Raw genomic sequence first — 106840 nt, 5'->3', positions numbered from 1 at the left:
CACATAGTGCATGTGTGACTGAATGCATGTAGGAGTGCTTGTGAGTTTCGATGTATAGTTTCAGACAGTGAATGAATTGCTGCGACCGCATCAGTACGTGGAGATAGACGCTGCATGGCCTCCAGAGCATGGTCGTGATATATTGACCTTGTACCCCTAAACATCCCGCCACATCAGGTTAAAGGGCTCAATCAGGAACTGCATCAGTCCGTATCTGTGAGCAACAGATAGAGCCCAAGGTATTTTTGAGAACATAGCAGACAGTGTTGACGGCATAATAAATCTATCATATTAAATGTCTTTTTATGTAGTGTTATTTCAGGTGATGTAGAGACTTGTTTAAGGTCGCAGGGTACAAACTTAAACAGGCCTGTAAATCAGAGTATGTTGAAGCAATACTATGTGGATTTGAATAATTTATTGCATTATTTGGATACATTTACACGCATTATTTATATCCATTTATACATTATAATCTACCATATTTTATTATTTAACAAATGACCCAATATCATCCAGTACATTTTAAAGTAGCAGCTGAACCGGTTTGATTTACTCTTCTATGTAATGATATATATGAGGTTGGGGGTTTTGTGGGTGTGTTGATGGTCATGACCATCAAAGGCACTATGCCAATGTTCTAAATGAGTTAGTGGGTACAGTCAGTGAACCCTGGAAGTGTTTTTGCGATGATTTATGCAAGCCTGTGTCTGTAACTATGCATGGTTTTAGTCACTTGGATCCATTTTCTGTGAACTTACATAATGTTAGTATTGCACACCTGGCCGACATATGGAACAAAATATGAAACGATTCTGTGTCTTTGGTCAGGAGTATTTATGTAATGTATTAATGAACAGTGATTATGTTTGGATCAAGACCTTTAGCAACAACAAGCAACAATGTGCGTAGGTCGCGTACAGGTCCAGTGCAAAGTATTTGACATCATGGGATGTTCTGGGGGACAGAGAACCAAACCGGAACAGATGGTGGTGAGCGGGTTAGTACTGAATCTGTTTAACTTCAGTTTTTGTTCGATTCAGTTGTTCTGTGTACTTGTATGGATTCATGTTTTTAATTATTGGATTTGAGGTTGGTTAGGTGTAATTTCACACCTATTGTATGCGTGCACGTATTGCCACCGAGCATCCTCTGATTATCCTGTGTGTGGTCAGGCACGTGTGAGCGTGAGGTGTTACAATAATAATTTAGTACACTAGGTGACAGCGATGGAGCTTCTTGTGTGGTTTTCTGTGATCTGTTACTTTTCTGTCATGTTTACATGCATTGTGTATTATCTGTGGGTCACTGTTTGGCCTACCTATTTAGTGTGTTTATGTGTCATACCGCCTTCAGCTTTCCCACTTGTTTACATCAGCCTGAATCAGCAGCTGTTGATTACTCCTACGTTAATTTCTATTTTTCACTTTCTCTTCCCTCTCTCTCGCTATCTACTACTGGTTACAATTGTTAATCTATCATGCAGAGTGCTGAATCACTACAGAAGTGACGGCATTCTTAAGCCATAAGGCACCAGGGGATTGTGGCTTGATATGACGCAGAGTCGTGGTATATTGGCAATGTGTCACAAATCCTCGAGATGCCTCATAAACCAGTTATCAACGCAATTATAGCAGTAAAAAGTTAAGTGATGTTATATTGATTAGCCAATCATTGTTCAGAATTTGAACGAGTATTCAGACCCCTTCACTTTCTTCACATTTTGATGTGTTGTTATAAGTATTATAAATTGTGTCAAGTAACACTTTTGTGATTGTCCTTGGCATGTCTGTTATTGTAGAAATGTGCCAAATGATATTGATTGGGCCGGGTTTAGAAAGGCACACACCAATCTATATACAGGTGCATCTAAAAAATTTGAATATTGTGGAGAAGTTCATTTTTTTCTGTAATTCAAATCGAAAAGTGACAACTTCATATATTCTAGATTCATTACACATAAAATGAAACATTTCAAGCCTTTTTTGTTTCAACCTTGATTACGGCTTATAGCTCATGGAAATCAAAAATCAAGATTATAATACAGAAATGTCGACCTGAGAAGTGCTCTAATCAGCTAATTAACTCAAAGAACCTGCAAAAGTTTCCTAAGTATGTTCATGTATGCACTCAATACTATGCATGGATGGATCTCATTTTGCACAAATAACTGCATTAATGCGATGTGGCATGGAACAATCAGCCTGTGGCACTGCTGAGGTGTTATGGAAGCCCAGGTTGCTTTGATAGCGGCCTTCAGCTCATCTGTGTTGTTGGGTTTGGTGTATCACATTTTCCTCTTGACAATACCCCATAGATTCTCTATGGTAGGCGTGTCAAACCGGTTCCACAGAGGGCCGAGTGTATGCTGGTTTTTGGTTTTTCCTTTCAGGTGCCCAACTGAGACCAAATAGAACCAGGTGAAGGAATATCTTAACTAATTAGTGACCCTGTTAACAAATCAAGCACAAGGTGAGAGCGAAAACCTGCAGACACTTGGCCCTCCATGGAACCGGTTTGACATCTGTGCTCTATGGGGTTCAGGTCAGGCGAATTGGCTGGCCAATCAAACAGTAATACCATGGGCAGCAAACTGTGGGCACGTGCCAAGTCCTGCTGGAAAAGGAAATCAGCATCTCCATAACGCTTGTCAGAAGATGGAAGCATGAAGTGCTAAAATCTCCTGGTAGACAGCTGCATTGACTCTGGACTTTATAAAACACAGTGGACCAACACCAGCAGATGACATGGCATCCCAAATCATCACTGACTGTGGAAACTTCACACTGGACTTCAAGCAACTTGGATTCTGTGCCTCTCCACTCTTCCTCCAGACTCTGGGACCTTGATTTCCAAATGAAATGCAAAATGTACTTTCATCTGAAGAGAGGACTTTGGACCACTGAGCAATATTCCAGTTCTTTATCTCCTTCGCCCATGTAAAACGCTTCTGACGTTGTCTCTGGTTCAGGAGTGGCTTGAGATTAGGAATGCGACACTTGTAGCCCATTTCCTGGACACGTCTGTGCATGGTGGCTCTTGATGCACTGACTCCAGCCTCAGTCTACTCCTTGTGAAGGTCTTGTATCGGCTTTGCTTGACAATCCTCTCAAGGCTGCGGTCATCCCTGTTGCTTGTGCACCTATCCCTCCCACACTTTTCCCGTCCAGTCAACTTTCCATGAACATGCTTTAATACAGCACTCTGTGAACAGCCAGCCCTTTCAGCAATTACCTTCTGTGTTTTACCCTCCTTATGGAGGGTGTCAGTCAGTGTCTTCTGGACAACTGTCAAGCCAGCAGTCTTCCCCATGATTGTGGTTGTGTGTACTGAAGGCTCAGAGAGTTCATTAGCTGATTAGAGCTCTTCCCTGGTTGACACTTCTGTATTGTAAATGTTTTATTCTAATATTTTTAGATACTGGAGCTGTAAGCCGTAATCATCAAGATTGAAACAAAAGAGGCTTGAAATGTTTCACTTTATGTATAATGAATCTAGAATATATGAAGGTATCACTTTTTTATTTGAATTATGGGGAACATTTTTGAGATGCACCTCTTCTAAGAACTCTTTGTAGACATCTGAGAATTGTGTCAAGGTATAGATCTGGGGAAGGTTATAAACACATTGCTAAAGCATTGAAAGTTCCCAGGAGTACAGTGGGCTCCATCATTCTGAAATGGAAGAAGTTTGGAACTACCCAGACTCTTTGACTGTTCAGCCAAACTAAATAACCAGGCAAGAAAGGCCACTAACAGAGCTTCACAGTTTCTTTAAAGATTAGAGAACCTGCCATAAGGACAACCATCTCTGCAGTACTCCATCAATCAAGCCTTTATGTTAGAGTGGCTAGATGGAAACTACTCCTGAGTAAATGCATATGAATTAACGCTTTAAGGACTTTGAGAGAATGAGTAAAAGATCTGGTCTGATTAGACAAAAATCTAACTATTAGGTCTCAATGCCAAACACCATGTCTGGTGAAAACAAGGTACCTCACATCACCAGGCTAATACCCTCCCTATGGTAAAGCATGGGTGTGGGAGCATGATACTATGGGGATGCTTCTCATCATCAGGATTGGTCAGGATTGGGGGATGGATGAACGGAGCAAAATACAGAGATGTCCTTGAAGAAAACCTGATCCAGAGCGCAAAGGATCTCAGGCTTGGGTGAAAATTCATCTTTCAGCATGACAACAACCCAAAGCAGACAGCCTACACAATGCTGGAGGGGCGTTATCTGTGAATGTCATGGAGTGGCCCAGCCAAAGCCTGGACTTCTCAAAGCCCTGCCCCTCACCCATGACCACCACGTCAGACTTCTCAAGACCGGTTCACTGATGCTCCCCATTCAGTCTAAAAGAGGATCTACTAGGGAGAATTGGAGAAATTGCGCAAATCTAGGTGAGCAAAACAGGCAGAGGCCAATCCAAGAAAAACCGAATCGCTACCAAAGGTGGTTCTACAAAATACTGAATAAAGGGTGTATGAATTCTTGTGTACCTAAGATTTGAAAGTAAGTTTCCACAAATGTCCTTATATGATATTGTTAACAGATTGATTGCAATAATTATTTTCATGAATTATAAATTAAGTCAATAGCACAACAGACTTAGGAGAAAGGGAAGGGGTCTGAATTTCTTTTGAATGTACTGTCCTGCCCCAAACCTTTACTCTGTACCTTAACTCCTCCCAAGCCCTGCCCCCCCCCTTACCATTTCTCCCGATCTCTCACACTCCCTTTCTTTTTCCTCTCACTCTCACCCCCTCCCAGACACTTTCTGTCCTTATAACAACTGCTACTCAGATTGCAGCACAATTGTTTGTGCTCATGAGTTCATGGTTTCTACACTTCAGGGAGTAATACAACAACCTACTGTTTGTTTAACTGAAGTAATTTGTTTAACTATTTATTTGGAATTCACCTGCAAGGTTGTCATGGCAATAATTATTTTAAATTCTTTGTGGTAGAGAAAGAATAGTAAGCTGTGTCATTGTAACAGAGCTGGGTGGGGCAGAGTTGACACGTTAAATTAAACAATGCTAAGGCCTATAACAGTTCGTTTATTATTTGCACAGGTGTGTGTGTATTATTTGGACAAGTGTTTATTTTCCCTCAATACCTTAAGTATTCAAGTTTTCAAGTTCTCAGGCCCTTGTGTCTCATAAGAGTGTTTGCGTTCACATCCACTTACCACTTGAGATTCCCACATTAGCGGAGACTGCACTCTAGGCTCAATAGGTAAACAAGGCAACAGTAAACATGCTGCACCACAGAAATGAAGTACACACCTAATGGGTCAATCAGGGGTCAGATGCTGGATTTGTATCAGCCCATGTATTCCACCATTGCTTTTTTTGTTCAGTACTGCTATAAACCACGGGGACAATTCTCTCCCATCCTAATCTTACTGTTTGTGTTTTGGCTAAAGCAGTCAAACAATGTAAGGACAGGAATAAGGGGGTGCCAGACAACACCTGGAAAAAAAAAAACATACAATAGATAATCAGGTAGCTATTCAGCTGCATGCATAGTTAGCTACATATCCATCCCTCTATCTGGTGCCCCTAACTCACCAAAAAAAGCAGCTGAGCTAGCAAAACAGCGCCACCTCTCTTTTCACTTAATAGAGATAAAAACAACGTACCTCTCCCCAACTTAATGTCTAATGTCCTAAAGGCCTGATGTCAATACATAACCCTCAGTGAACCATGTAAACCACCAGCCATGAGGCCTGCTGTTAATACATAACCCTCAGTGAACCACATGAACTACCAGCCATGAGGCCTACAGTTAATACATAACCCTCAGTGAACCACGTAAATCACCAGCCATGAGGCCTGCTGTTAATACATAACCCTCAGTGAACCCTGTAAAACACCAGCCATGAGGCCTGCTGTTAATACATAACCCTCAGTGAACCACGTAAACCACCAGCCATGAGACCTACTTTTAATACATAACCCTCAGTGAACCACATAAACCACCAGCCATGATGTGATATGGCTGACTGCCACCTACATAGAACTCTCACCTCACTGGTCAGATCTGTGTTCCCAATTCTGCAGGTGGCTACACACTCAACACCATTGTGTTCTGGGTGGACTCCCTCCCCAGAGGACCTGCTGTTTATCGTTTCTACTGAATGAAAGTGTTTCAGCGCCGGGGTCCTGTTGCTTCTTATCTCCCCAGCTGAACGAGCAACAGCGCTATCTAATCGCTGCAGCGACCAAGATCAACAGTGGGTAGAATGGATCTTTTTGTCCCCCCCAGTTTGCGGCAACCCTACCTATTATATCCCTTTCTTGCAGCTGAGCGATGGAGGACTCAAGTGTGGCACACAGAAGGGGCGCATAGATGTGAGTGTGTGTGTCCCTGGGTGTGCAACCCTCAAAAAGCTTTACACCAATGCAATATGCTAAGGTAGCTTCATTCAATCCCTTCACCAGCATTGACATTTCCCCTTCTTCTATCAGTCCTCCTCAAAGTGTACGCTCCACTTTCCCGTATCACTTGGAAAGCTTTTTCTTTGATTGACAGTTTAAAGGTGATGACCTGCAGAGCTGCTTTAGGAAAACACTGGGGCAGGGACAACGTATCCATGGTGACACATTTTACAGCAGGGTGATTGACACCCTGGGCCTGACGGGCTGCAAGGCTGGGCTTCCTTTGGGACTGGAACCTCCATCTTTAGGTAACAGGGAAGATGACATAACGGTTAGTGTCATTGTGCAAGGCTTGGGTTACATAACACTGTGGATAGGCTCAGGTTGACCTAAAGCTGAGTGAGCGGCCATAGATGCAGTGAGAAGGTAAACGGAACCCAACCAAAACAATTGAAATCTGTGGAGATTTTGTAGAAATGTCAGAATCTCTTAATTTCTCCCATGCAAATGTGCATGCATTTTTGGCTATTGTTTTCATAGAAATAACAATGAATACAACAAGCTTGGACCTTCTAATTTTGGGAATTGGACTGGTGAATAAATTGAACACTCAATGGCAGGCTGGTATTGAGGTTCAACAATACACGGTTAAGATAACATTAGATTTTGTACAGATGCGTTAAAAATGTACCAGCGTGTTCATGGATTCTACAGTATTTGCATAGATTATTTTCCCAACAAATAAAACTGGCTATAAGAGAGTACCATATAAAAGCATGAGACGGACCCAGCTGTGTTGTGTGAATTTCTTTTGTGGTCAGAAAAGACCAGGACAGAGCTTTGCAATGACTGCAGAAGCTAACAACGACAAGAGCATGTTACTCACCAAAATATGCTGCAAAATACAGTACATTTTTCTAAACTACAAAAATGAATAGAGTTACTATCTTGCATTATAGTGAGAACATAGTCCATCAGGCACTTTGTCTAAGTAGTCTTTCACTGATTTCAGAGTCCGGATACCAAAGTCCCCTAACACCAAGTGCTGTAGTATGTAGTATGTAACTGAAAACCTTGTTTTGATTTCTTTATCAGTACAATGTTAACACATTTACCAGTATTTCTAAAATAGTCCATAATACAGTATATAAAAAGAAAAAAACTACAATGACACGTGAGGCACCTCCCCCAGGCTCCTAACGGGCGGGTCGCTGCTGGTGTTAATGAGGCCAAACCAAGTTATCTCACAGGCAGTCCAGCTATACAGGCCTAATCTGGCTTTCTCCACAGCTGTGCCCCTTCCCTTTTGTTATTACTATCAGCCCTTTTTCTCTACGCCCCATTTCCCCTCAGTAAAAATAGTACATAGACACTGAGAGAACCATCACTCCTGACAATGGGACTGGTTGCAGGATCAGGACGGTATGTGCAATTATGGAGGAGGTAGTCCGTATGCGAGAGGCCAAACCTCGAGGGAGCTCTGAATACCAGCCAAACCGTCATCAGCCATGTTATTCCTTTCTGTTGTTGAAGAGTTAAAAATAAGGCGGTTACGTGCCATGCTACAGGCTCTGTGTCAGAGGGTTGTGGACATCCTGCCCCAGTCTGGGGTGTGTGTGGATATGCTCACGAAGCATTTAGTGACCATCATAGCTATATTGACTGAGACTTGGTAAGTTTACCAATTGAGGAAGGATAAGCCTAGATGTGATTTCATAATGATTATATTGGCATTCATATCAGAGAGATCTCTTATTTCTTTGTCCAGCAGCTGAGTTCTACCTGTATGTTACAGAGACAGGTCTGTGGTAATTAAGTCCATTTTGATTACGGTGAAATTAATTAGCCTGAGGATTTCCCCAATACAGACAATATATAACTAAAACCCACAGAAAGGATATGACTAGCAACACGCTGTATAGCAAAAACACACCCTGGAGATGAGTGTATCAATGAAGCATTATTTTCACTTATCTAGTAGGTTTAAATGCATATTGATATAACGCATAAAAAAAATGAGTCCTTATTCATGTAAATTATTTGAGAAATGTATCTTTTTTTTTTATTTATTCCTATGCATTTGATCCCGTCCAATAAACAAAGCACCCTGACCACCTGAGTCACACCAGGGTCTAAGGAACTAATTCAGAGTTAATGAGGCGCCAGTGCAACCTGTGTGCAATACCACGGTGTGCCACAGCCTGTCAAATAGCAGGGAGACTCTAAGGGGCGGAGCTTCCCTCGATCACAGCTAGTTTGCGGGCAGATGGAGGGGTTAAGTGGGCGACTGATCATCTGAGTAGATAAAGGTTACACTGTTTTGCCTACGTGAGGAATGGAGCTCCCCGTCAAGGCCCGAGGACGCTGAAAGATAAATAGAGGAAGCAGGCTGCCTCTTTATCCACAGACCAAGGCTGAGATTACATCTTCAGTCTAGCATATTTGAAAATGTACAGGCTGTACACTGTAAATGCTCCATAGGTCGGCTCAATCAAAAATCATCTTTTCATTTCAACTGAGCAGTATGCAATGCTTCAGCGACATGCTCTGAATAAAGGGTCATGGGTCATGCTTAGTGATGACCCATGTTGCACAACTCCCTTTGAACTGTATGGGTGAAACATCTGGGACTTAATGTCATCTTAGACCAGTATGGAACCAACTGATACATTTCATCTCTCTCTCTGTATTTCTTCATTTCTGACTGTATGCCGATTCTCAAACTGAAGCTGTCTTGATTGGATTTCTATGCTCTGACCCTCATTTCTGGACTGTGTGTATCTCTAGCTGACTCTCTACTTCTCGTCACATTCTCTAACATTCCCTATCAGTCTCCATTTAAGTCATTTGTCAGACACTCTCATCCAGAGTGCATACATTTTCTTCATTCCCCCGTGTGGGAATCAAACCAACAAGCCCTGACATTGCAATGCCATTATTTGACCAAGCAAGCCACATAGAACCCTTTCTCAGTCTCTCTCTTTATTATCATCTCTCTTTCACTATTTCTCCTTCCTTCTCTCTACTTCTATTCAGTGGGACTAAAGCCTTGCCTGCTCCAGTGCACACACCCAGGCTCATAGTTACAGACACACTGTCAGAGGGACCCCTCGAAGCTCCAACTGATATGATGCCTTGTCCAGATCTATTCAAACCTCTGGAATGCACAGACCAATGTAAAGGTCTGTGTATATTAGACTGATTCATTTCGCCCAACTACAATGATATGTCTGTGTCTCTAATGTAATCGGATTGAGTCCCGATTCGAGATAACCATTCCCCAGGTGAACTGCACTAGTGCCCAGTTAGTCTGCTGGCTAGAAACAGCCTGATGCAGATCAAGATAAATAATGACAGCTGGGTGCTGTTAGTCGGAGATCATCCTCCCAATGAGATACACATCATTAGAAACAGTCATCCATGTGGACCATAGCGGTCCAGCGGTCTGCATTCAATGCACATGATACAGTATGGGGACATAATCAGCCTGCCGCTCGACCAGCAAACATTGTCTCCTCTATCTTAAAAGTCTCTGTTCACAAAGCATGAACATGGCTTAAAATATATATTTTTAAAAACAAACCAAAGCTAGAATGTGATAAACGGCCATGACAAAATATGTTTAAATGTTTTGATTTCTAACCTTCTTTTAAGTCCGGATGACGTTTAAGATTACAACTAAGTGCCTAATCACGTCAACTCTGCGAATACGGCGAATAGCTTCTGAAGAAAAAAAGCAATGTAACAGAATACAATGATTCCCATGCACTTTGGAAGCCATGCTTGGTGTCTTCCCTGTTAAACTAGGACTGGAGCAGTGGTTGTCCTCATCACCGAGTTATGACTAAATGGGTCAGACACAGGTCAGGAGGCTGCTGGCTGCCCTTAAGCACGCCTTCTAGGTCGCCCCTCTTATGTAAGACGTTGGTGGCTCTGCAGCCTATCTAAAGCAACTTCAGTGGGTGGCCTTTACCCAGTGTATCTGTAATGGCCTTTTAGTTACAAAATGTTCTCGCTATGTCCTAAATACTGTAAACTCTTTTTAGGAATTTACCACAAAAGTGTTTCCGAATCATCCTTCCTTTTTTAGCTACACCTGCAGATTTATATGTACAGTATCTGAATTAGGTTGTGTGGATTTAATCTCTGGAGACAATACACAATGTGCGCATGCACAGTCCATAAAGTCACTCTTATCATCCCACTTCAGTAGTTTCACTTTCTAGAAGGTCTAGGGGCTCATCATGGTGTATTCAAGTAAAGAATCAGAACCATTCTCCCAGTGCCTCTGACCACAATATAAAAAATAGGAACTATGGACAACCTCGAACCTGCTTTTCCACAACCCTAGGGACTAGTGTCAGCCTTAGGATGCTTTTGATGATGAATGAGAAAGGCTATGCTGAAACCTTAACAGATCCTTCTGTAAGAGAATGTTCAAACTATCTTAATGCTGCTGACATACTCAGATTGCAAAGTAATGCTTTACACATTTTTTTGCACTGATATCACTGAGAGCTATACTATAACTGGGTTGTGTGGTTGGTCTACCAAGATAGTTTAAGTTGCTTTGGATAAGAGAGTCTGACTTAAATGGCAACTGTAATATTCTTTCTACATCGTCATTGCTTTTCGGCATTTGACAAATGTTTACTTTTTGTCATTGCGTTTTAGCAACTGACAAATGTGTAACCTAATCAGCTTAGTACCGCTTGGTTTGGCCTGGCTCTGTTTAGGTCCCGTGTGCTAATTCTGGAACAGTTCTCACAGCGACTTTGCTTGCTCCTAGACCTGTTCCTGAAAGGCACGTACGCACTGCATTTCAAATCTATTTGGACTGGCAACATTTCCGATTCCCAAACTTTGCATGACCTCCAGTCTCTAAAAAGAGAAATTGAAGGGTAACTTTCCCAAAAAAGATTCCTGAGCTTTTGAATTGTTGTTATTTCTACCCGCTGACCCGGTTGTTACTGGGTCAAATATCTTGGGCACTGTACAAAATGTTCAGGCCTTTCTGGGCCTCTAAAGTTCCAATCGTATTTCATACCACCTAGTCAGGTCCGATTTGGGATGTGAGAAACGACAGTTGTGAGGCGCCAGCCACCAAAACGAATATGACACATCTGACCTAGATGTATCTAATTGACTCATTAACAAAATGTTCTTGCATAGATTGAGCCTTCATATGCCACATGTTTTGCGTTTGGCGTGGGACGGCCCATGTCCACAGATGTTCGCGTATCAAGTCTCCTGCAGATCAATCACTAAGTGGGAAAATAAAGGTCGACACATTACCATGTAGGATTGAGCTTGTTGATGGTTGAAAAGGTGAGAATGGATGGACTACATTTAACGCTGTTGTAGGTTACAGTATGTTGTCTGTGTGGCTGTTCATGAGGACACACTTGGTTCCCCTGTCAGTGTTGTGCTGTTTTTCCGGGTTCTCTGTGTCTCTTCTCTGAATCAGAAGAACACTCTGTTCTCTGTAGCTTTCAAAGAGTATGGAGGTGAGGAGATGGAAATGTTTTAGAAGTCCTGAAGGCATGGTTGTATTGGGTCTACTGCTGTCTTCGGTATGCAGAAATAACACTCCAAAATGTCAACTTGATGATCATATCACCTCTGTGCGTGTCTGTCTAATATACTTTCTGATCCAGCTGTTTTTTTTTAGCAATTGTTAGAACAAGTGTTGTTGTTTGTATTTAAGATATTCGTTTTTATTGGTTTTCTCTGCGGAAAATGCATCATGGCAGAGGTCAATTAGGCAAATGTGCCACTATGATTACCTCATTATGGTAATCTTTTTCCAGCTGGAAAGTCCCACCATGCAAACCAATCACAACTGATTCCCAGAGACAGCAATGCATCCCCCCCCCGAACAACCTGCTGTATACCAGTAACGTCATTTTGAAGACCTTAACCATTTCAACAGGGTGATCAGGTGACCTGTGCAAATATAAAGGGGCACTGGAGTCCTGCCTCTAATGTTTACAAGACTGAAAAGGAACTTCACTCTCTCTTCCTCATCTTCCCTCACTGAGAAAGACCAGAATAGTATTAGCTAGTCCAGTTTAGTTTGCGATGAGAAGGATAGTATTGCAAGTGTCTAAAGCCAATATTAGAAGACTACACATCAATGTGAACTGATAGATGGACCAGCAAGACATTTTTTAAATAGGCAATATATTAGACACCTTTGATTCTTTTCTGGTCATTTATGCTTGGATTCATCCTAGTAGTACAGTAAATATTGCACATGGTCCCTTTAAGTCATAGAGAATGAGGGGCATGTCTCTTGAAAAGTTTGTATTCAGTTTGTATGCTTCTTTTATTTTCTCTGCTTGTTTTTCTTTTTTAACAGTTTGTTTCTTCTGTTCCTGTGTGTATAATACACACACACACAGCCACACACACACACACACACACAGACACACATACACACAAAAAAATACATCTAGTATATTTAGCGTTAAAATTCCCATTTGTGTTAAAGAATATATACATTTAATTCAAAGTGCTCTTATTATGTGAAACATTGCGGTGGAGTCTGTTCTCCCATGAAAGGTTCCTTGTCTTGTAGGTCTCTGTGTTTGCTATAATCTCACAGGACCAGCTCTGCACCAAGTAAGGGACGTGATTCTTCCTGTGTGTTCCCTTACACGACTTCTCAATTTCTGAACCGTGTTGCCAAACCACTGAGAGCCACCCATGGCGCTGGTTGCCCTGCTGTTTATCTCCCTCCAGTTCAGTGCTATCGATGGCGTTGCTTGGCGGAGTCCCAAAATGCGCTTGTTCCAGGCCAGAAGCTGTGGTTTTGGAGACTTACACACACACATTCTTTCTTTTTTATTTCTGTAAGGATACGGTTCTTGTTGGCCTTGGAAAGGTTCAACCTGGGCTGTGTCTGGTGCACATGAACTTGCAGCGAGGTGGATTTGAGTCAAGCCCAGTCTTTTTTCACCGAAACTCTCTGCTCTCATTCCCTTCTGACTCTGTCCAATACAGCAAAACTGCCATGCATTTCAAAATCTGAAATAGAAAAGGAGAACCTATCTTCTGCCTATCGTTATCATGTCTGTATTTATCCCAATGCAGCAGTCTCCCTTTAGAGTGATGGGCAGAGTGGAGATGTGGCCAGGGGTGGAATTGATACTGGCTGTGCCCTTCACCAAATTGCTATTGTTTGCAGTGCCATATCAGATGACTAACTTAAGGGAGGCTCTATCAAGTTGACACAGTATGGGAATTACTAAAAAGTCTGCTGGGGGTCTGTGCCACAAGGACCTATACATGCTGACCTCTCCAGTATGAATCAGACAGAAACCATACCTTTGGGCATACTTTCCTGTCCTGGTTTTTGTGGAGATGTTTTGTGCTGTAGAACTCTACATTTCTGAGTTGGATGGAGTTAACAAAGGTTCTTTGTAAAGTGTGACAAATCCACCAAAAAATTTGAAGATCCCCTTGCCTGGGGCATGTAAACAGAGCGCTTGGGCACATGGCCCGCTCTAGAGTTATAATTTATTTGAACATGTAAGATGGCCTTAGATGTTATTTATTATAATTTAAATGAACTTTCCTTTATGTACTGCTACATCTCCACCCAGCACAACCAACAGAGCACCGGTAACCTCTCAGAGCCTGGTTCCTTTCTATGTTCCTGCCTTCTAGTTTCTCCTAGTCAAAGTTCTTCTCTTTGAACTTTGAGGCTGGGTATTTGTAAAACACTTTGTAAAAACGCATATTGTAGAAATGCCCCAAAAATCTAAAAATATGGTTTATGTCATTTATGGCCGCTGAACAAGTTCAGTCTGTGGTTTTCCCGTTAGTCAGTTGATTTTTGAATCAATTGGTTGAAGAAAACAAAATAAATGCAGAAAACATCAGCATCATATCCTATTGTAGATGTCACTATAGGTGTTGTCTATTTTCAGTTAAAGTAAAAGGAAAATGTTTTGGTCAGGGCTAGCAGAGTGGGAGTCACAGTGCCATTAATTAACAACAAAAGCCAATACCTCACTCTCTCAGTTGGCAAAGGCCCCCTAAAAATGTTGTTTAGATCAGAGTCAAGATACCCTACATGGAAAAAATGCTTTTAGGATATGCCCAATACCCAAAACATCCAGTTAAATCAGTTCAGTTTAAAAGTTGACCTTTTCTAACATCTCCATACATGGCTCATGGGCTTACTGCATAACCCAAGGGGCCTTCTTTGAAGGAGATTTTAGAAAAGGTTCAAAACCCCCCAACTTATATTTATCTCATAAGATGTATATGATATGTAACACAATTGATTGAGGGTCCCCAATAATGCGTTGCTAGGCTGTCATGTTTCACGTAGATAATCGTCATTTCACAGTAATTCAATCAAAGTTCTATCAAATCGTTGAAACTTTGTACCTGGAAATAGTTTTATGATGCAAAGGTAACTAGCGAAACCAACAATACCATGAATGTCAACTCATCTTCTCCTCTCTGATAATCATCATCAATCATTTCTAATGTAATTTCAGGCAAATTTTTGTAGTCTTAGCTGCCATGTATTCAAAGCAAAACTATTTACATGTCATTTGCGGGATTGTTGTCACCTAGCAACATAATGATCTCTAATGGCCACACTGCTCTGAGCTGGTATGTTGCTCACAGGAGGTGAAGATGTAATCTCCACAGAGGGTAGAGCGTTCATGACTTGGTCATTTCATTCAACTCTCTCTCAAAGGTAAGGCTGTAATCATCAAATTAAAGTGACAGATAACTGAAGAATGGATTATAATGCCTCAGGGCTCTGGCAAATAAAGACCTGTAAGTGAAGTAGGCAAACATTCCTTATCTGTAGGTTTACTCCTTTGGATATATTGTATACTTCCTTTTCACAGTTTCAGTGTTTATTTTGCTGTAGCCAATGTTTATTTCGCTGTAGTTGATAGTACAGTGCCATGGGAAAAATTATCATTCTCTTTTGTTGTATATTTCTTAATAATTAATAATTACACAATGGACCAATAAATACTAACTGCAAAATATCAATATAACTTAACATGGTTTCCGGTTTTATATGTCTGTGCCATTTGTTGACACTTCTATTTTAGTAGGAACTATCAAAGGCTATTAAGCATATTATTACAGCATGAGCAGTATTCTTCTTCCCCAAAATGATGTTAGCAAAGATTATCTGTTTTACACATACATCGTACTTTATGCAGAATAGTAATACAGGGTGCAATACATTATATTATTGCAATATAAATAAAGTATTGCCATTCTCTAATATTGTTACTGATACTTCAATTGAACCAGTGACATTGGGCTGGACCCTGCTGCCAGCCTCTCTCGTGGAAAGGCCATGATTGAAAACATGGTAATAACTGGCGCAAATTAAATTTGAAACATTAGCTCTTTGTATGGCCCTTTTAGCTACTCCACATTACATCTGAACCCCCTCACCTTCTATGGCGTGTCTACTCTCAATATTTTCTTGCTCTCGCCACGGCTTCTTGCTTGATGAACTGTTGCAAATGACAACTTTCATGTTAACTCTTTTATGCATGAATAAGTACAGATTGCTGGTTGAACAACTGTGCAGTTTTCCACACATACAAAAGATATTCACATTCAAGGCAACGGTTTGTTACAGCTGTTTGTTACAAAGTTTCGATGACATATTTTCTGAATTGCTCATGATTTATATATTACATATCGAGATATGCAATGTGTTTATACCTAGACTAGTTTATGGAAACGTACGTGCGTGTTTGCTTACCGTATTTACAGGGACTGTGTGTGGGTGAACTGTGCGTGATGTGTCGTGTTGCCAACCCCTCCGGCACGTGTCTTGTTTTCTTGCTCCAGCTAACAGCCATTTGAGCTTAGTCTCTACCTCTCGATGCATGTGCCTCACTGGCCCACCGGGGGGATTGTGTGAACAATGTCTCTCAGCGGTGGCCATATCTACTGCTGACGTTCTGCCTCGTGCTGTCCGTCTCGGCAGGCGAAGCGACGCGTTCACTCAGTCCCATTAAAGCGCTGATTGGAAATGACTAGCTTCCCTAGTGTTCACCCTTCATTCTTATGAGTGTTTGCATCGCCAATAGTCTTTCTTTCTTTGAACTATTTTAGAGAAGTGTCTCAGGTAGGCTCGTGCACGGGCATGTTTTCTCTGAGATGCAGCTGCTGACTGGGTTTTTAAATGTGCTGTAGACTGACTGCTACTGTTGATCAGACTTCATTACAGTTAAGAGGCGAAAGTTGTTTATATGTAGGTCTAAGGTCCTGGATGCTTTTCAATAACCCAATCCAAATGTTGAATACATTTCAGTGGTATACATTGCAACTGGTCTTGCCCTCTGGCAATCTGACCACCAGGTGTTAAGTTTTGCTTTCCCCCAATGTTTCCTCTAAACATCAGAGCTAACAATAACCGAGCCCAGCCATCAATATGATTTTAGAGAAACCAATCCCAATGGAGAATCACTTCGCAAACCCTAACCCATGGAGAATGGTTTTGCTCTTATCTTACTACCAAACATTTCACATAGGCCTACTGTTGGCTGTGGCTCCCTTGCCAATCATTAAACAAAACAATGTAAGGCTGTCAAGTTGAAATGGTCAAGCCCCTCTTATTACAATGCAGAGTGTCCAACATCTCGGCACATTATTTTAAATTAGCCACCAGTATTAACGATCAGTGGCGCAGGTGCAGTAGCTACGCTAATGGTCTGCATGGATTGCGAAGCTCACACTTCGCCAGCCCAGGTGTGGGTAAAGAGAGGAGGGCTCTGTGTTCCCCTCCCGCGCCCTGTGTGGCATGGGGACGCTGCTATGTGTGGAATGCAAGACCGATGGGGGCCAAGGTGCCCTTTGGAATGCCTGGAATGGTTTTCTTTCTCCATCCTACAGTCTAGGGGACAGTCCGAGAAGCAAACTGACCTCAGTGATGTTTATTTGCTAAAATGGTGACATGGTCAGTTTCGACCAAGTTGCTTTTTTTTTTTTTAGATCTTTAAAGGAGGTCGGTCTGGTTAATCTTTAGCGACCCTATGTCTTGTTTCTTTCCTGCTGCTCTCCCAGGGTGAACAGTGAGCAAGGTTCAAGTTTATTATGAAGTGTACTTTTTTTTTGTTTGCTTTTGGTGGCTTGTAGCCAACAGGTGGTGACTTCAGAGTTTAGCTTGGACAGTAATTGGTGGGTGAAACACTGGACATTTTTAGCTGGTAACAACCAAGCCAGGGGAGTAAATTCTGAACTAAACTGGACCCGTAAAGCATGGAGTATGCTATACATGCTTTATAAGGTTAAGGAATGTGGAATTTGTCATTATGCCTTGTGCAACAAGAGGTGAAATGGAATGAGCATCACTACAGGTTATATTCCTTTATTTAATAGGGTATTCTCATTAAACTGGCCCTCTGCAAGGATGAAACAGTATAACAAAGGGAAACATTTTATCTAGTTAATTCAAATCACCATGTAAATGCCCTTTTGTTTGCCAAGAAAATACTATAGTGAATGTTTTTACTTCTATGGTTATGTTAGTTTTTCACAATTGCTAAACACACTAAAACTGGTTCTACAGTATGAACAATATACCCAAAACTATTTTGCTAAGTTCCGGTACAAAGGAACAACTCATAAGAACTATTTTCTTTGATTCATTCAATCTTTTTTGCAAAACTTTCATTTTCAAGGTATAGAGATAAGATATGATGTAGGTGAATATATAGGAGATGTTGGTGAACATCTTTAGCCCTGGCCAGAGAGGCCGAATAAACATTTATTTTTATGACTATAACCCTAAATCTTTGTTTAAACACTTTCCCCCTCCTGTCTTCTTGGCCTACATATCAATAGTTGGTGAATTACAGTTCAAAACCACACAAAATTGAACAATTATGGTATTTGTGTATTTCCCGTACAGTTCATGCGCTCTAGGTATAATTTACAGTCTATAATTTAAAGGGCAAAATTCATAGGGGAAATTCTGGAAGGCCCTTGAATGGCAAATGAGTCAAGTCAGTGTCTTGTATTTAGCAGAATTATTTACGAGACCAGTATTCAAATCATGCTTTACGATTGGCCCAGAGTCCCATGACTGCAGTTCAATTAGCCATCATCATCCAGTGGGGTAAGTAATATATGGCTGCTTTGCCTCATTGCATCTTAGTGCCTCCTTGTGGCGGTTTGGGCCTCTGAGAGCTCAATAGAGGTAGTGGGTTGGAGAGTGTGTTCCTTCCAGCGTGTAAGGATTCCGGTTCAGACTTCCCGGACACATATCTCAACACTGACTGTCCTGAGTCTGCTTGAAGTTGTCACGATGAAGCATATCTTTAATCAATAATTGGATATAGCAAGGATTTAAAAAATCATGTAAGCTCCCAAAAGGGTTGTTTTAAAATAATGTAGTGTAACAGATTTCTCAATAATGCTGTCACTTTATCCTGCTCCATCCTTTTTTGTCTACTATGCTTGTTTTTATTTTTTATTTTACCACAAATGAGAGAAAGGAATAGAAAGAAAGCAACAGGGAGAGAGGAAGGAGAGAGAGTGACATTCAGGAGGAGTCACACACTCCCCAGGGGGTTAAGAGGAGGCTGAGGGTGCTGTTCACCCAGGTAGATGAGTTTGACCTTTCTCTGTAAAATGCACTCAACCAAATTACTCTGTCCTGTGTGTGTGTGTGTGTTTGAATGTAATGTACAAATGTAATGAGATGTCAGCTCATAAGGCCTTTCCACATACTCCTAATTAAAACTGCAAAAACATGCATTTTCTAAACCTATTTTTCTAAAACTAACCCTAATCCTAACCATCTAAATGTTAAGCCTAGACCTAACCCTCTCATTGCCTTTCAAATAAGTTAAAATATGACAGATTTTTTGTGGTCACATCTCTGTGTTCAGGTGTGAACTGAACATCCCTACAATAGAAGTTACTTTGTGGAAGTGTTTTTTTCAATAATCTTTCTAAAGAGTGCCTGTTTTTTGGGTGTGCAAGTCAGGCTAGAATACAGTAGCTACGTTTGTTAGTTTCTTGCTGTGTACAGCATGGAGCACTTGTGGCTGCACATTCCAGTCGATTTAATATGGAGTTTAATGATTAGCTGACTCTGCTTGGGGTCCACCGCTCACCATGGGATAGGTGGCTACTGACCTGAGTCATCATCTACCCAACAGAGGAGCTTTCCAATATCTCAGCGGGGGTACAATGAAAAAAGGCACCTTACTGCTGAAATGGACCTTCTCACACTCAATAAGCTGGATTCACTTCATGAAAGAATGCATGTAAAATGGTGTCTGAGTAGAAAAGTACAGTTCAACCAGGAATATCAATCATTTCAACCGGGAATATTCAACCGGGGAGTTGGGCTGAGAACTGAGTTTGCATATTTTTTTATTGAAGAAATAAAAATCGGTGACCTAAAGGCAAATGGAGCCAGATAATATAGATGCTTGCTAACTAAAATGTACAATCATGGATTTTATGCATTCTGCTTAACAATAAAAAATCTCTCTGGCACAACTTGACAATTTGGGACAACACAGAGAAACAAGGATTATAGTAGGGACAGGCGATCCACCATGGGGCAGCTCAAGAACTTTAGGTTTCCTCTTTCACTGGGAATAAAAAAAATGTTTTATGTTTTTGCTTATTTTTTTTCTGTCCAATTTGAGATCATGGCCTCTCCTTGCAACTGCTTTTTTGCAGCTGTGTAATCGACAAAAATTAAAACATGTTCTTCGGTGCACAACTCACTAATACATTTTGGTATCACAATGCTTTCTAATGTTTTCACTGGCACATACGCGCTTGAGGTGGATGCATTCCCCAGGCAAAAATCAATCCCCTCATGAGTTCAGCTGTGAGTATGTTTGCATTCACATATTCTGTTTGTAATAAATCATTCCTAAATCTGCCTTTGCTGCAAGGCGAAAACAGAGCACCAGTCTGTCATTTCATAAGCAGTCAGTATTGTCAGCATTCAGAATGTTACACAGCTGCTTTCGGAGTACAAATATATTTACGATCCAGCCTAGGAGTACTAATATATTATCTTAAGGCTTAGGTACAATTGTATTTCCACCCATGAAAATCTGTAGGCTACCAAGAAAACAATTTATAGAATGGTTAAAAAGTATGTTTCATGAACCCATCTGTTAATGCTTAATTAGAGTCAGTACTGTGATGTGCACTGAGGTTGCAAGCTGCATAGAAACTGCACATTTTTAAAAGCCAGACTTAGGCTTATAGGTTGATCTAAAATAAATAGCCTCAGCATTGATAAAACCCAAGCTCCAACAACCAGAGTAACGCAGGCTTATTAACCACAATAAAACTAAACTGTAGAATAAAAAAACTGAGATTAGTTAAATCGATATGAACTGGCTGACTCACCAATGTACATTATTGGGCAACACAAACACTCTACTGCCAGAATGATTCATATAAAGAAATCTAAAAAGATAATGGGTTCATGGCCCCCCATTCATGGGACTCTGTTGTATTCAGTGCACGTGATAAATATAATTTTATTTGGTGGAGATAATGTCGATCAGGTGAATCACCAAGGTATCCTAGGTTCATCACAGGAGTCAAACAATCCCCCAACAAAGCTCTTTCAAGGATACCATCCTTAAAGTTAAGCTATGGAGGTCCCCATCAAGAGGAAGTCATAAATAAGATACTAAAACAGTGGTAACACTCATGTCTGCCCTTGCACTCTCATTCAATTAACCTCTCTAATTTCACACACGCACAAACACACATACTAGATAATCAAAGAGTGCATGGCTACAGGTAGAACTACAAAGGTAATTCATCTTCTCTGTGCTTTAGATATAGTGATGGCCAGAGGCTTCATTCGTGTTATTTTAGCAGCAGGATATTATGCTGGCAGCACTCAGATTTTCGTTTTCAAAATAAAAGCCATCATAGACATTTAAACGGCAATATAGTTAACAATCTAGTCTGTAAAAAAGAACATACAAGCAAAAACATTGTAATGGATATTGAACATAGAATTTACTGACTAGATTGTTAACTATATTGCCTTATATATTTCAGTGATGGCTTTTATTTTGAAACAGAAAATATGAGTTAGTGCTATCATAATATGGTAATGAAGCCTTGAATGGCCATCACTAGCTCCAGAGGCACACTGTTAGGAATCTCATAATACCAAAACCCAGGCAGGGTCTCTATAGACATATTGTAGGGCACTGCAATGTGTATTCTTCTTTTACTCAACTTGTGAGGAAATAATATCCAAACAAGGAAATTCAAAAAATGAAAATCCTATCCGAAAAATAGTATTTTGTAGGCATAGAGGTTGGGTTTTCGGTCAGAATTAGGTTTAGGTGTTAGTGATTAGATTCAGGGTAAAGGCTAGGTTTTGGGGGTTACTGTTAAGTTAAGGAAAACTGGATTTGGAATGGCAATACATTTTGAAAAACCTACAATTGTCGTTTCAGTATCAGTAGGATTAGGAATAAACAGATGGGGTTCTTTAACCTGGGCAGAGTTTCTAAAATATCAGGCTGTCAGGCAGCAGTGATTCCCAGGTACATTTCAGGGCACCTTTGTCATGTTGACACCTGGGTGATGTTCATTACAAACCAAAGGGAACAAAATAAGAAGAAACAGGGTATACTTGAACCTGTCCGAAAATATTTTTTTCCTTGACATTTTCCTTTTTCTTTGCTTTGCCTTTTTACTGCAAAACACACAGACCACACTCTCCGTCCAGGGTCGAGTGAGTTTAACTGTAATAGAGGAGGATGGATTAGGATCAAGGCAGGCCAACATCTTCTGTGACAGACTCCTCGAGGCCCTTATTAGATAACAAACAGTAATCAAATATCTGTGCTCTCTCAGTCTTACCTTCTCTCTCAATCTAACCAGAGGTCTCCTGGTATGCAGAACATCTAGTCCCTCCACCCCACCACTGTAGGTTGAAGATAGTGTACCCCTGAAAACTGGATGCCCCCCCAATCTCAGACATACAGTTCATGACTCAGACAGCTAGTGCCTCACATCCGTTAATGAATGGCTGTGTACTGCAAACAAGCTGGTCTCCCCGGCCTTGTATGTCAGCGTCATTTACTGAGAGGGGGCTGAGGTGGGCATGTGTAGCTTGTGTGTGTGTGTGTGTGTGCGCGCGTGTATGTGTCGGTGGCCTGAGCGTTACTGACGTGACTGCCTAAGCTGCAAGGTGTGTTTCTTTACACCTCATTCGCTAGCCCAGGTGAAACCCCTTGCAAAAGAAGCTTCCAGAGAATTCTCGCTGTGATGTGGAGAAAAAGACATGCTCAAACCTCCCAATGGCTCACTGCTGATTGGTTGTGGAGTTTGTTTTAGTGGGGTCTTTCCACTAGTGTTTGCTCGCTCCCCTGATGGCGTGGGTGATTTTACGTGGGCGAGAAAGACCATTGGCAACGGCGATGGCCCAGGTTGCCATGGACACCGTGTTTCCCTTCTCCATTCCGTGCAACTCCGATGACATCACGGCAGCTCTCGGACTTTGTGGCACACCAACCTGTACTCCGACCGTCAGTATCCCTCCCACTCGTTACCAGTGTCAACGACGGTGTTGTTGCCATGAGCTGTCTCATCCATATTCATAAGTAGTGACTGAAGAGCCAAAGAGCATTTGTTGTCGCTTGCGTCACGTTTCCGGGGGTATCAGCAAGGGGGAGGATTTCATTACCGGACACAATATGACCTCTGCTCATGACCTATACCGATTGTATTACCAGGTTACTTACTATCAAGCTAATGGTCCTTGTAGCACCTTGTATAGGTGGTAAATAAGCTCAATCCCTGCAAATAGAATTGATCAAATGGTTTTCCTTGATTTATGTCTCATCCACCGCTTTGTTTGAATGAAAATTATCCACCGGTATCAAACATGGTACGTTGTCTGTAATGAGCTAAATCCATCTTAACAACCCATCAATGATCAGCCCATGATTCTCATTATTTTTTTCATGTTATTGTTTCCTTTTGGAATACATTCCTCCATTCTACCGTGGTATCCCATTTTGGTCTTGAACCTCCCCATTTGTAACACATCTGCCAATATTGATGCAAAAAAAATTAACAAGAAATTACTACATTTTTCCAATTTTCGGACCACGCTTCCCCAAATCTGCCAACACAACAGACGTCATGACAGTTGATTTGCACGGTGGCTCTGACTTTATAACTAAACACCCTCAAATTCACCAACATCATTCCCCGTTAGCTCCAATGCTGTATGGATGTACCGTTCATATACAGTAGCAGGCAAACATTTCATGGAAAAATAAGAAATTCCCCACTCCAACTCTCGCCAGAGTTGTATGCCACATTCCTCATACTACTGTTGGTCTCCATGGTCACCGTTGATCAAATGCCAGATGCTGTCACATAGTGTATTTCAATCTAAATACCAATGTATCCCTTCAGAAAGACCCTAATGGTCTGCTGTAGGTTGCACAAGTACCACATTGTGACCTCGTAATGTGCGGGTAGTTAAAAAAACGACAAGTGAAATAGATAATTATATACAGTATTTCTGTACAGAAAAAGGTTGAGACAATATTTATTTTCCTTTGCATAATTGTTCAGAAGGGGAGAAGGAGGCTTATTTAGACAGGTGAGACTCCCATCTCTCTCTTGCAGTACTTTCTTGGAAAGGTTAAGGAGAGCCTGAAGGAAAACTTGCAATTTTGTACAACAGAATGGACTCGTGGTGGGAATCAGACAGAAATATGATGTGTGTATCTGTGGCAACCAGCATTCGTAAGGATGAAAACACATGGAAAAGCCAGAGAACCTCATTAACACCTGGTTCTAACATGCATCCTGTCTGTTTTATATGTGAAACATATCCCATTGCACATTCACCTTGATATAAGCTCTGAAGTAGCGCACGGATGCAATTCTTGTTCACATCTTGTCACTGTTTACATTTCAGGGTAGTTGTCATCATGAGAATGGCAGGTCAATAGAATATATATATAAACTGACTGAGGTCCGGTCACACACTGACCATCACAGCTGTAATCCTGTCCACAACGGGCCAAATGTCTTCTGATGAATGGCTACAATATGGGCTTGGGATGTGTATTGAGTTTGTAAGCAATGGCTCAGGAAGGAAGACTGACATCCAGATATGGATGTGGTATAAATTGGAAGTGAGTTGATATGTCAGGGAAAATATCAGATAGGTACTGGATACTGAGTGGTGCTGCCTGTGTGAACACAACCATCGTGACATGAATGTGAAGCCCATCTTCAGAGGTAGCTAGGCAGACATTGGGTCTGGACATCAAGGGGTATGTTGATCTGCACATTGAAACCATTTGAATGCCCTGGTTTCTATGATCATCAACAGTTGTCACCACTGATTATTGAAATCAACGGTTCTGTCAATTAACATAGTTTTGAGGAGCAGTGAGGCATGAGGAAGTAAAAGACAAAAGGCTGAGTATACGCATTGGAAAAACGTGGACACAGTCAGAACGGAGAAGTTCAGGACAAAAGATTCATGTTAGGACCAGGTTCACAGAAGCTTTTGAACTGAGATCAATGAAACTGACGTACCAGCGGGCTGACTAACCCTACCCCGGGAGAACCACTGAGGTGTACAGGTTTGTGCTCCTGCCCTGTTGAACTGCTCCTTAAGACCTTGCCTAATATTTGGATGTGCATATCTCTGTTCGTCCCTTATGGGATGTTTGGGTGTAGTGACTAGCAAACCCCAATATTACATTTTAGAAAATTTAGCAAACCCTTTTATCTAAAGTGACTTACAGTAAGTACAGGGACACTTTCCTTCAGAGCAACATAGGGTAAAGTGCCTTGCCTTGACACAACAACAAATGTCCCATTTGGGATTTGAACCAGGAACCTTCTGAGCCACTGACTCCCCAATAATCACTGTGCTGCCGTCAGTCAGCATCCTAACATTAAAATATCCTCTGGTCCCACAGGGTCCAGTGTGTGCATGAACATGTGTCTGTGTATTGTCAGGGCTGCTTCTAGGTTTCTATTGCTGCTATCCCTGCATTTCAGTTGCACATGGCACCTTGCACCTCCATTGGGCCTTCATTGCACATGTATAATTGCCATTGTACTTGCATTTTTCAGCTGTTACATATACATGTCTACCTTGTGGGCCTCATTGCTGCAATCCCTGTATTCCAGTTACACATGCTACCTTACTCTTTTGATTGCAGATCTAGAATGCCACTTAGAATTGCCACTTGTACCCACACAACTATTAACCACTTGTAACATACACTGTACTTAATACATTCCAGTTGTAATATTAATATACTTAATACTTGTACATTCTCTGCCCTCTTCTATTTGCACTTCTGGTTAGAAGCTAACTGCATTTTGTTGTACTATATTTGACCAATGACAATACATTTAAATCTTATCTAATCTAATCTAGAAATAAGTAGTCACAGCAAACAGCTAGGGAGCCCCCGACCACTAGGGGAGAGGGGACCCCAAATCCTATTTTGCTTAGGGCCCCAAAAAGGCTACAGCCGGCACTGTGTATTGTGAGTGAACAACCTAATGTAGCGGAAACACCTGAGTCGGTGTGATAGAAAAAACAAGATCTGTTTTAAGGCTTTTCCTCCTTTTCCACTCAGCTTTCAAAAAAAAAAAAAAAAAAGATGCTAACCTGTTTCTACCAGTCTTTAGAGGCTAGTGAGTAAGTGAGGTGTCACAGGCTTTCCTCCTTTGATGTGAACAAGGATGTTTGTTCCCGTTTCATTTGATCAGTGCAGTCGAATGCAGTGGAAGAAATGGCTTTGAAGGGCAGAGCTTAAGTGCAAGGGCTTCTGGGTGATTGACTGCATTTCCCTTGTAGTTGACCTTGGTTAGGGGGTCAGTGTTGATGGTGAATGGGGTAATCTATGGGATTAGGTTTGTAAAGCTCTGTTCAGCTACCTTGGGGCTGCATTGACAGAATTCTTTGAGAGATTTCTGATTTATGAGAGAACAATAAAAGGATAAACCTTTTTCCACATTCTGCTTTAGAACTGGTCTAGTGTAAAATGTTTGGTATGTTATGCCCTTTACATACTGGCCTTCACTGTATTTCTCTTCAGGTAAACTTGGACACCTTAAGATAATCTAGGTTGATCAGTAATTTTGTCTGAGCAATTTGTTTAGCATCTGTTGACAAGTAGTATGTGGTTTGGTAAATATTTTCCTCAGGGTGATTGTGTGAGATCATTTACCTCTTTCTAAGAGTTCATAAAAATTATCTCCAGCATCATAGCTTGACAAATAGAGCTAAAAAACAAACAGACGTCCCTAAAGAGTTTGTTAAACATTTTATTAAAAAACCAAAAGACATAAAGTTATCTATAATATGTACACTTTGTACAGGTAAAGTCAAATGACTTGTATACAAAAATATGACTGCCCACTTCATAAATCCCCTATGAAAATTCCAATACATTTTCAAATGTACAGCACACAGATGAACAGAGGGCATTGACTAACGTCCTAAAGGTGTGGAGAGAATGTTCCCCCACGGAATGGCATTTAAACATTCTTTGTTTAATGTAGTTGTCATGAAACAAACCACAGCAAAGCTACTAGAAGGTTGCATACAAATTAATGCAGATAATTTAATGATCACACCATTATGAGTGAAAAACGTACACATCCTCTGCCTTGCATAGGCCTATATTGTCAAAAGTTGTAGAAAGGGATTGTGCCAATTATAAGACCAAAAAGGCCTGTCCTAAATAACATACACTGTGGACTTCCCACAACATTTTGGTCAGAGATATACACAATATAATTAATCATTCTCTTTACATTTGGCATGACCTGTTGCAAGGCAGTTGCTATTTAGCCTCATTCAGGCCATCTGGCCCCAGACACAGAACATTGATTTTGCAAAAATACCCATACAAACTTTCGACGAAATTTGGTTGTTATTCTTCTCATTTCAGTAACCTAACTGGTGCGAGTTCAGTTAGATGCATTCTGGTGCATGAACCTTTTCCAATATGGAAACTTAACTGTCAATTTAGTCCTGGAGCTTTTAGAGGCAGAACAACAATCTCAATGTCTCTCGCATTAGGCGATTAAACTACTCCGTCCTTTTCCGCCCGAAAACCGCAGACATACTTCTCACGATACCTTTGATCCCTGCTGCCCCTTTCTTGAGCGCCCTCGCCTCTCGGATAAGGTCGAGTAGTTCGTGAAATACCAGCAGTACCCCGTGGTAGGTTTCCGCTGCAGAGATCTCGAAGAAGCCACAGTCTGTGGAAAGAGCAAGAAGGCGTCCTTCCTCGCTGGACACAGTGCGGCGATGTTGGAGGTCGCGTTTATTCCCTACAATGATTATGGGAGGTGCGCCTGGAAACTTGCTTTTGGCTTGACGGATGCGCTGCACCTGTTGCTGTACCACGTTGAAACTCGCACAGTCACATATGCTGTAAACCAGAATGAAACCGTCAGCCCACTGGAGTTGTCTGTCGCTGATGAGTCCCGCGCCCTCTCCATTCTAAAACACAGGAAATAATGTATCACACAACTGTAGGCAAATAAAGCATTCAACCTTTATCAATAGACCAATTGCAGAATTCTATGCAAGTGACGCTTTGATTAGCGAAACCATTACAATGTTAATATAATGTAAATGACCGGCCTATGTTTTCGCTTACCTGGGGGCAAATCGAGTCCCAAACATTGAAGCAAATCTCACGCCCGTCTATTCTGTCATTATGACTGTAGATAGATTCTGTAAAGGCAAAAGAAATTGCAATGTAGGTTATATATTTGCTCTAGTCTACACAGCTTTACTTTATTACTTTGATTTAAATACACGTAAAATGAGATCAAGCACTTACCAATATTTCCATATTCGCCGATAAACCTTCTAGTGAGAAACCGTACAGTGAGAGCTGATGACAGAAAACAGCATAATTAAATATTGCCTTTTCTGAGTTGGGAGCTAGACTTATTACAAACACATTTAGCATTACATTTTGACCTCATACCGGACTAATTTCAATTGTCATAAAAATACTTTTAAAAAGAAATTATAAATAAAGTGTTCAGTTAATTGTGCTCACCAGATTTCCCGACGCTTTCAGCTCCAAGTAACAAGATATTGACTTCCACCTTTTGCTGACTGCCTTCCATTGCTTTGTTATGGCGAGTGCGCGGATTTACTTGAACAACCATTTGTTTAACGCACAACGCTTCCCTTATCCGTTCAATGTCCTACGAAGTGAAGTATACAGTAACTTCAGAATCGTGGACCGGGAATTTATAAGAGGTAGGCGGGCCCTGTTCTTTAATGGACATGAATGACAGTCCAGTGAGTGTACTGTGCGCTTGGTGAACTCCATTCACCAATCACAAAACCACAGAGATGTAGCATTAGTTTCCCCCTTCACAAAATAGATCAAATGACATGGTAACGATTTACGAATTCTAAATTTTTGTTTATTTTCTAGCTTTTCCCACCAAACTTTGGATAACGCCAGAAAGACAGTTATTATAAACTTAATCTACAGTGTAGCAAGTTAGGTGACCTGATCTACACTGCTCAAAAAATTTAATTAAGGGAACACTTAAATCACACATCAGGTCTCGATGAACAAAACGTATTAAAGATCAAAATCTTTTCTGTACATTGTGTAATTTGTTGTGAACAAAATTATGTAACAACGGTCAATGGAAACCAAAATCACCAACCGATTGATGGCTGGATTCAAGCTCACACCGAAAATCTAAGTAAACAATGGAAATCACAGGCAGTTCTAACTTGGGTAATGTGACTCAGTAGTGTGTATGGTCCCAATGTGCCTGCATGCACTCCTGACAACGTCTGGGCATGCTCCTGATGAGACAGGGGATGGTGTCCTGGGGATATCCTCCCAGACCTGGATCAGGGCATCAGAGAGCTTCTGGACAATCTGTGGCGCTACTTTGCGGCGTCAGATGCACCGATACATAACGTCCCATAGGTTCTCAATTGGATTCAAGTCTGGAGAATGTGGGGGGCCAGTCAACGGTATCAATGCCGTCGTCATCCAGGAACTGCCTACACTCTGGCCACGAGGCCGGGCATTGTCCAGCACCAGGAGGAACCCAGGGCCCACTGCATCAGCGTAAGGTCTGAGGATTTCATCCCGGTACATAACAGCAATCAGGGTACTAGTCTCCTGGTATCTCCTCCATGCTCTTGAGACTGTTCTGGGAGACACAGTAAACCTTCTTGCAATAGCACGTATGGATGTGCCATCCTGGAGGAGCTGGACTGCCTGTGCAACCTTGATGGGCTGCAGGTACCGCCTCATGCTACCAGTAGTTACAAGGACGCTAGCAAAATGAAAAACTAGGGAAAAAAATCTGTCAAACAAGAGAGCAATTGTCTGTGGCCACCACCTGCAAAACCATTCCCTTTTTTGTGGCGGTCTTGCTGTTGCCTCTCCAGTGCACCTGTTGTCACTTTCATTTGCACCAGAACATGTGACACTGATCCACATTAATGCTTCCTAAATGGAGAGATTGATATCCCTGAAGTTTAAATGACTTGATGTTATACCATGATTATTTATTATCAATACACTCCAGTAAAAAAAACTTCTGTCGACAATAGAGACAAATTCATGGCAGTAGTTAAGTATACCAGCTATCAATCATCCTTCTAGGTTCCCATAATTACATATTAAACAGTCCCCTACAACACACTATCGTAGCAACCTTGGTAACCCCACTACTAGACCCTTCAAATGGGATATCATTATTTAGAGCGGTGTGTTGTGGAGACGCTGCCTGCTAAATGCTACGGCATCATGACAAGAGGAAGTTAGTCTTTCACTGGACACAATACTACATCTAAGATCGTTGTGCAAGATTTTATCCAGTACTTTGAAAATGGAGTCGTGCCACCGGGAAAATGTTCATTGAGGTAATAAAGAACTTCAATAATAAGGCAGCATTCATCATTGAAACATTAAAATGTTCTTGGGAACAGATTATGTAGCCTGTTCCATTCTTTCATTGCAACTCCATAACAGGGACATTAGACTAGGGACACCAAGCGGGGGCAATTAATGAGGTAGAACAAAAACCCAGCAGGCACCGGCACTCATTGGGTAAGAGTTGAATAACCCTGATATAGTTGCTGCAAATAAATTACCCTTGCAAGGATTGGTCATATTGATCTGTGAACCTATAAGATTGGGGAACCAAACAACACGTAGCGTTCAGTTGTTTTCCCTTATGAACAATGCCACCTGGTGGTGATGAGAGATTTTAAATCAGATGTTGGTCATGTTTGAAAAGTTCAAATCAATTCACTTTAGCCGTTTACCAACCTGACAGGACAAATGACACACACTAAAAAAATGTTTATTTTCAAGAAAATACAAGGTGAAGAACACAAACAAAAAGCAAATGTGTCCTCAGTGTATAAGACGGGTTGTAACCAAACCATATCTCAATGGGTTAAACAATTGTGTGAACATATACAAATAAAAGGCTTTTGTCATACTCTATCTTTCATTGAGCCCTGTGTGAGATGCATTTGCCTGACCGCTTCTCTTCAAGAGAGCTCGGATTCCCTTCATGGTGAACTCCTTGTTCTCCTCTGGATCTGCACTCCTTTCCTCCTCCTCCTCCTCCCCTTGGTGGGGGTTAACGAGGAGGGAAGGGGGCAAGATGCCCTCAAAAAGTTTGCCCAGCTCCTTTCTAAAACATGCCCTAAGTCGGTTCACGGACTTGGAATACTGACAAAAAGAGTGATAGAAAGAAACTTAGATTCATTAAAGCATATGAATGAATACAGACAGCATGTTTCACAATTCACAAGAAAGGTATGAGTTGTATTTTGACAAAATACTGACAGCCACATTGCCCTTACCTTCTTTAAAAGCAAATGGAGGAGAAACCAGACATCGGACACAAATTCGGACGGGGTGCGATAAGGCGGGACCAGTTTCCGCAGTAACCGTCCCCTTATCAGGCTGATGTTCATGTAGTGACAAGGGGACGAGCGCTAAAGAGGGGCGGCCAAGACAATCTAATTCAATGACCGGAACAACACAGTAACGCTTCATTGGAGGGGGACTAGTTGTGTCTGCTACCCCTCAACTTCAATAAACGCTCAGAGAAGTCACAAGACTCAGCACAATTATAATTACATAACTACATTAATATAATTAGGCTGCAATTAGATTAACAACTGGGCTGAGGGGGTACGTATATCCAGTACACCACAAACCCCAGAGATGGCCTTTTTGCTATCACAAACTGGTTACCAATGCAATTAGAGAAGTAAAAAGTGATGTGGTGTCATGTACCATGGGTGAACCAGCCTTCAGGATTCAGTACATTTTATAAGCCAGTATTAAAATAACTATGACATTAATAAAAAGAAAGTTGCACTTGATTACCTTTGCTTGTCTGTAGAGGACAAAACTGTACTTCTTGCATGACAGGACAAGCAGCAGGCGCTCACATCTCTGTGGGTTCAACGTCAAAAGGGTGAGTGATCAAAACAGACAGAGACAAAAAGAAATGACAGGGAATCAGAGAGAGCCATTGTAGACTACCTTAGACAAATACCCAAGACGGCTTTAACAACCAAATAGGATCAACCTAAACAGGTAACAGATGAGTAGTGCAAACAATACCAAAAACAGTGACAACGCACAGAGAACATGCTCAAGGAACCCAGACATGGTCAGACGGAGAACTGGGCACGCACAGCCGTACGTACAGGCGGCCATATTGAAGTGAAAGCTGCCAGACATCCCCAGACATACTGCAGAACGGCTCACCATCTGGTCAGAAGGGCTCATACACATTTCCCCGTCAGGCTCGCTGTAGTCCTGCTGCCAAGCCGGATCGGAGAGGTCCCGGCACAACATACACCGCCAGCGCTCACTAAGACTGGCAACACACACCCCAGGCCAAAATGATTTCACAGGGTCCACATTGACACATTTCTAAATACAATGCAAATTGTAAGACAACATAAATTGGGATGTGTGTGTGGGGGAGGGGGGGGATACAAAGAATTGGTGCACTTTGCCAAAGGTGCCATAAAGGCAACAGTTATATTTACGATTTCCCCCTCCCCCATCACCATAACACAGGGCTGAATCTAAATAAATGCATATTTAAAAAATACAATTTACAAAGTTAATAAAACAAACGTACGTCGCTAAGAAACTGACGGGTGGAATGTGACAGTCCTTGTGGAAGCCCCGTCCACAGACACACTGAATGAGCTTCCCAGAGGTCTTACAAGCCGTGCAGTGCTTCCTCCTCCCCAAATGGGGGCGCCGTTGGCGGGTGCTCCTCCTGCTGTCCGGGCTTGAAGAGGAACAACTCTCTGGCTGTATGTATGAATGGTATAAATGAGTGTCAAAAATATCAAAAAACCCAAACCTAAACTAATAACACATTACAGTCAGTGGCCCGGTTTCTCTAAAATCTCTTATTAAAATACAATGGGATGTTGTGACATTGTGACCTTGCGGTACTGTAACAACTCCTAAAAAACTGTCACAGTATCAGTAATTCCTATCATACTACAATATACACTCACCTAAAGGATTATTAGGAACACCATACTAATACTGTGTTTGACCCCCTTTCACCTTCAGAACTGCCTTAAATCTACGTGGCATTGATTCAACCAGGTGCTGAAAGCATTCTTCAGAAATGTTGGCCCATATTGATAGGATAGCATCTTGCAGTTGAGGGAGATTTGTGGGATGCACATCCAGGGCACGAAGCTCCCGTTCCACCACATCCCAAAGATGCTCTATTGGGTTGAGATCTGGTGACTGTGGGGGCCATTTCAGTACAGTGAACTCATTGACATGATCAAGAAACCAATTTGAAATGATTCGAGCTTTGTGACATGGTGCATTATCCTGCTGGAAGTAGCCATCAGAGGATGGGTACATGGTGGTCATAAAGGGATGGACATGGTCAGAAACAATGCTCAGGTAGGCCGTGGCATTTAAACGATGCCCAATTGGCACTAAGGGGCCTAAAGTGTGCCAAGAAAACATCCACCACACCATTACACCACCAGCCTGCACAGTGGTAACAAGGCATGATGGATCCATGTTCTCATTTTGTTCACGCCAAATTCTGACTCTACCACCTGAATGTCTCAACAGAAATCGAGACTCATCAGACCAGGCAACATTCTTCCAGTCTTCAACTGTCCAATTTTGGTGAGCTTGTGCAAATTGTAGCCTCTTTTTCCTATTTGTAGTGGAGAGGAGTGGTACCCGGTGGGGTCTTCTGCTGTTGTAGCCCATTCGCCTCAAGGTTGTGCGTGTTGTGGCTTCACAAATGCTTTGCTGCATACCTCGGTTGTAACGAGTGGTTATTTCAGTCAAAGTTGCTCTTCTATCAGCTTGAATCAGTCGGCCCATTCTCCTCTGACCTCTAGCATCAACAAGGCATTTTCGCCCACAGGACTGCCGCATACTGGATGTTTTTCCCTTTTTACACCATTCTTTGTAAACCCTAGAAATGGTTGTGCGTGAAAATCCCAGTACCTGAGCAGATTGTGAAATACCCAGACCGGCCCGTCTGGCACCAACAACCATGCTACGCTCAAAATAGCTTAAATTACCTTTCTTTCCCATTCTGACATTCAGTTTGGAGTTCAGGAGATTGTCTTGACCAGGACCACACCCCTAAATGCATTGAAGCAACTGCATGTGATTGGTTGATTAGATAATTGCATTAATGAGAAATTGAACAGGTGTTCCTAATAATACTTTAGGTGAGTGTATACTTGTTAGTCCTAGTCCTGTAAATATTTCATTTAAGCTCATTTGGGATGATCCAGGTAAAACATACATCTATAGCACACTATACCTCTTACATAGTTTAAACTAGAGTTGCTGTTACCATTGAGTAGACAAGACTAGACATTCGCTATTTGATCTCTTTACTTTAGTAATAGGTCTACATACTACCGTGGCAATGTTTGAAAGTCATAGTGTATCTGAACATTGTCAAAAAACGTATTCCTTAATAGCCACTGTTTGCCCTTCATTACATGGATACATCCAGTTGGATAATGTGCCATGTCACGAAGCACATATAGTCACTTCCAAGAGACAATTTTAGTTTACATGAGTGCCATATGTACTGTAGTCACAAGACCTCAACCCAAATTAGCATCCTAGATGCTAAAGACATGCAATTCTGGAAGGCAAAGCAGTGCCCGAGGATATTTGTTTTAGGTTTTCCAGCATGTGATTTTCTGAGATCTGAATATGAGTACTTGAAGCACCAAGTATCAACCCAGTTGTTAACCAATGTGTGTAACCAGTGTTTCATGTGGTATTACATGTGGTAGCGAACGACCAAACCATGGCCTTGGAGTGTAAATGCATTTGTAATACTTTTCTTATACTGGACCTCTGTGGGAATCAAACTCACGTCCCTGGAGTTGCAAGCATGCTGTTCCCAAGTGAGGTTGCTATGTGAATAGGTTTACCTTGATATGGTGGTTATAATTACTCCATTCATTACATCATGCAGACAAAATCACAAAACTGGTCAGAGAAAACAAACAGTTGGCCTTACCGACGTGTCTTTGAGGATTGCCTTTACAGTTTCCTGCTCTTTGATTCCCGTGAGGGAGAAGCAAGTCGATGGGGCTCCCAAAGGGGCATCGAGGAACGGCATCCGAAGCAGAGACACCTGTAGAAATCTGCAGAAATCGAAGATGAGGAAACAACCCATCCAGGTGGACCCGACATGATACAGCAAAGCATGAGCACACTTCATTCCACTACATCCCAAAAACACTGAAGTCCCGTACCCCAAAATCACCAGCCATCCTGATTGATAAGTGTAAGCCAATAAAAAAGAGATCTGTCACCTATCGAGCCCAAAAGACATCCCTGTGTCTTTCCTCTCAGCGGTTTTGACAGCATTATCCATTTCGACATCGTCCTCCTGTACAAAATAAAGTAATTGCTTCATTTTGCTGCTTGTAGAAGAGAAGGTCATGCTTATTGCTGGAACAAAATTTGAAATGACCACAACTTTGAAATAAAAACGGTTAAGTAGTTCAACCTAAAATACGCTGGGGTTATGCAATGTTGACTGCCTGCTAGAGATTATCGCCAGCTGATCTGTCAATACTCGCTAAATTCATCTGAATTTCTACAGGTTTTGTGAAGACAGGGTCAACTGTTAAAAGCAATTAATCTGAATAGTGTTTCTTTCCTAGTAAAATTGTATAACATTATTATAAATACAAATAATCTTATACAATGAAAAGTAACAAGGATGTTTTCTGTTCACCAAAAGGTAATTGGTATCTTCTATAATGACTAGAAGAAATGTCAGAGGAAATTTGAAGAAACAGAATAACATTTCAATGCAGCATTTGTAATTAAGTAATATGAGAAAATTGGACAGGGGTCTGAAAATCACCATATATTAAGTAGTGGCCAAAAGTATTGCCACTTTCTTTGAATACCTCAATTGTCTCTACAAATAATTAACACCCTAGACTCCATATTTGGTAGGACAGCCTTTAGCCAAAATAACTGCAATTAGGTTTTCTATAACATTTTAAATTAGGGATTACTTTAAGAAAGCTGGCCAAGCTAGAACATAAAATACGTGTGAAACTTGAATGTTCACTGCTGGGCATGTTAAAATAATTTGGATACATATCAGACAATTTAAATCCAGATTATCCATCATCTCTGGCATATTTTGGAATGGATACGACCAACATCGAATCCCAGTCAGATTGGGTATTGATTCTACAAAATAATTATGGACATTGTAGGTGTCGGATAAAAATGGCATGGAGACAGTTCAACTGGAATATCCAGGAAGAGCTCTACCCTAGAGTCACAGAGCCTCAATGGAGGGCAGGTGACAGCCAATTGCCCTTTCTGGAGATACTGCAATACGGCAGACCGATGCAGACCTAAACCAGACAATGATAATGGTGCAGCAATTTATGCAACATTTTCAAATTTTGCTCTGTCAGCTGGGTAAGAGGCTGCAGAAACTCTGTACAGGCTAGAGTGACAGTATGATGGCAATCATCCAAAAAAAGAAAACACTCACTTCCACAGGAGAGCAGAGATCGTTGCTGAGGTCAAGAGTGAGGTCTATTATCTCGATCAGAGTGCTGTTGGGGACCAATTCCACAGATTTGTTGGGAGTTGACATTTCAGTCTGAATAATGTCAGTGAAATCATTTGGGGCTCGGTCTGTATCTAGAATTACACTCTCTACAACGTTTTTACAGCCAGTGTCGTAGTGGGCTGGTTTCATCTGTGCAGTACCAGTCTGGTCATTCATAGCTTCTGTTGGCACAATTTCAGCCTCTGCCACAGGTTCAGCCTTCCCAGTTTCAAATTGGGCAAATTCTGATGGAGCAGATTTCCTTTTGGTGATTTGACCCAGGACCGAGTCCCTGGGCTCAGTCCCAGGTTGGACTGTCTCAGTTCTGACAGAGTCCTCATGTTCTCTTTCAATCTGCACTGCCTTAATCTGGACAGAATCCTTATTTGCTGTTTCAATCTCCTTTTGCATTGTTTCAGTCTGCTTCTGTACCGTCTCAGTCTGGACAGAGTCCTTCAGTACCGTCTCAGTCGGGACAGAGTCCTTATGCACTGTCTCAGTCTGAACTGTCTCGGTCCAGACAGTGTCCACCTGCGACGTGTCGGTCCAGACAGGGTCCATCGGGGCCGTTTCGTTCTGGAAGGAGTCCTTATGCACCGTCTCAGTCTGAACTGTCTCGGTCCAGACAGGGTCCACCTGCGACGTGTCGGTCCGGACAGGGTCCACCTGCGACGTGTCGGTCCGGACAGGGTCCATCGGGGCCATTTCATTCTGGAAGGAGTCCTTATGCACCGTCTCAGTCTGAACTGTCTCGGTCCAGACAGGGTCCACCTGCGACGTGTCGGTCCGGACAGGGTCCACCTGCGACATGTCGGTCCGGACAGGGTCCATCAGTGCCGTTTCGTTCTGGAAGGAGTCCTTATGCACCATCTCAGTCTGAACTGTCTCGGTCCGGACAGGGTCCACCTGCGACATGTCGGTCCGGACAGGGTCCATCAGTGCCGTTTCGTTCTGGAAGGAGTCCTTATGCACCATCTCAGTCTGAACTGTCACGGTCCAGACAGGGTCCACCTGCAACGTGTCGGTCCAGACGAGGTCCATCGGGGCTGTTTCGTTCTGGAAGGAGTCCTTATGCACCATCTCAGTCTGAACTGTCTCGGTCCGGACAGGGTCCACCTGCGACGTGTCGGTCCGGACAGGGTCCATCGGGGCTGTTTCGTTCTGGAAGGAGTCCTTATGCACCATCTCAGTCTGAACTGTCTCGGTCCGGACAGGGTCCACCTGCGACATGTCGGTACGGACAGGGTCCATCAGTGCCGTTTCGTTCTGGAAGGAGTCCTTATGCACCATCTCAGTCTGAACTGTCTCGGTCCAGACAGGGTCCACCTGCGACGTGTCGGTCCGGACAAGGTCCATCGGGGCTGTTTCGTTCTGGAAGGAGTCCTTATGCACCATCTCAGTCTGAACTGTCTCGGTCCGGACAGGGTCCACCTGCAACGTGTCGGTCCAGACGAGGTCCATCGGGGCTGTTTCGTTCTGGAAGGAGTCCTTATGCACCATCTCAGTCTGAACTGTCTCGGTCCAGACAGGGTCCACCTGCGACGTGTCGGTCCGGACAGGGTCCACCTGCGACGTGTCGGTCCGGACAGGGTCCACCTGCGACGTGTCGGTCCGGACAGGGTCCATCGGGGCTGTTTCGTTCTGGAAGGAGTCCTTATGCACCATCTCAGTCTGAACTGTCTCGGTCCGGACAGGGTCCACCTGCGACATGTCGGTACGGACAGGGTCCATCAGTGCCGTTTCGTTCTGGAAGGAGTCCTTATGCACCATCTCAGTCTGAACTGTCTCGGTCCAGACAGGGTCCACCTGCGACGTGTCGGTCCGGACAAGGTCCATCGGGGCTGTTTCGTTCTGGAAGGAGTCCTTATGCACCATCTCAGTCTGAACTGTCTCAATCTGCACAGAGGCCCTACTCTGCGTTCCAGTCTGGACAGAGTCCCTACTCGGCGTTCCAATCTGGACAGAGTCCCTACGCACCATCTTAGTCTGGACAAAACCTGCTTTTGCCTTATTAGTCACATGAACCCTTTCTGTGTAGATATGGTCAGTCTGAACATTTTCAGAGTGTGGAGTGTCAGACATGATTACTTTCATGGGCTGCATTGGGCCTGTAACTGACAAGCTGTATGTGGCAGGTGATTCATCCTTGATTGTTATACTAGATACTTGTGTACTAATGTTGACAATTTTTGTATGGCCAGAATCAGTCTGCACAATGCTGTTTTGGACACTGTGAGCTTGGTTAGTGTGTACAGTTTGAGAAGGGTCAAGCACATCTGCCCTCACAAATTGCATTGGGCTTTTAACTGGATGGCACACTTGGTTCTCTTTGATTCCAATTGCTTGAGCAGGAACAATTTCCATCTGGGTGTTTTTAGTCTTTTTAGCCTGATGGGTCTCATTCTGTACAACTGTCAGATTTGAGTCCTTCTGGAAGAGGTCAATTTCTGTCTGGGCAATATCTATTTTTATAGAGTTTGTCTGGACAGGAGTAGGGTCTACAAGGAAAGTCGAGGCAACTTCATCTTTTTGGCACAATCCTGACTCCATAGGGCGTTCCTTAGCAGGCTGCTTTGTGATCTGAACCTTAGGAACAGTCTTCACCATTTTCATTCTGATTTTGAATTGAGAAGTGTTGTGTGTTGAGAAGTCTGTGGACTGTGACTGAGGAGCTTCCTGTGGAGAGGATGTGAATGAAAATACTGACACTGAATCAATAACTAAGTGTTTTGTTTTACTAAAATATATATTTTTTAATTAATACAGATAATGCTGTCTTAGTTATGAATCAGGAGTTTTCCAATGTGATTTAGCAAACTTCAATTTCCTATTATTTGCACAAACTGACCAGCAAAATAAGACAACAAAATCTGATTTAGGAAAACAGACTAAAATATAAGTGACAGGAAAAAGACAAGACAGACAACTGCTGATAAATTACTAAGAGATACTATGGGATGGATAAGAAGCAAACAGTTAATGCAGTTACTTGCCACTTACCGTAGGAGGGGACGCTGGCTGACGAGTTATCATGTCAGACACCCTGTTATCCACACATTGCAAAAGACCCTGTGGGCATTTTCCTTCTGGCACAGAACCGGCCTGCAGTTGGTTCTGAACCCCTCCAATGGGTGTCTGGAAGATCATGCCATTAGGAATAAAAACCAGGCTTTTATTGTCAAGCCAACCCATATTTGCGGTGGGACTGGAAACTGGAGCGGTGTTGGAAATAACCAAGTACGGGGGAACAGCCATTCTGTATCCAGTGCTGGGTGGGGCATTCAGGGTGCTAGGGGGAATGTCACTGGCTGCTGATGGGCCCCGAGTTACAGGGAGTTTGAAAGGAGCAAAAACCACCTGACTGGCTGTTTTGGTAATGTGATTTGATTGATGGTGAACTAAAACCTTGGTAGCTTGGGTGTTGTCCACTGGTGGCACTGCACTCCGGTCCACGTTGGTAGACATAGCTTTCCTTTTCATTACTTTGCCAGCCTGGTACGCAATTTGATTTTCTGCATCTACGGGGGGATCCCTCTCACAGGACGAGTCTGCTGGTATCTTCAAGGGTGGCAAGCGGTACCGTTTATTTTCAGGACCCACACTTTCACCCGCCGATTTTCTTTTGGCATGACAATTCTGGGTGCCAGGGTCCGTCACCAGGTCAGTCTCAGAGGTACCGCCGGGATACCTGTGACATGGGACAGGGCCGTTCTGGGAAACCGCTGACAATGACAAGCAGCCACGGTCTTCAGCGTTTACGTCATTTTTGTAAGAACGCAGGGGATTGGTGGCATTCACAGCAGAAGTAGAAGAGACTGACAGAGGGCTGTCTGAACAGGAAGATAATGCCAGAGAAGAGGGCCTGGTAGCGTGAGGGACATAGTGATATGGCTGTCCTGCTGGTCTATACATACTGGAAGCATCCTGGGATGAAGGTGACAATGTTGAAGAGGCCGTTTCTTTTCTCTGCTTTTCCAAAGAAAAAGTGGGAGGACTGATTTGAATGGGACTGCTGACAGATCCATGAGTCTTCTTCAGGTTTAACCGAGCAAATGGGACCTCCTTAGTCACTATTTCCCCTAAACACAAACAGAATGACACATTAGCAATGATAACCACAATCTTCAAAAGAACTTCTCAGGGGATAAAACATTCTGAATATTTTTGGGCACATCAATCCCACAAAAATGCAAGCACTGAATGGAGTCAAAATGAAAAAGACAAAAATGTAACACTGTTAATAGGAGCATACAAAAATGGCCGAGGTGACCCAGGTCACATTGCTTTGACACATACCAAAGCACCCAATGGTTCTGAAGAAGTCCTGGTGACAATAAAGCTTCAACTCCTTCATAGTAGACACTGCGTAGAGGTCCTGGGTTTGGGCTAGTATGCCCTGCAGCTGAGCGTGGATCTGAAAAGTGGATCGAGGTGGATGGTTGGAGACAAGTTGCCAGCACACAGGTATTTTACCTCCCATCTCATAGTGGACTTACCTGTCTTTTGCAGGACAGCAGTAAGGTTTGGTCCTCATTTTTCAGAGTATTCTCTGTAAAGGCCAGCACATACTCCTGCCTCTCTCCCAGTTTCCTCAGTTGGGCTTGTCTCTCCGTGACACACTCGCTCTCGTTCCGACAGAGATCCTAGGCCAGCAGCAGTCAATGACAACAGTTCTACCTAGGGTTTCTTTTAACAAGCTGGGGTGCTGATGTATAAAGGCTGGATTTTGGCAATAAAGAACACCTGTAAATGTGAACCGTGTAATTGCAAAATCCTAAAAGTTAACTTTGTAAATGGCCGACCCTGAAACGCATTAGCAAAATCGTGTAACGTTCAGAAGATCAGGTACTTGTGGATACTGTCCTTGTGTTCGAAAAAGCACACCGTCATTGCTTTCAGTAATGAAGTTACTGAAATGGTGAAGAAAAGGGAACATTGACGGTGACAGCATCGAGTGGTGCAATGGTCCGAGTCACTGCAAGGGCAGCTGTGGCATTGAATCACAAAATTGGAAGGACAGTAAAATAAAATGGGGTAAATAGCCATTTAGACAGCCTGTTGGGGTCTTGCCTTTTGCTTGCATTAATAGGCTGCCCGTGTGTAATGCTAATATTTGAAAATACCTACTTTTAAAGTTAGAGAACAGTCGGTCTATGATGTAGAAAAACACCTCTACATCATGGTCTCTTCCTTGGTTTGTTTTCTGATCTGTCTGGCACTTATTTTTAACCGCTTTCACCCCATAGTCTTTGAATACAGATAGACAAAAAAGTGTCACTTTCCAAATTCTTTTTAAGTTCTTTTTATCCTCAAAGTAACCTAGGCTTATAAAAAGGGTTTGCAATTACCATACATTTTTTGTTAAACAAAGCCTTAATCTGCAATGCTAAAAGTAGAGGAAGTAAAACATCATTAAAAGGAACAATGGAGTGGCCCATTTCTCACCTACTTGCCAAATTCCCTCAGGGGCATTAAAGCAACAACTTTGATAAGTACTACAAAAAGAAGACGAAGACAAGAAAAGAGAAATAGATTTCCATTGCATAGCCTAAAGGGTTTAGCGAAGCAGCAATCACATTATATTGCTTTGCTTTTACTCCTGTGATCCTGCTAATCTGTTATTGCTACCTGCATTTCCTTGGAAAGCTGCATGGCCCTCTTAACCAGGACCCTCCAGATGACCTTCAGGATATCTTTTACCTCGGCCCTCAAACTCTCCTGCAGATCCTCCAAGTCGGAAAGCCTGGAGGCAAATGTCACACCACTATAACATTAATTCTTTATTTCATTATTCTTCTGTGACACAAAATCAACAGTAATACAAACGCACACGTAAAACGCTGACCATCCTTCCAAAACCAACCATACACAGGTGTTAACAACTGACCGTCCTTCCAGTTCCAGAAGGTTCTGCTGTACAATTGGTCTCTGCTTCTTCACAGTCTCCATCAGATACTGTAACCATTCCCTTTGCTGTGGCAAAGCCTCCTGAGCAAGCATGTACCTAAAGGAAATCAACAGTTATTAAATTCATTACAAAAAACCGATATGACTAAGAGTGGGAGCTTAAAATTAAAGATAGGAATGACATTTAACATTTGGATAGTGGACGGACTACCAGAAAGCACTAGTTTTAAGCACAAGGGAAAATAAGGAACAGCATGTCATCCTTCCTGCCACTTGCAAAGAAATCTTACTTGTGCTCCCTGTGGAAGGTTAGCTGACAATCCCGGCAAGTCAGCTGATCACAAGTCACACAGAAGAGCTTCATCTGCTCTCTGCTATGGATTGGACACAACACCGCCCTGCTAAAACCTGGAGATGAAGAACATTGACAGGCCAACAAAGCCAACTGTTGGTTTTAACGCTTAGTTGCTGTTGCCAACAGCTTGTGGCTTTACTCTGGCGTGACCATAGTGGAAGGTTGTACCTGGAGGCAAACGGAATAGGACGCTGTGTTCCCGGGTTAATTTCACCCTCTTATGGGCTGCTACACAGACGGAGCAGAGCGGCTCGACACATTCAGCACACCAGCCACAGACCACTGGCTCATCACAACCCCCACACTGCCAAGATCAAAAGAGAGAGAGATAACAACAGCCGTTATTACAGTCTACTGCATTGGCACCTTGAATGACAATATCATCCCACTCTCCTTTCTATTTAAAGCAGCTCATCAACTACCTACCCGGGGTTTTAAGTCAGAGAACTTGGAGAAGAATGGGTTGTCAGTGATCTCTGAAGAAAAGTACTGGCTTCCACATACAGGACATTCTAATTGAAAAATGGAAGGGACATTTAATTCACAGGAGAGATAGGATTGCTAATCTGACATTAGTTTGATCCCAGGAGTGTTTCTTTTGATAAGCATGTGTGGCATGTTTAAATTATTGGACAATGTAAATAGCAATACAGTCCTGGACTGAATTAAGACAGTGGCAATTTGAAATAATCGTCATAATCGTATAATACGGCTTACCTCTCTGTAATTCACTCAGGGGAACACACTCCCGGCAAACAGAGTGCAGGCATGGTAAAAGTTGAGGAATTCTTTCATGCTTAAGATCCCTACCACAGAAACCACAACTATTGTAGGAACACACAGGTCGCACGGGTAAAGCTGTTGAGACTGTCCCACCGCCAGATCTCGGAGACACCATTTCGCCAACTATTAAAAAGGCCTTACCCGTAGATGAACATAGATCGAAGTCAGTTATTTAGTGAAATGTGTACAACAACACAAAGCATTCACCTACATTTACATTTCAATTGACGTCCACGTGATAGTTAAGTTAATTAACGACATAGCAGTTAATTAATAAAGTTAAGACATTCATCTTTGACATAGACTAAAACGGACCTAGTAGGCCTACAGACTAGCTTACCTCAATCACCAACTAGCACATAGTGGCACGAAGACAAAAGCAAACGGTTCACGCAATTGACAATTACTGATGACCCTCTGCTCACGCAGCAAATCGACAAGTAGTATTCTGCTAACAAAACAAACGACGAAGTCACATTCGAATTTCAAAATAAAAGCCAAAAGCAATCGTTACATAATTTAAGAAAATTAATAAATAAAAAATGTTTATAAACTTGTTTTGGCACTATTATAGTATACAATGTACAGACAGGTTTCTTAACTATATTGACTTTTCACCGAAAAGTTTTGTAGTTGACATTCAGTGGACATTCATATTCGCCCGTCAAAAACCAACGAATTTAAGACAACGAAAAGTATGGGTTCTTGATCGGGAGAAGGTGAACTACAATGCACACTTCTCAATGTATCAATCAAGATTTTATATATATTTTTGTTTTTCTAAAATATATTTGTTTATAATGATATTAAAATGCAATAGAATCCACAAAAAGTGTGCCATGACAACAAAAGTGGTAGGCCTATTTTGGATTCGGGGGAGGATGGAGCCAGGTAAAGTTAGTTTTATAATGGACATTCAGTGGACATTCATATTCGCCCGTCAAAACCAACTAATTTAGGACAACGAAAAGTATGTGTTTGTGATCAGGTGAAGGTGAACTACAATCCACACTTTTCAATGTATCAATCAATAATTAGTAATTTTTTTCCAAATTATCATTTTTTATAGATTTAATAGCGCCCACGGAAAGTGTGCCATGACAACAAAAGGAGCATATTCGGACTCGGGGGCTTCAATCTACATCTTTTAGTTTTTAGAAAATGTTTTGCAAATGTTTTTGTTTACCCTTCAAAATGTAATAGCGTCTACAAATTGTGTGCCACGACAACAGAGCGGGTATATTCGGACTCGGTGGAGAATGCGCTACAATCTACTGCTTGTAGTTATTTGAAAATGTTCAGCAAATTTTTTAGTTCAAATTAGCAAAAAAATGTCTAACCTTAAATGAAAATGAAAACAATTAAATTAAAATAAAAATCTTATCATAAAACGTTTTTTTCTCAAATATATGTGTGCCACAATTATTTGCACACATTCATTAAATACTTCCCTTTGCCAAGATAACTACTCTGAGTCTTCTCCGATAATGCATAATTAGGTTGGAGAAAACCTGGCAAAGGATTGAGACCATTCCTCCACACAGAATATTTCCAGATCCTTTAGATTCCGAGGTCCACACTTGTAGGCCATAAATCAGTGCACAAGTAGTAACCAAATTATGTTAAGGTATAATTGGTGGTTTTCTGGAAGAATGTTTTTTGTGTGGGGTTGGACACAGGTGTCAAGTATTGTTAAAACAGTGATAATGTCCCTATGTATTGAGTCCTTCTCTGGAACACATAGAAGGCTCATCGTTTTCATAGCAACCCGTTTCCCGGAAACATCAGGTTTGAAAGTCAGGTCCTGTGATTGGTGAGTCCAAGATGTGTCATGTACACGGCTCAAAAAAATTAAGGGATCACGTAATCATCACAGTATAACACCAAGTCAAAAAAACTTCAGGGATATCAACTTGTCCAGTTACGAAGCATAAGCAATTGTGAATCAATGTCACCTGTTTTGGTGCAAATGAAACAGATGCACTGGAGAGGCAACAGCAAGACAACCCCAAAAAAGGGAATGATTTTGCAGGTGGTGGCCACAGACAATCGCTCTCTGCTTATCTTTCCTTCTACTGATTATTCTCTAGTTTTGCGTTTTGTGGTGTCCTTGTCACTACTAGCATGAGGTGGTATCTGCAGCCCATTCAGGTTACGCAGGCATTCCAGCTCCTCCAGGATGGGTCATCCATACGTGCCGTCGCAAGAAGGTTCGCTGTGTCTCCCAGTACAGTTTCAAGGGCATGGAGGAGTTACCAGGAGATGGACCTTTACATGAGGAGAACTAGACTGGCCGTAGAAGGGCATCAACGATATCTGTTCCATTGTGCCAGGAGGAACAGGAGCAGTACTGCCAGAGCCCTACAAAATGACCTCCGGCAGGCTACTGGTGTGCATGTTTATGACCAAACTGTCAGAAACAGGTGTGCCATTGATGCCCCGTTCTCATCACAGATGAAAGCGAGTTCATATTGAACACGTGACTGACATGAAAGAGTCCGGAGATGCTGTGGTGAACATTATGCTGCCTGCAACATCATCCAACATGACCGGTTTGGCGGTTTGTCAGTGATGGTTTGGAGAGGCATATCCTTGGAGGGTCACACAGACCTCCACATGCTTTCCACTGACCTTTGTTACGCAATTTTGTTCTCAACAAATTACACAATGTCAAGATTTTGATCCTTAATATATTTTGTTCATCCAGACCTGATGTGTGATTTAAGTGCAACCTTTATTATTTTGAGCAGCATATATTCATTGTGTAAAATCCAATAAATGTAATGCAAATGTAATTTGCATTACACTAACGTAACAGCAATAAGAGGATTTTTTTTTGTGGAAAGACTTACGGTGATGGTTCCTTGCCTTGGTGACCTCAAACACTGTTCACCTTTTCACTTTCTTCCTGTGTGGCTGTGGTAAAATAGCATCAAGGGCAGTTGGCAAAGTGGGTGGAGCTAATTATTGTTTGGTTGGCCCAGTCCCATCTCAGTCCCCAGTTTGGATGTAAGGAATGCTACCTCAAATGTTTCCTGTGTCTGGTTGAATCATCAGGCTTATGCAGTTTCCTGCACGATTCCTGTTGTCCCTATCCTATCCAGCTGCCCTGGATTCTGCCTAATGACTCTGAACATAGCCCACCTATATTTGTTGGCTCCGCTGGTCATCTTAATATGCAAAAATATAGTTGAGGCCAAAAAAAAGGTATTCTTATAATCTTCATCCTGACACAGCCATTGGCCTGGCCACCCCTAAGTCACCTCTCTAGGTTTCGACCCTATTGAGTCCTTCATAGCCCCTGTTCATCTATTTGTTGTGGTTGCTTTCTCTTTGGGATTTTAGACTGCTGATCAATAAAGGGCTTTGTATAATATCAAGTCAGGGTTGTGTAGGTTACTTTTTAAATGTAATCCGCAGTTACAAGTTACCTGTACACATTTGTAATCAGTAATGTAACTTTTGGATTACTCAAACTCAGTAACATAATCTGATTACTTTGAATTACTTTTAGATTTATTTCATATTAAGAGGCATTACCTACATTACATGCTATAGGTATGTCAGATATTTAGTAATTTCAATTAATCCAATAACCCTCGATCTTCCAGAATCTGACTTTTTATCTGAACATAACCCAAAATCTATTATTATTAATTTTTGTGTTATTCAGGTTTTTAATTGCTTCAAAACATTGTTGAAAGAGAAATGGCAATTACTTGAGAAGAGTTCTGACATTGCTGTATATAAAAATTAAGATATCCGAAGCTTTTCGCACATAATTCTTTTTTTCTTTCAAACATTAAATAATAAACTCAAGTATGTCATAATTATTTCGCGCACCTATTCGTTCTTCATTCATTCATTCATTCATCTTCTTCCGCTTCATCCGGGGCCGGGTCGAGGGGGCAGCAGTCTAAGCAGAGATGCCCAGACTTCCCTCTCCCCAGACACTTCCTCCAGCTCTTCCGGGGGGACACCGAGGCGTTCCCAGGCCAGCCGGGAGACATAGTCCCTCCAGCGTGTCTTAGGTCTTCCCCGGGGTCTCCTCCCGGTGGGACGGGACCGGAACACCTTCCCAGGAAGGCGTTCCGGAGGCATCCGAAACAGATGCCCAAGCCACCTCAGCTGACCCCTCTCGATGTGGAGGAGCAGCGGCTCTACTCCAAGCTCCTCCCGGGTGACCGAGCTTCTCACCCTATCTCTAAGGGATCGCCCAGCCACCCTGCGGAGAAAGCTCATTTCGGCCGCCTATATCCGGGATCTTGTCCTTTCGGTCATGACCCAAAGCTCATGACTATTCGTTCTTAATTGAAGTAATCCAAAAGTAATCAAACATTTTTCAAAAGTATCTGTAATCAGATTACAATACTTTTGTTGGTAACGTAACAGATAACTTGTAATAAACACATCTTTTATTTCTTATGGGATACACATTCAACTGTAGGTCATTACAGAATGTCACAATCATAAAACAAAACATGGCAACAGAGAAATAAATGAACTGACCCATGTTAAAAAGTCTGCATACCCTTAGTTCTTAATACTGTGTATTTCCCCCATTAGCATCAATGACAGCATGCATTCTTTTGTAATAGTTGTCTATGAGGCCCCGAATCTTGCAGGTGGTATAGCTGCCCATTCATCTTGGCAAAATGCCTCAATGTCATGCAAAGTCTTTGGTCATCTTGCATGAACCGCACGTTTGAGATCTCCCCAGAGTACCTCGATGATATTAAGGTCAGGAGACTGTGATTGTCACTCCAGAACCTTCACCTATTTCTGCTGTAACCACGGAGGGCCATGTGTCTGCAGGTTTTTGTTTTTTCCCATAAATTGGTTCCCACCTCACCTACACAACCAGGTGAGGGTAGAAGCTAACCAATTAGTAACCTAATTAGTCAATCATGTACAAGGAGAGCGAAAACCTGCAAACACACAGCCCTCTGTGGAATAGTTTGGACACCCCTGCTCTGGAGGGTCAACTTGGCCTTGTGTTTAGGGTCATTGTCGTGCTGGAAAGTCCAAGGGTGTTCCATCCGCAGCTTTCGGTCAGAATAATGAAAATTGTCTGCCAGTGTTTTCTGATAACATGCTGCATTCATCTTGCCATCAATGTTCACAAGATTCCCTGTGCCTTTAGAGCTCACACACCCCCAGAACATCAGTGAGCCACCACCTTGCTTCACAGTGGGGATGGTATTCTGTTCACTATAGGCCTTGTTGACCCCTGTCCATATATAGGGCTTATGGTTGTGTCCATGAAGGTCTATTTTGGTCTTGTCACTCCAAATTACTGTGTGCCAGAAGCTGTGAGGTGTTTCAAGGTGTTGTCGGGCATATTGTAACCGGGCTTGTTTGTGGCATTGGAGCAGTAAAAGGCTTCTTTCTGGCAACTCGACCATGCAGCAATTTTTGTTCAGGTATCATTGTAGTGTGCTCCTTGAAACAACCATCCTTTCTTTTTCCAGAGCAGCCTGTATTTCTCCTGAGGTTACCTGTGGGGTTTTTATTTGTATCCTGAACAATTCTTCTGGCAGTTTGGCCTGAAATCTTTCTTAGTCTACCTGACCTTGGCTTGGTATCAAGAGATCCCCGAATTTTCCACTTCTTAATAAGTGATTGAACAGTACTGTCTGGCATTTACAAGGCTTTGGATATCTTTTTATATCCTTTTCCATCTATATGAATTTCCATTACCTTGTTACACAGGTCATTTGACAGTTCTTTTCTGCTCTCCATGGCTCATTATCTAGCCTGCTCAGTGCATCCACATGACAGCTAACAAACCCATTGACTATTTATACACAGACACTAATTTCAATTTAAAAAGCCACAGGTGTGGGAAATTCACCTTTAATTGCCATTTTCACCTGTGTGTGTCACCTTGTGTGTCTGTAACAAGGCCAAACATTCAAGGGTATGTAAAAACATAAAAAGGAGCCAAACAACTATGCGATAATAAATGGCTTCATATGATCACCATCCTTAAATAAAAAATGTTTTCCATGATCAGTCATATTTTCAAAATCAATGCCAAAATTTCACAATTTCTGCCAGAGTATGCAAACTCATTAGCACAAATGATTTTACTTCTAAGACACAGTCTTCCCACTTTTGCCTTTGCTGTGCCCAGAGCTGCTCTTCTGGGCCCTTTTATCCTCTCCCCGACCAAACATAATTGGAGACAGGTGTGCCATGTCAATGGGAGATGGCTGGGATGTGTTCAAAGGGCCCATTCTACAGCTCTGCACCATGTGGTTCAAACAGGGGTGTTGGGTCACCGTTTCTTCCCCCCAGGGCCCCTTATTTGCAAATAAATCAAAAATCCAACATCAGACTCTGTCTACATCAACTGACGGTAAACAGCTTCTAAATACTTTTAGAGCGATACAGCATACACGACATGTGCAAGCATGGACAAAATCTGATAGTGACATTTTTAAACATTTTATTAATAATATTGAGCATATTTTACAATCCATGCTGAAATACACATTTTTATGCATTTAATTAATTCTGTGATGTGTCCATTAGAATTATTTTGAATTGGAAATCCACTTTGTAAACTCTACACAAGTGGTTTTTAGTTGAGTTGCAACTGGTTTACAATGAGATATATTTATACAGCACAAGACAAAAGTTTGGACACACCTACTCATTCACAAGTATTTTGTTATTGTTTTCCACATTGTAGAATAACAGCGAAGACATCAAAACACATATGGAATGATGTAATAACCCAAAAATAAATGTATGTTTCAGATTCTTCAAAGTAGCCACCCTCTGCCCTGATGACAGATTTGCACATTGTTGGCAAACCGTTCTAATGTCCATATTCCCTGAGTCTTAGCCAAACCAAGTTTCTCCTTATTGGTGGCCTTCAGTAGTGGTGTCTGTGTAGCAAACTGGCAATGAAGGCCTGATTCACGCAGTCTCCTCTGAACAGTTGATGTTGAGATGTGTCTGTAACTAGAACTCTGTGACGCATTTATTTGGGTTGCAAACTGAGGCCAGTAACTAATTGATCCTATGCAGCTGAGGTAACTCTGGGTCTTCCTCTCCCATGGCGTTCCTCATGACAGAGTTTCATCACAGTGCTTGACGGTTTTTGTGACTGAACTCTTGACATTTTCCAGTTGGACTGACCTATATGTTTTTAAATAATGATGGACTGTTGTTTATGTTTGCTTATTTGAGGTGTTCTTGACATAATCTGGACTATTATAGTACAGACATGATAATGGTCTTCTATATACCAACCGTACCTTGTACAACACACTGATTGGCTCAGAAAGAAGTATCCTTGAATGAGTAGGTGACCAAACTTTAGTCTGGTAGTATATAAATACACAAAATGGATTTAAAGACATGAAAAAGGTGAGAATTCTGCTGCCTAATATTATCGCAACATTTTAATGTCAAAATGGCATGTAAAAATAGTTTCATCCCCAACAAAAAGTTAAGATGCAAATATTGCATTACGACAGAAATCCCACAACTCAATTTGGGTACCCGGGCAAATCCACTCCTGACCAACACTGATCTACACAAGCTTCATCCAAGTGAGCACTGGAATAAATATTTCATCATCTAACTAAACTCTAACATACCACAATTTTAGCATAAAACACGTCAGCATACTGTTCTCTACAAAAAGGCCTCAGCCCTGTGATACAGCCTTCAGTCAAACTCACTGCTAAGTTGGAGCTGAAAGCCCTCCAAGTGTTCCTTCAACCTCTCCCTCACCTCACCGCTCCCCAAAGTAGTCTGGCTGTCTGAGTGGAGGCATCCCTGCCCATCCGAGGGCAACGAAACCCTCAGCCCCCCAGCCTCTAAACACAGCTCCTCCTTCTCATCCGCAAAGTCACTGGAAAATCCCTCCCCTGACACCAGTATAGTATGTGCTCCACCCTCTCCTGCCACTCCTTCCATCCCAACACCACCCTTTAGATGGTCTTTGTGCGGTACGGGTACTAAGAGCAGTGGGCCTTCAGCTCCCTCTTGAATCCAGAAAACCTGCTGCTGCTGCTCCTGCTGGCCGTCAGCTGGCTCCGTCTCTACGGGGTTCAGGTCTGCGAGGAGAAGCCCCGGCTGGGAGGTCGCGCCCTGACGCAGGAACTGGACACCGTTGTGGATCTCCTGCAGTGCTGCTCCGCTTGAGGGCAGCAGGCCCGCCTGGGACTGGGTTTGTAACAGGGGAATGGACAGCAGGGGGTTGTAGTGGAGTCCCGAGCCAGCCTCCACAGGTTTCTCAGGCGGCTGCTCCACCATGACTACCTGCACATCTCCACCACTCTCCGGCGCACCACAATAATAGTAGTAGCTTTCGTAGCCATCCAGTGGAGGCCCTGCCTCTGACCTGGTCCCTCCGCCCTTTTGACCTCGACCCTTCTTCGCTATTCGTCCTCCTCTGTGACTGCTTCGGCCCCTCTCATCCAGGTGAGAGCTCCAAGAGTAATCATCAGCAGTTCCCCCTGCATCTTTCTGTACCTGAGAGCTTGCCCTGGACACTTTAACCCCAGGTTCCTCTCGCCCCCTTCCGCAGTAGAAGCAGCACCCCACATCCTCTTCCAACCCGGCTTTAGTTTCTGTAGTCCGGACCCGCCCTTCCCAACTCATCGATTCCCCAGGTCGGTCTTCAAACAGCCCCAAATCCTCGGACGCCGCATCGATCTCAGCCTCTTCCGGCCTGCACAGGCTGGCACCTCCTTCTGTCCTATCTCCACTTCGACCCCTCCTGGCCTTAGCTCCATCCCGGGAGCGAAGAAGGGTGTGTTTCAGACGATTCTCCCTGAGGCGCAGGAGCGCATTTCGCAGACGGTTCTCCCTCCGCCTGGCTGCGCTGAGGAGCCGCAGGGACTTCTCCAGGCTGTCGATGGCCCGGTCGTAACGCTTCCGCCACACCAGGGGGCAGTGCTGAGCATAGCTGTGTTCCTTGGCCAGGTAAAAGCCGGGCGGTGGAGGGAGGCGCAGCATGTATCGTGATGGGGAATGAGGACGGGGAGAGGATGGAGAGCCAGGGGCATCTTCAGGTGACGAACCTGAGGGAGGTCGAGGTGAACTCTGTGGTTTCTCAACGATCTGCTCAGAGGTTCCCTGAGAGGGAGGGAGGGACTGGGCATCGCTCTGCTCGGTCTGGTTATTCGGTTCCCCGTTGGGTGCCTCGAAGCTCAGAACTTTCTCTGCAGTAACAATATTTTTTGCTTCCGTTTTTTGTTGGGTACTGTTCCAGCCGTCCATTTTCAGAGAGCGACATCTCCTAAAAAGATTACATTTAACATGTGTCTTTGAGCAACATGGAGTTTATAAAACATTACTGCATGAGTACTAGGACCAGTCAATTATTTAAATTCATAGATGTGTGCAATGTTCATATAACAACAGCATGTAATATTTTTTAAACTCATCTCAGTTTGTCTGCTATACAGCTTTTTTTTTTTTTCTCCAATTGGCGCAGTTTCCCCTACACACTGTTGGAAAGGGCCAATGTAATTTTAGCTCCCCTCCGACTAATTCTTGATTATATTATGATTACACTTGGTTGTATTCCACACAAGCACCCAGCTGTCTAGTCAGGTTGGCCTCATCTTACAGTATGTTAGATACTCTAGGTCTAGACTGATACAAACAGGCATACAAACTTTCAAACATTCATTATCTACCCACATATGGTATCTTTGTAGATATATTCCACTTCATATATTGCACGTATCCACATCTACATTTTATGTCATGTTCACTAGTTCTAGTAATATGTAATGCTCCCCTGGAAGAAGAGCTCTCTGTCTGGAGGTGCAGGTGTCCCGGCGCTAACTGGGAAACTGTGATGGAATCTGAGTGGATATGGAGGGCCAACTACATTTCTCCTAAATATGGTGCAGCCCTGATGAGTACCATCCCATTCCACACTGTAAAAATAGTTCCATATCCAGAACGAAAGTATGATGCAAAGAACTGTCACATTGACTGGTCATTTGTTATTTTTTTACCTAGTCGGCAGGCTTATGGTACTCTGCTTGCCTTTGCTTCTTGAAGGCTTCCCCGATCCTTTGCCTGCTGGCTGGGGGACGAAGACTGTGGGCAGCGCATCGTCCTTTAGTCTTCTGTACCCACTGTGTAAAGTTATCAGAAGACAAGATTAGGATAACCTTAACTGTTTGGAGGCTGAGTTATCCTTGATGCACTGCTACGTACCACATATACTTAGGTTGCTGCATGAATATAAACAAAAAAGTGCTTTTTCTAACTTAAAGTTGAATGTCTCCTCACTCTGAAAGTAGCTTATGGGCCAAATGCAACTGTAATTCATAATTCAGTTCTTTACACAACCATTACAAACTTCAGCCAACTTTAGATACAATTATCTATAAAAAAAGTAATTAGGGTGTGTCAGTGTGTATATTGCCTTTAAGGAACATCAAACTGTTAGAATTCATTTTTAACTTTTCAAGATATTAACTTCCTTTGAGGTCAACTATGAATGGATTTCATGAACAACAAACATGTACAGACATGATTAGCAGTTTATATACTAAGCTGTGACACTGAATCAGACTGTATCGGTCTGTCTTTGTACTTGTGATTGATTTAGACCCCTGAGCTAACATTCTGGTAAAACATGTTTTGTGGCTTTTCACTTGGTGTCACATGTTTTAATTCAGTTAACAAAACTAAACATGGAGTTGATTACAGGTAAAACATATTTTTTTCTTTTACTTGCTCATTACTCCAATTTATTTAAATGTTTATTCCCAGCTAGCAAAAAGAATCAGTTTCTAATGACTGTTTAAAATAAAACTCTTGGCCCATTTAGTTAATTCTGGTTGAGGATACCAACTAATATCATGTTGATAAAATTAGAATTTCTTCTACAATTCCTTCTACAATATTAGAAAACTAATTAAGCAGGTCAGACCATGAACACCAATGGTTAATGCACAGCCGCCATTTGCACAAGTGTTTCAAAGAGGAAGCGCAAATAAACAAGGGTGTAGGGGCTCATCAGACTCTCTGTTGCCCCCTTCGAAGCAAACTCCACAAGCAAGTAGCTATTGAAGTGGAATCTCATAAGGCGAGATTTCACAATGTCACACAATACAATGGATAGGCAGGCCTAATGATATAACGTACATTTGTTCCATTTCATTTTGCATGACACGTACACATAAAAAACATGTCCTAACTGAATTGGTTTTGGGAGATGCTACACACCTGACTCCGGAGAGTTCAAAACTCTCTGGGGTGAAGTGCTTGGAGCAGAAATAGATGAAGTTGCTCTGGGGATCCCATGGCCCCTGGCCTTGAGGACCCTGCCGGTGAGAGTTGATGATCCACAGGCCCCGCCGTGCTGTTCCACGCTTTGGCAACCTTGCAAACACAGGAACTTAAGGAAGACTTGCCATATATTTGGGTGGCACAGGAAGACATTCAAGAAGGTAAGGGTTCATTTTAAAATGTTCTGTACAACGACAAACAAAACTGGCATAATTTTGTAACTTTTTTGCCATAGAAGCTTATGGATCACAACTTTGATTGGATTTACCTGTGAAAGGTAATGCCAGCCTTACGATTTTCCCTGGTGTCACGGGACTTGCATCCACCTGCAGAGCAGTGTCTAGGCATCTGAGCACGATAGCTGAAAAACTAAGGAAAATCTAACTTTAAGACTCAAGGACATAGAAGGTTATGGGTCATGGTAATTGAATTAGTTATCAGCAAAGGAAACTGCTCAAATCGCAATATAAATAATAAACAAACTGTAAAGCAGTGATAAGATGAATGGTAACTTCTTTACCTAAGACAGAGTATACATTTAGCCTGGTAATAAGCAATATAGGCAACTGTAATAAATTAATAATAGGACAGGTAATACAAGCTCACGGTCATTTCACAAATTATGCAGTTTTTTTGTTTTGCATTCCATCTTTTTTTACTTTTCCAGCATTTTGAGGAGTCGTTTAGGAAACCTAGCGACAACAGCCTGTTCACCTATCACGCGGCGTACGTTATTATTTCGCAAGCGTGCCTCTCCCCCAATGGCTGTCCCTTCACAGAAAGCTCGCCCGATTTTACGTTCCATGTCGAAGTAGGATAGAAGGAAAGTGCTTGCTTAATTGTGGGGGCGAAGATAACTGTCCAATCCCGATTGGACCCTTAACACACTTGTATAGAGGATTTAACAGGCGTGCGTAAGCAATGGTAATCGAGCAATGTGTAGTCTCAAGTTTCACCATGTTGCTAATAGGTGTACCATTCAAATCTTCTCACATCTCCACACGTGCATAGGTTTCATTTGTGATTGGACAAACTGCTGCTGCTGTTGTTCAATATCCATTGTTGGCAAGCGACAATTTCGTGCCACGAACACATAAGACCAATAACCTTCATTTCCTTGGTACTGTGGCAAACTAGCCGTAGCTTGCTAATAGGCTGAGGTTAGCTCAGACAAAAAGGGTCTCCGGACTATAGAAGATAATTTGCGTCTTTGCTATCAGATGTCAAACAAGCGTTTAAATATTAACACCAATATTAGTATACTGTTGTGCAGTTGGTATTTGAAAAGTGTATTATTTGAAGAATTACCTTAAAACGCAATCTTCTGACCTCACGAAGATGGCCGTCTTGCTCTTCCTCCCCCGTATGACGTCTTGTGTAATGCCCGCCTCTTTTATCTCGCCAATAAATGCATACAGTTAATGCCGTTGCATTAGATAATATCTAATTAAATAATTTTTCAACTAATTATTTTAGGTAGATACCTTTGGGAGACTATTGACACCTCCAAAATTATTGGCATCTTTGATAAAATAATACTGTATAAAGTAAACACTGCATCATGAACTATATTGTAGTTTTCCAATATTTAGAATATACTGTTCTTTATTATTGATTCACAGGTCAGAACCAAAATTAAACATTTCTTAAATTGTAGAAGAATTTTTAAAGAATACATTTTTTGCACCCTTGTTTTCAGTACTTTGTACACTCTTAAGTTGCAAGAATGATGGTACTCTGCTTTTCCCCTTATCTTTTTATGAGATGGGTGAACACAGGACAGAGCTGTCTGTCTGCACATATGCCCTTTTCAATTCAAACCACAGGTTTTCTATGAGATTCAAGCACATAGACTTAGAAGGTCATTGAGACATGTAGATTTTGTAACAATATTTTGTGTATTTCAACTGGGTCTTGTCCACTGAATTGCAGTAAGGGCCACCTGTGCCCACAAGGCAGAGACAATTGGGGTTTGCCCCAAGTGTTGTGTTGCTGTTTAGAGTTTTAATCACATTTGAACAGACATCAAAGCACACAACGAAGCACACATGAACAACTGAAGACTCTCATATCATCATATGCGTTGACCTTGGGCAGATAAGACATTCACCGACTTCAAGATCCAAGACGTGTAGCTACAAGGGTTGCATACTGTAAAGAGTTGATGGTGTATGCTGTTTGTACAGAAAGATCAATAAAAAATACTGGTTGTCACACAGCATATGTTGCGTAGCTAGAGTATCTGTAATTCTTTTAATTGTCATTCACACCAAACTGTTTGTTGGTTATTATCTAAAACTCCTATGAAGTTGATGAATTATGATACTATCTTAATGAAGCGCAAGGGATGCAATTGAGTTCTAAACTATCTTTTTTGCCTAACATTTTATAATGACATTTAGGTTGTTGTTGTTATCCGGAACAACTTAGTGGAGCAAATTGGATTAACTGCCTTGCTCAAGGAAATAACTTATAATTTTTTGCCTCAACGATTTTATCTAGCAACTTATCAGTTACTGGTCAGATAATCTAACTGCTAGGCTATCTGCAACCCATAATTAATGTATTTCTTAATAGAAACACACCAAAATGGCATTTGAGTTGCCATGATTATACTCTAGGTAATATCTTAGGGAATCTGGTTCAGACCTCTGTTTCAAAGGACTTCTGTTAACCTTTAGATGTATTTAACATCAAGGTGATGTGATTTCACATGATCTTTGTGGCATTTTCAATTTAATTATTCTCTCCAAAATTGCTGTTAACCAGTACCGTGCACAAACCTTCAGAGAGGCATGTGCTGAATCTGAAATAGTGGGCTGAGCTGTTTGCTCACATGGACGGACGAAGTGTTGGAGTGAGTGACTTGCGAAAAAACACGGACGACGCATGCTTATTGGTTGAGCCTTACCTGTGCACGTGCCTGCTGTTATGAACGGGGCCCTATAATAATGAAAGACACTGTCTGGAAGAAGCAATACATGTACCTCTCATTTCCAAAACATTAACCCAGGACGCCCCTTTTGCCAATACCTTGCGTATTTTATAACTTCCCCATGATCCTGTAGCACTTGTTCTCATCTCAGCGCGCTGACCCCGAAACTTCTAACTGTTCCTCTGAGCTAGCTCACCTAGCTAGTTCAGAGGAGCTTAGGACTCAGCCTGTAGTAAAGTTGATTCAGGTGTGCAAGCTCTGTAATAAGTCTAATAAGTGGTTATGTGAGCTTTAAGAATCTTTGCCGAGTACCAAATGTTATCTGTTGTCTTTATTAATGTTGAGTCCAGGTTATACTTCTAGTTCACTTTCTCTGCTAAACAGTATTACGTCTTGTTAGCTCAACCCTCTTCCTTATCTAGTTAAATGTGTTATCATATCAAACAGTCACGTGTCTAAGAACCAAACTGAACTGTCTTTGTTCTGTATTTGTGAGTGCACCCTAGGAAAACTGTCTGATGAATGAATGCTGCAGAGTCTGAAAACTCTTAGAACATCACAATGAGGACTCTTAGCTTTTACCTCATCTTCCTCCTTCATTTGTCTTTGCCCCCAAATCCAATGGTTGCAGGTGAGAAACGTTTTCTTTTAGACAACATGTATTTACTTGGGTTCTTTAGCAGAATTTTTCTTAATTTGCAAATACATTTTTCAATGGAAATACACTGATGTTATTAGTAAATAGTCTAAGTGAGTACTCTGGAACATAATGTAATTACAGTGATAGGTTACAGTGGTAGGTTGTATACAGATTTTTGTATTTTTGGGCCGAGTGAAGATATAATAGTATCCGCTAGGTGTTTGACTAGGACATTAGCCTCCATAGAGTAATAGAGCATATTCCTGCTGGGATAATTTTCTGTGCAAATACAGTTGGTCCAAATGTAATATGGCAAGCTAAATGTTATTCAGTGTGGAAGTGTCCTAAAGTCCATGTCATTAAATGGCATCTGCTTATTAGATGTGCCTAAATAAACACATCCAGTATCAGTACCCTTTGCAACTGGCCTACATTAGTTCCAGAAAATTGACAGCACACTCTGCCTCCATGTAAACAATTCACAATACATGGACTATGAATGTTTTTTATTTTACATTTTATAATAAAATACGCTTGACATATGTTTGTACAGGCGTGAACTGGGAAACCCATAACGTGGCGTTTGAGTCCCATATAATTGATAGGTAAGGTACAAACAACAAGGTCAGCTAGCATTTATTTATTGTTTTAAATTTGATTTAGGTTTAATTTAAATCATAGTGTACATAAAAAATGAAAACAACACCCCTAAATAACATTGGTGGGAAATGAGAAATATAAAGATATCTGTTTTATATATATAAAACTATGTTTTGATTTTGGTTTTGATAGGCTCCCACCACCTGAGAAGACTCTACTGGATCTTTTCCCCTCAGAGAAATGCTCTGATGGTGCTGGATCAGGTCCTGATTTACATGATCATATCAAGCCTGGGGAAGTGTGTGCTATGCTTAATAGTTCCAGGTTGTGTCTGATGAAAGTCCTTGTCACATCTGAGTCACTGTATAGTCATGGAAATGTCAGTGGTGCTTGTGTTATGGTTAGGAGCCTCAGTCTTAGTAATGATGCTTTGCAAGTCTCACTTAATCAGTCGTCATTACACTTGTTAACTACTTTTTTTAAATCAATCTCACTGCAATCTTTACTCCGAATTGACTCTGGTAGAACTCACCAACATAATATTGTATCTGAGGTAAATGTGTCATTTGGTCATAAGGTAAATGTGAGGGACAGTTCTATTTATTTTGACCACCAGAATGTGGTGATCCTGGAAGATGACCCTGTAGTGACTGAGTCGGCCAACTTCATCTTTAAGAAGTACCCTTCTTTGTCAACTTTACTGATATACCACCAGGGGGAGCTCCAAGTCATCAGGGGCTCATATACCCCTTTGACCGGAGACAGCCGTGTAGTGCTTGTGGGTCATGGCAGTAAGAACAGTGATGGGGTGGCAAGACTAGGGAATTATGGGCCAGAGGATCTGGCTGATGTTGTGGTGGCCATGAAGATAGAAGGTGGAAATCTGCGCACTATTAGCCTTGTGGGGTGTGCACTAGGAAAGGACCTCCAGTACGCGGGACGGCTTCTGCGAGCACTCAGGTTCCTAAATGTGGAGACCACACTGCATTTGCAGACCTCAGTGCTCTCTGTTAGCCCCTGGGGACAGATAGTGACAAGAGAGGAAGGAGTCTGGAAATATAACGATAGCAGTAAGAAAATCATTGCTCAGCTGGACCAGAGTGGTAACCTGCTAACCCGAGTAGAGGGGGCCAACAGGGGACAGGTCATTCCCAACTATCAGGGACACACCTTGTACATACAGACTTTAGAATGGCCAAGCCACCCTCAGATGTTTGTCTCAGAAGACTTGCGTAAAAAGTACACCTCCATTGACTGTCTAGAGGGGCTTACATGGAGCCTGTTCTTTGAGGAGAATGAAAGAAGGCGCGCTCCAGATTACATCCCGGGGCAACGAAACCTAACAGCAGTTTGGCTGCACGGCCTCAAACCCATGGAAGACTTTCCTATCAAACACATTACCACCATTCTTGATTTGCTAGTTGAGATTAGATACAATGCCAGGGAAGACACAAACGTTGACTTGTATTACGTTCTGAACGACTGCATCTTCAAGGTGCAGAAGAGAACCTTTTACGCGTCCTTGGTGGGAAAATACATTGCTTCTGACCATCTGCAAGAAATCGAGAAATTCACCCACACTTTCCAGGACCAGAGGCAGCACTATACCCTCCAACAGCTGAGGAAGGGCCTCAAGGCATCCCATTTCAACGACTTCTGCCGGCAGACTTTCCAGCTGCAACATTGTGTCCGTGACTGCGAACACTGGACTCATTACTTCATGGCAGCCGTTTTCACTGCGTCCGTCCGGAACTTCCGTACCTTCTCTCTCTTCCTTATGACTGTTATCGCTTGTGAGGTGAGCCGAACCCAGGGCTCAGACAGTTCTCTCTGCACAGCCTTTGTTGGGGATGACCACCCCATGGTTGTGGATGACCCATGGCTGGAACACGGTAGACGCGGGTTCTATGGCTGCGCCGTGGACAAAGCTGAGGAGAAGATGACCAAACGGAACACCCTCGATTGGCTGGATCAGGTTGTCGCAAAAGAGAACTTTCTCTTCACAAAGTCCAAGCAAATGATGAGTGGCGTTGACCACGACCAGAAGACAGAGCTTGATATCTTCGGTAGGGTCAAGGTCATGAATAAATATGTGTTTTCATCCTACCTGGAATTCTTTCGAGGGACGCCAGAGGGGAAGAAGCTGGCAAGAGGATGCAGAGCATGAGGATGGAACAACCCTATTCAATTACTTTGCACAAGTCGATTAACTGTACAAGTGTACAATCTAAATTTGAATACCTTAGTGTTGCAATGTACTAACACAGCAGTAAATTCAAAACTGTAGTGGATTAACTGTTTTAAAAGATTCTTTACAGTTGTGAATTCCACTTAAAAATGTACCCTACATCCATTAGTAATAGATCGAAATGTTCATTAATTATAATTTACATAATAATTTATATTTCCTGTTGCTACAGGATTTCCTCGCTGTGTGAATATAGCGAAATTAAGATTGTACACATACAATCTGTTTAATATGGGTGACAAATCTTAGTGTTATTAATTGACTAATTATTACAACCTTTTACAAAAAAAAGTCTGTACATTTCTTTTTATATGTTTCCATCTGTGGGTCTATCCTTTATGTAAATTTCTCCTAAACTAAGGTGGAGTTCCTTGGATGGCTTAATTACGAGAATACTGAAAAACTGCTCTGCTGACTTTGGATCTGTCTGTAGACAGGAGGATTGTATTTTACATTCTTCTAACCAGGATGTCTCCTGCTCGCCCTAACTATGAATGCAAAAATAGTGTCTGTCAATTAAGAAATTGAAATTTTCAAAAATTGTGAACATTTACAGTCAACTCAAGTGAAGGCAAAAAATAAACAACACAAACATTGAGTCATATTTTGGGTTCAAACAATAAGGGGGAGATGTATCCTTTTATTTCAGTACATTAATTTATCAAACACAAAACTTTCAATGAGTAGTATATTTTTCTTAAATACATACATACTACAACTCCTACAATCAAACATTTTGTGGTCCCACAACAATTCTTTTGTGGATTTTAATGTATGTTAGGGGTCACTGTCGTGTTGAAATGTCCATCCACGGCCAAGTCTCAATGGCCTGGCAGAGCAACGAGTTTCTGGGCTAAAATATCCTGATTCTTATGGGAATTCATTACGCCATTGCTCTTAACCAGAGCCCCTGTACCACTAGTTACAAAACATCACCAATGCATCAATGATCCACTTGCATATTTTACAGTGGGTATCAGCTTTTCCGTTTATGTCCTTTTTTGTCTTCAAACATGCTGATGGTGTGCATTTCCGTAAAGTCCTTTTTTGTTTCATCCGACCACATAAAAGGATTACAATTGTAAATCTAATAACTTGGCTAAGTTCATTTGCTACATTTTGTGGGTTGAGCTCAATAAGGGCTTCTTTTGTGCCACCCTTCCAAAGACTTTGAAACTTGATAACCCCAAGCTTCCACTAGACTTTGCATTTCTTAAACTGTGATCCTCCCTTACCATCTTACCATCCTCCCTTACCATCTTACCATCCTCCCTTACCATCTTACCATCCTCCCTTACCATCCTCCATTACCATCTTACCACCCTCCCTTACCATCCTCCCTTTCCATCTTACCATCCTCCCTTACCATCTTATCATCCTCCCTTACCATTTTCCTCCCTGTGTGTGGGGGCAATATACATGCGTCCTCTACTTGGCAAATTTGCAACTGTTCCAGACTTCTTAAACTTCTTGAAAATTGCTTTGACTGTGCTTGGTGTTTCTGTATTTTTAAAATATATTTTACCTGATCTGTGTAGGTCTACAACCATAACAACCATCTGGCTCCTTTCAGGTGGATGCTCTTCAGGCTCTGTGTTTTGTAAAAGCACGTTGTGACAACTGCTGATGTAAAAAGGGCTTTATAAATACATTTGATTGATTAATTGATGCTCTGGATGATCTGGTTTTACTCATAGTGATGGAAGACAAAGAGATTTTACATATGTTTGACCTCATACAGTATGTATAACCCAGTGAAACAATTCAGTTCTTGGAGACTGAGACCTAAAAAGCACAAAATGGTATAACAGATGCCACTTAGTTTGGTTTTACTTTAAATATTCTTAGGGGTGCCAATACTTTTGAAACCTGTTTTGCAGAAAACATCATAATACTAAGTAAAATGTTTTATGTTTGACAAAATTCGGGTGTTGAAATGAAAACATATGGCTTGAACACACCCTATTGCTAGTCTTTTGGGTTGTTTAGGATACTAATAATTCCTTAGTTTACTTTATATATGAAAACTTTAAACAATAGAAAATTTACGGATTAATTTCAAAATGAGATGTTCAAAGGTTGCATGAAAATAATATCTGCTATTGGGCCAAAAAATATTTTTCCAAAGCAGAGACATTTTACGCTGGAACATTGTTTGCTATATGAACATGACAACCATTTGCCTTTCTAAACTGATACATTTAAAAATGTATTTAATATTTTAACACCAACTTTTATTAAATAACTATCTGCCAGTGGTTAAGAAATGTGGGTTATGTCATTAATGATTTAAGTGATAATTCACCCATATTTTCCCAAAATACATCACAATAAGAGCTCACTTTTGTCGCCAATTCTATTTATCTTTATTAAACCATGTCATGATGTAATATGTTATCACATTGGCCGGAATAAAAAGAATTACAAAATATAAATACAAAACTGCAATACCACAGTAGGGAGAAAGAACAAAAATTTGAAGTAAACATGCAATGAGGACTCCAAATACCATGTGTATGTATTTGGACTAGTGGTTACTCAGAGGAGCTTTCCACTAATGGGATCTGTGGTGTGTAAATTACAATAATTTTCTTAATTTTTTTTTTTTTAAGCACCTTAACCTCACTCATGGCTTTCTTCAGATCGTGTGTTGTCCAAGCTGTATTTCTAGTGGTTAGACTGGTAGCAAACCTATAGTGACTTTCACAATTTGAGAGTGGGTACATCTGAACATCTGAAGCGATATGGATGGAATCACCAAAACTGTTGATGACACATTCTTGTAAACCCAGTAGCATAGAGCTAAGAGATGAACACTGCTGGTACTGCAAGCATGGGGAATGTACACAAAATACCTATAATGGAGGGAGCGGGGGCTATGGGGGGGGGGGGGGGGGGGGGCAGACCCTAGGAGGGATACTCAGGCTCAGGTCACTGTCCGAAGGCATTGACCTTACAGGAGCACACAGTTACACTTGGACACCTTCTCGTTGCTGAGTAGACCATACTGTTTGCCGGCCAGTTGCTGGATCAAGCTCCAGAAGTTCTTGAAGGAGATTCCCTCTCCATCTGCCACACCCATCGTTCTCATCACCTCGCCGAGGCCCTGCTCTGAGCCTGCAGTCTGGGGGGAGTAAGGCAGCACGATAAACAACTCTCCACCCACATGGACACATTGCAATGAATAAAGGCCTTACTGATACGTAATACGCAGTTAGGGAATTACGCATTAATGGTCAGTTGGTGATTACTTCGCATTAGTCAGCAGGCATTATTCATAACAGTACAAATACCCTCAGCAATAGTTCAACTGCATAACTCCAGTCAAAGTGTTCATAATGCAACAGCTGTGTAAATACAGCAGTCCTGTACTTTATGGTAATTAACAGTCCTATGTTTAAGTTTTGGCTGCCCTCTAGTGGTTAAAGGTCTATGAATCTCCTAGAGGAAAACTCCTCTTATACATTTTAGCTTTTTAAATAGCAACCGTTTCTTTGTTTGGAAATCTGCCGGTAACCAATGTTAAGGTTATTCTGAGATTTGACAAAGCCTTCAGCCAGGCAGATACAAACACGCACACACAGTGGATCTCTCCTTGAAACAAAAGGAAATTGATTTGGGAAAATATTTCCTGTTCTGACCACAGCCCTACAGCTGAGATAATACAGAGAGTTTAAATGATGTAATCATTACATTTCTTGCTTAAAGTTTAAACATAATGAAAAACACTTAGATAATTCACAATTATACATATTAACTTCAATTGTTGTGTATTCTGCCCCCTTACCCTCAACCTCATTTGCCTTTCACATATGTTTTTTTTTTCCTATGGTAGGCTTTGTGGCTAGTTACTGTGTCACAGAAATACTCTACTTGGTTGTCCAGTTTATGGTGGATAAAGTGGACTTGGTACAAGGAGTCATACTAGAATAATTTGGGGGTTTTTGCTGGTAAAGGAAAACATTAATTCATGTCACCGTCATTTCGTTTCCCTTGCTAGATGAAAGAACAACATGGAACATTCCTTACTTGCTCATGTATTTGTATTTGAACTGACCTTTTCCTATTTTTCACAAGCATAGCTATCTTTGAAACTCACTGGCACAATTGAAGATAGATGCTAGGCTCATCTTGATAAACCACTGTGGGTCTCAGACAGCTAAGAAACCATTTTAAATACATAGGCAATCACAGGCAAGATACTTTAGCCTTTTTTAGTGTTTCAAATTAAGCACATATCACATTCAGTACCTACGTTTTACTTTAAGCAAATGAAATACAGACAGAACACAATCCAGCGTGGGAGTTTAAGAATATGTGCGAACATGTTTTTAACTGAACTGGTGACTTCACACAACGTAGATTATAGGGAATTTTAGATCTAACCTGGCCACCGAGCCCTCTAGGCATTTTCGGCGTGTTTGTTCGGGAGTTACAGGAGGAGCTTTGCATTATCCACGTGTTATTGAAGGGGCTGGCAGTAAGAGTCAGAGGCCGTGTTCTACTGGCTGAATCAGAGGTGGGCGGGAACAATGAGGACAAGCCGTGCAGCTTACCTTGGCTAAGTTAGGCAACTGGGAGGAGAGGAGGCTTTTGAACTCGTCAGTTTGGAGTGTGGGGCCATTATTAGCCGAAGCAGCATGGAACTGTGTGACCAGGGTGTTGATGGCCTTTTCCAGGTCTGAGTACTAAATGTGGGGGGGGAAAAAACATTTCAGGGTGAATCAAAATAACATAGGAATAAGAAAAGCATTTTCGGACATTCCTTTGCAGTTTATTATTATTGTGATTATAGATCAGTAAGAAAGAAAGTTGTTGTATTCTAGAGACAAACTCCCAGAGAAGTAAGCCAAAGTGTACCAATCTCCCATCACTTCTGTCCCAAATGTCTTTTTTTTTTTTAACACGTTCGCGTCTTTCCTCAAACACATATCTTGCGTGCCTCCACGCGTCAGAGGTCCACACTAAGCCGGAGCGCTGACGTCTAATCCCAGTGGCTTCTTCTCAAGCCTGTAGAGAAGGCCCTGTTCTTACAACACGGCAGCATTCTTGTCTGCACGTATCACACTGTTCCATTCACTCAAATGTTTGGTATTGCACCTTTCCCAGTATCAGTGTAACTAAAGTGATTAACCTACTAAGGTGTGTAAAGATTTTGGAATAGATAGTACTGTAACGCAGATGAGTCATAAGACAACTATAGTACAATGGGAAATTGTACAGTGAATAAAAAATGTGAATACAAAAGTAGTACAACTTTTAGTTTTTTTTTGAAGGAGACATTTTGCATTGGCATGCTGATTTGTTACATTGACTGGTTGTCTTGGTGATTGCTAGACATCATTCTATACCCCCTTTTAACCAAAAACCAAACATAGAAGGCAAATTCAGGTACATTCGATCTTTGCAACCTAGGGAAGGAAGGCGTACTTGAAATACCTGCAGGTCGGGGTAGCTATGAAAGCTGCCCCCACCACTGTTTATCTTCAGGGTGTGCACACAAGCACTTCAGTTACAGGGGGAGGAATCAGTGGTTACTTGAAACTGGCTTTACCTATCTACTAAAGCAGGATAATTGAAATGGTGGCCTGACTGCCAGATCTGTGTTTTTTCAATTTAGCATGGGCCTCTGATCAACTCTGAACATTTAATAAAAAAGTTAAAGGTTACAAGAAAAAGTCTACTGCCCATTAAGTGATGTCAGTCAAATATCACCCAACCTGCAAGTTGCAGCAAATCAGAGCTGCTAGAAGGGACACGCTCTGTCTGCTTTTCTCTTTTGTGTCATTACACATGAGCTTTGTGCTCAACTTCTCAGCGGCGAGTTAAAACACTAAACAGAGACAATTATGGTTATTATAAACTTTATCCAATCAACAAATAACTTGCAAAATCCACTTTTTCAAAGTGTGCTGAACGACCTTTCCCATGGGCTTCATTCACTTTTGCATAATGTTGTCTAAACAAGGGTAATGTGATATCCTGCGATATCAGAGTTATTAGATCAGTTTAGTGAGGGACAGGTTTTATTCTCACTGACATAGAAAAGTATTAAAAGTTCCCTACAGTATGTTGTGAAAATAAAACTAGGATGACAAACTATTGTAAAAAGAGTAACACAAGACAGACAGAACAGTGTAAGGATGGCAGACAAAACATTTGTGAATTTACACACAAGTTTGAATTCAAACTAAAGCACCGGTTTTTCACCCTTTTTTGAGTGTTGATTTTCATTCACTCACAGTAGCGCATTGGAAGATAATAATTGTATCTGTGGATAAAAATTGTTTAGACCAGTTTTACAAAAAGTGCTCCCACAAAAAAAAAACTCTGGCCCACCATAACTAATCTTCTTAAGATCTGGCCCCATATAATTGAATAATATAGTTGAGTAGCCCTGTCCTAAAAATTGAATTTAGTTATTTCCATTGGCGGGTTGGAAGTAATATTGAATAAAAGCCAGACTCACACATCTTGTGGTAGGCCTAAAACTACTATGGTGTTCAGTTTAATGTTTCCACATATGGCTCACTCCAGCCAACAAATGTCATAAAATGTAACCATTGGGCAACAATATTAAGGAGCTCTCTGTCTATCTAACCGTCACCCCTCACCTTGTCTCATTCCCATACACTTCCACTCAAAGGCGTGGAAGGTCTGTTGGAACAATACATTTCTCATTTGTCAATAAGAAAGTAGTGGGAATTTCAAAATGACTGACAGGTACACTAAGCCAGTTAAGCCAATACCAGTTAAGGTATTGGCTTAACTGGCTAAGTGTACCTGTCAGTCATCTCCCTCAGTATCTTCCCCCACATGTCTTTTGCACCTAAACCCAAATTGCTATCTTGTAAAGTAGCTGTGTGAAAACTGAGTGTAAAGTGCAACAGAGTTGTCTTGATAATGCACTGACTTGAGTAAAAGCAAGGCATTTAATGCAGTGAAGTGGCTAGATCGGTTGAAGACAAAAGGTGCCAAATAATTCAGTCAGTATGGTCTGTCCTATAGAATGATAGGGTTACCCCACTCAAGGCCAACATGTAATGGTAGTTGTGTCAGGCTAATGTGCGATGTTCAAAATAGCCCGGGGACAGGGTCATTACTGGCTTATTAGCCTGTGTAAGGTCTATGTGGCAGGAGCTGTGTTGATGGAATGAGAAGGGACTGATTGCCTCCCCGTGCTTTCCATTTCCTCACAGTGTCCTCTGTAGCCTACAGAGACAACTGATAACTCCTGGCTGCCTAGTCAACATATGGCCTGCATTAATTTGTTGTTGTGCACATTCTTTGCTGCTGTTCCAGGGCATGCCCACTAATCTGTTTATTTAAATACATGTATCTAAGTATGCACAGAGAGCCAACTATGTCTATTCCAGACATTGAAATTAGGTGTATTTTCAAATTTGATTCTGAATGAAAGTTGAAATTACATATTTTTGAAAAGGTTAACATGTCGATACAGTTTACTTTGAACCATTTTATTTCCATTTAAAATAGCAAAATAAAATAGCAAATTGAAGCGCAGTGCAGAATATGTATTATCCCCACTGTCACAAGCACTTATATTCGTTTTTTTAAAAGCTTAGCAACTGGCAGCGATCATGTTCAAGGTTTTCAGGCCAGCAGGGGAAAAAAGGAAAAACACTTCAAATACAATAGCATTTTCAGTAACGGTTTACAAAAAGCTTTTGTATTTATAACTATATGTATTTTCTTTTGTACTTCTAGCTCTTTTTGAGCCCCTATTGGTTTAACAGTGCCAGTGCATTTTGTGAAGAGGCACCTGGCAAAAGCCCTGCATAGTCATTTTCAGGGAGGGGCTCAGGTGACAGCAAGATGGTGGTGCTGTTGCTCCTCCCTTTCTTAGCAGAAATGAATGTGAATCCCTGTAACACAAAAAATTCCCCTGAATGCTTTTGTTTTATAGGGGGCTAGCAAAGGCTGAAATGGGGTTGAGAGTTACCCTTTAAGTACGACAGTTGAAAACACTGATTCACTGAATGTGTATGCTAAAAGCCCTTACTGTTAGTGTAAAAACATTCTCAACAAATACTACGTATTTTACTTATGAGATGAGGCCTCAAACAAGACTGCTGGTCAATCCAGGCCAGTTGTCCACACATGTCAAAAGCTTGGACATCAAAGTACAGTACAGTAGTGTACTGAGATTAATACAGTAATGTACAGTAGTTCACAGTAAATTGCTATCCATTACTGTACTCTTCCGCACACTACTGTATAAAACTGCTATCTGCTGTTGTATTCTGCAGTTGTTGGACTGTGCCGTCCAAACCTGTGAAACATAGACATGTATGAATGGTTTAGATTTGATCCTTTCCAAACCAAATCCGAATCATAGGTGTCTATCTTTGGGACATATTCAGGCGTGTCTGGACCAAACATCCATGGACACAAATGTTCGGACCAACCAAATGAATGTCTTTTGAACCTTCGTAGCCCTTGTGTTTGACCGTGCTTACTGGGTGTAAACCCCTTGGTAACGGATAAGGAGAAACCCCTCTAATTTAGGGCCAGAATTATGAATGCAGGGAATTCATATTCATGCAGCCCATAATCAATGTTTTCCAAATCCTTGATAGTCTTGACCATGTTTTAGTAATTGCTTACATTTACTTTATTTAAAAACGTTAAAGGAAAACTATATTAGTTTTAGGGTTCTGATGGAATAGGCCTGTTCAAATAAGCTCTTGAAATATTATCAATTCTATTATTTAAGAATCATTATTTGGGCCTGTTCATTTATACGCCCAAAAAGTAACAATTGCATATGGTCCCATTAAGTTGGCACGCGTGTGGAAAGCATGCTAGGCTATGATACCGTCTATGCAAACGCGCCTAATAGTCTCCTTAAGATTTCATAACTGCTTTGTCAAAATTTAGAACGGATAGCATAACGATGGAAATTTTTAAAACTAGGCCCACCAACATCCAACATGAATCCGAACGATGCGTAAAAGTTGTGAAAAGTGATCTCCTAAAGAAAAATCCATTCGTTGCTTTCAGGACGAGTAAAGACATTATCTATTCAAGTGGAACGTTTGACAAGTGCTCCTATAAAATGTTATAGTAAGCCTACCTGTTCAGCCATTTGGATTCGATTTTGTCCTGTTCTTTTAGAAAGTAAAGTTTTCTCTCTGCGACGTTCAGTAATTGTTACTTTTCTCGCTCAGCGTTCCATTGCTTCTGTCACATATTGGCAACATTCCTAAATCCTCCCACACAAGAAAAAAAAAACTGCAACTGGATTCCACCTTCCGTGTCAGTCAGAGAAAGCTATGGAAAGAATTGCGCTCTGAGTAACCCGATGCATTGGAACTGTTAACTTCACAAGGCCGAGAGTCTACGTTCAGTAATATAGAATACCACCTTTATTATAGATCGTTTTCTTTTGTTTTGAAATGTTACAGGCTACGTTTTGTAGAGGGTAGTGATTTGTACAGTTAAAATGCAGGCCTAGGCCTGCTATTGAAGAAGAGAGCCCGATGATTCACTCAACATCTGGAAACCTTTAGCAAAAGTTGGAACACATTTGTTTACGCAAGAACAATCTGAAGTTTATGGTGGAGTTCTTCTATATTGTTCAAAAATGTTTGCCCCTCCAATGTAACATTTTTACAATGTATGAAAAGCTTACAACTACAGAACGTGTAATGAACCATGTACTGTATTTTTTCAAGTTCAAACTCCTTTATAATTACAGTTGTTCCTCATTTTCTGTTTCAATTTCCATTAGGTCTATGCATGCATTTTAAGTTTGGTCATCTGGTGGCAGGCGAACACAAACGAAATTTATCCACAATGAGCAGGCACGACCAGATTCTTGCAAGCCGGTTTTGTTACTTAGTAACACGCGGGTGGGTAGACATGGGCCACGATAAAAACGGGTTCTCAGTCCTCTCTGTTTTGTCAATACAGGTATTTACATGAAAACCAAGTCCATCATGCTACCATTTAACCGTGCGTCTATAAAGCCCCACAGCTGGGTCCAAACCCGGTGCTTTACACTACCATCCACCTTTGTTAATCATATGCTTGATAAAAACTACAGTAATTGATATTCTGGTATAATCTAATTCCAAGGTAAATCGCTTAATATTTATCCAGGATGCGAAGCGAATCGGTTTAATAAGCGGGTACCGTGGCCAGTATCCCTGGGGACATGGGTGTGTCAATCCCCAAGGAGCTTTCGATGGCCCTCTCTTTCGCGTCTTGCTTTATTCCAATGAAGGCAGACACCACGCCCAAATTCGCGAAGCCACAGGATCAAGTGGTTTTTGAAGGACTCAGCGCTGGCGAGCTCAGTATGCCAACGTCTCGGCTGACGCACGATGTATCCTTGCTGAGACGTTAAGGCTTATGCGGAGAAATAACACTGTTAAGCATACTAAGGATTGGTCTACACCCTACATACTATTTTAAACATTAGGCAAACAAAACTTTAAACTAGGCTGTAATTTCACAATTAAAATAAAGAAAGTTTTCAAACGTCCCTATACATTAGGGTTGGGATCAATTCCATTTCAATTCAGGAGGTTTTTAATTACTACAACAATTCAAACATAACATTCTACTGAATGCTTAAATGAGGAACATTTCTTATTGGAATTGGAGTTTGGTTAACTTTTTCACTTGAAATGGAATTGAGGCACACACACACAGTTACTCAAGTAGATATACACAGGCAATCCAATCTTGCAGTCCCTTGTCTATGTTATTAATGTTAAAACAATCATGGTCTTTGTATTGTAATAGTTGTCTACTTCCCATTCTCAGCATGCATTGATGTGTCAGCTTGTGTGTGTGACATTTATGACAATATTCTTGTCAGTATTCTAGATACATTTGGGTATCACTTGTTATGTCAATCAGTTCTTATCTTTTTGACAAGTCTGAACAAAATGACATAAAAATGTTCTGTGTAGAATCCTGCCTCGATAATTTTGACTGCATTTTATACAATGACACGTCTTGTCTCCTTTTCTATTACAGAATGATACCAAAATGGTATTAGTTAATCCAAGCTAGTTTAGGGTGGGGGATAGTACTGTGAGTGTTTGAAGAGAGTATGAGGAGACTACAGGTCAATGCAATCTGATAGACAGAGCATTATTTTAAACATTATTGAAAACAAACTGCAGATGTCTTCTGGTCATTTATGCTAATAATACTGTAAACATAAATTTGGCCCTTTTAACTGGTTTTTGAGTTGTGGTGGGATGTGGTGCAGCGATGTTGGGGCTTTGTGTGAAGCGTCTGGCACAGAGGCTGTAGTCACATTAAAACCTTTTCATTAGTATTACTCATGTATTTACCAGTTTGTTGCAATACAAAACTATTTTGATTGCTTCCAGCACAACACTCTGTCTTGCCGTCTATTTTAAATCTATTTAAAATTTCAATAGAGAGGGATATTTGTCAATTGAAACAAAAATGCAGCTAGCCAAACAGTTTATCCTTTCCTGTCAGTCGCTTCATTATTATGGAATGCCAGAACCTGTTAAAACTTGCAGCTCATTGAATTTACTATGTTCCTGTTTAAAGTGGACGTAGACATTGCTTCACAAATGTATTGCTCAGGAGAGTGTCATGAGGTGAGGCATTGGTGTACCCGATGAGAACCTGCCAGGATCCCGTTTCTCAGGCAGACATGTCAAAGAGGACAGTGTTGTAAAGGTGCGTCTCCATAGCCTGTGTCAGCCCCTCCTTAGCTTCTGCCCTACTGATATGTAAATGTATGATAAGTGAAAGCTGGATCCTAACTGGGAATATGCTATTGTCTGTCATTGGGATGATCCTCCCACCCTTTTCCTTTTTCTACAATGGGTTTGGAGAAGGTGAAGTCTATGCACTAATGGTTCTTCCTTTGCAAACAAAGGGAAAATGTGTAAAGGGAAGCACAGTAGACGGAGATCGTTGATTTCCCGCCACCCCTTAGACTCTTCTCGTAGGCCTGAGGAAATATCAGCATAATCAGTTTAACTTAATGTGCTCCACTCCGACCATTAGTTTTTCATTCCTCCTGCACTTGATTGATGATTGAAATTTACCAAACACTAATTATAAGACTTGTCTAGAAACTCAGATTGGGTGGTCCTGATACTGGGGTGTGATATTGGGTTTAATAGGTTTGGGAGGACCGTTATGAGTAAAAAAAGTTATGTAACAAAGATACACTGATTTAAACAGCACATCTGTATTTTCAGTAAATATTAATAGATTGAGTAAGTAAATCTGTAAATTAATACATTATGTAATACTCCATATCAACAACCACAGTTCTCCTGCAAAATTCAAATAATCGCAATTCTATCACTTGCTACAAACATTGGTTGTGGTGTTAACCCTGACAAAATAAACTAGTCAACAAGCAAACAGGATGTTTGCATGAAAAAAAAAATGGTTATGGGTAAACTCACCTGTGTTTTGGAAGAATGGATGACAACATTATAGAGAGGCAGAGGAAGAGAAAGAATGAGAGGAGGTGGATGAAGGGAATAAGGGAAAGAACAATGATTTATAATGAGATTGGGGAAACTATACTTGACTGTGTTCTTGTACGTGGTATGACAATGAAGTAAGCAGGGCTGAGTGTACAGAGAAAACCAAGCCCTTTCACTGTTGCATCAACTGTCTGGACTTTCAGGAATTACAGTGCAACCCCCCCCCCCTCCCCCCGATTAATATCGATTTAAGTATAAGGTTTAGTTTTTGTGAGAACTCTGGGGTTTGGTCAATATGGTTTGAGGTTGGAGAAATGTATTTATAGTTCCCGGATAATGTCTTACACTCAGGAAATATGTGTTAGCGGTTGTGTGTGTGTTCAAAACTGTTGCTGAGGGACGGCCTTGTTCCTTCGTCTTTTAAAAGAAATCTACAACTGGTTATACTATGGAGAGGTTGCCAGCAGAACTCACTTAAAGTAATCTTGGATTACTTTAAACACGAGGGATTTAAAAGACAATGTGAGGTGGAAATATGTATTATTTTCAATTCGAGAACAGCAAGAAACAATCCGTGTCATGCGGCTGCCACCTTCTGGTCAAACTGTTACGGTAGAAAAGCCCTGTTCAGTCAAACCGCCTGGAGGTGTTTTCATAATTCTGGATTAACTGATGCCATGGGAAATCTAGGATTTTCAAAGCAGATGAGTTTTGTCATTATCTGGCTGTTGTTTTTCTACATGAATTATTGTGGGTCCCAGAGAACTTAGTACTACCACACTTAAAACAACTACTTAACAAATCACTAATCATGCAACTCTTGATTCGTTGACTGAAGAGTTCATCAAATAAAATAGAAGTGTGCATACCTTGGGGGTCCACATGTAATTGACTGAGAAACACTGCAGTACTACAACTGACCTTCTTAAAAGCCCTTTGTGACAACTGCTGATGTAAAAAGGGCTTTGTAAAATGAATTTCATTGATTGATCTAACAGGCAACCTGGCTGTAAAAGGTATTTTGATATGAATTCATTTAGAAATTGTGGCATCCCGGTCCTGGGCCAGCCCCACCCTTTCACATGTGGATCTCGTCAGGCATTATTTGGACGGCTAGATGTACAGGATGAGGAAAGCCGCCGGGAGACAGAAATGACTAGCAGCCTGTATTGTGTTTATCTACTAAGTCTGCTGTTGAGAACACCGGAGTCTCACCGCCTGGCAAGTTCCCCTTTTGTTCCTTTGATTCAAACTAACGTTCCATTAATATAACGTCTTTGGGCATTCACCTGCACCCCCGTGTTGATGCTGTGTGCCTGTGGTAAAACTTAAATCTAAGTCTACATACACCATTGTAATATATTCCTGAAATTCTCACATTCACACAGGACATAGCAAATTATTACTATTCAAAAGACTGTATAGGACAATAAACATGATATTAAATATGGTATTCTTGTTTTGTCATATTGACTGCTCTCTATATTCAATGTTGTAATACAAAAAACAAACATCAACAGCTGTCAGTTAAAATCCATGCTGCAGTTGTAATGTGAGATACAGAGATTCTACCGAGGTGTTTCCTTATTATGTAATAGTTGGCGTGGTGTTTGGACAGGAAACTCGGGCTTCTGCAGACAGCATAACCTTGTTTTAAAGGGCGGTTGTGTGGTTAGAGTGGGAGAGAGGTAGAGTTAACACACAAACACTGAGGTCCTCGGCAGGCAAGTATAATTTCTGGCCAACATGACAATACTATACAAATGAAATGTCTCATGAGGGATTACATGACCTCTCTGGGAAAATGTGGTCTCTACTACTATTTATTAATTACTAACCATACCATAATTTGCCTATACCATATCACTTATCCCACATATCCCAAAATACCCCAATTTAATAAAATACAAATTACAAAGAAATCAAACCTTTTATTTATGTCACGATTTCAGGAGGTTACATAGCAGGACACAGGCATAGAAACAATAGGCTCATTAATTCCAATGACAAAGTGACAAAGCCCCTAAACACAACCACCATAATATCCAACAACGACTGACAATACACACTTGGGCAGGAGGAAATTAAATAGGGACATAACGAGGGGGCAAACTGGTGAAAGTGATAATGACAAAGACGGGCTACATACAAGAACAAAGGAGAAAAAAAAAAAAACAGAACAGGCTACGTTAAAAAGGGAAGGCAGAACCCAAACAGAACAAAAACAGAACCAAATAATTTGATTGTTTCTTAAATGTCGATTTGTACACTGTTTAACAGTGCTTCTTTCAGTTAACACGAGGAGTCTTGAAAGTGTCCGTAAAGAAATGATTTCCGGCATTTAGATGGTGAGGCTATATGTACAGTACAAACAGTACATGGCTGAACAACGTGAGAGGATCATTCTTCTGATGTGTCTAGATGCGTGCCTATCTATTTCTGTGGTGGAGTTCTCTCTCAGGTATTACAAACTTTTTTTTTTTACTATTACAAAAGACAACATGTTTCCTTTATTGCAAATGTGAAACTTCAGCTTGTCTTAAATGCTAATATTGTATATATTATCTACCAATCAGACAGTATGCTTATTTCAGTAAGCATGTATCAGTCTAGTGATCCATATTTTAGTTTTTGTCGGCTTGTACGAACTATATCATTGTTACCGAAAAACTTGACATGGTGATGATTTCTGGTGAAATGTTAACTTTAGAGGGCTGTATTGATAAGATTCTTGCCTAGTTGGATTAACGTTGACTGCAGAACTGGAACAATGAGCATGAAAACAAACCTAAAAATGACTATGGCCTTTGAGGGGTAATGGGACACAGCATGCTCTGCCACCATCACTGGCTTAACGGTGAGCAACCTAGGCGTGCACAATTGTTTGGCTGTTCACTCCGAGGCAGTCTGCATTGGGAATGGATCGAATTGTCCAATGTAATTGTCATAGGTGAAATACATGTATGCATTTGTTAATAACAACACTATAGTGGCTGAGGTACAATCAACAATCCAGAAGGAATGTCCCCACATTGTATGCTATTCTATTTATTTCAGTTAACGTTAGTACTGGATCCCAAACCATCAAAATTCTCTCATCACCAGACAGTGATAGCTCCTAAGTCCATCTCCTCTGTTTTGTGTCAGGACTGGTCCCGTCTCAGGTCTTTGTGTGCTTTTCAGGCACACAGTGATCCACATTTACCCTTCTCAATTGTACCCTTGCAGTGAAAATACAGTTTATTTGGAATATTTTAAAAGTTACCTTTATTTTAACAATGCTTATTTTCAGTGAGGAAAACAATTATTTGATCCCCTACTGATTTTATACATTTGCCCACTGTCAAAAAATGTCCATCATTTTAATGGTAGGTTTATTTGAACAGTGAGAGACAGATTAACAAAAAAATCCAGAAAAACACATGTCAAAGTTTTTGGAAATTTATTTATATTTTAATGAGTGAAATAAGTATTTCATCCCCTCTCAATTAGATAGATTTGTCTCCCAGGTATCTTTTATACAGGTAAAGAGCTGAGATTAGTAGCACACTCTTAAAGGGATTTTCTCATTGTTTCTCTCTATCATATCCTCAGACTTTGGCATCCTGTGTTACATCACAGTGTGGATGTACAGACTCCTGGGAATAACTGCCTGGCTCCTGCTGTTGATCCTGTCTGTCATTGTGGCATCATGCAGTTGCAAACACAGAAATATTATTACATTGGTCCAGTATGACTGGAATACATGAATCTAATGCCAGTATGGTAGAATAGTAGTAAAACAAATTAACTTATGTACTGTATGTTGTAATAGTTCAGTTAAACAACAGAATTACTTACATTTTGATATATTACACTTATTCTACAGTATCTCACAAAAGTGAGTACACCCCTCACATTTTTGCTAATATTTGATTATACCTTTTCATGTGACAACACTGAAGAAATGACACTTTGCTACACTGTAAAGTAATGAGTGTACAACTGTATAAGTGTACATTTCCTGTCCCCTCAAAGTAACTTAATACACAGCCATTAATGTCTAAACCGCTGGCAACATGTCCAAATTGTGAAAATGTGAAAATAAGTGAAAATGTCCAAATTGGTCCCAATTAACCAATTTTCCATCCCCGGTGTCATGTGACTCGTTAGTGTTACAAGGTCTCCGGTGGATTACTGGAACCATGTCCTGTGGTCTGATGAGACCAAGATAAACTTATTTGTTTCAGATGGTGTCAAGCGTGTGTGGCAGCAACCAGGTGAGGAGTACAAAGACAAGTGTCTTGCCTACAGTCAAGCGTGTGTGGTGGGAGTGTCATGGTCTAGGGCTGCATGAGTGTTGCCGGCACTGGGGAGCTACAGCTCATTGAGGGAACCATGAAGGCCAACATGTACTGTGACATACTGAAGCAGAGCATAATCCCCACCCTTCGGAGACTGGGCCGCAGGGCAGTATTCCAACATGATAACGACCCAAAACACACCTCCAAGACGACCACTTCCTTGCTAAAGATGCTGAGGGTAAAGGTGATGGACTGGCCAAGCATGTCTCCAGACCTAAACTCTATTGAGCATCTGTGGGGAATCCTCAAACGAAAGGTGGAGGAGCGCAAGGTCTCTAACACCCACCAGCTTCATGATGTCATCATGGATGAGTGGAAGAAGACTCCAGTGGCAACCTGTGAAGCACTTCATGCCCAAGAGGGTTAAGGCAGTGCTGGAAAATGATGGTGGCCACACAAAATATTGACACTTCGGGCCCAATTTGGACATTTTCACTTAGTGGTGTACTCACTTTTGTTGCCAGCGGTTTAGACATTAATGGCTGTGTGTTGTGTTACTTTGTAGGGACAGCAAAATGTACACTGTTATACAAGCTGTACACTCACTTTACATTGTAGCAAAGTGTCATTTCTTCAGTGTTGTCACATCAAAAGATTATAAATCAAATATTTACAAAAATGTGAGGGGTGTACTCACTTCTGAGATACTGTAAATGGTTATGGTCTCTACACCTCAATTTCTAATGTTAAATCATTTGATGTTTGGTAGAAGCGGCATGTGATTATTGGAAATAAATTTTATTTGTTGTTTTTTGATTGATTTAACATCTAAAAAGCTTTTATAAAATAAACTTGAAAAAAGCAACACCCATTTTTAGTTGCAGTTACACAATGTGTTCATACTAAAAGTTTTTCATATATAAAGCTGATTGTCTGCACTTTGACCCCATTAACATTTTATCATTACAATTTCAGTCCTGGAATACAGTTATAAAATGAAATAATGTGTCACCGTCTTTTGGACTTCATTCTATCTGCATCTGTAATGCTCTTCTTGTGGTGTAGTGTTGGGCAAGGAACCAGGCGCAGGCATATCTCACGTTCGTGGGTTTAATAAACAATCAAAAGAAAACCGAACAACGAACGGAAAAATATAACTACAGACTGAAAGAAATCAAAGCGCGCGACAACACGTCTTAACAGGTAATTTTCAAACAGTACATACAAGTAACACTCACCACTGAACGAACAGAAAATAACAATGATCCACAATGTGGGGAGCAGAGGGGAAACATTTAAACACATATAAATTAGTTAACAGGGACCTGGTGTGAACGATGAAGACATGTGACAAAACAAGTCCGGGATGCATTTGTGTGATATGGGAAACTGAAGGTGCACGGAACGGTGGCGCTGCTGCTCACCTAACCGTTACAGCATCATATGTGTCTCTTTTCATTACATCAGAAATTGAATTAATTATTTTTATTTAAATGAACTATTTAAATCCAATTGCCAGACAAATAATAAACAGTAGCATTACAGTTGAAAAAGAATAATGTGCCAACTACTTGATTTAATATTTGAGTTGCTTTACAATCAGATCTGTGACTTACAAATTTCTGTCAATTTAAGAGACTTCATTGTTCTTCTTTCCCCCCTTCTCTGTTTTATAGACTAAATACAATTGCAGAGTTATTTCATGTAACCTAGTTTCCAAAGAGAATTGTAAAAAAATATAGGCTAATTTGATTGCATGAATAATTGGTAACATATTCCAAATGCCGCTACTAATGTGAGAGCTGTGGTTTGGTATGTGAAACTCAGTAGCTGAGTTGTCCTAATTGTGGTTTTCTTCTGTTCATTGTTGTGCCAGAGCAGTGGACAGGGACTCACACCCATAAAGTCAGAATGTAAAGCAGCGTCTTTGCAGAGTTCAGTTTGTCATGTGGTTTGAAGGATTAACACCAGTCGTGGTGGATATTCTAGGTAATGCTCACAGGTTGACATGCATGCACTCATTAAAAGAAATGTCCCTGGCAAATGGTGTGACATTTTGGGTCACATCATAACCAGGTCAAAGACAAGACCATCATAGGACACGTTCAGGTTGGATAGCCTTTTCATCAGTGGTTAAACTGAAAGGGTACAGTGAGGGGAAAAAATATTTGATCCTCTGCTGATTTTGTACGTTTGCCCACTGACAAAGATATTATCAGTCTATAATTTTAATGGTAGGTTTATTTGAACAGTGAGAGACAGAGTAACAACAACAAAAATCCAGAAAAACGCATGTCAAAAATGTTATAAATTGTTTTGCAATTTAATGAGTGAAATAAGTATTCAACCCCTCTCATTTAGAAATATTTCTGGCTCCCAGGTGTCTTTTATAGAGGTAACGAGCTGAGATTAGGAGCACACTCTTAAAGGGATTGCACCTAATCTCAGTTTGTTACTTGTATAAAAGACACCTGTCCAGAGAAGTCAATCAAATTCCAAACTCTCCACCATGGCCAAGACCAAAGAGCTGTACAAGGATGTCAGGGACAGGATTATAGACCTACAAAAGGCTGGAATGGGCTACAAGACCATTTCCAAGCAGCTTGGTGAGAAGGTGACAACAGTTGGTGTGATTATTTGTAAATGGAAGAAACACAAAAGAACTGTCAATCTTCCTCGGTCTGGGGCTCCATGCAAGATTTCACCTCGTGGAGTTGCAATGATCACAATGAAGAATCAGCGCAGAACTACATTGAAGTATCTTGTCAATGATCTCAAGACAGCTGAGACCGTAGTCACCAAGAAAACAATTGGTAACACATTACTCCGTGACAGACTGAAATCCTACAGCACTGGCAAGGTCCCCCTGCTCAAGAAAGCACATGTACAGGTCTGTCTGACGTTTGCCAATGAACATCTGAATGATTCAGAGGAGAACTGGGTGAAAGTGTTATGGTCAGATGAGACCAAAATCGAGCTCTTTGGCACTCAACTCGTCGTGTTTGGAGGAGGAGGAATGCTGCCTATGACCCCAAGTACACCATCCCCACCGTCAAATATGGAGGTGGAAGCATTATGCTTTGGGGGTGTTTTTCTGCTAAGGGGACAGGACAACTTCACCACATCAAAGAGACGATGGACGGGGCCATGTACCATCAAATCTTGGGTGAGAACCTCTTTCCCTCAGCCAGGGCATTGAAATTGGGTTGTGGAGGGTATTCCAGCACAACAATAACCCAAAACACATGGCCAAGGCAACAAAGGAGTGGCTTAAGAAGAAGCACATTAAGGTCCTGGAGTGGCCTAGCCAGACTCCAGACCTTAATCCCATAGAAAATCTGTGGAGGGAGCTGAAGGTTTGAGTTGCCAAACGTCAGCCTCGAAACCTTAATGACTTGGAGAAGATCTGCAAAAAGTGGGACAAAATCCCTCCTAAGATGTGTGCAAACCTTGTGGCCAACTACAAGAAACGTCTGACTTCTGTGATCGCCAACAAGGGTTTTGCCATCTAGTACTAAGTCATGTTTTGCAGAGGGGTCGAGGGGTCCAGTTTTTCTGGATTCTTTTGTTGTTATTCTGTCTCTCACTGTTCAAATAAACCTGCCATTAAAATTATAGACTGATCATTCCTTTGTTGGTGGGCAAACGTACAAAATCAGCAGGGGATCAAATAATTGTACATATAGTGTATGTTACAAGTGGGATAAATAGCCGTGCAGGTGCAAATGCCAATTCTAAATGGCATTCTAAATGTGCAATTGAGGCATATTGAAAGAGTAAGGTGCAACTGGAATGCAGAGATAGCAGCAATGTAGACATGCAGGCAGACATGTATATGTAACAACTGAAAAATGCAGGTACACGATAGAATATATATGGGTACATGGTAAAAAAAATGGTTTCAATAGTCCTCACTTTGATAGTAAGTACAGAAGGTGTGTGTGTGCGCCCACATGTTTATGTCTGTGTTAGGAGGGGGGGGGGCGTATGTGCCTGAACGGTTTGTCCATCCTGTCAAATAAACCCTCTTTATTATTCGACTGAGGGAGCAAATAAATGTATCTGTGATGTTCAACATGTTTACAAAGCTTCTGCTTCTGCTGTGCAGTGTGCATCATTTGAAAGGTAAGATACCACAGATTTCACTCTTTCATGGAATTTCATTAACTCCACCTAATTAATGAAGCAATTTTTATGTCAGCCTTAAACTGAATAAGCAAGCAATGAGACGTCGATGCTCAGTGGCTAGGAGAAGTAGTCCTAGTCCTTTTCTAACTGTGACGGGTGAAAAGATTACAAAGGCACTTGTCATTTAAGGCCAAATTGTTCATCAAGATATTTGGTCACAGGGTCCAGTGATTTGGAATACTCCTCTGTGACCCAGTATCCACCTCTTGTAGAGGTAATGGTCGGAAACAACATCAGCATGAACTGCGTCCTGGCGGGGTTGACATCCTACTGTTACACTGTGGCTTGGATGAGACTACACAGGTGGCCCAGGCTTCTGCGAGTGACTAAGAAAACCAATATCAACCCCAGGTCTGAGCAAGCAGTCTTCAAGAATGAATGCCCAGTGTCCATCTACAACGCAACTGTCGCTGACTCTGGGGTTTACTACTGCGCCGTTATCTATGGCGAGCAGCTCTACATAGGCAATGGCACCACAGTGGTTGTTAAAGGTTGGTCCTATAGCATTTTATATTGGTTTTAACTGTTAAAATGATGAGGTACATTTTAGCTATTCAATTATTTTAGCCAGGATTTGTATTACCTTCCCTGTGTCTATTCAAGTAATACTTGAATTCTGTTATTTAGGAGTTATGGGTATGTGCTATGTCACTGATGTTGTATAAAAGAAAACAAAGTTTTCCAAATGATCCGTATAAAATTTTACTGGAGACCTTTTTTCTGTTTCCTTTTGTTCATATAGATGAACACCAAGCACCTCCAACCATTGATATCCTAAAACCTTCAAACAACGACAAGTCCTCAGTCCCTCTCATGTGTCTGGTGTCAGGACTGGTCCCGTCTCAGGTCCGTGTGTTCTGGCTCATAAATGGAAGAGAGGAGAGTGGACTAACTGAGTCGGCGTGGACAGACAACAGTGATTCAGCAAAAGAGTTCACTGGGAACCAGATTCTGGTCCAGGCAGAGGAGTGGGACAGAGGAGCAGAGTGCACATGTGTGGTGGAGTTTGGTGGGCAGAATATCACCAAAACTGTGGAAAAGCTAGGTAATGTAAAAATATGCTTTTACAGGACAATGTTCCACATTATCTTCTCCCAATTGCACACTTCCTTGACTCTTTTGGTACTAAAAAGTCAACTTTGTCAATGTCAATGAGGTACAGATTATTTATGTAAGTTTTAGAACACACTTTTTCCCAATTTGTATTGAAATTTAAGCAGTTCAAGTCTAGTGAATAACCTGAAATGGTACAAAGGTAAGCAATAAACTGCCAGAGGTAACAAAAACATACCTCCAGGTTATGTCAGAACTACATCAGAAAAAAAGAACAAGACATTAGCTTTCAAATCATGGAATGGCCTGCACAGACTTAATCCTCAGCTGGTTTGGGATGAACTGGGCAGAAGGACGAAAGCAAAGCATCTTACAAGTGCAACACATATGTGGGAACGACTGCAACAGTGTTGGGAAGAACTTTCTGAACATAATTTGATTTCTATTGTAAAACATCACATACAAGTTTGGCTGTTATGTCTCACTTTGATGAGTCAAAGATTTTTATTACATTTTGTAAAACAAACTCCAATTGTTTATTTATTCTACATAGTACATTAAGACATTGAACTGTGAATTTCAATAACAAATGGAAAACTGTGGGTGTTGTAAAACCATTGACCGGTAGTGAACTGTACTTTTTAACAGTACCTTTATTCTAATATCACTTTTCTCTATGTGTGGTTTATCATATCCTCAGACTTTGGCATCCTGTGTTACATCACAGTGTGGATGTACAGACTCCTGGGAATAACTGCCTGGCTCCTGCTGTTGATCCTGTCTGTCATTGTGGCATCATGCAGTTGCAAACACAGATGTATGTAGAAATATTATTACATTGGTCCAGTATGACTGCAATACATTAATCTAATGCCAGTATGGTAGAATGGTAGTAAAACAAATTTACTGATGTACTGCATGTTGTAATAGTTCAGTTACTCCCACATTTTGAAATGAATTGCCTTGTACTTTACAATTAGTTTGCACTCTTCAATACAATATATTTACGTTTTAAAACTTCAATTTCAGGTTTTCAGATGAACAAATTATAAGAGAGGACCAAGACATAATTAATCAAGAGATAATGCATGATAGGTTGGGTTTGTTTCTTGATGGTTTGTAATTTAAGTGGCAGTGGCCTGTGACAATTAGACATTATGTGTTTTATGTTTTTTATGTGTTGCTTAACATCAATTATAACAATCTATATTTGAAGTTTTCTTAGTGGAACTGGCATAAATATTACCTCACTGTACACGTATTGTAAAAGCTTCCTCGGGCTCTTTGGGTCAGATATCCTTTTTTATTTCATTCTAACGATTAATTAATTAGTAATTGTAATGCCATTGAATTCCTCTGGGAAACATACTTTCAGACTTTGTGCAATGTACTTTTTAAAGTTGCAACCCTATATATTTAATCTTTATGTTAATGTCATGTTGTTAATGCCTTGTGGCTTATTTGCCTGAATTCCTGATGATACGTGTGCTCTATTAACTTCTCCAAAGAGATACGTAGTTGCAATTGATGTGCCATAACAACCCTCAAATAAGAGTCAAATATTTGCTGTAAGCACAGTGAGTACCTGACATGTCCAGCAACAAAGTATTAAATGCTTATATGCATCTCACGTGAGTGTCTGTTTTCATCCTACTAACAGGAAAATTACAAGACTTATTTATAGTTTTGTGAATTAGAAGACAAGGTCAGGAAAATAAAGTTCAAAGAGTATGAAGTGCCATCTGTTGCCTACTGTATGTAAATGTTTGCGTTGGTAACATATTGTCAGTGTAACCTTCTACTTCCTGCCTCATTGACTATGCAGAGCCATTTTATGTTTCTGAAAGAGAAGTTAGAAACATCCAGGCCAATTTCAGTGGAATACTACCACACTCATATGAAAAAGCATGAGGATAACTATACATGTACAATTTGTTACTTTTATTCTTGCGATGGGACCTGCAAGCTGAATTTTCTCTTCATTATTGTCAGAATAATGGATAGGAAGTGACACCTATGAAGTTGGAAAGGTTTAGCAACAGTGTTGTCCTGCCCTCTTTATCGTGTGGTTTGAAGAAGTGACACTGACTGTGATGGGGTTCAAGGTAACGCTTCTGAAGAATACATACACTCATGAGGTTAAAAAAGTCCCCATGTAACTACAGTAGTGTGAAGTTTTGGTTCTTGGTGAATAATTTCAGTTAATTTGTCACTTCTGTCAATCCCATTTGCATTATATTTCAAAAGTTTAAAACATTAACTGCAGTTGTCTACTCGTCATTTTTGCTTGTATTTATATTAATATTTGAGTAAAATCTTACATATTGCCCCTTCAACTCTACTCTTTAAAAGGTCAGCTTCTCTGAGGTTGCTAACCACAATGGTAGAATTAATGGTTTGCATTCCTTTTGTTAGTACTGACATAGCTTCAGAACCATAACCAGGTCATAGACAAGACCACCATAGAACAGGGTCAGGGTGGAGAGCACTTATAACTGTGGTTAAACACAAAGGCTAGGGTAAGCAAAGAATACAAACCACTTTTGATTCAATCCTTGCTCATTAAATGAAACCCAAACTATTCTGCCAGCCTGTTAATTAAATGCTCTTAATTATTTAGAGGGAGCAATTTCTGAAATGTACAGTTTCTGTTTCTGTGCTGTATTCATCTTTAATTTAATGAATTCTAAATTTTTCAGGAATCTGTGAGATTGGGGCTGATATCTAACGTCCTGTTACACCTCCACTTGGTTGAGACGGTACAAAGAACGCCATTACCAACGAACACCATTATCAACACAGGGTCTGAGTGTGAAGTCTTCAAGAAAATGGTCCTCCTGTCCATCAACGCAAATCTCACTGACTATATTGCTCTGTGAGAGTCAGGGGCAGGTACTGTAAAATGAAATATCATCTGTCACATGCTTCGTTACCAAGAGGTGTCAGCTATTGTAGGTCAATGTACCTATGGTATAGTTCGGTGTATCAGACAGGCAATGAACAGTAACAGCAGCAGCATAATGTGAGTGTTTGGTGTGTTTGTACTGTACATGCAGCATTGATACATTCATGTTCTGACCTAATTCATTTTGTTGCCTGTCATAGCAATCCCCGTGTGCTCTTATGGCAATTTTATTTGCCAAAATGTAAAAAGATGTCGGCAAAAAAGTGCATTTTGGTGCAGAGATTAAAACAAACGATAGTACGCAAAGCCAGTTACGTGTTCTGGTTTCGTTTACAAGTCACGGCGAGTTTTTGGCATCCGATCTCTGTGCCAATTACCTGTTCTGGTGCACAAATATAAGTTATATTGAGAGTCGCTCAGTGTTGGTAACGTTGACTCCCAAGTGCGTTTGTACGTGGAGGGAAACGCTGCTATTACTCCAGTGTGTTTAAAAGGATACAAAATAGGTGTAAGATTAAACTGTGACACCCTAATTCCGTTCACCTGCAGGTGTCTTCAACCCCCACCAGGTGTCTCACAAGTGCCACTTACCCCTTGTGTATTTAATCTGTGGTCTTTGTTCTTGTTTCCAGTATCGCAGTATCTTGTGTCTTTAGTACACAGTTCGTTTCTTTGGTATCCAGAGTTTTACTATACTGCTATTGTAAAAACGACCAGTAGACATCTGCAGTTAATGTTCTAAGTCAAGGTTTCAAATGATCTTTTTCTACAAAATGTATCTAGCGACTAACATATTCCCTATTCAAACATCCTCGTCGGTCCGTTTGTCAGTTTAGTGACTTGTAATGTCCTTATACTCGCTTTAGACACTCGCAGTACAACCCTTCCACCCTGGACTAGCTGCTGTAGTGCTACACTATGACCACTGTAAACTGTCATTTACAGTGATGATCTAATGTAATAGGGAACAGCTATTACATTAGTATAGTATCAATAAATGTTTCCAAACGTTGACCGGATTACGAGGCGGATTGCCGGCAGTAGCCCTTTAGGATTGTTTGTGACTTGGTCTTAGTGACTTTGGAGTCCTGTTGACTACTGTCAGGACACAGCGTGGGTAACAGGCGCAGAGGTTTCAAAAGCAGGTTAATCAAGAAAGACTTGCAAGCAGCAAAGCTGTAGACACAGGAACACACACAATGAACAACAAGAAACACTGGGGCAGGAGGAACTTAACCCTTGTGTTATGTTGACATTTTGATCAATCAATCAAATTTATTTATAAAGCCCTTTTTACAACAGCAGTTGTCACAAAGTGCTTTACAGAAACACCCGGCCTTAAACCCCAAGGAGCAAACAACAGTAGTGTTGAATTTCAGTGGCTAGGAAAAACTCCCTAAGGTCGAATTTTAGGAAGAAACCTAGAGAGGACCCAGGCTCAGAGGGGTGACCAGTCCTCTTCTGGCTGTGCCGGGTGAGATATTAAGAGTCCAATTGGAATAATAAATACATTTCTCTGGGCTAAATCCAGAGTCTATTTGATTTTAGACTAGGTCAGAAGTATGACCAGGTGGACAAGGACAGGGAGAGCAACGGGCCCCCCAAACCAGGTAATTTGCAGGTGTGGACCAGGACCTCATCTCCTTCTAAAATGTAAAACTGGAGGAAACTGAGAAAAGTTAGTAGTACATCCCTCATATCCCCCAGCACAATAATATATTGATTACACTCATTATGTTTGCAGGTCAAATTGGCACGGGGGTTAAATCTCTACCCAGTACGCACTATTGATATTTTAGTTGCAAACAAATATTTGACATCCATACTCATTACTCATAGAAATTATAACATTTACTAGTTTTATTCTATTATATGGTCCTTTTAGACCACATTTACCTTATGATGAACTCTATTTGTCACAGTTTGTCTTCGTGGTGTGTGTGAAAAAAAAAGGAGTCGAATGCAGGGAGGCAGTCAAAGTATATGTATTGCGTTCCTCTAACAAAAAAAGAGGTAGGACTCAAATAGCGCACAAGCGCATAACAATTGCGCACAGCAAATGCAGAACAAACTGAACATAGAACAATACCACACAAAGACACCCGGAAACACAGGAACTTATATATGCGACCTAATGAGGGAATGAACACCAGGTGCGTGCAATAACAAGACATGACAGTGTGGTGGGAGGAGGAGCGGCGTGGCTAGAAGGCCGGTGACGACGCGCGCTGAACACCATGTCGGGAGGTGTGGCGCACGTCCTCGTGACACTATTTGCTATTGACCAATACGTTTTAGACAATGTTCTGCTTAATAATGTCTAGATTTTAGGACCATAGTGACAACTTCAATGTTACCCACAAATGGAAAGTTAGGGAATCAGATGGAGCAGGGCTGGTCATCTCTGCACAATAAGAGATGATGAGGTTCACAGAGGATAGGTTTCTGTGAAGACTCTCACACCACGTGCTGGTCTTGTCACAGTTATCGAAGTGAACTACTTTAGAGAATACACTGTATGAAATATATAGGTCCTCCCATCTACTACACAACAAAGCCTTTCCTGGGGGAACAGTTCAGTTCCAATAATAGATAACAAGAGCTTGTGTTTGTGAAATCCTCAGCTGGTTTGTGACGGGAAATATGACAGGTGATTTAACTTTCAGTGTGTGTGATGTTAAGCATCAAAAAAGGGTCTCAGTGGGTGAAATTCACCGATCAGCCATAACATTATATGAATAACACTGATAATCTCGTTATCGTGGCACCTGTCAGTGGGAGGGATATATTGGGTAGCAAGTGAACATTCTGTCCTCAAAGTTGATGTGTTAGAGTGTAAGGATCTGAGCGGAATTGTGATGGCTAGACGACTGGGTCAGAGCATCTCCAAAACTGCAGCCCTTGTGGGGTGTTCCCGGTCTGCAGTGGTCAGTACCTATCAAAAGTGGTCCAAGGAAGGAAAAGTGGTGAACTGGCGACAGGGTCATGGGCGGCCAAGGCTCACTGATGCACGTGGGGAGTTGGCCCTTGTGGTCCAAACCAACAGATGAGCTACTGTAGCTAAAATTTCAGGAAAAATGAATGCTGGTACTGATAGAAAGGTGTCAGAACACACAATGCATCACAGTTTGTTGCGTATGGGGCTGCATAGCCACAGACCAGTCAGGGTGCCCATGCTGACCTCTGTCCACTGCCGAAAGCGCCTACAATGGGCACGTGAGCATCAGAACTGGATTACAGAGCAATGGAAGAAGGTGGCCTGGTCTGATTAATCATGTTTTCTTTTACATCACATGGATGACCGGGTGCATGTGTGTTGCTTACCTGGAGAACACATGGCACCAGGATGCACTATGGGAAGAAGTCAAGCCAGCGGAGGCACTGTGATGCTTTGGGCAATGTTCTGCTGGGAAACCTTGGGTCCTGCCATTCATAAAATGGGTCAATTTGTCCCTGACATAATTTAAGGGTTAAATAGGGACACAACCAGGGCGCAAACAACAAACAGGTGTGAACAATAATACTAAAGGACAAGTTGCGTTTAGAATCAAAGGACAACAACCAAACAGGACAGGCCACGTTCAAAAACAAAAGTAAAATCTTAACCAAAACCGAAAAGAACAGAACCTCACAACTGCCCCTAACTCTTCACAGATTTCGGAGCTGGGTTTAACGGAAAACGCTTTGTAAAATACTCTTAAAGTAGGACTGAAACGCCCATTTTTTTTAAGAGTTACTCCTAAATCAGCAAGTTAGGAGCTACTTTTAGCCTTAAGATGTTTTGTGAATAAGGCCCCTGGAATATTGGAACATCACGAGGGAACCGTGTTCACACCATAGGGTGCACCTAGTCCTGTAAAATGGGCACATTTCTTGGCCGTTACACAATCATGCAGAGCAACCATCAGACCCAGTGACTCCCATGAGATGGCTGCCCATACCATTAAGAAACCCCATCATGTTTAACAGTTAGCACTGGATATTGTGTGCTGACAGCATTCTTCGACCTCCTCCAAACGTAAAACTGCCCAGATGTTGGAAATAGGGTCAGACCATATTACTTTTTTCCATTGCTCAGGGGTCTAGGTTTTGTGCTCCTTAGACCAAATTATGCATCTTTGTTATGACCTGTAGTTACTTTAAAGTAATGTGATGTTTCCATGTGGTGTTTTTGTTATTTTGTCCACCCTCTGTATTTACAAATGGATCAAATGTATAGGTAACCACCATACGGGGTGATGACAAATGGAATAAGGTGCAATGTTATTTCACAGTATGGCATGACATAAATATAAGTGGGTAAGGTGCTTAGCAGTTGCTGTGATAAGTTAGTACTTCAGACAGTTTGAGTTTGAATGTATAAGGGGTGAACATTTCGAGTTTGAGAGTTAATTCCAGTTAATTCTGGTCATTGGCAGCGGAGAACTGAAAAGAATGACAGCTGAAAGAGGTGTTGACTCTAAGGATGACCAGAGTGAGGTATCAGTGATCTGCCTGGAAGGCTGATGTTGAGGAGTAAACTGAGGTAAAGAGGGGATTTGCTTAAAAGGGACTTGCAGATGAACTGGTGACAATGAGTCTGGGGTCATGTGTGCAGCACTGCTCAATTTACTAGAGTGTAAAGATCACAATGATGGGTGTTCAAGGGGCATTGGTGACAAAGAGGATGACACTGATAAACAACGGCTAATTTATTTAGATTAATGTTAGAGGCAAGATTTGTCACATGACATAATCTAGCTGCATTTAAATGGAAGCTAACATTCAGATTGTACAGTGTGTGAAATGACTGTAATACAGATGGTTTCTTCTCTTTTATCAAATGTGCATTGTTACCTATTCAAGTGTGCAATGGATCATCACTATTGTTCATACAGTTGAACGGCAATAAAAAAGATAATTAAATGTTTAAAAGTCATGATGCTTTATACAAATGCATGGAAAATACAATGAAAATATTCAAATATTTTAAGTAGCACTTCAAAATCTCATTAGAGATCTGTATTTGTGCGTCTCCCGAAATGTTTGTGGTCTAAGGTAGTGTACTGGACCTCCTGCGAAGCAATCAAATTCAGGAAGGTCATTAGATGAGGCAAAATATCTCAGAAATAGATATAGCTCTTGCTTAATATTTAACAATATAAAAATGCTTCAATACTTCATACAGAGTGAGTTGGGGTTGCAAATACTGCAAATATAAACCAGGCAGTACTGTGGCTATTCAAACTATAATAAATTACATTAGGTCACTCATTCTCAATCAATACATTCTCATTGAAGACACCTGAATAACATAAAAATTTTTTTTTTGAGGTGATGAAAAGTGCAGCAACAAATAATTTGATTCAAATCCATAAAATAATGTAAATTGACACATCAAACGTCATAAATTTACACATTAAATTTCACCAACTTCATCAGCTCTGAACATCTGACACCATGACAATGGATTCAAGTTATTACGCAATGCAAAATATTAGATACTTTTCTGAATAAAATCAACTTACAGAGAAAGATGATCTTATTGCATTGTTTGCTTCTCCACGTCGCTCTGCAAACAGTTCAAATCAGACTATGATAAACACCAATACAGCCACGACAGCCCTACAGGGGCTAATATATCATCATTCAATCAATCAACTCTGCACATTCTGGGTTGTAAGCACAAATGACATTTAAAAGTATTACAGTGGTAACCAACGTATTGACCAAACAGCAGCCTTCATTGCAGAGCAAAAACTAAATATATTGTAAGGACCTAAAACCAACGCCTAGAGATCTAATATATGTATTATATAACAACCGAAAATCACAAACATGTCTTTTCAGTTAATTCCATCTACTTTCATTTTAAAGAGATAGAATTGCAAAACATTACAACAATTAAATAAAACATATATTGTATATTAGAAGCCAAAAATAGTCAGCTGTACTAATGCATCAATCCTATATTTCAAAAAAGTAGTGTTTCTTTTACCAGATTGACGCTGTATGATCTCACTGCCTGTGACACTTTGCCTGAAATTAAGAAACAAATGGCATGTCACATGAACAGTCAAGCAATCACAGGCTTTTCTATTTCAGTACATAAGGACTCTCTGAATCAAACCTTGTGTTTGCATCAGCTAGCACTGGATGTCCTATAAGAAAAAGAAATGTAATATCCAGGTTAAAAATGCCTTATGATTCACTGACAATGTTATTTTTCTATGTTCATTGTTAAGGAAAGGGATGCTGTTTTTCCAGTCATTCTCTTGGTGAGATTTTCTCCAAGAAAGCTTAATATCCTACTGAAAGTCTGGGAGTCCAAGACAATCAAAGTCTATATGAGACAATGACGTGTAAGAAAGTTTGCACCAGTAATAAAATGTAGTGCTGCATAAATCTAAAGGTTTTCTTAATGGTGATAATGCATCTGCTTAGTCCAACGTTACACATTGTCTCCGAAAATGTAATTAGGTCATTATTTTATATATTTATTCCCCATTATTGCTTGACTTAATCTCACCACAGTGCAAGCACACAGCAATCGTGACGGTCACTGTAATGACAAGCACAGCCGCTGCAGAAGCTCCATATAGCAGTGCTGTGCATTTACTGTCGAAATCTGTGGAGAGATCACAGGCAGTTATTATACCATGTAAATACATGTACAGTGGGGAGAACAAGTATTTGATACACTGCCGATTTTGCAGGTTTTCCCACTTACAAAGCATGTAGAGGTCTGTGATTTTTATCATGGGTACACTACAACTCTGAGTGACGCAATCTAAAAAAAAAAATCCAGAAAAACACATTGTATGATTTTTAAATAATTAATTTACATTTTATTGCATGACATAAGTATTTGATCACTTACCAACCAGTAAGAATTTTGGAAGCCCTCCTGTTATCCACTCATTACCTGTTTTTACTGCACCTGTTTGAACACGTCAAACAGACTCAAACCTCCCCACAATGGCCAAGACCAGAGAGCTGTGTAAGGACATTAAGGAAAAAATTGTAGACCTGCACAAGGCTGGGATGGGCTATAGGACAATAGGCAAGCAGCTTGGTGAGTAGGCAACAACTGTTGGCGCAATTATTAGAAAATGGAAGAAGTTCAAGATGACGGTCTATCTCCCTCGGTCTGGGGCTCCATGCAAGATCTCACCTCGTGGGGCATCAATGATCATGAGGAAGGTGAGAGATCAGCCCAGAACTACACGGCAGGACCTGGTCAATGACCTGAAGAGAGCTGGGACCACAGTCTCAAAGCAAACCAGTAGTAACACACTACGCCATCATGGATTCAAATCCTGCACGCAAGGTCCCCCTGCTCAAGCCAGCACATGTCCAGGGCCATCTAAAGTTTGCCAATGACCATCTGGTTGGTCCAGAGGAGAAATGGGAGAAGGTCATGTGGTCTGATGAGACAAAAATAGAGCTTTTTGGTCTTAAATCCACTCGCCGTGTTTGGAGGAAGAAGAAGGATGAGTATAACCCCAAGAACACCATCCCAACCATGAAGCATGGAGGTGGAAACATCATTCTTTGGGGATGCTTTTCTGCAAAGAGGACAGGACGACTGCACCGTATTGAGGGGAGGATGGATGGGGACATGTTTCGAGATATCTTGGCCAACAACCTCCTTCCCTCAGTAAGAGCATTGAAGATGGGTCGTGGCTGGGTCTTCCAGCATGACAAGACCCGAAAACACACAGCAAGGGCAACTAAGGAGTGGCTCCGTAAGAAGCATCTCAAGGTCCTGGAGTGGCCTAGCCAGTCTCCAGACCTGAACCCAAAAGAAAATCTTTGGAGTGAGCTGAACGTCCGTATTGCCCAGCGACAGCCCTGAAACCTGAAAGCTCTGGAGAAGGTCTGTATGGAGGATTGGGCCAGAATCCCTGCTGCCGTGTGTGCAAATATGGTCAAGAACTACAGGAAACGTATGATCTCTGTAATTGCAAACAAAGGTACCAAATATTAAGTTCTGCTTTTTTGATGTATCCAATACATCATGCGATAAAATGTCATGCGATAAAATGCAAATTAATTATTTAAAAATCAGACAATGTGATTTTCTGTATTTTTGTTTTAGATTCCGTCTCTCACAGTTGAAGAGTACCTATGATAAAAATTACAGACTTCTACATGCTTTGTATGTGGGAAAACCTGCAAAGTCGGCAGTGTATCAAATACTTGTTCTCCCCACTGTACGTCTAAACGTATGAATACATAATGAAGCCTTTTGTCTATTTTGTTTTATAGAACAATATTTTGGCTATACTTTGGTTAATGTCCTCTGCTTTAAGTGCTTTTAATTTTCAGCGGGCCATATGCATTTAAAGGTGATTTACTATGAAGGTAAAGAAGGTAAAATATAAAGTTGTTAAAAACCACTACCATTTCTTCTTTGCACAGTTCTGGTGATATTCTGCCCTTCAAACTGATTCTACTTATAGATTATTCACATATAAACAATATATTACTCATGCAGGCCAGAATGAAAGGATTAAACCATTATTTTGTTAACTGCAAAGGTCCTAGGTGGAATCTTAAAAAAAAATTGTGGTTGACTGATTATCAAAGGGAAGAAAATATAAAGGTTGTTATTAAAACCATTACCATTTCTGATCTGCACAGTTTTGGTGATATTCTGCCCTTCAAATGTCACCACACATGTGCACTCTGCTCCTCTGTCCCACTCCTCTGCCTGGACCAGAATCTGGTTCCTAATGAACTCTTTTGCTGAATCACTGTTGTCTATCCACGCCGACTCAGTTCGTCCACTCTCCTCTCTCCCATTTATGAGCCAGAACACACGGACCTGAGACGGGACCAATCCTGACACCAGACACATGAGAGGGACTGAGGAGCCATCACTTTCTGGTGATGAGAGGATTTTGATGGTGGTGGATTCTGTGATGTTCCCTGGTGTCTCTTTCTCTAAACACAAAATTGTCATAATATTCTGTTATAAATATATGAACTTGGTTATGCTCCCAGTATTACATAGTCAGTTTATTAGGTTTAACAATTAGTTTTGTGTATTGTCTTCTATAAAATTGTATATACAGTACCAGACAAAGGTTAGGACACATCCACTCATTCAAGGGTATTTCATTATTGTTACTAATTTCCAAATGAAGACTTCCAAACCATGAAATAAAACATATGAAATCCTATAGTAACGAAAATAGTGTTAAAGAAATCAACATACATTTTAGCTTTTTCAATTTTCATTCAACCATGCAAAAATACAATAAAATTCAACATATGAAATTACCTGTCAAAATAACAACTCTAGAACCATTGCCAATGTGGATCATCTCAGATAGAATTGCTGAACAGTAGTACATGCCGGAGTCGCTCACTTTTGCATTGGTGAGGATAACAGAACATACTCCAACTTCATTTCTCCTTGGGTCTTTCAACATTGTTCTCGTTGTTACTGTTTGTGTCCTGGGGTCTACTTTCATCCAAGTCACTAGGTAGCAGTATGTTATAATCTCTTTCACATTACATTCCAATGTAACTGTACCTCCGGCCTTCACCATCACTACTTCAGGTCTCTGGCTGATTATTGATGCTACAAAAAGAAGGAAGGCAAGTTGGAATCACCAGAACATTCACTTCATCGCTATTAGTTTACTGAGGGGATTATTATTATTATTATGTCTAAAATATTTAAAATGGGAATTTATAAGCCTTCTTTGTAACTTACATGTTAAATATATTTATATTGCTTTCTTATAACTTAAATTCAACAATTAAATGACCAGGTTACATAAAAAAGATATAACCTGCTAGAAATGTACTGTGTAATTGTAATGCTATACTAAAAGTTTACTGATCACATGCTTTATTTTTGATAAAGGTTTACTTCGTCAAAGTAATTTAATGAAATTCTCAGCAAATTGTCAGGGTGTCATACTTGCCTTCCAAAACATAGTTCCAGCACAGCAGAAGCAACAGGGCGTCTGTCATCTTAGATTAATGGATTTTGAAGGGCACAATCTCTTTGAGGCAATCCTGTCACTCTCACGAAATGATGTATGGCACATGAAAAACTGCGAGAACGGAAATGAACATGAAAAATCTATCTTCGATCACAGGCCTCAAATCTACAATAACAAAAAAAACCTTCAGCATGGTTTAGATGATGCAAAATGTTCACCGATTGAATGCAACTAACTAGGCATAATAACATTTACGAATTTACTTGCATAGTCTAATCAGGCATATTTCGGTAATTTACAGCTAGGCTAAGATAGAAAGTAAGATAGATAGAAAGTAGCTAAGATAGAAAGTAGTAAGAATTTAGGATAACTTACTCTATAACATTATACAAACAGCTTATTCATGCCTTGATTACACTCCAGGGAATTTAGATTTAAATTAAATTAAGATTCAGCCTCTGATCGTCATTAGTCATGTTTTTTTGCTGACAATCGTGAACAACAGTGATTGTTTTCTTTTACGCGAGTAATAAAAAAAACGTTACACTCGTTATTATCAAGTCAGTTGATTCTCGGTATTCTTTTTAGGGATCATCTTAAAAGTGCATAATGAATCTAGTGTTAAGAAGCTCCGGGACATCTGCCCTACCATCAGCATTATTTTCTTGATTTCCAATAAATACTTTTATCACCCTTTATTCAAATAAATGTTTTTATTTATTTGAATACATTTTTATATTAATCAATGTCAACAACAACTTCTGGCCTGCTGGCAACATTGTTTAATTTAAAAATTGTTTAGTTTGTCAAAGTATTACTAATTCTGAAAAATAATCCAAATCCACCAAAAACTGTCTAGCTCTGTCCCAAAATTCAAAATTAAATAACTGTCGATATCTGTCCCAACTAATCAATATTACCAACTAGGCTATAGGTTCAGATACCTGTGGCGTACCATCAACATAATTTAGTTTTACATTTTGACAATTTGGCAAACCCTGAGTAGATTTTACAGTAAATGGCTCTGACCTTTCAACAATAAAATCAACTTGTATATGCAACCAGTGGCATTAGACTGGGGGGAAAAGGGGTATTAAGTATATAGGACCCTAAATTGTAGAATTTGAATCTTGAAAAAAGAAGGGAGGGGCCCTCAGAGACTTGCTATGTACAGGGCCAAGAATTTTGTGCTACATCCCTGTATGCCACATTCAAGAAGGTTGTGCAACTGAGCAACTGTGATTTTGCCATGTTATGTGTGTTATTAGACCATATCTCTAAGGTTCTGTACAGAGCGATGATGATTCCAATATAAAAAAGTACCTGTCCTTACAAGCGAACATGCGTCATATAGGCCACCATGAAAATTATAAATTAAAAAAGCTAGGCCTACATTGAAACACAGACAGTTCAATGTTTCATAAAACCTTATTTTATAAAATACCAATTAATTATTTGATCACATCATCGCTTACATTTAACTGGAGCAGAAAACAAGCCTTGAGTTTCATAGGCCTATATTAAAACACTGACAGACAAGCTGGACAGTGTAACAATATAGCCGACTCAGCCTTGCTAGACATAGGCATAGGTACATGTTTGTAAACTCACTTCTGAAGTTGCTCGCGGCTTCTGTCTAAACCACAAAGGGCTCTAGAGACGTTGCAACCGAACGAAGGCGAAATGCCTTTGGAAATTGCATGACGCCCACACATTGAACGTTTAGACCACCACGTACTGGCTAAGGAAGCCGAGATAGGAAACTAAGGAAACTCTCATGACAATGCTGACATTTAAGAAAACCGACAAGTTAGGAAATAGCCAAAAGGTGTTCAAATTACAATGTTAAAACTTGACAGTGGTTTGGTGATTGAACAGTTCCTGCCTTATAAGAAAATCGAATATTGTATCCCTTGTTTTACGATTATTTGCCAGGCTACCGGTAATCAACAAAAAGAATGATGAAATAGTATATAAATAGCCTCATAATAATATTGCAGTAATACTACAATATAATACAATTCAAGGCATCAGTAAGATACATACAACTAAAATATTTTTTGTGCTGGAATATGACCTGTATTTTCTTATTCAGGATAGCACATCTAACGTGTACATTTTCGTTGATCGTTCTCACTTGCTTTAAAACGTAGTTATGGGCGAAACCCCATTTTGTCAGAGTGACAGGATTATGCAAGAGACCGTCTAAAATGACTGGCGTCCTGCTACTTCTGCTGTGCTCAAGCTGTGTTTTAAAATGCAGGTACGATCTCTTCAGCAAATTCCAAAACAATCAACTAATTTCAAGAAGTAAGCCTTTGGCCACAGCAGGCCAATTCTATAACTTTTATGTAACCTGGCAGTAGTTTTAATTTAATAATCGATCTTGTTAAAGATCACACCTTAGGTTAGACAAGATCCAGTTTATAAGATCCAATTTAAAAAACATTATTCAATGGGAACTTAAAAATAATTTTGTTTGTCACCCCTGCTTGGTTTATCCTTATTCAGGCAAACACATTTACAAAATATGTTAACAGGAACACATTGAGTGTTCTTGAACCTCACAATTACCTGTCTTCTCTTTGTAGCTACATACACATCAACAATAATCAGCCAGACACCTGGAGTAATGATGGTGAGGACTGGTGTTACATTGACCTTGGAAATTAAAGGAGATTAACGCCTAGTGCTACTCTGTCACTTGGCTGAAAGTAGACCCCAGGACACAAAAAATAATACAGTGTGAAATCTTTAACGTTTATAATAACTCAAATAACAAAATAAAACGAGACACATGTTCTGCTACTATCACCAACGCAATCGTGAGTGACTCTGGCAAGTACTACTGTTCAGTGGTTTACCTCAACATGGTCCACACTGGCAATGGTTTGAGGGTTATTATTGTGACAGGTAATTCAAAGTCTTGAATTTTCATGTTTATTGGGCAATTCCTGGTGTTGGCCATTGAAATCATAGAATTTTTATTAAAAAAACGAAAGTTTGTAAGACAGGATATATATAAACCTGTCACGGTTGTGGTAGGACACAGGCGCAGAGGCAAAAGGGTGGAAGTAATCCATCATTTTAATCAACAAAAAATAAAAAAAACAATAGCAGCAACCATTGAGCAATGTAGGGTGTTCAGTACAAAACAAAACCAAAGCCGCAGGCAGGGGTGCCGCTGAGGCCGGGACAGGCAAGAGTGCCACTAAGGCCAGGACAGGCAGGGGCACCGCTGAGGCCGGGACTGGAGAGGGCGCCACTGAGGCCGGGACTGGAGCGGGGGGTTCGGCCACTGGGCAGCAGGAGGTGAACAAGAACCAAATGGCCCCACTAACAGAGCTTCAGAATTATTCTGCAGAGATGGGAGAACCTCCTAGAAGGACAACCATTTCTGAAGCATTACATCAATCAGGCCTAAATAGTAGAGTGACTAGACCGAAGCCAGTCCTGAGTTAAAGGTGGATGACATGCTAACTGTTGGACTATAAGAGATTGAGGAAAATGATTATCTGGACCAAAATGTAACTATTAGGCCTGAATGCCAAACACTAGATCGGCCGAAAACAAGGTGCCTCTCATCACTTGATTAATACCATTACACAATGCTCGGCGTCTACCCAGATTTTGCAAATCAGCAGTAATTTACTTAAAAGTTCTTAGTTAATTCAGTCAGTACAGCCTGACATACACTCTATAAAGCTGACACAAACTCCTGGACATTGGAACACAATGCACAGAAAGAGTTTTTGACAACTTACAACTTCCGCTGGAGATCGCGAAGACGCCCGAGCAAATATCTCCGACAGGAAGTGCCCGGAGGTGGCATGATGATCGGAAACAAAGACGAGGGACGCGGGGTGGCCTCTGCGCTAGGCAAAAGCTAAACCCCTCATCGGCTTTCACTACCTAGCCTTCTCCTCGCTAACGTACGGTCACTGGCGAACAAAATGGACGAAATACAACTTCAAATCATCTCACAAAAATGTTTTATGGATTGCAGCATCATGATTTTCACGTAAACATGGCTAAACAACAACATACCCGACAATGCAATTGGGCTAGAGGGAAGCGAAGTCTTCAGGGCTAATCTTACGACAGAGGATTCTGGTAAGACCAGAGGAGATGGTCTATGCATTTATAAACAAAGCTTGGTGTACAGACACTAACATAACCAGGAGCACCTGCTCAACCAATCTGGAGTACCTGATGATTAGGTGCAGGCCTTTTTACTAGCCTCAGGAGTCCACATCCATTGTTGCCATTGGAGCCTATTTACAGTTTGGTGCGGGAATATTTGGACACAGACACAATTTTCATAATTTTGACTCCGTGCACCACCACAATGAATTTGAAATGAAACAACCGAGATGCAATTGAAGTGCAGATTTTCAGCTTTAATTCAATGGGACTTTCAGCTTTAATTCAAAGCACAATACGACGATACTTGAACAAAAATGAGCTACATGGTCGAGTTTCCAGAAAGGAGCCTAAACTGCACCAATGTCAAAAAAAAGCCAGGTTACAATATGCCTGACAACACCTTGACACACCTCACAGCTTCTGGCACACTGTCATTTGGAGTGACAAGACCAAAATAAAACTTTATGGTCACAACCATAAGCGCTATGTTTGGAGAGGGGTCAACAAGGCTCATAGTGAACAGAATACCATCCCCACTGTGAAGCATGGTGGTGGCTCACTGATGTTTTGGGGAGGTGTGAGCTCTAAATGAATCTAGACTTAAACATAATTTCTAATTGAAATATTATTGCCAGTTTTGAATTTATACACACATCCATCCTTCTTTTTTTAATTAATAAGTATCTTTAAACATGATCTCTGTTCTAAGCAGATTTAAGACGACATGTAAATCGATCTTAACAGAGACATAAATGTGCAATTATTCAGATGTACTGAGGCAGTAACTAGACCACTGCGCAACTATGGTGTTTCTTTTCGAAGAAGCATTCAGCAACAGATAGCCTAAAGTAACTGAAATGCTATTCGTTCTTTAAAAAAATATATATATATATTCTCATGATAAGCAACATATTAACGCAACCCTATGGGTATTTCTGCCAATAGTAGATATTAAATATACTGAATGTATTTCTGTTAGGGATTTTATTGAGACTTGGCTTCTCTAGTGTTAAAAGATTACACAAAATCTCTGAATATTATTTAGCTGAACTGTACATCTTCCTCTGACAAATATCTGAGGGGCTCATTATACTTGTCAACTTGTCATCACAGACATTGTGTAACAATGTTTCAAAAGTGCAGGGCTATGGATTTCCAATCAGCAGCTGACCACATACCACAGTAGTAGCTTCTCTTGCTCGCATTCTCAATTTGTTTTCTTTCTCGCTTGGCAAGTTGTGGTATTCTCAATGTGATATGCTTTTGGACATACATTGCTTTGATCAAATACGTTTCTTGCTTATTACAAACCGCTAGCAGGTTGAATTTCCTGGCTTTCTCTCACTCAATAGCACACAAGTAGCTTCAGCAGCTTTCATATTTTTATACTCAGACAATAGATGGAATGTACAGTTATTATTGTTATAGTTAATGTTAGAAGATTATTTTCTTCAACATTATTTGAAGTAGTTAGAAAGAAGTGATGAAGCATCCTATTATTGCAAGGATGAAGCACATAAGTTGATAAATGACAATACATAATTGCAGCCATTTCACAAACAATATAAGTTTAGCTGTCCATTAAGTGTAGCTTGATTAAATCATGCTGAAACCAAGTAAAAGTGACATTGAGTATACAGTGGGGAGAACATGTATTTGATACACTGCCGATTTTTCAGGTTTTCCCACTTACAAAGCATGTAGAAGTCTGTAATATTTATCATAGATACTCTTCAACTGCGAGTGAGGGAATCTAAAACAAAAATCCAGAAAATCACATTGTATTATTTAAGTAATTAATTAGCATTATACTCAGGATAATGTCCTTGCTAAAGTGAACTTTTGCCAACTAGAGGTCTATTCATCTATGTGGTGATAACCCATGGTCATGTTCAGGTGACAGTTTTGAATCTGGAAGGCCCATATGTGCATAAGCTGTACAGTGATGCTGTTGGTTTTCAATATTTCTGTAATTTACCACTTTGGAAACATTCTTTTTGGAAGAAATGTTTTTGACATGTTGAATATTCTCAAGGGTATGTGTTGAGTGTGACCATCAGTGAGATTATTGTGTGACAATGTTCAAGGTTTTCCTGGGGTAACACCATTGCAGTAATGTGTTTTTATTTTCAGATGGCTTACCTTTTGTGATGTCAAAAAGCCATACCTTTTGTGATGTCAGGTAATCTATTGGCCACACTCTCCAAAAAACCCTTCAAGCAAATTAGTTGTATTTCCAATATGTGTTATGAATTTCTATTGTTTATCTACATACATTGGTTAGTGCAAAATAGTTTTTACTGTTTTGGTCATCTTGTGGAAGCAATCTTGTGGGAGTAACCTATTTTGATATACTGTTAATGTGTTATTCATCTGTACCAAACAAAAAAAACTAAACCTCTTTGCTTGAATAAATTATGCTTGTTTTCTTATACCTACCTTTGTTGTGTTTCACTTGAATTGCTCTTGAACCTGTGTCTAAAATTCAATGTAACATTTTAATAAAATTTTATTAGATTCGGTCCATTACATTGCTTATCACTGTTGACCCAACTCAATAGATGTTGGTCCAAAAACAATCTAGTAATGTCAGCATATACATAGTCAATACTACAATTCAAAACTGTAGTGTTTTTGCAAAAATAGTATCTCATATACACTGTATAGTATTCATTGGCAAACACACTGCAGTAAGTAATATAAACATAAAGAAACACTACAGAAAAGTATACATTGGCAAATATACTACAGTGACTGCTACAGTAATCTGTACATTGGCAACAGAATCACAGTGAATATTGTATCGAACCTAAGTCTTCCAAACAGTAGCAAAATATTCTAGTATATTAAAATAATTTCCACAAACAACATTACAGTGAATATGAAAAAAACTTTAGTGAATGCTATGGTATGGAAATATAGTATGACTGCAGTAGTATACTGTAATATATTGTATAGTATGCTGTAATATTTTCTTCTGGGCAACATTTTTGGGGTTTCTTTTGTGGCGCATGCTGTACCGTCCTTCAGGGAACAGGAGTTATACATTGTTCTCTTGGCGCAGCACCATGACACAACACCTCCTTTTTCAGAGTCGCACAACAGCCACCTGGCACAGAGTTGCAATATGAGGCTCCTGAATGCAGCTCAGCAGCTACTCCCTGACAAGGCAGACATTTTCCAAAGGGGTATTCCTCTGCGTGCAGGGACCTCTGAGTGAGGAGACCACAATTCCAAAGCACTTAATATAGAATGTGAGAATGGAGCAAAGGGCTGAGGTTGCTTCCCTTCCTGCAATCTCAAGGTCGTGGCACCCCCAAGTGGTTCAGCCAAGCAGGTGTTGCTGATTCCCACTCAAAGCATTCACTAGAAAATGTGTGTTTTGCAAATGTGAGTAGAATAGAGAAAGACGCTATTGTCTAGAGTGGTGGATGTGAAAAAGAGAAAACAACCTGACAACAGAACAGTGTTTTCTTAGTCCACCTGAAGCCAGGCTGGCCTTTCAGGGCACTTGGGTGGTTATTGCAGGGTCGTGTGATTAGGTGATAACTCAAACCTCAGTTCTACTTTCTCATGTTCAATCTGGGTTAGGTGAAGCAAAACAGGAGCTGCCTGACTTTCTGTGTGCATCTTAATAAGCAAAGCAGGGGATTTTTGCCTCGCTTTCGCCCCGTTTTAGTCGGGGGCTATAATGCATTTCTGCCAACTACTGTATATTAGGGTTAATGTAAGGCACTATGAAGAAACAACTTGAAGACTGGATAAATAGGTGGATACTGAGTCACTGTTGAGTCTTCCAAGAAAACCAGCATTTAAATAACAGTTCAAACCTGAATCGTTTTTTGGATAGTAATATGAAGTGCATATCTATTAATTTGTTCAATGGCACGTTGGCTAAAAGCAATGTTCAAAGATCAAATGAGTATGAAATTAAGCAGAGCTTCTTTCTGCATTCAAAATATCTTGATAAACAATGTGGTCTTAAAAGTCCTGTACTTTAATTATCTCCATATGTTTCTGCCTTTCTAGTGCTTCAACATCTTATTGCTCTTTGGGGGTTTGTTGTCGTATCTTAATAAACCGGTAGGGTATTAGTGAAAAGTGCTTAATGTCAGGGTATTGATTTTAGTATATGTAACAAAACTGTTGTAGTGAAAATGGTTAATTACATGACATTTTGAATTATGCAAAATTAATAAAATGTTAATGGCTTACCTATTAAAATATGCACGCAGCACAGAATCAGAAGCTGAGCACAGCGATAAAAGAAATTGCTCCCTAGGCTGAATAATAAAGGTAGTTTATTTAATAGGTTGGAAGAATATGTTTCAGACATCCCTGACATCACCCTACACACACACACCAAGACACACATTCACACAAAATAATTTAAAAAATCAATTTTAATGATCTGTCAAGAGCTGTCTCTTAATGCAGTCTGTGACAGATTCATAAGGATGTCATAGGGATCAGAATCTGTCTGCTCAAAGGTTATAAACAGTGTATCTTTTCAAGGCACATCACAGTTTATAAAAGACAATCTTAATCATCATATGTTGGAGAAAAGTGGCATGTATGCTTTGTTAATCATAGCCTTTGAGTTTAACCACAGATTGAAATTCTCTCCAAAGTAAATGTGAAATGCAGTCTTTTCTTTGACCTGGTTAAGGTTGTGAGGCTATGTTGTGGCTTTCAAATGGCATGAAGACAATTAATGCTACCATTGTGGTTGGTCTGCTCTGTGGAACATGCAAAGTTGTAAACTTTTTAAATTGAATGAAATGATAATAGGCCTAATCTGTATGAAAGTATGTTATTATAATTAATTAGCTGGGGTAGTACAAAAAGCAACAACAACAAAAAACAGCATTATTGTGTGAAATGCTGACTTTGCAATGAGGATTTGTTTTTCTTCTCTTGTGTGCTTCAGAATGCAACCTCTGAGCTTTACCTTGAACCCCAACTAAATATCTTTCATCTCTTCAAACCACATGACAAAGAGGACACTAAAAAGCAAATGCTTAAACCACTGAATTTATAGGTGTCACTTCCTGTCCACTGCTATGCCAAACAACCCAGATATAGGGCAGCTTAGCAACTCAATTCATATATTACTTTTGTTCAGGATTAAGACAACTTTTCTTTTGTCCACTTTTTATGTAACATAAATTTTTGTCTTAATAAACCTACAAAAAAAAATTCCGTAGACCAGTGAGGCACATTTGATTTGAGGCACAGTTCTGCAGAAAGGTAGCAAAAAATATCTCCAGCATTAAAGGACCCAAGAACACAGTAGCCTCTGTCCTTTTTAAAGGGAAGAAGTTTGGAACCTCCACCAGTCTTCCCAACTGAACAATCCGGGATAAGGGACTTGGTCAGGGTTTAGACCAAGAACCCGGTGGTCAGTTTGACAGAGCTCCAGAGTTCCTGTGTCAAGATGGGAGAACCTTCCAAAAGGACAACAATCTATGCAGAACTCCACCAATTAGGGCTCTATGGTACAGTGGCCAGACGGAAGCAGATGTCACCACCAATGACAATCCTAATCAGAATTAGGTTTAGGTGGGCAGCAGGTGGATTTGGGAGGAGGGATGGACTGCTCACTTTTGTTAAAATCAATTGTCTAATTTTGTCTTATAAATAAACTATATTTTTACTTTAAGCTTTAGGCTACCGGGTACCATATAATATAAGAATAGGAGGGCAGGAAGAACCTCGGATTCAGGAGGAACAGTGTGGTTTTCGTCCAGGCCGTGGAACACTGGACCAGCTCTATACCCTCTACAGGGTGATGGAGGGTTCATAGGAGTTTGCCCAACCAATCCACATGTGTTTTGTGGATTTGGAGAAGGCATTCGACTGTGTCCCTCGTGGCATCCTGTGGAGGGTATGGGGTCCTGGGTCCTTTGCTAAGGGCTGTCAGGTCCCTGTACGACCGAAGCAGGAGCTTGGTCCGCATTGCCGGCAGTAAGTCAGACTTGTTTCCGGTGCATGTTGGACTCCGGCAGGGCTGCCCTTTGTCGCCGGTTCTGTTCGTAATTTTTATGGACAGAATTTCTAGGTGCAGCCAGGGGCCGGAGGGTGTCAGGTTTGGGGACCACACGATTTCGTCTCTGCTCTTTGCGGATTATGTTGTCGTGTTGGCCCCTTCTAACCAGGACCTTCAGCATGCACTGGGACGGTTTGCAGCCGAGTGTGAAGCGGTGGGGGTGAAAATCAGTACCTCCAAATCCAAGGCCATGGTCCTCAGTCGGAAAAGGGTGGCTTGCCCACTTCAGGTTGGTGGAGAGTACCTGCCTCAAGTGGAGGAGTTTAAGTATCTAGGGGTCTTGTTCACGAGTGAGGGAAGGATGGAACGGGAGATTGACAGACGGATCGGTGCAGCTTCTGCTGTAATGCGGTCGATGTATCGGTCTGTCGTGGTAAAGAAAGAGCTGAGCCGCAAGGCGAAGCTCTCGACTCTCACCTATGGTCATGAGCTTTGGGTCATGACCGAAAGGACAAGATCCCGGATACAGGCGGCCGAGAGGGGTCAGCTGAGGTGGCTTGGGCATCTGTTTCGGATGC

At 40.9% G+C, this 106840-nt stretch overlaps 6 protein-coding genes, 1 long non-coding RNA gene and 1 gene segment (V, D, J or C); 2 read left to right on the top strand and 6 right to left on the bottom strand.

Moving 5' to 3' along the window:
- Positions 1–5067: 5067 nt before the first annotated feature.
- LOC105012673 lies at positions 5068–16506 on the bottom strand. Its single transcript, XR_828173.4, has 3 exons — positions 16150–16506; positions 15834–15895; positions 5068–6691 (listed from the first exon to the last, which is right to left on the bottom strand). It is a non-coding gene; the product is annotated as an uncharacterized LOC105012673 (long non-coding RNA).
- A 10229-nt stretch (positions 16507–26735) lies between these two features.
- Positions 26736–28813, bottom strand: zgc:64022 (RERG_RasL11_like domain-containing protein). The gene is made up of 4 exons (XM_010873669.4): positions 28478–28813; positions 28253–28306; positions 28067–28143; positions 26736–27906 (listed from the first exon to the last, which is right to left on the bottom strand). The coding sequence occupies exons 1-4, from the start codon at positions 28587–28589 to the stop codon at positions 27490–27492; spliced, it is 660 nt and encodes a 219-aa protein (XP_010871971.2). The 5' UTR covers positions 28590–28813; the 3' UTR covers positions 26736–27489.
- Positions 28814–30751: 1938 nt separating this feature from the next.
- LOC105012671 lies at positions 30752–44039 on the bottom strand. 9 transcript variants are annotated; one of them, XM_034294582.1, is made up of 19 exons: positions 43937–44039; positions 43531–43732; positions 43240–43325; positions 42982–43117; positions 42749–42866; positions 42439–42555; positions 42180–42294; positions 41048–41194; positions 40848–40965; positions 39552–40630; positions 37458–39227; positions 36492–37352; positions 35281–35357; positions 34983–35109; positions 32580–32758; positions 32198–32309; positions 31811–31879; positions 31279–31413; positions 30752–31144 (listed from the first exon to the last, which is right to left on the bottom strand). In XM_034294582.1, the coding sequence occupies exons 2-19, from the start codon at positions 43709–43711 to the stop codon at positions 30911–30913; spliced, it is 5661 nt and encodes a 1886-aa protein (XP_034150473.1). In that variant the 5' UTR covers positions 43712–43732; positions 43937–44039; the 3' UTR covers positions 30752–30910. The 9 variants fall into 9 exon arrangements, with proteins under 9 accessions (XP_034150473.1, XP_034150477.1, XP_034150475.1 ...); XM_034294586.1 differs by having other exon boundaries at positions 37668–39227; XM_034294584.1 differs by having other exon boundaries at positions 36492–37877; positions 38118–39227.
- Positions 44040–50045: 6006 nt separating this feature from the next.
- thap7 (THAP domain containing 7) lies at positions 50046–56248 on the bottom strand. Of its 5 annotated transcripts, none has more exons than XM_010873664.3 (5): positions 56182–56248; positions 55142–55242; positions 54811–54966; positions 53589–53711; positions 50046–52858 (listed from the first exon to the last, which is right to left on the bottom strand). In XM_010873664.3, the coding sequence occupies exons 2-5, from the start codon at positions 55219–55221 to the stop codon at positions 51280–51282; spliced, it is 1938 nt and encodes a 645-aa protein (XP_010871966.2). In that variant the 5' UTR covers positions 55222–55242; positions 56182–56248; the 3' UTR covers positions 50046–51279. The 5 variants fall into 5 exon arrangements, with proteins under 5 accessions (XP_010871966.2, XP_010871967.2, XP_010871969.2 ...); XM_010873665.4 differs by lacking the exon at positions 56182–56248 and adding an exon at positions 55533–55923; XM_010873667.4 differs by lacking the exon at positions 56182–56248 and adding an exon at positions 55588–55923.
- A 2053-nt stretch (positions 56249–58301) lies between these two features.
- LOC106024484 lies at positions 58302–61387 on the top strand. Its single transcript, XM_020050418.2, has 3 exons — positions 58302–58439; positions 59002–59053; positions 59241–61387. Exons 1-3 carry the CDS (start codon positions 58370–58372, stop codon positions 61213–61215), a joined length of 2097 nt encoding a protein of 698 aa, XP_019905977.2. The 5' UTR covers positions 58302–58369; the 3' UTR covers positions 61216–61387.
- A 2794-nt stretch (positions 61388–64181) lies between these two features.
- Positions 64182–70617, bottom strand: s100v2 (S100 calcium binding protein V2). The gene is made up of 3 exons (XM_029122777.2): positions 70394–70617; positions 65853–65984; positions 64182–64420 (listed from the first exon to the last, which is right to left on the bottom strand). Exons 1-3 carry the CDS (start codon positions 70403–70405, stop codon positions 64250–64252), a joined length of 315 nt encoding a protein of 104 aa, XP_028978610.1. The 5' UTR covers positions 70406–70617; the 3' UTR covers positions 64182–64249.
- An 8469-nt stretch (positions 70618–79086) lies between these two features.
- LOC105012668 lies at positions 79087–84911 on the top strand. The segment is given in 6 exon segments: positions 79087–79243; positions 82149–82165; positions 82390–82719; positions 82971–83273; positions 83982–84098; positions 84311–84911. Coding segments are annotated over 4 exon segments (717 nt in total).
- A 5776-nt stretch (positions 84912–90687) lies between these two features.
- On the bottom strand, positions 90688–96154 carry LOC109616170. The gene is made up of 8 exons (XM_034294618.1): positions 96107–96154; positions 95455–95757; positions 94794–95114; positions 92695–92793; positions 92296–92326; positions 92164–92204; positions 91694–91737; positions 90688–91240 (listed from the first exon to the last, which is right to left on the bottom strand). The coding sequence occupies exons 2-8, from the start codon at positions 95723–95725 to the stop codon at positions 91178–91180; spliced, it is 870 nt and encodes a 289-aa protein (XP_034150509.1). The 5' UTR covers positions 95726–95757; positions 96107–96154; the 3' UTR covers positions 90688–91177.
- Between the last annotated feature and the right edge of the window lie 10686 nt (positions 96155–106840).

Source organism: Esox lucius, chromosome 10 (genome assembly GCF_011004845.1).
Source record: "Esox lucius isolate fEsoLuc1 chromosome 10, fEsoLuc1.pri, whole genome shotgun sequence".
Taxonomy (NCBI): Eukaryota; Metazoa; Chordata; class Actinopteri; order Esociformes; family Esocidae; genus Esox; species Esox lucius.
This window is presented reverse-complemented; position numbering and strand designations above follow the sequence as displayed.

What these genes read in the sequence shown, in the direction of transcription:
- thap7 (XM_010873663.4), bottom strand. An exon ending in TTTGAACTCTCCGGAGTCAG is followed by an intron (nt 53,712 to 54,810) that starts GTGTGTAGCATC and finishes AACTTTACACAG; the next exon opens with TGGGTACAGAAGACTAAAGG. An exon ending in ACCATAAGCCTGCCGACTAG is followed by an intron (nt 52,859 to 53,588) that starts GTAAAAAAATAA and finishes TAATCTTTTTAG; the next exon opens with GAGATGTCGCTCTCTGAAAA.
- s100v2 (XM_029122777.2), bottom strand. An exon ending in AGTTGCCTAACTTAGCCAAG is followed by an intron (nt 64,421 to 65,852) that starts GTAAGCTGCACG and finishes TACTCCCCCCAG; the next exon opens with ACTGCAGGCTCAGAGCAGGG.
- LOC105012671 (XM_034294580.1), bottom strand. Translation starts at nt 43,711, where the DNA reads ATGGTGTCTCCGAGATCTGGCGGTGGGACAGTCTCAACAGCTTTACCC. An exon ending in TGCTGTCCTGCAAAAGACAG is followed by an intron (nt 40,966 to 41,047) that starts GTAAGTCCACTA and finishes TCCACTTTTCAG; the next exon opens with ATCCACGCTCAGCTGCAGGG. An exon ending in ATCTCTGCTCTCCTGTGGAA is followed by an intron (nt 35,358 to 36,491) that starts GTGAGTGTTTTC and finishes TATTTTGTACAG; the next exon opens with GAGGACGATGTCGAAATGGA.
- LOC106024484 (XM_020050418.2), top strand. Translation starts at nt 58,370, where the DNA reads ATGAGGACTCTTAGCTTTTACCTCATCTTCCTCCTTCATTTGTCTTTG. An exon ending in CCCAAATCCAATGGTTGCAG is followed by an intron (nt 58,440 to 59,001) that starts GTGAGAAACGTT and finishes ATGTTTGTACAG; the next exon opens with GCGTGAACTGGGAAACCCAT. An exon ending in GAGTCCCATATAATTGATAG is followed by an intron (nt 59,054 to 59,240) that starts GTAAGGTACAAA and finishes TGGTTTTGATAG; the next exon opens with GCTCCCACCACCTGAGAAGA.
- zgc:64022 (XM_010873669.4), bottom strand. Translation starts at nt 28,589, where the DNA reads ATGGTTGTTCAAGTAAATCCGCGCACTCGCCATAACAAAGCAATGGAA. An exon ending in TGAAAGCGTCGGGAAATCTG is followed by an intron (nt 28,307 to 28,477) that starts GTGAGCACAATT and finishes TTCTGTCATCAG; the next exon opens with CTCTCACTGTACGGTTTCTC. An exon ending in CGGCGAATATGGAAATATTG is followed by an intron (nt 28,144 to 28,252) that starts GTAAGTGCTTGA and finishes TTGCCTTTACAG; the next exon opens with AATCTATCTACAGTCATAAT.
- LOC109616170 (XM_034294618.1), bottom strand. Translation starts at nt 95,725, where the DNA reads ATGGTGAAGGCCGGAGGTACAGTTACATTGGAATGTAATGTGAAAGAG. An exon ending in TAGAGTTGTTATTTTGACAG is followed by an intron (nt 95,115 to 95,454) that starts GTAATTTCATAT and finishes TTTTGTGTTTAG; the next exon opens with AGAAAGAGACACCAGGGAAC. An exon ending in GATCATACAGCGTCAATCTG is followed by an intron (nt 91,738 to 92,163) that starts GTAAAAGAAACA and finishes AACTGTTTGCAG; the next exon opens with AGCGACGTGGAGAAGCAAAC.